Source organism: Stegostoma tigrinum, chromosome 8 (assembly GCF_030684315.1).
Source record: "Stegostoma tigrinum isolate sSteTig4 chromosome 8, sSteTig4.hap1, whole genome shotgun sequence".
NCBI lineage: Eukaryota > Metazoa > Chordata > Chondrichthyes > Orectolobiformes > Stegostomatidae > Stegostoma > Stegostoma tigrinum.
Window position 1 is genome coordinate 92,140,016 of NC_081361.1, and position 144,179 is coordinate 92,284,194.

Sequence of the window (144,179 nt, forward strand, 5' to 3'; positions counted from 1 at the left end):
AGCACTCAGTGAACTGTTCTTTCGAAGAGTGAGGGAAGATGCGATGGGCTGAACAGTCAATTTATGCTCAATAAAAATTTCACGAATTTAACTTGGGGTCGAATGACTAAGGACAAGGTGTTAATAGAGAAGTGAATCTGGCCAGAGAAGCACAATGAAATCACAATGATGAATACAAGTTTATGTTTTTAATCCTCATTGAGGTATCCTTCTCATCTGCAAAACTCAGAAACTGCTGCAGCAATTACAGTGTCAAAGAAACAGTTTCGAATAACAACTGAGCAAACAATTTCCCCACCCACCAATACCTCTTCTCATGAATTCTGCACCCAAGCTGACGCACATACAATGTGCTCATGAAAGATTTGCTTTTATGTGTCAGCATTCACGACTAAAGGTTTTATACAACCTGTTAAGCACTTGTGAAATGCAATCACGGCTATAAGGTTAGATAAAAAAGCTGCACAATATGCACATAGGAAGGAGATTCAACCACATGATAATGAGCAGATAATTTGTCAGAGATAGTAGGAACTGCAGGTGCTGGAGAATCTGAGATGTAGAGCTGGATGAACACAACAGGCCAAGCAGCATCAGAGGAGCAGGAAGGCTGATGTTTTGGGCTTAGACCCTTCTTCAGAAATGGGGGATGAGAAGGGGGTTCTGAAATAAATAGGGAGAGGGGGGTGGCGGATTGAAGATGGATAGAGGAGAAGATAGTTGGAGAGGAGACAGACAGGTCAAAGAGGCGGGGATGGAGCCAGTAGAGGTGAGTGTAGGTGGGGAGTTAGGGAGGAGATAGGTCAGTCCAGGGAGGATGGACAGGTCAAGGGGGTAGGCTTAGGTCAGTAGGTAGGAGATGGGGGTGGGGCTTGTGGTGGGAAGAGGGGATAGGTGGGAGGATGGAAAGGTTAGGGAGGCAGGGACAAACGTGACTGGTGTGGGGATGCGATGGGGAGGGGAGATTTTGAAACTGGTGAAGTCCACATTGATACCATTGGGCTGCAGGGTTCCCAAGCAGAATATGAGTTGCTGTTCCTGCAACCTTCGGGTGGCATCGCTGTGGCACTGCAGGAGGCTCAGGATGGACATGTCGTCTGCGGAATGGGATGGGGAGTTGAAATGGTTCGCAACTGGGAGGTGCAGTTGTTTAGTGAGAACTGAGTGTAGGTGTTCTGCAAAGCGGTCCCCAAGCCTCTGCTTGGTTTCCCCAATATAGAGCAGGTGAACATCTGCTTGATGTGCAAAGTCTCCTTGGGGCCTGGGATGTGGGTGACGGGGGAGGTGTAGGGGCAGGTAAGCACTTCCTGCGGTTGCAAGGAAAAGTGCCAAGTGTGGTGGGGCTGGAGGGGAGTGTCGTGCTAACAAGGGAGTCACAGAGAGAGTGGTCCCTGTCATGTTCTGGGGACCCAGGTTCAAATCCTGCCATGGTAAATGATAGAATTTGAATCCGATAAAAATATCGGGAATTAAAAGTCTAATTGTGACCATGAAACTATTGTCAATTGTTGGTAAAATGTTACAGGAATGAAAGCAGGAGAATGGCATCCCATGAAGTGTTCATTTGAAGAGTGGTTCACTAATATCCTTGAGGGAAGGAAACTGCCTGCCTTATCTAGTCTGGCCAATATGTGACTCCAGGCCCACAGCATTGTGGTTGAATCCTAAATTCCCTGTAGGCCATTAGGGATAGGCAATAATTCTGGATTGGACAGGGACACCTATACCCCATGAATGAATATATATATATATATATATATATATATATAGTATATATAAAAAGCAGACATTAAATAATAAAAGGGATAATGGGAACTGCAGATGCTGGAGAATCCAAGATAACAAAGTGTGAAGCTGGATGAACACAGCAGGCCAAGCAGCATCTCAGGAGTGCAAAAGCTGATGTTTCAGGCCTCTGATGAAGGGTCTAGGCCCGAAACGTCAGCTTTTGTGCTCCTGAGATGCTGCTTGGCCTGCTGTGTTCATGCAGCTCCACACTTTGTTATATTAAATAATAAAAGGTTTAATGGTGCAAAGTTCAAAGGAAACATACATGTGAAGTGAAGATTTGGAAGAGAGAGCAGGCCACTCAATTCCTCGATCCTACGTGACCCTTCAATCAGATTAGGAGGAGATAGTGGTGGCTAGTAAGGGCACTGGATAAATTTTGTACGGTGGGTAAAATGTAGAATAAAAGGGAAAAAGTTGAAACAATTTTTACTGTTTCAATGTGGACAACACTGTCGTCAAAAGGACTAGACAAAATAAACAGGGCTCGTCCTTTGATGTGCAAAACTGAAGTTTCATTCAAACAATTGAATGCGATGCAGAATCAGTTATGTCCCAGAGGGACAAATGTTCTATTTACTAAACAAAGCCAAAGACAGCAAAAGAATGAAGGGTAACGTAAAGCCGCAAGAAGGAAAGCATAAAAATTACAGAGAGAAAAGCACGGATCCTGGGAAATGGGGTAGATCCAAAAGGACAGGAGCAGTGACAAAGCACATATTTAAAAGGAAGTATGGAACCAAAGCTAGCAACTGTTTTCAAAATCAACTGCAAAAAGCCTTGATAATAATATTGAGGGAAACAGAAGTTTGTCAGAATGATATCTTGAAAACTGATAACTGATAATGGAAGGCTTTACTCATGAAGAGAGTCTAGGATACAACTGGGACTTGTTTCCACTGGAGTGTAGGAAGTTGAGAGATGACCTTATCGGGGTTTATAAAGTAACAAGAGGTATAAATAAGATGAATGGCAGGTGTCTTTTCTGTCTGAATAATTTAACTGAGTTTTTTTGGAAAGGTGACTAAGTATCTTGATGAGGTTAATGCTGTTACTGTGGTTTACATGGACTTAAGGAAAGCCTTTGACAAAGTACCACATTGAAAGCTGGTCCAAAAGATAAGAGCCCATGGGATCCAAGGAAAGCTTGCAAACTGGATCCAAAACTGGATTATAAACAGGAGACGAAGGGTAATGGTGGATGGTTGTTTTTGTGGTTGCAAGCCTGTGGCCAGCATCGACCGGGGTCGGGTGGGTGGGTGGGGGGGGGGGGGTCAGTGCTGGGACAGTCTGAGATGACATGAAAATAGGAGAAGTTGTTGATAGTGAAAAAGATAGTCTCAGGCTACAGTTTGATATTGATCAGCTGGCAAATTGGGCAGAGCAATGGCAGATGGAATTTAATCCTGATAAGTGTGAGATGATACATTTTGAGAGCTCTAATTTAAAGTGAAGGATATACACAATAAATCGTAGATTCCTGGTGAGTACTGAGAAACATAATCCTTAGATTCCTGAAGGTGTCAGCATAAGTAGACAGGGTGGCGAAGAAGGCACACGAGATGCTTGCCTTCTTTAGCTAAGGTGGACAATATAGGAGTGGGGAAGTCTCGTTACAATTTTATAAAGCATTGGTTAGACCACAGATGGAATACTGTGTTCAGTTCTGCTCATCATTGTATGGGAAAGGCATGCTTGCCCTGGAGAAGGTGAAGAGGATATTCAAGGGATGTTGCCTGGAATGATAAGTCTGTTATGACGATAGACTGAATGGACTTGGTTTGTTTTCCTTGGACCAGAGGAGACTGAGAAGGGGTCTGACTGAGGTATACAAAATTATTAAAGAGTAGATTGCAAAATTATTAAAGAGTAGATTGGGAGACTCTCTTCCCTACGGCATATGTGTCTAAGACCAGCTGGCTTAAGTTCAAGATGGTTTAGAAGAAATCTCAGAGAGAATTATACACCCCCAGAGGGGCGTAGATTAATGGAATGTGGGCAGGTACTGTTGCAGCATTTAAGGGCATTGTAGGCTATGGTCTATTTCTATGCAGTATAACTCGATGAGTCTAATTGTCAATGAAAATAGGGAAATGTGGAAATGCTGAATATTGCTTTGCATCTGTATTTACAACATAGAAGGAGGCTAGCATCTCAGACATCACTGTGAAACTATTATTGTATTAGGGCCCCATCAAAATTAAACAAGCAAAATACAATAATGGAACAAATAAGGACATGAAGGAGGTACAAAACTTCAGGCCCAGATAACTTTATTCCTAAGTCTTGAAGGATATACTCAGGAACATTGCAAATGTCTTAACTGTGTTCTTCCAAAGTCCTGACAATTTGTGGATTACTTCTTTAGATTGTAACTTGTGTATGTCACTCTGCTATTTAAGAAGTGTAAGATTTGGAAACCAGAGAATTACAGACCAATCAACCGAATACGTGTTGTCAGGAAGTTACTAGAGTTTATACTTAGGTGACTGATTACTCTGAAACTTTTCAACTGATCAGAGAGGACGGATTTGTAAGCAGTCGCTCTCAGCTAATGAATTTGATTGAATTTTTCAAAAATTTAGTCTAAAGAAGCAACCAAGAGATTGCCTTAGCTCGTTTGTGATGGCATTTGCTGTTGTTGGGCTATTGATGAGGTTAGGATATAGACCAAGTGGTAAGAGACAGAGATTCAGGAGAATGGGCAAGTATTGGCAGGGTGTGACAAATGGGGTCACACTAGGATTTGCAGCTTCCAAATTCCCAGGAATATAATCCCGATCTTTTAGACAGAAAATCAATATGACACAAGCCTTTCAGATCTCTTTTGTACTTATTCATGGCATTTTAATGTTCCCTGCACCTGAACTCCCAGGTCTCTTTGAACCTCCATGATTTCTTCCTTTTATAACATACTCTGTCCCATTTTTTTTCAGTCCAAACTACATTCTTCTCCTTTACGTATGGTAAATTCTATTTGCCACCAATTTACTTTTTCACTAAGTCTATCAAGATCTCTTTGTAATTTTACACTTCTGCATCTATATTATTTACATTCTGTTTGTGTCAGCACCACTTGGTCAAAATCTGAACCTGGTTAATCATTTTCCTTCAGCTCCACTTTAGCCTCTTCTGCGCTGCTCCACCAAAGAGCCCAGCAAGTTCCACCTTGGGAAGATTGGACAATGGGTTCAAAGTTTACAATGTGCGAAAGGGCAGATTGAGAGAAGAGGGTTGTTCTGAGGACGGGTCACCGGACCCGAAACGTTAACTCTGTTTTTTCCTTCACCAATGTTGCCAGCTTTTTCAGCAAATTTGCTTTTGTTCCTGATTTACAGCGTCCACAGTTCTTTCGGTTTTTAGTTAGATTGAGTGAAGGTTTGGATAGGGAATAGAGTCGAAAGATTAAACCTGGAACTTTCATGAGTGAAATGATGAAACAATTTTTTGATGTAAAGTGTTGAAATCTGGGACTCCCTTCCTCAGACGGTCATCAATGATAGATCAACTGTTACACTTTGATGCTAAGTCTGACAGAAATTTGTCGGCAGGGCTATGAAGAGACATGGGGCAAAGGTAGATGGAGCTAGATCATTGAATAGGAACAGGTTCCAGCCACAAACTGACCAACTTCTCTTCCCATTAATGGTGCTATACCAATGCATGTTGTACACAACCATTTTGAATAAAGCCTGAATATCTAATTGAGGGAGAATTAAATCGCCTGTGAACAATTAAACACCCCTGGAGGATTTTAACCCTGAACACAATAACAGAAATTGCTGGAGAAACTCGGCGCTTCAGAAGGGTCACTGGACTCCAGGCGTTAATTTCTGCACTGTCTTTGTACAGACGCTCACCAAACCTGCTGGGTTTACCCAGGGTCCTGACCCGAAATGTCAACTTTCCTGCCCCTCTGCTGCTGCCTGGCCTGCTGTGTTCCTCCAGCTCCACACTCAGACTCCAGCATCTGCAGTTCTCACCATCTCCCAGTAATTCCTGCTTTTGCTTCGGCTCCTCAGCAAACAATGTCGCGGTTAAGTTTACGGCAAGATAATTTTTTTTAAAAATGCAGTGGGTTTGTGATGAATGCAGTCACCCACCGTCTTCATTGAAATTCAAATCAGAAGCAGCAATTTCAGATGACGGCGCTCTCACACGGCTCAGGGTATAAAAAGGGTCTGCAGAAAGTGCGGGCACGGGGAAGCAGCAGAGAGTAGGAGGCAGTTCTGCGGGAAGATTGAGACTCCCTTCGCATAGCCCAAAGCCCATAGCCCAGCCCAGGGCCAGGTAAAACAGCACCAAGGAGCAACCTACAATGGCCACAGGCGAGTGGAAGGACTACCTGAACAAGAAGCAGATACCCCAGCTGTTTGAGGTGAGGTACACCGAGCTGTGTGCAAACATAGAACTACGGGTGCTGTAAAATCACTAACAAAAACAGAAGCTGCTGGAATCTGACAGCAGAGACAGTAGGAACTGCAGATGCTTGAGAATCTGAGCACGAATGAACACAGAAAATTGTCTGGACCCTTCTTCAGAAAATTGAATTTTCTTCTGAAGAAGGGTCCAGACCCGAAACGTCAGCTTTCCTGCTCCTCTGATGCTGAATGGTCTGCTGTGTTCATCCAGCTCCACACTGTGTTACCTCGGAATCTGGCAGCATCTTTTTTTTAAGGAAAGGTCCGTTTTGGGTCCAGTGACCCTTCTTCTGAACTGTTGCTCTTTTTTTTTTCTTTTGCCAGACCTGTTGAGCTATTCCAGCAACTTGTTTTTGTTCCAGCGTTGCTGCTAGGAGTGCGGAGGTAGAGTACCTGCTGATGTGATACAATTACCCCAGATCCGTTCTCCCCAAGTATTAACGCTTCGAGGCTCCCTGTCACATCCAGCCTGGCCTGCCGTGTCCATCTAGCTCCACACTTTGTTACAGCAGGGTTATTTGAGTTTTGACAGTCATAGAGTTGAAACAGACCCTTCGGCCCAGCTTGTCCATGTCGACCAGATATCCTAAATTAATCTAGTCCCATATCCCTCTAAGCCCTTCCTGTTCATGTACCCATCCAGATGCCTTTTAAATGTTGTAATTGTACCAGCCTCGACCACTTCCTCTGGCAGCTCATTCTACCAACGCACCACCCTCTGCCTGAAAAAGTTGCCCCTTAGCTCCCTTTTAACTCCTTCCCCCCTCACCTTACACCTATGCTGTCTCGTTTTAGACTCCCCCACCGTGGGGGAAAAGAGCTTACCTATTCACCCTATCCATGCCCCCCAGGATTTTGTGAACCTCAATAAGGTTCCAGGGAAAATAGTCCCAGCCAACTCAACCTCTCCTTTGGCTCAAACCCTCCAATACCAGTAACACCCTTGCAACTATTTTCTGAACCCTTTCAAGTTTAACAGAACCTTTGCTATACTAAGGAGACCAGAATTGAACACAGTATTCCTAAAGTGTCCTAACCTCTGTCCTGTTCAGCTGCAAGTCGACCTCCCGACTCCGATACTCCATGCACTGACCAATGTCCTCTGCAATTCAGTTTTTATGAATGGGTTGCATGATCACTTTGAGGGTTGGTTCCCAAACCTTTTAGTCAAAGAGCCCCTCTTTCCAAATCGAAGTTAGAAGAATGAGGGGTGATCTCATTGAAACATATAGGATTCTTTGTGGGTTTGACAGGGTAAATGCTGAGAGGATGTTTCCCCACATGGGAGAGTCTTGGACCAGTGGGCACAGTCTCAGAATAGAGTGGTGCTAATTTAACACTGGGATGAGAAGAAATATCTCCCCTCAGAGGACTGAGAGTCTTTGGAATTCCTTGTCACAGAGAGCTGTGGGGGCAGAGTCCTAGGTTACATTTAAAGCTGAGATAGATTCTTGATCACTTGGGGAATCAAAGGTTACAGGGAAAATGAACGTGAGGAATGTTGGATCTATTGAATGGTGGAGCAGGCTTCAGGGGCTGAACAGCCTGTTCTTATTTCTTATGGTCTCGTCACATGGCCCCCTTATCTAGAGGCATAAAGTCATACAGCATGGAAACAGACCCTTTGGTCCAACCAGTCCACAATGACCGTGTTCCCAAAATAAACTAGTCCCACTTGCCTGTGTTTGGTCCATATCCCAGCAAACCTTTCCTACTCATGAACTTGTCCAGTGTTATAACTCTGTCTGCATTTACCGCTTCCTCTGGAAGTTCATTGAAACCACTCTGTGTAAAAAGAGTTGCCCATCATATTATTTTTAAATCTTTCCCCTCTCACATTAAAACTACGCCCCCTAGTTTTGAATGCTCCCGCCCTGAGGGAAGGCGCTTGCTATTCATATTATCTGCACCCCTCTTAATTTTATAAACCTCGTATGGTCACCCATCAACCTCCTATGCTGTAGTGGGAAAAAAAAAGTCTGAATCTTTCCAGTCCATTTTATATAACTCAAACCCTTCAATCTTGGCAACATCCTGGTAATTTTTTTTCTGAATCTCTCCAATTTAATAATATCCTGCCTATAACAGGATGACAAGAAGTGTACACAGTATTCCAGAAGAGGCCTCACCAGCATCCTGCACAACCTCAACGTGCCATCCCAACCCCTGCACTCAGAGGTCTGAAAAATGAAGGCAAGCATGCTAAACGCTTTCTGAATCACCCTGTCTACCTGTGACGCAAATTTAAAATATTACCTACGATTCATGTTGAGAAATTGCTGCATTTATAGATTGCTTTTAAGAAGCAAATAATTACTGGCAGTACCAATTTGAACACAATTTCACTGATGTAGTCAGTGATCATACAACCTGGAGTCAAACAATAAGTGTGTGTGTGTGTGTGTGTGTGTGTGTGTGTGTGTGTGTGTGTGTGTGTGTGTGTGTGTGTGTGTGTGTGTGTGTGTGTGTGTGTGTGTCAACTGAACTATTTTTAATTTGGTTAAAAATTACCTGGTGGTCACACACACTGTATATGCAATCAAACTATATCCAATGCAAATAGTTATTAGCCAAATCATCATTAACAATGGCCTCACTGTGTTATTAAGCTGTTTAGTAGGCTTAAAGCAGTTAACAATTTTATTATTTAAAAACATCTTCCCACACCACTTGGGAAATCTGTTACTTATCTGAGTGACATTCTCTGGAGCGTTTTGCAGACTTTTACAAACAGACATGTTTCTCTGTTATTTAATCATTCAAAATTTCACATTGTTGCAACAGAATTGAATAATCAAAGACCCTTCTGACCCCAGCTATACTCTCCTCCACCTTCTTCCATCAGGTAGAAGATATAAAAGTTTGTAGAGATGTACCAACAGATTCAAGAACAGCTTCTTCCCTGCTGTTATTAGACTTATGAATGGACCTCTCAAATTTTAAATCCAGTGTTGATCTTGTTCTTTGTGCACCTTGTTTGCAGCTGTAACATTGTATTCCTTGCTCTGTTCTATTACCCTAATGCACTTTCTACGGTATGATCTGCCTGTGCTGCATGCAAAACAAAACTTTTCACTCTACCTAGGCACATGTGACAATAATAAATCCAGTCAAATCAAATGGATTTGACCAAGTTTTTATTCATTCATGTGACGAAGGTGTCACTGGCCATATATTGCACATCTGCAATTGTCCAGAGAACATTTAAGAGTGAACCCTGGATTCGCATCCTGACCAGGTAAGGATGGCAGTTCTGAGGAAGGATCACCGGACCTGAAACAGTAACTCTGGTGTTTTCTTCACAGATGCTGCCAGGCCTGCTCAGCTTTTCCAGCAACTTCTGTTTTTTTGTTCCTGATTTACGTCATCCACAGTTCTTTGCATTTTTATTAAGGATGCAGGTTTCCTTCTCCAAACGGCATTAGTGAACCAGATGGATGTTTACAACAACAAACAGTGGTTTAATGGTGGCCATTGGGCTAACTTGCTGTTGAATTCAAATTTCACCATCTGCATTGATGGGATTTGAACTCAAGTCATCAGTAGCCTGGGATTCTGGATTACTAGTTCATTGATACTCACGGTAACTGGCACTTTCTCCTATCACTGACCTCGCTGTTGTGTGCCTGTCAAGAGTGAGGTTAATATTGGTTTGTACTTGCTCCAACTTGTCTGCCACCCTCTCGCCTGTCCTCCTGAACTCTCAAGTCTCCTGTTCATTGCCTCTCACCTGTCACCCCTCTTCCAAACCCTTGCTGCTGCCCACTCTCCACCCCCTCTCTCTCTCTGCCTCAGACTTTTTATCCCTCGCTCGCTATCAACTTGCCACCCTCTGATTGCCAACCAGTCACCATCCTGCTTGTCCCCTGCTCACTCACTGGCCCCGCATTTCCAGCCCCTCACCATCATTAACTCAAGCTAATTCTGCCTTCTCACTGCCTCCTGCGCCACCACTCAATTGCCACCACCCCTTCGCCCAACCCCGCCCAACAGCCTCCAGTTGCCATCTCTCACTCATCACCAACTCATCATAGCCTCATTGCTCACCACCCCATTTGCCAACCTCACTACCATTCTCCTGCCATCCCATCATTTTCTTCCATTCGCATCGTGTTTGCCACCGTATCACTGCCACCCATCCCTCACCGTTCCCTCCCTCACCAGCCCGTCATTGACAACAGCTTGATGACTCTGTCTCTAGGCCTCTTGCTGGATCTCCCATTTCCGACAACAGCACAGGGATAGGCACAGGGAAAACCACACTTTATGTTCGGAAAGTTCCAGTCCAGATTAAGCGCTGAGTAAAGCTGCGCACAATCATATTTAAATTGTCAAAGTATTTTCCAAAGTTTCATTTCACATTAGAGCTTTCAGGAGCATTACAGTTGAGGTGTTGGATGATAAATTATTATTTGAAAAGGAAGAATATGCAGGGTCAAGGGGAAAAGTGCTCATTTGGAGAGCCAGTACGGGCATGGTGGGCTGAATGGCCTCCTTGTGCTCCATTACAATTCTGCCATGAATACAAACAGTAAGTGTGGCAGCATGAGAGGAGGGAGCAACCGAGTTAATGAAGACATTCTAAGGCAGGCATGAGAATTTTATACCTGACAGACAGTACATACAACTGTGAAATTCACTTTCACAGGAAGAGGTTGAGGCCAAAATATTCTGTTTTTCAAGGAAATAGGTATAGCTCTTGTGGCAAAAGGGACAAGGGAAATGGGGGTAATTAGGGAATTAAGCTCAAAGATCAGCCATGATCCTACTGAAAGGAAGAGCAGGCTTGAGAGGGTTGCATGACCCATTACTGCTTCTATCTTCTATGTTTCTATGATGAGTCAGGAGATAATGAAGACTGAGTAGATCTTTGTGCACTGTTCACCAGGCTATCTGAATAAATACCCTGAAAGAATTGCAGATGCTGTGAATCAGGAACAAAAACAAAGTTGCTGGAAAAGCTCACCAGGTCTGGCAGCATCTGTGAAGGAAAAAACAGTTAACGTTTCGGGTCTGGTGACCCTTCCTCAGAACCCACTGAGGAAGGGCTCTGACTGAGGTTCACTGGACCCGAAACATTAACTCTGTTTTTTCCTTCACAGATGCTGCCAGACGTGCTGAGCTTTTCCAGCAACTTTGTTTTTGAATAAATAACCCTGAGGACTCAGAGTTATGACTAGAAAATTGGATGTGGACTTGTTGGGAAAGGAGGACTATATTCAGTGGAAACATAAAAGAGATCCAAAAGCAACATAATGTCACAAAAGAGATTGAGAGGGAAAGGAGTGAATGATTGAGTAGGACATCCTTTGCTGGTTCTCATGCCTTGAAAGCTGGTGAAGTCTTTTCCTCAGGGATTTGTCAAGTTCTGGTGGAAATCCAGAACCGTCTCCGCACCCTCTCCCAACCCCACTGGAAATTCCATTTCATTATTCCTACTTTTTTTTGTAGCTATTTGTTTCAACAGATTAAGATGCTGGTTGGAGATAAGAAAGAACATCGGTAAGAAATCACATGGGGAATAGTTTACATGTCTGCTAACTGTAGTAACTCTGTAGGGCAAAGTATGCAGGAATGAATAATGGGTGCTTTTAAGAAGGTTTTTGCAATAATCACAGTGACTTTAATCTTCAGACGCATTGGGAAAATCAGATTGACAAAAGTAACCTGGAAGATAAGATCGTAGAAAGTATTTTGGGCAATTTCCCGTAGCAATGAGGGACCAGGCTATTTTTTTTCAGTGTCTTGCAATTAAATGGGATTAATAGAAGATCTCAGAGTGAAAGATCCTCTCAGTAACAGTGATCATAACATGATAGATTTTTAATGGCAGTCTGAGAGTAAGAAATGTGTATCTATGACTTGTGTCTTAAAATTAAATGAAAACAATGATGTGTATGACGAAAGAGTTGGTTAAATTTAGCTAGGAAAATAAATTAAGTGGTAGGATAGTAGAGGACCAGTGAAACTCTAAATAAATATTCAATTAAGAAAGAAAAGTTCTGAAAAGGAGAGACATCTATGGGAGAAGAAGATAAGGACAGTAGAAAACTGAAAGAAAATGCAAATAATGTTACAAAAATTAATTGTTACTTTGGTTAGACCCCTGGCATGTGGCTATTATACCTATCATGTTGTTCCAGCCATTTGGTTTCTGTCCAGTACCACCTTATTTTTGACTTTTTCGTAATTATCTTTCTTAATTAAGTCAAGCACAGGTTGCCCCTTAAATTGCTATTCAGCTGTTGACACTTTACTCACACCATTTGACACTTCTGATCACCTGCAAATTTAGCCTGTCAACACTCCAATTATACCTTTTGCACTGTCTTTTGGTACTCTTTAAATACCTGGAATTATCTTCTAATAATCTCTCCACCTACATATTCTGTGTCTGTGCACCTCCCTCCACTTCACCTGACAAAGGAGAAGCACTTTGAAAGCTTGTGGTTTCACATAAACCTGTCAGACTATAACCTGGGATAGTAGGAACTGCAGATGCTGGAGAATCTGAGATAACAAGGTATAGAGCTGGATGAACACAGCAGGCCAGGCAGCATCAGGAGAGCAGGAAGGCTGATGTTTCAGGCTGAGACCCTTCTTCAGAATTTCTAGGATCTAGGCCCAAAACGTCAGCCTTCCTGCTCATCTGATGCTGCTTAGCCTGCTGTGTTCCTCCAGCTCTACACCTTGTTATCTTGGACTATAACCAGCTCTTGTATGACTTCTAACAAGTTTTAAGTGACCTGCCCCATATCCTGAGACTGATTCCTGGTTTTAGACTCAGCAACAAGGGGAAATTTTATACATTACTATCGGATTGAACATAACTAGGGGAAATACTTATAGGTTACAAACTGAAGGACCAGTAGGAAATGTTTATAAATCAAATTAAGAACAAAATAATTAAAAATAGAGACGTGGGGCCAGGCGATATGCTGTATGTACATGATGCGGGAGCTGATGGACCCCTTCGTGATTCATAGTGACTTAATCTGTAGCAAGTATTGGTCGTTTGAGGAATTCTGGCTCATAGCTGGAGTCTCAGCTTCAAACACTGCGACCCATCAGAGAGAGGGAGAGTTACCTGGACACTGTTTTTCATGAAGGAGTCACATCCCTTAGATTAGTACCTCGAATTCGGTCAGTGGTCAGAGGACAGGAAGGTGTAACTTCAAGCAAGGCAGATAGAGGGATCCAGGACCTCAGCCCTTGAGCTTCTCCAACAGGTTTGTGATTCTTGCTCCCTGTGTGGGTGAGAGTGGGGGCTGTCAGGAGTATGAGCAAACTGACCACAGCGCCATGACACAGGGTGCCATTCAACAGGAGCAGGAAAGAGAAATGTAGTTGCAGTTGGGGATGGTATAGGTATAGTCAGGGGAATAGACACTGTTCTCTGTGGCCAGGATCGAGAGCCCAGAAGGCCGCGATGGCTGCCTGGTGCCTGGGTTCAGGATATCTCATCTGGGCTGCAGGGGAACTTGGAGTGGGAGGGGAAAGATCCAATTGTCATGGTCCACGTAGGTACCAATGATATAGGTAGAAAGAGGAAAGAGATTCTGCTAAGGGAATATGAGCAGCTACAGATTAAAGGAGAAAGCAGAACCAGAAAGGTAATAACCTCCAGATTACAACCTGAGCCACGAGCAAATGAGCACTGGGCCTGCAAGATTAATTGGGTAAACATGTGGTTAAAAGATTGGTATGGGAGAAATGGGTTTGAATTCATGGGATACTGGCACCAGTACCAGGGAAGGAGAGCGCTGTTTGAATGGAATGGGCTCCACCTGAATCATTGCTGGGGCCACAGTCCTGATGAAACGCAAACTGGTGCTGTGGATACGGCTTTAAATTAAATAGTGGGGATTTGGGAGTGTAGTGGCTCAGTTTTTTGGAAAATTGTGGAAAAATTTAAAGGGGCTTAGCAGAGATTATTAAAGTTTCTAGGACAAGTAATTGGACAGAGACTGGAAAGCTTCAGTAACCTAACCTCAGACACAGCAGATAGGGTGACAACTATGAGAAGGGGGGCAGCCAATGCAGGACTGAGGATGTTGCACTTAAATCTACGCAGTATACACAAGGTAAATGAGGCAGTCGCGCAGATTAAAATCGGCATGTCTGATGTTGTGTGTATCACGGACGTGGCTGCAAGGGGATCAGGGTTGGGAACAAAATATCCAAGGGTACACATTCTATCAAAAGGACAGGCTGAACAGCAAAGGGAGTGTGGTTGCCTTGTTTGCGGAGAAATGAAATTAAATCGAGAGCAAGAAATGATATAGAGTCAGAAGGTGTAGAATCAGGGTTGGTAGAGTTGAGGAACCGCAGAGGAGAAAAGACCCTGATGGGAATTATGTACAGGAGTCCTAGCAGTCGTCAGGATGTGGTGAAGAAAATAAATCAGGCGATAGAAAAGGTATGATTACAATAATCATACAGGCTTCAATATGCAGATGGACTGGGAAAATCAGGTTGGTAGAAAATATCAAGGAAAGGAATTTGCGGAATCAGTTCTGAGGAATGGTCACCAGACCCAAAATGTTAAATCTGATTTCTTTTCGTCACAGATGCTGTCAGACCTGCTGAGCTTCTCAAGCACCCTCTGTTTTTGTTGGAATGGCTATGTGATGGTTTTTTTGGAGCAGTTTGTGGTAGAGCTCACTAAGGAACAGGCAGTTCTGGATATGGTGTTGTGTATAATGGGGCAGAGATAGTAGGAACTGCCGATGCTGGAGAATCTGAGATAACAAGGTGTAGAGCTGTATGAACACAGCAGGCCAAGCAGCATCAGAGGAACAAGAAAGCAGATGTTTCAAGCCTGAACCCTTCTTCAGAAAATTGAAAATTTTTCTGAAGGAAGGTCCAGACCCAAAATGTCATCTTTCCTGTTCCTCTGATGCTACTTGGCTTGCTGTGTTCATCCAGCTCTACACCTTGTTATCTCATGCATAACGAGGCAGACTTGATTAGGGTGCTTAATGAAGGAACCACTGGGGGCAGTGACCATAATATGCTAGAATTCATCCTGCAATTTTAGAGGCAATGCTGTAACAGTATTACAATTGAGTACAAGTAATGACACAAACATGAGAGAGGAGCTGGCCAGAGTTGATTGGAAGAAGAGCCTAGCAGGGAAGACTGTAGCAGGAATGGCAGGTGTTTCTGGGGGTAATCCAGGTTGCAGAGCAGAAATTCATCCCAAGGAAGAAGAAACGTACTAAGGGCAGGAAGAGGCAACCATGACTGACAGGGGAGGTCAGGGACAGCTTAGAAGCAAATGCGACCGCATACAATGTGGTGAAGGTTAGTGGGAAGTCAGAGGATTGGGAAGCCTTTAAAAGTCAGCAGAGGGTAATGAAAAAAGAATTGAGGAAGGGAGAAGATTAAATATGAAAGTAACATATAAAATATAAAAGGTGATTGCACAAGTTCTTTTTAATATATGAGAGGTAAGAGAGATGGAAGAGTGGACACTGAGCCACTGGAAAATGAGGCTAGAGAAGTAGTTAAAAAACAAATCAAAGAACGGCAGATGCTGTAAATCAGGAACGAAAAGGTGCTGGAAAAGCTCAGTGGGTCTGGAAGCATCTGGAATGGAAAAAACAGAGTTAACGTTTCGTGTCCAGTGATGCTTCCTCAGAAGTAGTAAAGGGCAACAAAGAAATGGCAGAGGAACTGAATAGGCACCTTGCATCAGTTTTCACAGTGGAAGACAGCAGCAGTACACCAGAACTTCACGAGAGTCAATGGCCAGAGGTGATTGTAGTGGCTATCACTTAACTTAGGGATCTGGGTGTCCTTGTTTATGAATCACAAAGGATCATTGCAAATATGGCATACAGGAGAACGAGTGGAATGTTGATGTTTAAGGAAAAGCAATTTTTTTTCTTCACTCGTGGGATTTGGGCAGTGCTGGTTGGGTCAGCATTTATTTCCCATCCCTAGTTGCCCCTTGAGAAGGTGACGGTGATCTGCCTTCTTGAACCACTGCAGTCCATGTGCTGTAGTTAGACCCACAATGCCTTTAGGGAGAGTATCCCAGGATTTTGACATTGAAGGAATGGCCATACAGGGCTGTTTTGGCCGTTGTCATTTCATTTCATGTGCCTCAATCAGTGCCTGATGTTCTGTCCATTTTCATTCCTTTTCTCCTTTCTAGCAGTCTAGTAGCTTGCAGGGCCATTCCAGAGAACAGTTTCCATTGCAGCAGGTGTGGAGTCACATGTATACTAGACCAGGTGAGGTTTGGCAGTTTCCTTCCCTAAAGGGCATCACTGAACTGGATGGGTTTTTCCAAAATGAACAACACGCTCATCGTTAGAGATAACAAAGTATGGGGCTGGATGAACACAGCAGGCCAAGTAGCATCTTAGGAGCACAAAAGCTGACATTTCGGGCCTTGACCCTTCATCAGAAAAGGGGGATGGAGACAGGGTTCTGAAATAAATAGGGAGAGAGGGGGAGGTTTCAGAACCCTAAACCCATCCCCCTTATCTGATGAAGGATCTAGGCCTGAAATGTCAGCTTTTGTGCTCCTAAGATACTGCTTGGCCTGCTGTGTTCATCCAGCCCCAGCTATGCCTGCCTCTTTGTAGGTTACGTGGAACAGTCCCTCTTCCGTACCTACACAGGCCGCAAACCCCACCTCTTCCTCCGTTACATTGATGACTGTATCGGCGCCGCATCTTGCTCCCCAGAGGAGCTCAAACAGTTCATCCACTTCACCAACACCTTCCACGCCAACCTTCAGTTCACCTGGGCCATCTCCAGCACATCCCTCACCTTCCTGGACCTCTCAGTCTCCATCTCAGGCAACCAGCTTGTAACTGATATCCATTTCAAGCCCACCGACTCCCACAGCTACCTAGAATACACCTCCTCCCACCCGCCCTCCTGCAAAAATTCCATCCCCTATTCCCCATTCCTCCGCCACCGCCGCATCTGCTCCCACGACGAGGCATTCCACTCCCGCACGTCCCAGATGTCCAAGTTCTTCAAGGACTGCAACTTTCCCCCCACAGTGGTCGAGAATGCCCTTGACCGCGTCTCCCGCATTTCCCGCAACACACCCCGCCCCTGCCACAACCGCCCAAAGAGGATACCCCTTGTTCTCACAACCACCCCACCAACCTCCGGATACAACGTATCATCGTCCGACACTTCCACCATCTACAATCCGACCCCACCACCCAAGACATTTTTCCATCCCCACCGTTGTCTGCTTTCCGGAGAGACCACTCTCTCCGTGACTCCCTTGTTAGCTCCACACTGCCCTCCAACCCCACCACACCCGGCACCTTCCCCTGCAACCGCAGGAAATGCTACACTTGCCCCCACACCTCCTCCCTCACCCCTATCCCAGGCCCCAAGATGACTTTCCATATTAAGCAGAGGTTCACCTGCACATCTGCCAATGTGGTATACTGCATCCATTGTACCCGGTGTGGCTTCCTCTACATTGGGGAAACCAAGCGGAGGTTTGGGGACCGCTTTGCAGAACACTTCCGCTCGGTTCACAATAAACAACTGCACCTCCCAGTCGCAAACCATTTCCACTCCCCCCTCCCATTCTTTAGATGACATGTCCATCATGGGCCTCCTGCAGTGCCACAATGATGCCATCCGAAGGTTGCAGGAACAGCAACTCATATTCCGCTTGGGAACCCTGCAGCCCAATGGTATCAATGTGGACTTCACCAGCTTCAAAATCTCCCCTTCCCCCACTGCACCCCAAAACCAGCCTAGTTCGTCCCCTCCCCCCACTGCACCACACAACCAGCCCAGCTCTTCCCCTCCACCCACTGCATCCCAAAACCAGTCCAACCTGTCTCTGCCTCCCTAACCTGTTCTTCCTCTCACCCATCCCTTCCTCCTACCCCAAGCCGCACCTCCATCTCCTACCTACTAACCTCATCCCACCTCCTTGACCTGTCCGTCTTCCCTGGACTGACCTGTCCCTTCCCTCCCTCCCCACCTATACTCTCCTATCTTCTTTTCTTTCCATCTTCGGTCCGCCTCCCCCTCTCTCCCTATTTATTCCAGAACCCTCACCCTATCCCCCTCTCTGATGAAGGGTCTAAGCCTGAAACGTCAGCTTTTGTGCTCCTGAGATGCTGCTGGGCCAGCTGTGTTCATCCAGCCTCACATTTTATTATCTCAAATTATTGTGTGTATTTTGGTTTGAGAATTTACACCAAGGATATCATAAGCTCATGATTAATATTGAGAGCAAGGAAGTGGGAGGTTAGAAGAAATGATTTTATGCCAAGTGTCATGTTTTAAAGGATATGATGAGATAGATGGAAGCGACTTCCATTGATGATAGAAGTCGAGGATGAAGGAGAACAATAAAATCAAAGTCAGGATGCTTGGAGTGATATCAGCATCCACTTCTTCATACCAAGAGGAGTGGAAACTCTCTCCTTGGTAGCTATTGAGCCCAGATGCCTGGGCAGCATGGTGGCTCAGTGGTTAGCACTGCTGCCTCACAGAACCAGGGACCCGGGTTTGATTCCATCCTCAGGTGACTGTCTGTGTGGAGTTTGCACATTCTTCCCATTGTCTGCGTGGGTTTCCTCCCACAGTCCAAAGATGTGTGGGTTAGGTGATTGGCCATGCCAAATTGCCCGTAGTGTTCATGAATGTGTAGGTTAGGTGCATGGGTCTGAGTGGGATGCTCTAATGGTCGGTGTGGATTTGTTGGGCTGAAGGGCCTGTTTCCACACTGTAGGGATTCTCTGATCTGAGATAAAACCAGGAGTAGCCTTGTCAACCACACACTTAAAAGTGAAAATAAATTCTGGGAGGGAGGACTACAGCAGATTGGGATTAGGGTGAACAAAGTGTGAAAACAGAAGCAGGTCATTCAGCCCAATGGGTGTTCTCTGCCATTCGCGAGAACATGGCTGATCTGCAGACCCTCAACTTCACCTTTCCTGCCTTTTCCCTATAACATTGATTCCCTGGCTCCTTGCGGCACAATGGGTAGCATCCCTACCTCTAGTCCAGACTCTCTGTGTTCTAGTCCCACTCAGCCACCCGATGACCAAAGGATTGGGCATTGATGACATGGCCAAATAAGTTGAATGCCAACCTGTAGCCCTTTCCGATCGCAGGCAGTGAGAACCAAAGACGTTCTCAGCCTGTCACCTGATTGTGCTTGTCACATGACTGCAAGGAAAATGAGACCCTTTGTTACTGAGTTAGAACCCTGGACTACGACGTAGATTTAAAAGACAACTTGCCCTTTGGGCAAGAGCTGGTTCCCTGGACAGTCAGCGTAGTTCAGACCAGAGCCAAAAGCACTTGGTTCGATCCCCATTCTGGCTGATATGGATGTGGGACCTGCTTCTGTACGCTCACTGTGTTGGAGGTCGTGCACTGTGGATCAGACCTATCTTCAGGCCGGGAACAGCTGCAGACCTTTCAAAATGAAGCTCCATGCCTACCAGAATGCCGGCATTTCATTAATAATTCCAACCACCCCGTCTCACTGCCACCTTCGTGGAACATTCATTCAGTACGGTCTGACAAGTGCTGTACAATCTCGATGGCTTTTTCACAGCCACCCTGGGAATTTAGTGAAGGGCTGCGCAGAAATGTCAGGGAGATGTCTCTCCATATGTCAGGGCTGTACACGATACAGCATGAACTTTTACTGGAGTCGTGAAGAGCAGAGTTAATGATTAAAGGAACAGCAACCAATTGCAAAGACTGTCAAAAAACTAATCTGCTCATGTCGTGCCATTTTATAAACAGACAACACAAAACCCAGAATCAGAAAGAACCTATTGCAAATGTTGGCTTTCTGTTTAAAGTATTCAGATGATGGTCGTTGGTCTGCATTAGTTCCAACACACACTTTTATTTCCCTTTAGAGTCATAGGGCTGGACAGCACGAAACACACTTCGATCCAACTTGTCCATTCATTCGTGGAATGAATGTTCCACGAAGATGGCAGTGAGATGGGGTGGCTGGAATTATTAATGAAATGCTGGCATTCTGTTAGGCACTGAGCTTCATTTTGAAAGGTCTGCAGCTGTTCCCTTAATCTAGTCCCATTTGCCAGCATTTGGCACATATCCTTCTAAATCCTTCCTATTCATTTACCCCTCCAAATGCAATTTAAATGTTGTAATTGTAACAGCCTCCACTACTTCCTTATTCTATACACGCACCACCCTCTGCATGAAAAAGTTGCCCCTTTGTCTTTCCCCTCTCACCTTAATCCTATGCCCTCTAGCACTGGACTCCAACGCTCAGAGGAAAAGCTATTCCCCCTATCCATGTGCCTCATGATTTTATAAATATCTACAAGGTCACCCCTCAGCCTCTGATGCTCCAGGGAAAACAGGCCCAGCCTATTCAGCATCTCCCTGTAGCTCAAACCCTCTAAACCCTTGTAAATTTTTTCTGCACACTCTCAAGTTTAACAACATACTCCCTACACTATTTTTTATGTTTCCATGTAACCCAACTCCCATTGCATCATCAGGAGTAAAATGCCTCCTCTTACCCTCCACGCTGCACCATGCGGCATCTGTCGCTGACCCACACCTTGGGTCTGCAGCTTCCCCCTCATTATTTCATTAAAACAACAAATTATCTGTAAGTGCGTCATTGGGCAATTATTCCAGATGTCTGAAATAAAAGCAACCTTTGCACTACTGCATCAACTTAAGTGTTTATTTGAACAAACCATAATAGAATCAAATATCACTGATAAATCTGTCCTGCCAAACAGCGTATTATGGATATTGGCAATTTGCAGCTGAACCTTCATCGCAGGGAAAACAGAGAAAGCTGCGATAATTCACTGCTTTCTGCATTGTCAGTGTGGAACACATAAGGGCAGGCACTGCTGGTTGAGAACAGGGTGACAACATCGAAGTTACTTCCACTCCACCCCTTCTCCTGTGTCAGTTTCTGTGTCAATAGTTTCTGTGGAGTGACTCTAAGTACCTAATAATTGAAGGTAACAAGATAAACACTGCAATGGCTGGAGAAAATAGAGAGCATGTAGGTGTTGGGTATTGTATATTTAATTATACTGTGATGCGTATAAAGTCTTCTTTGAAGAGGTGGATAACAACGATGCAGGAGATGCATTATTTTCTCGACAAATGACATTTTGGTTTAAAATTTGAATTTTGTTTAAAACTTTGATTTGAGCTACAGTGCTCCTGTGGGGCTGTCTTCTTTCTGCTAAGAACATAGAACAGTACAGCACAGTACATGCCCTTCGGCCCACAATGTTGTGCCGACCTATTATCCTACTAAGAGCAATCTATCCTGCATACCCGACATTTTACTATCCTCCATGTGCCTATTCAAGAGTCACTTAAAAGTCTCTAAAGTATCTGACTCCATTACCACTGCTAGCAGCGCATTCCATGCACCCACCACTCTCTGTGTGTAGAACCTACATCTGACATCTCTCAATACCTTCCTCCAATCACCTTGAAATTATTCCCCTTTGTAATAGGCATTTCCGCCCTGGGAAAAAGTCTCTGACTCTCCACTCTATCTATGCCTCTCATCATCTTGTACATCTCTATCAAGTCATCTCTCATCCTTCTTTGCTCCATTGTATAAAGCCGTAGCTCCCTGAACCTTTCCTCATAAGACCTGCCTCCAGTCCAGGCAGCACCCTGGTAAATCTCCTCTGCACCCTCTCTAAAGCTTCCACATCTTTCCTAATGAGGTGACCAGAACTGAGCACAATATTCCAAGTCTGGTCTAACCAGGGTTTTATAGAGCTGCAGCATAATCTCATGGCTCTTAAACTGAATTCCTCTGCCAATGAAAGCCAACACACCGTACCCCTTCTTTTCAACCCTCCAACTTGGGCAGCAATTTTGAAAGATCTATGGACGTGAACCCCAAGATCCCTTGGTTCCTCCACACTGCCAAGAATCCTGCCATTAACCCTGCGGAACCCTGTTGTCTCTTTGTTTCTAATTTTGGTAATTTTGGCTTTTCCCAAGAGAGGACTTGGATGGGTCTGCAAAGAAGAGGCAGTCTGCACTAGGCAGAATGGAAATGCACATTCAATGGCAAGCAATAAACATTGCAGAATTGAAAACAGAAGTTGCTGGAAAAGCTCAGCAGGTCTAGCAGCATCTGTGAAGAGAAATCAAAGTAAACGTTTTGAGTCCAGCGACCCCTCCTCAGATTCTGAGTTACAGCATCCACAGTTCTTTCAGTTTTTAATAAACATGCCAGTCTTGGTGTATACTTCACAAATTGGCTTAGGAAGTCTAACAGTCGACAGACCAATTAGGAGTAGACCTGTGATTCCTGCACTAGGACACACTATCTGAGATTCTCAGTAATATTATACATGATGGGATTCTTCTCAAGGAGGTGGGGTTGGTGCCAGTAAAGGTGGGTGTAGGTGGTGAGTTAAGGAGGGGATAGGTCGGTCCAGGGAGGACGGACAGGTCAAGGGGACAGGATGAGTCTCGTAGGTGGGGGATGTAGGTGGGGCTTGAGGTGGGAGGAGGGAATAGGTGTGACAAAGGACAGGTTAGGGAGGCGGATACGAGCTGGGCTGGTTTTGGGATAAGGTTGGGGGAGAGAAGATTTTAAAGCTTGTGAAGTCCACTTTGATAATATTGGGCTGCAGGGTTCCCAAGCAAAATATGAGTTGCTATTCCTGTCATTCCTTAAACGACATGTCCATCCTGGGCCTCCTGCAGTGCCACAATGATGCCACCCAAAGGTTGCAGGAACAGCAACTCATATTCTGCTTGGGAACCCTGCAGCCCAATGGTATCGATGTGGACTTCACAAGCTTCAAAATCTCCCCTCCCCCGAATGCATCCCAAAACCAGCCCAGATTGTCCCCACCTCCCTAAGCTGTACTTCCTCTCACCTATCCACTCCTCCCACCTCAGGCCCCACCTCCATCTCCTCCCTATTCGCCTCATCCTGCCTCCTTGACCTGTCCGTCCTCCCTGAACCAACCTATCCCCTCCCTAACTCACAGTTACTGGCTCCAACCCCGCGTCCTTGACCTGTCTGTCTCCTCTCCACCTATCTTCTCCTCTATCCATCTTCTATCTGCCCTCCCCCTTTCTCCCTATTTATTTCAGAACCCCCTTCCCCTCCACAATTTCTGAAGAAGGGCCCAGACCCAAAACGTCAGCTTTCCTGCTCCTCTGATGCTGCTTGGCCTGCTGTGTTCATCCAGCTCCACACCTTGTTATCTCAGATTCTCCAGCATCTGCAGTTCCTACTATCTCTGTTTGAAGTTTGGAGTGTTTTTGACAGTAGATAAGGGACCTGTTCACTGAGTTCTCAGAGCAGCTGATGTGTTATACATAGCAAGGCCAACAGTGTGCGTTTAATTCTTGTTCTGGCAGATGTTACCATGAAGGACGTTGCATTCCAATGTCTTCCCTTTCCCTGGGGTGTGGTGACCTTTAGGTTAAACCACTACCAGTTGTTTGTTTTGAATGAGAGAGCAGACCTATGGTCTGGTAAGATTGTGGTGACTTTATCTTTATTGTTAAAGATGCAAGATTGGTCCCATTGGCCAGAGTATGGGTAAACACAGGGCAGTGGCCTAATTTAAAGGCACTGAGAATGGAACCAAAGGGAAGATTGGGCGATTTGTATTTCCAGCCAGCAAACTGTGATCTGAAAGGCACAATCTGAAAACACACTAGAAGCAGATTCAATAGAAATGTGCAAGAGGGAGCCGAATGTATACATGATGAGGAGCAAGGGAAAAAAAAATTGCTGGCTATGGGAGAGCGGAAAAATGGGTTATTTCAGTGCCGAAGAAGTGTCATTTCTGAAGAAGGGTCTAGACCTGAAACATTAGCCTTCCAGCTCCTCTGATGCTGCTTGGCCTGCTGTATTCATCCAGCTCTACGCCTTGTTATCTCTTATTGCCAATGCAAATGCACTGAAATATATGGAATCCATTGGCGCTGATTGAGGTGAAGGTTACAATATCATAAAATCCATACAGTGCAGAAAGAGGCCATTCAGCCCATTGAGTCTGCAGAGCCCCTCCAAAGAGCATCCCACTCAAACTCACCCCCTATCCTACCTCTGCAACCCTGCATTTCCCGTGGCCAATACATCTAACCTGCACATCTTTGGACTCTGGGAGAAAACCCCAAACAGACACGGGGAAAATGTCTGTGTGCAGTTTGCACAATCACCTGAGGCTGGAATTGAACCTGGGTCCTTGGTGCTGCGAGGCAGCAGTGCTCGCCACTGAACCACCATACTGCCCATAGGTTTTGTTGGCTGGCTGATTTTTCTTTTGCAGGGGTGCTGAACTAATTGCAGAGTTTATTCAAAGAGCTGGTACTGGCACAAGTGGCTGAGTGGCCTCCGTCCATGTTGCATAAACTCTTTAAAAAGTGGCAGGTCAGCACGATGATCCCTGGTGACTAACGACATTAACTGGTTTACAAAGCTCTCTGGGAACAAGCAGCTCCACCATGTCTTTTTATTCTGTTTTTATTCTGGAAAGGAACTCTTCCATTCCATCGATCCAAGAAAGGCTCTTACTTCGCAGAAATTGCATTCTTTTGTGCTTTTCCTGCTCCATGTTGCAGATTCGTACACCGTTTGACTTTTCTCTGACTGTTGCAATGGAGCAACATTAGTGCAGGATCTGGCATTGGGAGAGAAGTATGTCTCCTCTCTGTTATTGCATTACACTGTTCCAGATATGCCCCAAAATGAAAACAAGCCCAAACTGAAGATGGCTAAAGGATATGTGAGGATCACATAAAGACTGGAGGAGGGAGAGTTATTATAATTGAAAGAACATTGATCACCTGTAATAAAATACAGGCACTGAGCCCAAAAGTACAGGAAGTTATGGTAAACTTTCATAAAGCTCTGGTTGCAAGTGATTGAGTCATAGAGCTTACAGCACAAAAACAGGCCCTTTGGTCCAATTTGTCCATGCTGACTGGATATCCTAAATTAATCTAGTTCCATTTGCCAGCATTTGTCCCATATCCCCCAAAACCCTTCCTATTCATGTACCCATCTAGATGCCTTTTAAATTTGTTTCCAACTGTGTCTAATTCCAGTCACCGTATTTCTAGCAAGGATGTGAGGGTCGTTGAAAGTGTGGAGGAGATTGACCAGAGTTGAGAAAAATTTCACTACAATGTTAAGTTGGAGAAGCTGGGATTGTTCCCCAACAAGGACAAAAACAGAAGTGGCTGGAAAAGCTCAGCAGGTCCAGCAGCTTCTGAGAGGAAAATATCAGAGTTAATGTTTCAGGTCTGGTGACCCTTCCCCAAAGCTGTTCTCCAATAGGTTGAGGTGTACAAGATTATGACCAGTTTAGACAAGACAGGTACATTTCCCTGAGCTGGTGGTACAAGGAGCAGGGGGATACTGAAAGAGGCTTTATCGAAATGATATGGAGTGCGGTGTGAGGGAGAGCTTTATCATGCAGGGAGTGGTAATCACTCAGAGTCACTGCTAATGGGGTGGTAGAGGAAATGACCAGTGATTTCTTTTGTTTCCAAAACAAAAGTGAAGAGAAACCTGAGCAAAATGAACCTCCAGGGCATGAAAGGGGTGATGGGATTTCTTGCCGCAGTGTGTGCTCTCCAGAGAGCTGGCATGGACTTGATGGGACAATAAGCCTGTTTCATAATGATTTTCTCTCAACAGCTGGGCAATATTTCCTGGCATACAGCCCAGTTTCACTGGTGGAGCCTCAATCGTACTTGCCTTTTCTTTCTATATAGAGCCTGCTCACAGGGCTAATGCACCACAAACCAGAAGACCCTGTTGACTACTTGGAAAGTTGCCTGAAGAAAGTGAAGGAGCTGGGAGGACCCGACAGAGTGCGGTGGGACACCTTTGTGGCCCAGGAGAAGAGGATATTGCCTCCGCTGAATGGTTGCCAGAGCAGGAGATCCTTCTTTAGGAATGGTAAGGGGTCTGCTACCTCCACACCACCCAATTCCAGGGATATGAAAGTGTTGCACGTTCAATTCACTTGGGATTTGGGGTGTTTAGCAGAGAGGAGGAATGGACAGCAAATTTTAAGTATATGTACCTCAAATCCATAGAACTGAACGTTACAGCACAGTACAGGCCCTTCGGCCCTCGATGTTGTGCTGACCTGTCATACCGATCTGAAGCCCATCTAACTTACACTATTCCATGTACATCCATATGCTCATCCAATGACGACTTAAATGGACCTAAAGTTGGCGAATCTACAACCGTTGCAGGCAAAGCGTTCCACTCCCTTACTACTCTCTGAGTAAAGAAACTATCTCTGACATCTGCCCTATATCTTTCACCCCTCAGTTTAAAGCTATGCCTCCTCATGCTCACCATCACCATCCTAGGAAAATAGTCCATCAAAAAAGTATGAAGTAATTCATTTTGGAAGGTCAAATTTGAATGCAGAAGACAGGGTTAGTGGCAGGGTGGAGGAACAGAGGGATCTTGAGGTTCACGTCCTTACATCCCTCAAAGTTGCCACCCAAGTTGATAGGGTTGTAAAGAAGACGTATGGTGTATTGGCTTTCATCAGCAGGGGAATTGAGTTTAAGAGCCATGAGGGTATGCTGCAGCTGTATATAACTCTGGTTAGACCACACTTGGATTGTTGTGTTCAGTTCTGGCCACTTCATTATAGGAAAGATGTGGAAGCTTTAGAGAGGAGATTTACCAGGATGCTGCCTGGACTGGAGGGCATGTCTTATGAAGAGAGAAGGAGGGAGCTAGGGCTCTTTTCATAGGAGCAAAGAAAGATGGCAGGTAACTTGATAGAGATGTACAAGATGATGAGAGGCATAGATAGAGTGGATCGTCAGAGACTTTTTCACAGGGTGAAAATGGCTATTACAAGCGGACATCATTTTAAGGTGATTGGAGGAAGGTAGTGGGGGGGATTTCAAAGGTAAGTTCTTCACACAGAGAGTGGTGGGTGCGTGGAATGCACTGCCGGCAGTGGTAGTGGAGTCAGATACTTTAGGGACTTTTAAGCGACTCTTGGATAGTCACATGGAGGATAGTAAAATGTAGGGTATGCAGGGCAAACTGATCTTAGTAGGATAGTAGGGCAGCACAACATCATGAGCCGAAGGGCCTGTACTGTGCTGTATTGTTCTATGTTCTATGTTCTAAGTCCCTTTACCCGGCCTGTGCCAGCAATGGTGTCATGGGATGCCAACTCAAGTCTCAAGGGTTCAGGCTGCAGCCCAGAGACCTCACCCTCATAATCTCGGGTGGAGACTTCTGTGTGGTGCTGAGGGAGCACTCTCAGACGCTGTCTTTCAGAACAAAAAACTGTCCACTCCTGTGCTTCAGGAAACACTAAAAACCTCACCTGTTTACTCCACTCTCTGAAGGTCAAGGAATTCACCTGTGTTAGTGTGGCTTGTGTTCAAGGTTCTGGAGTGGGAGTTTGAACCCACTGTCCCCATACATCGGGTAAAGGTACATTAACAGAGCAAAGCTGATACAGCAGAATGACTGTATGCAGGGACGTGAACAAAAACCAACACAAGATTCTTTCGAGGTCACGATCAAACGCATCAGAGAGCGTTCTGAATGTTAGCTCCATCCTCTTTGAAAGGTAGGGGAGGGAAGAGGTCAAAGAGATGACAGGATTATTAAATGTCAACAACCTGATCAATTGGACAATAAAGACATACTGACATATTCCTCTATCTATTCCTGCTGTTCTGCTTGCAGTTCTGCCGGACAGTCCCAGTTTTCCTTATCGACGCTATGACTGCCTCCCTCCCATCCATCAGTTCTCCATCGAGAGTGATACCGATCTGTCTGAAACTGCAGAGCTCATCGAGGAATACACAGTGTTCGACCCAGTCAAGCCACACCCTTGGATCGTGCTGCTTATAGGTAATGCTGGGGAGTTATAAGATCACTGGGGTGAAGGGGTTGCTGGTTGTGTAACTGTAATGTCACTAAAGACCCAGGCGCTCTGACTTATGCCCTGGGGTTAGGAGTTCACAAGATGATAGAGTTTAAAGTCCCTTAATAAATCCAGAATTGAAAAGCTGCTTTCAGCAATGTTGGCCATTTTTGGTTGCTGTAGAAATCTCTCTCATTTGTTAGTGTTCTACAGGGTTGGAGGTTTGCTGTTCTTACCCAGACTGGCCTGCATGTGACTCCAGACCCAAGACAATGTGGCTGATGTTTTGCTGCCCTCAACAGTTCCAGCCAAATCCTCAGATATATCAGATCTCCAAAATCTCCAAAAAAAACCCCACAAAGGAATGGATGGGCTCCATCCTCCCCAAGGACTGCAACAGTCCATTAAGGTAGCTCACCACCATTTTCTCATGGGCAATTTTTACTCACAATTTATTCACGGGAGGAAGGCATCACAGGCCAGGCTGGTAATTATTGTCCAAAGGGCAGTTAAGAGTCAACCACACTGCTGTGGGTCTGGAGTCACATGTAGGCCAGATCAGGGAAGAAGGGTACATTTTCTTCCCTAAAGAACATTAGTGAGCCAGATGGGTTCCTCCTGACAATCAATTCATGGTCATCATCAGACATATAATTTGAGATTCTTACTGAAGTCACATTCCACCATTGGCCATGGCAGGATTTAAATGACCAGATGACCAGTCCTGCCATAATACCATTAAGCCAGCATTCCTCCATGAGAGGTGGGTAATAAGTCATTGCTAGCAACATGCATACCCCACAGGTAACAACCACACCAGTATGTCTTCAGCGTGCACCATGAGCTGTGAGTATCAATACTTTATTCAGTTCACCTTCTGTTTTATTTTCCAGTATTCCCATTTATAATTAACCAGCAGCAAAGCCTTTTTTTAGAACAAGTCAAAGACTAATTTATATTAAAACTTTTAAGTTATTGAATTCAAAAGTGATAGAGTTTTATTACTTAAAATACAGATACTGAAATTGAAAGTAGATCCTGGTAAAAGATACTTTTTAACATAGCGATTGGAATGAGGTCAGTCAGGTGCACTTCATAGAATATGAGTTCCCTGATTGGGGCTGTTAACCTGGTCTAATCAGGGAGCCCTGGCTGACAGATGAAAAACAGGAGTGTTGGAGCTCCTGTTCTCTGCAGGAGCCAGCATCCACTTGAGTCAGTATCATGTACTATGCACATGTAAGTAAAGGGTGATTTGGTGACAGGATACCAGCCGTCATGGAGTTATTGCAATCAACATGAAATCTGTTAGTATTGCAGGCCTGTTACTTGCTTGAAGAGTCTATTTCTGAAGGGCAGAAATAAAAAACTTGAAATCAGAATTCAGCAGCTGCATGGTTTCTATACCCTATTGTTGGAGGTTTCTCCATAAATGTGCTGGGCAGAACAGGCTCTGGAATGAAGTAAGGACTAACTTATTTCACTTTAATGGCACAGAAGTTAGTATACTGGCATTAGAGTATTAAAATTTTCAAAACAATGCTTATTCATAGCTTTCTTCTTGGGAAGAGAGATCCAGTTCATTAACACTCAGTCACTACAATAGAAAGTGCTTCCTTACACCCTCGTATATCACTTGCGCAAAATGTCAATTTGTGGCCCCTAGTCTTTGTATCATCAGGTAATGGGCATATTCTGTGTCTGCCTTATCTAAATCTATCATAATCTTGTGCCTCTCCATCAGAACACCTGTAAACGTCTTTGCTCTAAGAGAAACAATATTTCTAATGTCATGTTAGAGTCATGGAATCCCTACAATGTGGAAGCAGGCCATTCAGCCCATTGAGTCCACACTGACCCACTGAAAGGATCTCACCCAGATCCACGCTCCCAATTCCCTATCCCTGTAACCCTACATTTCCCATGGTTAATCCTCCTAGCCAGCACATCCCTGGACACTCTGGGCAACTTCCTATGGCCAATCCATCGAACCTGCACATCTTTGGACTGTGGGAGGAAATCAGAGCACCCAGGAGAAACTGATGTTGACACAGGGAGAATATGCCGACCCCACACAGACAGTGGCCCGAGGGGAAAATTGAACCTGAACCCCTGGTGCTTTAAGGCAGCAGTACTAACCACTGAGCTACTCTACCACCCCTTGTAAACACAGTTAGAACATCCCATCCCTGGCAGCAAAATTTCCGCTGCATCTCCGATCCTTCTTAAAGTCTGGTTTCCAGAACTGGATGCAATGCTAAAGTTACAGTCCAACCAGATATTTAACAGGTTATGTGTAGGGTCTTGGGGTTGCGACAGATTGAAACTACATATAAATGTAATTACTCCTTTGTTAATACACCCGTCTGTTGCTGTTCAGGTGGTCCAGGCAGTGGGAAGGGAACGCAGAGTCTGAAGGTCGCCAAGCATTATGGATTTGAATACATTTCAGTGGGAGAGCTTCTCAGAAGGAAAATGATCCACAACACAACTTGTAACAGGAAGTGGAGTTTAATGGCCAAAATAATCACCAATGGGGAATTGGCACCACAGGTAAAAAGCCTTTGTCTAAACAATTCTTGTACTTGTATAATGTCTCTTAAGAATGATTGTGGAGTTCAGTGAATGTAATTACATAGTCAGCCTGCACCAGTAACATCCAAAAGGGAGAAGAAAGATCACTTCTTATCAAAATGCAAGCCTGAATTTCTATAGCACCTTTCACAACCTCAATCTCAAAGTAATTTACACCCAATAATGTTATTTTAAAGGAGACCCTGACCCATTTACAATGTAGAGAATGTGGCGACTAATTTGCAAACAGCAAAATTTCTTAAACAGTAATGTGGTCATGGGTGTTCTGAGACAGAGTGCACTTACCCACCAGTTAGCACTCTCTGCTCACACAGCATGGAATATCCTTCAACTTCATACCTGCAAAGTGTCCTGATGATGAAAATCTTCAACAAAATGTTTTTTCTCAGCAATATCAAGTTCTGGTGCCATCAGGTGCAATAATACAACGAACAAAGAGCAAAGAAAATTACAGCACAGGAACAGGCCGTTCGGCCCTCCAAGCCTGCGCCAACCTAGATCTTCTATTGTAACCTGTCACCTATTTTCCAAGGATCTGTATCCCCCTACTCCCTGCTCATTCATGTATCTGTCCAGATACATCTTAAATGATGCTATTGTGCCTGCCTCTAACACGTTCACTGGCAACGCTTTCCAAGCACCCACCACCCTCTGTGTAAAGAACTTTCCACGCATATCTCCCTTAAACTTTTCCCCTCTCACCTTGGAATCGTGACCCCTAGTAATTGAGTCCCCCACTCTGGGAAAAAGCTTCTTGCTGGCCATCCTGTCTATACCTCTCATGATCTTGTGGACCTCAATCAGGTTCCCCCTCAACCTCCGTCTTTCTGATGTAAATAATCCTAATAATGAGCCAATTAAAAGCTTGTAAGAAAATAGTGTCAGGAGTAGACCTTTTGGTCTTTCAAACCTGCTCCATCATTCAGTACAATCTCCGCTTACCTGAACTTCATTTCCTGTCTGCCCAGTTCTCCCCAACACAGAGCCCCCGCCCCATATTCCTTGATTCCCTGAAAATCCAAAGTCTATCTCAGCCTTAAATGTACTCAAAACGGAAAAATCCACAAGCTGCTGAGGTACTGATTGGAAACATTCATGACCTTTTGAGTGAAGAAGTTTCTTCTCATCTCAATCCTATCTGAAGCCCCTTACCCTGTGACTACCTGTCCGTGTTCAAGCTGTCCCAGTCGGAGGTAACAACCTCTCAGTCTTTAGTCTGTCAAGCATCTTCGTAATTGCTCATATTTAGATGAGATTGCTTTAGGGTTTAAATAAATGAGGCAGATAGACCCAATTTCCTCAGGTTGGGAAACAATTTAGCAAATGCTCGAGACCAAATATCTAATTCCTCAAAAGGGCTCTTGTGGCACGGTGGTAGTGACCCAACCTCTGACCCAGGAGGCCATGGTTCAAGTCCGAGCTGCTGTAGAGATTTGTCATGACACATCTGAACAACTGTAAGGAAAAACCCTAGTTAGGCCACAGCTTGAGTACTGTGTACAGTTCTGGAATCCACATTATAGGATGAATGTGACTGGAGAGGAGATTTACCAGGATGTTGCCCTGAGTTGGAGAGTTTCAGTTATGAAGAGAGATTGCACAGACGGGGATAACAAAGTGTGGGGCTGGATGAACACAGCAGGCCAAGCAGCATCTCAGGAGCTCCTGAGATGCTGCTTGGCCTGCTGTGTTCATCCAGCCCACACTTTGTTATCTTGGATTCTCCAGCATTTGCAGTCCCCATTATCTCTTGCACAGACTGGGGTTGTTTCTCTTGGAGCAGAGGCGAACAAGAGGGGACATGAAATGTGTAAAATTGTGAGAAGCATAGATGGGAAGAAACTTTTCCCCTTGGTACAGCAGTCATTGACCCGGGGGCATAGATTTTAGAAAAGGGCTGGAAGTTTAGATGGAACATGAGCAAAGATGTTTTCACCCAGAGGGCAGTGGGAATCTGGAACTCATTATGTGGAAGGGTGGTGTGGGCAGCAACATTGAAGAAGCCTTCAGATGTACATTTGCGATGCCAAGGCATACAGGGCTATAGGCCAAGTGCTGGAAAGTAGGATTAGCATGGTTAGACTGACACAGACACAATGGGCTGAAGGGCCTTCTTCTGTGATACAGACCTCTATGGCTTTGTTATATCCATATCCCTACCTTAGGGGGCTTGGTGCCATGGTAATGTTCTACCTTGGAAAAGGAGGCATGGATTCAAGTCTGACGTGGTCTACAAGTGCGTAATAACATCTCTGAACAGATTAATTTGAAAAATAATCTATAATTCCAAATGTATGGAGATCGAGGCTACACACAGTATCCCAGCTTGGTCTCACCAGAAGCATTTGGGCCAGCATTTATTGCCCCTCCTTTTTTGCCGCTTGAGAAGTTGGTGATGAGCTGCCTTCTTGAACCACTGCATTCCATTCAGTTTAAATATTCCCACAATGCTGTGAGGGAAGAAGTTCCCGGATATTGGCCCAGTGACACTGAAGGAATGGCGATATATTTCCAAGTCAGGATAGTGTTTGATTTGCAGGGGTATGTGTCTATACAGCTTCAATTAATTTCTGCAGTGCATCTTATAGATAATACACCCTACTGCTACTGAGCATCAGCGCTGGAGGGAGACAATGTTTGAGAATGTGGTGTCATCAATTGGACTGCTTTGTCCTGGATTGTGTCAAGCCTCTTGAGTGTTGTTGGAGCTGCACCCGTCCAGGCAAGTTGGGAGTATTCCATCACACTCCTCACTTGTGCTTTGTAGATGTTGGACAAGCTTTGGGACGTGCAATGGGTTACTAGCTCCAGTATTCCTAGCCTCCAACTGGAGAGACACAGAAAGACGGAGATACAGAGAGCGAGTCAGAGATAGAGGTACACATAGAGACAGAGAGAGACCAAGATAGAGAGACACATTGAGAGGTGGTGAGTGACAAAATGAGACAGAGAGAGCGAGAAAGTGAGACAGAGAAAGAAAGGGACAGTGTATAGCTGTTAAGCTGGAGCTCTATTGTGTTGTTTTGAAGAAGTACAGGTGGCGTACTCCTGCCTGATGTTTAACCTTTAAACAAATGATGTGGCTATGATCACACTGTGGTAGCTTGCTGTATTTACAACAGCGGATATGCTTCAACAGTACTTGAATGTGTTGGTATTGATGACATATACATATACAACTTAATTATCTTAAAATAGGATGCAGATAAATGCAATAAAATTGCTAGCTTGACATTAACTGATGTAATTTATACAAAACTACAAGTTGACTATTCACATCATAGCAAACAGCTCAGGTTAAGGTTTAATCACCTGCTTTCTTTATTCTTTCATAGGATGTGGGCAGTACTGCCAAGTTGAATATTTGTTGTCCATCCCTAATTGCCACTGCTACTGCTCACAGCACACAATATGATCTCCTCTACATTGGGGAAATGAAACCTAGACTGGGTGACCGCTTCGCAGAACACCTACATGCTGCCTGCAAAAATGATCCTGAACTTCCAGTTGTCACTTCAACACACCGCCCTGCTCCCTGGCCAACATCTCTGTCTCAGGCTTGCCACAGTTCTCCAGCAAAACTCAGCGTAAGCTGGAAGAACAACATCTCATTTTCTGTCTGGGGACCTTTGCAGCCCTCCGGACTTAATATCTAGTTCAATAACTTTAGGGCTTGAACTCTCCTATGTCCTAGCCCCCACCTCCACACACCAGGCTTTGTCATCACATTGTCCGCTATTATTAGCAACCCATTGTTAATCTCAAACAGCCTCTTTTAACAGCTATGCACCCTCCTAAACAGATCGCTATCCCTTCCTTTGTCTGTCCAACTGCTCTTCTCTCTTTTTGGGGTCTATCCCCTGTCACTTAACGTTCATCCCTTATCCCTCCCACACTCTATACTCTGCATAAAAAGCACCCGACAGTTTCCAAACAACTACCAGTTCTGAGAAGGGGTCACTGGACACATGTGACCCCCCCCCCCTCCCCACGGCTACGGCAAGTACATGGCCTGCTGCTTCTTTTACCGTGGTGATGTCATGCCAAAAGATGTCAATACAGCTATTGCTACTATTAAAAGCAAGTGTAGCATCCCATTTCTGAATTGGTGTCTCACAGGTTTCAGGTACCAGCCTCCTACTGTGGCTCCTGTTGGTGACTTGGCCAGGGATGAGTGGGCTGTGTGTACACACCTGGACCACAAGTTTGATCTGATGTATACCAACAAAACCGACATTTTTCCAGCTACCATCAGTCCTGAGGAAGGGTCACCGCACCCAAAAGGTTAACTCTGATTTCTCTTCACAGATGCTGCCAGAGCTTTTCCAGCAACTTTATTTTTGTCCCTAATCTGACCAGTGCGGCTTGTTCAGTCATTTCACACAGCAGCTAAGGGTCAACCACATTGTTGTGGGTCTGGAGTCACGTGGACCAGTCCAGCTCATTTGTTTCCCCCTCAGCGTTATTCCAGAAACCAGACACTTCTTTTAATGACAATGGATAACAGTTCTCACAGTCACCATTACTGAGACTAGCTTTAAATCACAGACATTTTTGATTGCGATTTAGTTCTGCTAATATGCTGCAGTGGGATTTGAACCCATGTCCCCAGATTATTAAACAAACTGTGCAGCAGACACAATGGGCTCAATGGCCTCCGTCTGTGCCTCAGCATTTCTGTAGTTGTGTGATTAGCCTGGATCTTTGGATATTAGAACATAAGAACTAGGAGCAGGAGTAGGTCATCCAGCCCTTCGAGCCTGCTCTGCCATTCAATAAGATCATGGCTGATCTTTTCGTGGACTCAGATCCACTTACCCGTGTTCTCACTGTATCCCTTAATTCCTTCATTGTTCAAAAAAATCTACCTTCGCTTTAAAAACGTTTGCTGAAGTAGTGTCAACCACTTCACTGGGCAAGAATTTCCACAGATTAACAGCCCTCTGGGTGAAGAAGTTCTTTCTCAATTCAGTCCTAAATCTGCTCCCTCTAATCTTGAGGCTATGCCCTCTTGCCCTAGCTTCACCTGCCAGTGGGATCATCCTCTCTACTTCTACCTTATCTATTCCCTTCATAATTTTATATGTTTCTGTCAGATCCCCCCTCAACCTTCTAAATCCAATGAATATAATCCCAATCTACTCATTCTCTCCTCATAAGCCAACACCCTCAACTCCAGAATCAACCTAGTGAGCCTCTTCTGCACCCCCTCCAGTGCCAGTACATCCTTCCTCAAGTAAAGAGACCAAAACTGCACACAGTACTCCAGTACTCCAGCACCTTGGATATCTGCAACATAACCTCTCTACTTTTAAAATGAAGCAATGAAGGACAAAATTCCATTTGCCTTCCTAATTACTTGTTGTACCTGCAGACCAACCTTCTGTGATTCATGGACAAGGACGCCCAGGTCCCTCTGCATAGCAGCATGCTGCAGCGTTTTACCATTCAAGTAATAATTCCTTTTACCATTACTCCTACCAAAATGTATGACTTCACATTTATCTAGTATATTCTATCTGCCAGACCTTTGCCCACTCACTCAATGTATCTATGTTCCTCTACAAAGTTTCACAGTCCTCTGCACACTTTGCTCTGCCACTCATCTTAGTGTCATCTGCAAACTTTGACACCCTACACGTGGTCCCCAACTCCAAATCATCTGTATATATTATAAATAATTGCAGTTCCAACACCGATCCCTGAGGCACAACACTAGTCACTGATTGCCAACCAGAATAGTACTCATTTATCCCCACTCTTTGCTTCCTGTTAGTCAACCAGTCCTCTATCCATGCTAATACTTTACCCCTAATGTCATGCATCCTTATCTTATGCAGCAGCCTCTTGTGCAGCACCTTGTCGAAGGCCTTTTAGAAATCTAGGTACACCACATCCACTGGGTCCTCATTGTCCACCTTGCTGGTAATGTCTTCATAGAATTCCAAAAGATTTGTCAAGCATGACCTGCCCTTCTTGAACCTATGCTGTGTCTGCCCAATGGGACAATTTCTATCATGATGCCTTGCTATTTCTTCCTTGATAATAGGCTCAAGCATCTTCCTCACTACAGAGGTTAAGCTAACCAGTCTATAATTCATCATCTTTTGTCTACCTCCCTTTTTAAACAGTGGTGTCACATTTGCTGTTTTCCAATCTGCTGGGACAGCCCCAAAGTCCAGCAGTGACATTGCCAGCAAGAGACACCATCTTTCCATACATAAACAAATTGGCCTTCTTGCGACCTTCACTTTTAACATTCTTCGGGATAACATGAGCACGTTTTGATTGAATTGTCCTCTTATATTGTCTCTCTCCTTTTGAAGGAAACAACCATCACTGAGATCAAACGTCGTTTGATGCAGCTGCCAGACGCACGAGGATTTGTCATTGATGGATTCCCCAGGGATGTTGCCCAAGTGTTGTCCTTTGAAGACCAGGTATGTTACTGTTTGCTGTGCTTCACCTTGGCAGGGTCATCAGCAGGGTTTGTAAGGAGGAGAAGTGGAAATGAATGTATTTCTAGACATTCTGGAGCATACAGGAAAATAGCATTGAAGTAGGAGATCAGCCATGATCTAGTTAAATGGTTGGCAAAGTACGCCATTTTTTACATTTATTCATGGGATGTGGTGTCGCTGGCCAGGCCAACATTTATTGCCCATCCCTAATTACCCAGAGGGCAGTTGTGAGTCAACCACATTGTTGTGTGTTTGGAGTCTCATGTAGGCCAGACGCTCCTAAAAGATATTAGATGGGTTTTTCAGACAATCGGTTCATGGCCATCATCAGATTCTTAATTCCAGGTTTCTACTGAATTCACGTTCCACCATCCGCTGTGGCAGAATTCAGACCTGGTTCCCCAGAACATTATGTGGGTCTCTGGATTAACAGTCCCAGCGATAATGTCTTTAGGCCATTGTCTCCCCCAGAGCCTTGGCTTGATGGGCCGAAGGTTTACTCTTGCTCCTATGTTCCTACTATTCAGGAGTAGGAGCCCATCATTCCATTCTGGGCCTTTAACAACCTTTGCCATCGTTCGAACACTACATCCCCCAGTCATAAACGTGCAACTTCCAGATAAGCAACTATAACAAAGTGCTACAAAATCTGGAAACCTGAGACTAAAACAGGGAATACTGGAGAAACTCAGCAAATTTGGCAGCATCTGGAGAGAGAAACAGAAATGGCATTTCGAGTTGACAATTACTCTTCCTCAAATGCCGCCTTCCCTGAAGAAGAGTCCTATTTGACTCAAGACGTTAACTCCGTTCCTTTCTCCAAAGATGGTGCCCATGGTCCCAACATCCATTGACGTTGAATCCTGGCTTTCATTCCCAGAGACCAGACTCTTTCACTTGTGACAATCTTCCACCCAAAGATAAAACACTACTTCCTGTAGCAGAATCAAAATCATCTAAAAATTAAAGCTGGGCCACATTTGGATGGAAAACATGCACAAATTGCTGGAAAAACCAGCAGGTCTGGCAGCACCTGTGAGAGAGAAACACTTAACATTACGAGTCTTCTGAGTCATACCAAATGCAAAACATTAATTTTGAACTACTAAGTATCTCCAACAGCGTTTGCTGTGTTTGTTTCAGAGTTCCAGTATCCACAGCAGTTTGCTTTTGGCTAAAGGCAAACTTCTTCCTTTCCCCCACAAAATGGAAATGTGTATAATTCTCTCCTTTCTAGGCAAATAATAGAATCCCTACAGTGTGGAACTATAGGCCCAACAAGTCCACACCGCCCCTCTGAGGAGCATCCCACCCAGACTCATTCCCCTAGTCTAACCCAAACATCTCTGGGCACTATGGGCAATGTAGCATGGCCAATCTACCTAACCTACACATCTTTGGACTGTGGGAGGAAACCACACAAATACAGGGAGGATATGCAAACTCCACTCAGACAGTCGTTCAATGGTGGAATTGAACCCAGGTCCCTGGCACTGCGAGGCAGCAGTGCTAACCACTGAGCCATTGTGCTGCCTTAATTGGTGATGGGATAATTGGAGCCTCTGAGACTTAGTTAAGCTCCTTGTTGGCTAAGGGGATATGGGTAATGAGCCAGATCAGTGAAGATTGAAGTAGAGGCTCATGGGATTTGAGTGGGCCTCCTCCTGGTTCTGCCGATTCTCTGAATGGGCCCTTTATTGAGCTTGAATGGGTTCCTTTTCTCTCTCCCTCCCTTTATGTTGAATCTTACTCAACAGATCTGCACCCCAGATTTGGTTGTGTTCCTTGCCTGCGCAAATCACCAGTTGAAAGAGCGGCTGGAAAAGCGGGCAGCACAGCAAGGTCGCCCTGACGACAATCCTAAAGCCATCCAGAGACGATTGACAACCTTCAAACAAAACACCATCCCATTGGTCAAGTATTTACAGGAAAGGGGGCTGATTGTTACGGTGAGTGGTGTTGCGTTAAATCCTCTGAATGGTAAGACACCTAAAATTATCATCCCTCATCTTGGCGACCGATTCGGTGCTGTGGGCTGCTCATGTGTGCCCTCTTTCTAAAGGGCTCGCAGATTTTCTCAAGAAAATCCATCACTTGTGATGAATGGTATCCCCCCAAAAACATGCTCTCTGTTCCTTCCTGCTGCAAGCTTTCCTGTTGTTCGTGGGATCTTTCTATGCACAAACAGTATGCCATATTTCCTACACCACAGCACAGGTATCTACATGTTTCAAGGAGAATCTGTCATTCTGGTTGCAATCATTGCAACTCAACAGAATAAGAGAATATTGAGACAAAATTCTAGGGACGTTTGACTGGGTAGATGTGGAAAGGTTGTTTCCCCTTGTGGGAGAGTCTAGGACCAGGGAGCATCATTGTCAGTTGTCACCTTGCATCTCCGTTCTTCTAAGCTCCAGCCTCCTGCTCCCTCTACACTCTGTGCTGAGGTTAGGCCTCGGGTTTGTTCCTAACCTCCCACAATGTAAACCTGTATTTCCACATACTCTGCTACCACTATAGTTCTAAAATGATCTCTGGATTGCAACCGTGGCGATCCTCCTGAAATAGTGCAAGGAGGCCATTCAGCTCATCATGGTTCTACTAGCTCTGGGAAAACAAAGTGTGATTTTCACCTCCCCACCCCTCCGTCTCTGATCTTGCCCCATGGCATAATGTCTAGTTTTCTTTCTCAAGTATACATCCGGTTCTCTTTTCACATCCCACTTTCAGGAAGCTTGCAGACGCTAGTGTTCCCATGTACCCGCTGCACTTATCCAACTGGATGGCAGGGAATGCTGGTTTGGGAGGTGCTTACGAAGGAGCCTTGGCAAAACACAGTTGTTAAGGGCAGTTTTGGTCTGGGATAGGGGTGGAAAATGAAAGAAGGAGTTTGTTAATTCTGGATAGCACATAGCAGAATTAAAGGTTAAAATCGCTAGAAGCATTTGAGTGGGAAGAAGCATTGTCATATTATCATGCCAGCTCGTGATGAAGGTCACAGGTACCATCCTGTATAAGTGGTGGAAAGGCCTGGTGAGGTCACAGAAATCTACTTGGTCTACAAAACCCTGGAGAGAACACACTTGGAATATTATGTCCAGTTCTGGTCACCCTATTATAGGAAAGATGTGGAGGCTTTGGAGAGGGTGCAAAGGAGGTTTTCCAGGATGCTGCCTGGACTGGAGGGTGTGTCTTACGAGGAGAGGTTGACTGAGCTCGGACTTTTCTCTCTGGAGAGAAGGAGGAAGAGAGGTGACCTGATCGAGGTGTACAAGGTAATGAGAGGCATGGATAGAGTTGATAGCCAGAGACTTTTCCCCAGGGCAGGATTGACTGGCACGAGGGGTCATAGTTTTAAGGTGTTAGGAGGAAGGTATAGAGGAGACGTCAGAAGGAAGTTCTTCACCCAGAGAGTTGTGAGCGCATGGAATAGTTTACCAGTGGAAGTCGTGGAAGCGGAGTCATTAGTGACATTTAAGCGACTGCTGGACATGCACATGGACAGCAGTGAATTGAGGGGAATGTAGGTTAGGTTATTTTATTTTTGGATTAGGATTATTCCACGGCACAACATCATGGGCTGAAGGGCCTGTACTGTGCTGCACTTTTCTATGTTCTATGTTCTAACTACAAGAGGCTCTTACAATAAACTACTCCTTGTTGATTATATGAGGCGATAACTTACAGGCTACATCGATGTGATAGACATTGTTACAGAAACTTTGAGGAGCATCAGACAGTAGGCCCCACTACTTGGGGTCCATTGGCCTGGTGGCATTTTTGCTGGACTATTAATCCAGTGACCCAGGTTTAAATCCTGCCAAGGCAGATAGTGGAATTTGAATTCGATGAACATATCTGGAATTAAGAATCTAATGATGATCGTGAATACATTGTCAATTGTTGGAAAAACCTATCTGGTTCACTCATGTCCTTTAAGGAAGGAAACTGCCATCCTTACCTGGTCTAGCCTACATGTGACTCCCCCTGGGCATTAGGATTGGACAATACATGCTGCCTGGCCAGCGGCACTCTCATCCCATGAATGAATAAAGAAATCATCATAGTGAGTGGTGCTTATGGCACTTCACGGTATTAACCCTTTCAGACCCATGTGCAGCAGTGATGTCACTTTAAGTGTTGAGTGTGCTAAAGTGCCAGAGACATTGTGACCAGTATCCATGATACATCCGGGCTGCAAGAGTGTGGGGCTAAGGGTGTGCAGTAATATTTCTCCACAAAAATACAAATAACAAGCTTCTGTAACCATTCTAGCCCAATAGGCAATGTATCTCACATTTTTGACCAAGTGGAGCCTCCATCAGACGTAAGTGGTAGCTTGGTGTTAGGAGAACATTGTAAGAATGCCACAGAAACCAGCAATAAAGGTGACCTGTCATGTAATCAACAAAAGAGGTTTGAAAGTCTCACTGAAAACTGTTGAATCATGATGAAAGGACTATAACCAAAGTGCAAAGGAACATGGATCTCAGAATGAGAAAGCTGTGGGAGATGCAAGATGGTCAGCTGACAGTTACAATTTCAGGAAACAAGCAATTATCTAAGGGCCTAGGCCTGAAACGTCAGCTTTTGTGCTGCTGAGATGCTGCTTGGCCGGCTGTGTTCAACCAGCTTCACACTTTGTTATCGTGAATAGATTCACTGTTTGCCAGAAACACTGGGCCTGATTTGATTGAAAGCAACAAAGACATGGTCCTATCAGCCTGTTCTGGTGGATGCTAACAATTTCTTGACCTCATTACTGTTTAAAGCTGAACAGGGATTGAGACCCAGTCAATGTTCTTCCCTCAACGAACAGCAGATCATGTGTCACACTCACTGTGTAAGTAGAAAATGGGAATAGGATAAACCGAGATGCAAGAGACCAGTCAGTCTTACATGGGAAGCGATGGAACCTGTAAGAGAGTATTTTAACACTTGGACACACTTGCAGGGGCTGGTCAGGAGCTGGTTTCTCCATGATTCCTGGACTGCGTCACAGTTTTAACAACCCCATTCAGTGTCTCCACTGCGACAGGTATTATCGCTGAGTAACAATCTCACCTTTGGGTCAGAAGGCTACTCCTGGTCATTTGGTACACAAATTAAAGCTGAACATCAAGTGCAGTACTGCTGCTGCTCTTTGACCGAGAAGCCATCCATCCTCTTGTGTCGACATCAAGGATGCTAGGGCATTAATTTTGAAGAAGATCAGAATTTAACCTCAGGGTTCTAACTATTTCTTCCCCAACCAACATCAAAAGAACGGATTTTCATTGCCTAGCTCTTTGTGGGAGCTTGCTGTCCAGAATTAGGCTGCATTGTGCTGACTTTGCATGCCGAGTATCTGCTTCAGAGAATCCATACAGTGTGGAAGCAGGCCATTCAGCCCATCAAGTCCACACTGCCCGTCTGACAGGCATCCCACCCTGTACCTGCATTTCCCATGTATGACCCACCTAATTCAGCACGGCCAATTCACCTAACCTGTGCATCTTTAGTCTGTGGGAGGAAACCCATGCAGACACAGGGAGAATGTGCAAACCCCACGCAGACAGTCGCACGAGGCTGGAATCAAACCCGGGTCATTGATGTTGTGAGGCAGCAGTGCCAACCACTGAGCCACTGTGCCAAGATGTACTTCAGGAGATGTAGCTGTTGATTTACTTTTTTGGAACAGGGCAGAAGTTTAAGATATGGTTGAGGCTTTAAAGATGATGAAGGAAATAAACTCTGTCTGGCCGGATTGTCTCTTTGCGATATATAAGGCACACAAGCAATGAGTCAAATCATCTAAGAATGGGTTATTTCTCACCCACAGGGACATGAGAGGGTCAGATTTATTTTTTTCCTTGAACGCCTATTGATAGTTTCATGGTCACCATTACCAACATTAGCTTTCTGTTTCACATTCTAATTCATTTTCCAGCAACTGCCACATCAGGAATTGAACACACGCCCCCCACTCCCCCCCCTCCCCCCCAACACATAGGAATGTGGCACAGTGGCTCAGTGTTTAGCACTGCTGCCTCACAGCGCCAGGGACCCGTGTTCGATTGCGCCCTTGGACAACTATCTGTGTGGAGTTTCCACATTCTCCCTGTGTCTGCGTGGGTCTCCTCCCACAGACCAAAGACGCGCAGGCTAGGTGGATTGGCCATCTAAATTGTTGGGGGTGCTCAGAGATGTGTAGATTTAGGTGAATGGTTCGGGGTGGGATGTTCTGAGGATCAGTGTGGACTTGTTGGGCTGAAGGGCCTGTTTCCACACCGTAGGGATTCTATGATATAGCATTACGACTGTGCCACCACTAATCCCATTGCAAGGTGCAGTGTCGTTTGTATTGAAGAACATACAAGAGGACAGTGCAGGAGCGGGCCCTTCAGTCCACACAGATAGTCGCCCGAGGGCGCAATCGAACCTGGGTCCCTCGTGCTGTGAGGCGGCAGTGCTAAACACTGAGCCACATCCGATGTGTTGGGTGGTGGGGGGGTGGGGGGGGGGGGCGGGGTGGGGGGGTGCGCATGTGTTCAATTCCTGATGTGGCAGTTGCTGGAAAAAGAATTAGAATGTGAAACAGAAAGCTAATGTTGGTAATGGTGACCATGAAACTATCAACAGGCGTTTAAGGAAATAAATAAATCTGACCCTCTCATGTCCCTGTGGGTGAGAAATAACCCATTCTTAGATGATTTTACTCATTGCTCGTGTGCCTTATATATCGCAAAGAGACAATCCAGCCAGACAGAGTTTATTCCCTTCATCTTTTTAAAGCCTCAACCATATCTTAAGCTTCTGCCCTGTTCCAAACAAATAAATCAACAGCTACATCTCCTGAAGATTGCGCTGACACACAGTGCCTTTCTAAACCAATATCCTTTTGCCTCTAAGCAGTCTATAACCCTCTATTCCATGTCTATTCATGTATCTGCCAATATACCTCTTAAGCATTGCTATTGCATCACCTCCTTCATTCCTCCTCTCATTCCAGGCACTCACCACCCTCTATGTAAAAAACTTGAACCTATATTCCCCAGGAATTGACATTTCTGGCCTGGGACGAAGACTCTGACTATCCATTCTATCCAACCCTCTCATAATTTCATAAACTTCTATCAGGTCACCCCTGCATCCTTCAGTGTTCAAATGAAAACAAACCAAGTTTGTCTGTTTGTTCCTCATAGCTAATATCCTCTAAACCAGGTAACATCCTGGTAAATCGTTTCTATACCCTCTCCAGAGCCTCCTCATCCTTCTGGTGGTGTGGCAACCAGAACTGTAACAATATTCCAAATGTGGCTTAATTAAAGTTCTATGCAGCAGCAACATGACTTGTCAATTTCTATACTCTATGCCCTGACCAATGAAGGCAAGCATGCTTTATGCTTCTTGACCATCTTATCTACTTGTGTTGCCATTTTTAGGGAACTGTGGGCCTGTATATTGGTGCTCCTAAGAGTTTTGCCATATACTGTATACTTCCTTCGTGCATTAAATCTTCTAAATTGCATCACCTCACATTTGTCCAGATTAAATTCTATCTACCATTTCTTCATCCAAGTCTGTAGTTTATATATATTCTGCTGTATCCTCTGGCAACCCTCCTAACTATCCATAGCTCCCCCAATCTTTGTATCGTCTGTAAACTAACTAATCAGGCTACCTACTTTCTCCTCCAAATCATTTATGTTACAAACAACAGGGGTCCCAGCATGCTCTCTGATGAAGGGTCTAGGCCTGAAACGTCAGCTTTTGTGCTCCTGAGATGCTGCTTGGCCTGCTGTGTTCATCCAGCCTCACATTTTATTATCCCAGCATTATTCCCTACGGAACTCCACAGGTTGCAAATCTCCAGTCAGAAAAACTCCTTTCCACTGCTACACTCTGTCTTCTATGACTAAGTCAGTTCAGATTTGTCTGACCAGCTCACCATGGATCCATGAATCTTCTCCTTTTTTATCAGTCTGCCATGAGGGACCTTGTCAAAGGCCTTGCTAAAGTCCATATAGGCAACATCTACCATCAATAATCTTTGTCACTACCTCAAAAGAATCAGTCAAGCTTGTGAGACATGACCTTCCCTGCCCAGAGCCATGCTATGTGTTGTTAGTAAGTCCAGATTTTTACAATAGTGAGTAAATCCTATCCCAAAGAATCTTCTCCCACAATTTCACTACCACAGACATAAAACTCACAGGCCTATAATTTCCCACAGTATCCCTGTTGCCCTCTTAAACAAAGAAACAATGCTGCTATGTATAATGTGGAGCTGGATGAACACAGCAGGCCAAGCAGCAATTTAGGAGCAGAAAAGCTGATGTTTTGAGCCTAGACCTTTCTAATGAAGGGCCAAGGCCCGAAACGTCAGCTTTTCTGCTCCTGAGATGCTGCTCGGCCTGCTGTGTTCATCCAGCTCCACACCTTGTTATCTCAGATTCTCCAGCATCTGCAGTTCCCATTATCTCTGCTATGTATAGTGTTCTGGAGTCTCTCCTGTAACTAAAAAAGGTACAAAAATTATGTCACGACCCCAACAATTTCCTTACCCACCTCCCTCACATTCTGGGATAGATCCCATCAGGTTCTGGGTACTTGTCTACCTTAATGCTTTTCAAAAACACCCATCACCTCCTCCTTTTTCATACTGACATGCCCCAGAATATCAACATACCCCTCCCAAGACTCACCATCCACTATGTCCTTCTCCTTTGCCAATACTGATGCAAGGAATTCATTAAGGACCTCACCTACTTCCTGCAATGCACCCATAAATTCCCTTCTTTCTCCCTGAGTCAGCTAACCCTTTCCCTAGCCACCCTCTCGCTCCTTATATATGTATAAAATTCAGTCTTGGTAAGTTTTCAACATTCACTAATGGAAAAAGCAGCACGTCATTGAGTCTACTTCAAAACATGGGAAGATAGTTAAATGATATAACTCAGCAAGAGACCATTCTGCCCATCAAACCTTTGAAAGAGGTATCCCACTCTCCTGTTCTTTCCTCACAGCTCTGCAGCATTTCTCCTTTTCATGTGTATAGCCCTTTCTAGAACATAGAACATAGAAAAGTACAGCACAGTACAGGCCCTTCCACCCATGATGTTGTGCCGTGGAATAATCCTAATCCAAAAATAAAATAACCTAACCTACATTCCCCTCAATTCACTGCTGTCCATGTGCATGTCCAGCAGTCGCTTAAATGTCACTAATGACTCTGCTTCCACGACTACCACTGGTAAACTATTCCACGCGCTCACAACTCTCTGGGTGAAGAACCTCCCTCTGACGTCTCCTCTATACCTTCCTCCTAACACCTTAAAACTATGACCCCTCGTGGCAGTCAGTCCTGCCCTGAGTAAAAGTCTCTGGTTATATAACATAGAAATAATGTTAGTAGTTTTACGTGGTTGTGGTTATGCAAAGCTTTAGCTATCCTATCAAGCTAATAGAAATAGGATTATGAAAAGGTATCAAATGCTCAGTTGAACATCAGTTGAACTCCATGCTCACTGTACTCCTATCGGCCCTTAATTCCCCAAATCACAAATTCCTAAACTTGCTCTTGGTCAGCCTCTTACACGTGCCATCTCCAGTGGTTTTGCTAGTCCCATTGCGTTAAGTACAGATAAAGCCATTTAAAGTTTTTGAGAAGATATGTAGCTCAAGTTGTGGCTGAGGTTGTACATTTGCACACCAAACTGAAGTGCTCGATTGCCAAGGCTCCGTCATCCTCCCGGGATACACCGTCAGCGAGCCCCCGGTGAATCGCCGGCGCTCCGTCCCACCTGCTATCCACATATCTAGTTTGCCGGTGTGGTCTTGAGCTTTCAGTTGAATCTGCTGATCATTCAGATAGTGCACTTCAGATTGTTGCACTAAAGTAAACGCCTCATCAGCACTCTGCTTTATTTCTTTGAATTATGTTAAATCTGTGTCCTCTGGTACTGACTGCCCTGCAGCTGAATCAGTTTCCCCGTTGTGCTCAATAAAAATCTATCCTCAAGAAGTGAATCCTTTTCAATATGATGACAGTAGTGACTGTAACAAGGACAGACCCTTATAGAACGTGAGTTCCCTGGCTGGCACTGTTAACCTGGTCCAATCAGGAAGCCCTGGCTGACAGTTATAAACAGGAGTGTCAGACGTTCTGTTCACTTGAGAGTGAGGGAACTAGATCAATGTCAAGAATTTCAAGAGCTGCTGGATTTAGTGAAGGAATATTACAACCCCAAGCTGCCTCTAATTCTGAGATGCTATCGGTTATACTCGGCAAACCGAGAACGAAGGGAATCTGTAACAAGCAACAAAGTTGCTAGAAAAGCTCAGCAGGTGTGGCAGCATCTGTGAAGGAGAAAACAGAGTTAATGTTTCAGGTCCAGTGATCCTTCCTCAGCATGGAATCTGTATTGGGATTTTTGAATAGGTTCAAATGACTGGCAGAGACATGTGACTTTAGTTTAACCCTTAATGTTGGGGGGTGGTACAGTGGCTCAGTGGTTAGCACTGCTGCCTCATGGCACCAGGGAACCAGGTTCAATTCCAGCCTCAGGTGACTGTCTGTGTGGAGTTTGCCCGTTCTCCTCGAGTCTGCGTGGATTTCCTCCGTGTGCTCCGGTTTCCTCCCACAGTCCAAAGATGTGCAGGCTCAGTGGATTGTCCATGCTAAATTGCCCGTAGTGTTCAGGGAGGTGTAGTTCAGGTGGGATATAGTGTTTCCACACTGTAGGGATTCTATGATTCTTAATGAGGTGTGGAGAGACTGGTATGTGGGGATTAATGATGTAACCATGCAAAAGCTCCTACTAGCTGAAGCCCAACTGGACTTTAAGCAAGTACTACAATTGGCCTTGAGAGTGAGGGAACTAGATCAATGTCAAAGACTCTCCATGTGTAAATAAAGAGTGATTTGGTGACAGGATACTGGCCATCATGGAGTTACTTCAGTGGTAGCAAGAGTAGAGCATGCTGCTGAAGAAATTCACTTGTAGTAGTTGTCTTTGGGTTAGGGTAAGCGTTTCTGGTAACATACTATTACTTTAGAAACCTGGCTGGTTTGATCCTGCAATCAAAGACTGGACCCAATATGTGGAAAGATTGCATTATTTTTTTCTGGGCAAATGAGCATATAGCAAGTGGAACATGAGTTGCAGGGTATTCCAATGGAAGTGGCCACCCTCACCACTCTGACTGAGCTTGGGGGACACCACTTGAGTGAAGGCAATTGCATAGCCTCACTCAGGGTATATCCTGAACAGAGGGACTGTACGTCAGCCTACACCAAAACCCCAAAACACAGCCAAACAGTTAAAATTTCCTTCAGGATCCAGGCCAGCAAGCCCGTTTTAAGTTGCTGCTGGTAAGCAGACTCGAGGCAGCAAAACAGTCCCACTCGACCTAAATGGAATAAGAGAACTCCTTGGCCGGTATCCGCATCTGGTTTGGAACAGTTAAATTGCTTAGCAACATTCAAATCCGAACCAATCAAAATAAACATCTGGCCAAACGGTCACCAGTTTGTGAGAGAGATAATGGGAACTGCAGTTTGTGTCATTTTTTGGTTTGTTTTACCAATTACTTTAAATTGCCTGTGGCCTCTTGTTCTCAGTTCGACCTTATCCACACCGTCCATATCCCTGGTGATTTTGAATGCCTCGACGAAATCTTCTGTCAGACTTCTTTTCTCCAAAGGCACCCCAACCTCTCCAAGCTAACTCCGTCAACTGGAACCATACATCCGAACTTTTCTGCATCGTCTCCAATACATTCACTTCCTTCCCAAAGTGTGACAGCCCACACTGCAAGCCATGTTCCATATGAGGATGAACCAGGATTATATACAAATTAAATTTTAATTGCAAGTTTAATCAAAATGTTTAAAATTATATTTGTGGAGTAAGTTGGAATGAATTGCTCCCATTGGCGGGTTGGCAGCTAATCAGAGGACACAGATTAAAAAGGAAGCAGAGGGCAAGGGAGTTACACTTCAATCTTGAAAGACAAAGCTCTTTTGTTTCAGAGATAGTAGGAACTGCAGATGCTGGAGAATCTGAGATAACAAGGTTTAGATGTGGATGACCACAGCAGGCCAAGCAGCGTGAGAGGAGCAGGAATGTATTTAATTTCACTCTGGCCATGCTGCCTCCATAGCAAATTGTTTCAGGAAATGTTGTGTTACACAATACTTGACTCTCGAGTGCAGTTATGTGTGTGACCGCACTGGAAAACCCACACATACAATTGATTCCTGGCTAATTAGTTCCGGGCTTTTTACAGACATTACCACAATATATAACAGTGAATGACAATGATTCCGAGAACTCCACAAGTAAGTAATTGAGCACAGTTTAGATCAGGAATACCTCCTCATTAAGGGCATTTGCCTCCCCTAGTCTGAGATCCTGGATGGTCAAAACAAAAGCAGAAATTGCTGGAGAAACTCAGCAGGTCTGGCAGTGTCTGTGGAGAGAAAGCAGAGTTAACATTTCGGGTCCAGTGAACCATCTTCAGTTCAGAAATGTTAACTCTGCCTTTTCTCTGCAGATGTTACCAGGCCCACTGAGTTTTTCCAGCAATTTCTGGTTTGGTTTCTGATTTCTAGCATCCACAGTCCTTTGGTTTCCTGCATGGTAGATTTGGGTGGAGACATGAGCAGGTAATGATTGACTGATTCATTTAAGGCTCTGTACTTGATAGGAGACCACTGCAACATTGAACCAGATCCCAGTACAGGTTACTGATAATTAATAGATATGGGCCGTAGCTGATGACATGGCTTTCTTCCATTGTTCTATCCAGCTGGATGCAGATCGAGATGAGGAAGAGGTGTTTTATGACATATCTGTGGCTGTCGACAACAAATTGTTTCCTACCAAAGAACCTGTGGCTGGTAAGTTCCAAATCTAATGGACAACTATTTATATTTGTGTTGAAAATGACAGATGTAAAGGAATGATTAAATTGTCATAGAATCATAGAGCTGTACAGCACAGAAACACATCCATTGTCCAACTCGCCCATGCCCACCAGATGTCCTAAATTAATCTACCCCAACTTGCCACCACTTGGCCCATATCTCTCTCAAACCTTCCTATCCATGTACCCATCCAAATCCCTTTTAAATGTTGTAAATCTACCAGCCCCCACCAGTTCCTCTGGCAGCTGAAAACGTTAGGTCCCTTTAACGTCTTTCCCCTCTTGCCTTAAACCCTTGCCCTCTAGTTTTGGACTCCCTTACCCTGGGAAAAGTCTTTGGCTATTCATCCTATGCAAGCCCCTCATGATTTTATAAATCTCTGTAAGGTCACTCAGCCTCTGATGTTCCAGGGAAAATAGCTTCAGACTATTCAGCCTCTCCCTATAGCTCAAACCCTCCAAGCCCAGCAAGGGGACAATACGAAGGATAATACATCAACACTGGCTCAAATATGCTATTGTCAGAGTCACTCCTAAATATAAGTGTAAGGTTTAAGAACCTGGAAGTGGTTTGGTGATTTTTCCCTGATACATTCAAGAAGAAGTCGTGGGTTTCAATCCCAAAAGGAGGGGCTGACTGAAAGAGAATCTCCCAGAAGGTGGTTTGATTGTAGGGAAAAGACAGGCTGAATAATTTCCTCTGAGCTGTGGAGTATGATGAGGAGACAAAGTAAATTGCAAAACGTCTTTGCATAGAGAGTGGTGAGTCAGTGGAATGTTCTGCTTCAGAAAGGCCAAAAACCTTGAATGTTTTCAAGAAGGAGTTAGATATAGTCAGAAATCACACGACACCACGTTATGGTCCATATTGCTCTGATGAAGGGTCTAGGCCCGAAACATCAGCTTTTGTGCTCCTGAGATGCTGCTTGGCCTGCTGTGTTCATCCAGCTTCACACTTTATTATCTCGGATTCTCCAGCATCTGCAGTTCCCGTTATCTCTGACCAGGTTATGGTCCAACAGCTTTATTTGAAATCACTTTCCTGCCTTTTTTCCCCCTATCCCTATCTCATTCTTGAGTACACTTAATCAGCCAGCCTCAGCAGCTCTCTGTGGTAAAGAATTCCACAGATGAACTCCTCTCTGATAGAATAAACTCCTTCTTATCTCATTCTTAAATGTGCGAGCCCTTACTCTGAGTTTACAGCCTCTGCTCTTAGAGCCACAAGGAAAATAGCCTCCCCTGCAGCATCAGCCAGCTTCAGTTCTGGGGCCTGACCAATCTCTGGTCTCTGACCTGACCCCCAGGATCATATTGAATGACATAAAAGGCTGAAAGGACTAAATGGCCTACTACTGCTCCTTTTTGTAACATTTTCTACAATTTTCTGTTTCTGCAGCCATAAAGCCCCAACTGGTTGTACAATAATGTTCCCATTCTCCTTGCTTCCTGATTTCAGTTGTAAAAGTACGTTTTTCCTGATTTGGACCTTATCCTAAAGCCATAGTATAACTTAATGGAGTGAGTTAGATTTGCTTTTTTCTGGCTCTGCGTGCTGTCTTGTGCATCTTCAAAATCAATCGGTCACCCTGGAATACCTCAATGTTTTCCGTCGCTCTTTCGTAATTCGATCTTCAAGTGCAAAGGTGGAACCTTGTGGATGACCCCAGTGTCGTCCCCCCCCCCCCCCCCCCCCCCCCGCCCCCAGACCTGGCCAAATTTAGTTTTCACATCTCAGTCAGTGTGGATTCGAAGTAGTGAACCAATTCACCAGATCAAATGGACCAATTGAAGGGGATCAGGCTGAAACTCAACTTCATTACCTTGTGTACACAAGTAGATTTTGGTGGTTTAGCAAGAGTCAACTTCAACAAAGTGCGTCATTTTTTCTTTGAGCAATACTCAAGCTGTGTACTACCACCCGACTATTTGTACACCCAACTTTCATTGTTTTATTCCCAGAAAGCTTTGCAAATGCTAGAACCTTATACCACAGAATGAGACCATTCAGCCCATCTTAGACCATAAGACTTTAAAAATTGGAACAGCAGTAGGCCATTCGGCCCGTCGAGCATTCTCCAGTATTCAATAGGATCATGGCTGATCCAACATTGCTCAAGATCACTTTCCTGCCTTTTCCCCATACCCCTTGATTCCAAGACTGATCAAGAACCTGAGCTTTAAATGTACACAAAAACTCTTGCCCTACAGCTCTCTGTGATCAGGAGTTCCGAAGACTCTCAACTCTCTAAGATAAGAAATTCCTACTGATCTCAGTCTTAAATTGATCCCCCTTTATTCTGAGACTGTGCCGTCTGGTCCAAGACTCTCCCGTGAGAGGAAACATCATCTCAGCATCTACCCTGTCAATCCCTTTAAGAATGCTATGTGTTTCAATAAAATCATCTCTCATTCTTCTAAACTCCAATGAGTAAAGTCTCAACCTGTTTAATCTTTACACATAAGACAATTCCTCCAGACCAAGGGTCATCTCAATGAACTGTCTATGAACTGCCTGCAATTAAATGATATCTTTTCTACAATAAGGGGAAAACTGCCCACAGTACTCCAGATGTGGTCTTACCAGTACCCAGTCATATACTCCAAACCCCTTTGGAAACAGCCAACATCCATGAGCCTTCCTGTTTACCTGCTGCACCTGTGTGCTAGCTCTCTGTGTTTCGTGGACAAGTCTCCCCAAGTCCCTTTGTGTTGCAACTTTCTGCAGCTCTTCTCCATTCATTAATATTCAGTTCTTTCGTTCTTCCTTCCAAAATGAACAACTTCACATTTTTCCCCATTATACTGCATTTGCCAGTTTTTTCCCCACTTACCTAACCTATCAGTGGTTCTATGTGAACTGTTTGGATTTAGATTTAGGATTTATTGTCACATTTGCTCAAGTATGGGGTACAGGAGTACAGTGAAATGTACACAGTGTAACCACATATGGGCCACCTAGGTACAAAGTACATAGGTACAAAATTGTAGTGACAGAGATGGAGAAATAAAGAAAAAAAAGTTAAAAAAAAACGTTTAGCACTGTGTCTTCTTAGCATAAAAGTAGGAAAAAGAAGAAATAATCTTAAAATGTCAAACATTACAGTCCTTTCTTGAGCCATGAGCCTGCAGATGCTCCAAACTGGGCTTCCCCAAAAGGGCTTACTATCTGTATCCTTTCTTGTTTGTGCATGCTCTTTGAAAGAGCTGAATAATGAATAGTGATACTCCCAGCTCCTTCCCCAGAGCTCTGCAATTTTTTGCTCCTCTCGAGTATTTGTCCGGGTGGTGTCCTCACAATCGAGTATTGTTAAGGGATCGTTCCTTAGTCATCTGTGGTCGGTGGAGGAAATTGCCCAAGCTTACTGACATCCCTTTCCCCTGGTGCTGTTCTGATGAAACTCTTCTGCATCATCTCCAAACCTTTGACTATTTTGCTGTAATGCAGTGCTCAGTATTCCAGTAAAGGGAGATGTTGGCATAATGTTGTAGGAAGGATATTATTAAACCGGAGAGGGTTCAGAAAAGGTTTACCAGAATGTTGCTGGGAATGGAAAGCTTGAATTATAAAAATAGGCTGCGGCTTCTTTCATTGGTGCTTGAGAGGTTGAGGGGTGACATTATAGAGATTTACAAAATCGTGAGGGGCATAGATAAGGTGAAAAACAAAACCTTTTCCCTAAAGCAGGAGAGTTCAAAACTCTGAGCGTATTTTTAAGGTGAGAGGAGAAAGGCTTTAAAAGGACGTGAGGGGCAACGTTTCTTACACAGAGGGTAGTTCGTGTGCGTGGAATGAACTGGCAGAGGAAGTGGTAGACGTGGGTACAGCCACAACATTAAAAAGACATTTGGATAAGTACATGAATGGGAAAGGTGTGGAGGGATATGGGCCAAATGCAGGCAGGTGGGATTAGTTTAGTTTGGGAACATGGCGGGACTAGTTGGACCAAAGGGTCTGTATGACTCCATGGTAATGTCTCTTAGTGATCCAGGCTAACGCTGTTCAACTCTCACCGGGGCAGCTCGTAGATTATTAATATTGGGAGTTCAACGCTTCCCCCCTTGATCATAAAATTATCATTATTTCATAGCGAAAAATCATCTAATGCTCTTTAGGGAAGGAAAGCTAGTCTGGCCTACATGTGACTCCAGACCCACAGCAATGTAGGTGAGTCTTAACTAACCTCTGTCCTGACCTCCATTGCCAGGAATGGACAACAAACCACTGACATTCCTGTCTCATCTCAGAAAAGGCTGCCTTTGTGACCCAGTGCCACTGGTAGACAGTGCATTTGTGTAAGATTGAAATGCTACTTTTAAACTTGCATCTGTCAGCAAAACACTGTATATTAACTGAATCCCCCGAGCCTAGCTACAATACTTTCAGTATTAAAGGGTGTCTTAAGTCAATTTAACTGACCGTTTGTTACTGATAAGACGAGTAAAGAAAATGTCTGTTCTGTATCAGCTGTAGAAGTTATTGACTAATGACAAGGGCTTCCATCAAATAGCAAATAGCATACACTGGGATTCAACCTCATCAAATTTAAGAGCAAAAGGTCATGTATAATTGACCACACAATCATCTCCTTCCATGGTGCAGGGTACGATTGAATGATTGCTTTGCAAATGTCAAAATTCCTCTTCCCGTTCGCATCACTTGTTGTTGTAACTGCATTGTGGGAGCACTTACACACACACAGATCCTGTGTTGATAGCACCCGCTCCAAAATGAGAACCACCCCCTGATATGGACGTTGGTAGGTACCAGGAGAACCCACCAGCTCCCCTACAAATCATGTCACTGGATCTTTTGTGTCCACCTGAGGGGGCAGTCGGCTTAGCATCTCATTGGAAAGTTTCAGCTTTGTCCTGTGGTCTCTGTCCCAGTCTCCATTCCCTAGCTCAACTTTCAGATTCCGAGCAGAAGAGTTACCAACTGGTTGATCCTGAATGTCAACATTTACCATTGAAAACCGTGACAGATTTCAATAGGAGGCACCTTGTGAAGCACTTTCACCTTGTTCTTAAATTCTCTCCCTAATTTCCTAACATCCTCTTTCATCAAATATACCAGGCCCCAGTGAACTTGACCTCAGTTTGCTTGTGGATGTCACAGATGCTGTTGGTGTTCAGTCAGACTCTGATGATCAGGTAATCTACACATGTTCGTAATTTTTGTTACTTTTTCCAAATTTGTGAAATAATCTCCACAAAGAATTTGTGTGAATGTTCTTGAGTAGAATCATTATTGAGAAACTAGTAAATTTATTCTGGCCATGTTGTACTAAGAACAGTATTCCTTTTCATTTAAAAAAAACAAAATTCTGGATACAGGCAGCATTAGAAACTGAGTTAGCATTTTAATTGGTAATTGTCCTTCAGGTAATTTAATCAGATGCTCAGATATAAGCAAAGAACCGTGGATGCTGGAGGAGTGAAATAAAAAGCAGAAAGTGCTGGAGAAACTCAGCAGGTCTGGCCACACCCATGAAGAGAGAAACAGTTAACGTTTTGAGTTCAATGGGAGCCTTCTGTGAAACTCTAAGGGTTTCTCTCTCCACATTTGCTGCCAGACCTGCTGAGTTCCTCCCTCCATCAATTCCCACTGGTCTGATCTCCTGAGGGCTTTTTTAGTATTTTCTATTTTTATTTTATGTCATTCTTTTGAGTACTTTTTATTGTGGCATTTCTAGTAGCTGTGCAACATTCCAAATTGGCTGTTTTGCCAAAAAGATTTATGTTCTTCCTAAAATTTGATCAACTCTTAAGTTATGAGAGATGGCTTGTTCTTTCATTGGCTCCTCACTAGAATACAATATCCTGACAGAGCTTGGTCGTGTTACATGTGTCTGTACCAGTGGATGGGTTTTTGTTAATTCTTCAGTTCTACCCTCTGCCTCCATGTATAGATGCCCCTTTTGGTCCCTTATATGGCCCAGTCCTCTTTTTTAACCATCCCTTACTATTTATATAGCTATTGAGGATTTTGGGATTCTCCTTTAAGTTGCGTACCATTGTCTTTTCATACTCCCTCTCTGCCCGTATTATTTTCTTTGTCATCAACTGAAATTTCTATATTCAGCCCTGGTCTAAACTGTATTTTTGACCTGACACCTATCATACGCAGAGATAATGGGAGCTGAGATGCTGGAGAATCCAAGATAACAAAGTGTGAAGCTGGATGAACACAGCAGGCCCAGCAGCATCTCAAGAGCACAAAAGCTGACGTTTCGGGCCTAGACCCTTCATCAGACGATGATGAAGGGTCTAGGCCCGAAACGTCAGCTTTTGTGCTCCTGAGATGCTGCTTGGCCTCCTGCGTTCATCCAGCTTCACACTTTGTTATCTGTCATAAGCATGCTTTTTATAAACTCCTTTTAATCACAATTTGTATCTCCTTTTGTCAGCCAGGCAGTTCTGGATTTGTTTTTCCTTTCAAAGGACCAGGCCTTGACTGCACCCCAACCATTTCTGTTTTGAAATTAACCCATCGTACAGCTGCCATTTTCCTGCCAACTTTCGACTTCAGTTTTTTTACTCAGATTCATCCTTACGTCATTGAAATTAGCTTTCCTGCAATTAATCATTTATTCTTTGATCTATTCCATAGTCACCTGAAACATAATGCTACAGCAATCACTAAACGTTCTCCCAGACACTGATTTCAACAACTAAGTTAGGCTGTGCCTCCTTCCCATTAGACTAAACACATTATTTTGGTGAACGTTCTCCTGAATACAACCTGGGATCTCTGCCGTTTCTCTGCCCTTTACACTACTCCTATCCCAGTCTGCATTGAGATAGTCATGGAATCATAGAGTCATACAGCACAGAAACAGATCTTTCGGCCCAACCAGTCCATGCCGAACATAATCCCAAACCAAACTAGTCTCAGCTGCCTGCTCCTGGCCCATATCCCTCCAAACCTCCCCTATTCATGTGTCCATCCAAATGTCTTTTTAACATGATAACTGTACCTGCATTCACCACTTCATCAGGAAGTTCTTCCCACCCTCTGTCTAAAACATTTGCCCCTCATGTCTTTTTTTAAAATCTCTGTCCTCTCACCTTAAAAATGTGCCCCCATTCTTGAAATTCCCAATCTTAGAGAAAAGACAACTCCCATCAACTTTATCTATGCTTCTCATTATTTTATAACCTTCTATCAGGTCGCCTCTCAACCTCCTGTGGTTTCCAGTGAAAAAACTCCCAGCCTATCCAGTTTTCCTACTAACTCAAACCTTCCACACCCGACAGCATCCCGGTAAAACTCTTCTGAATCCTCTCCAACTTGATAATATCCTTCCCATAACTGGCCAACCAGAACTGGTTACAGTATTCCAGAAGATGCCTCACCAATGTCCTGTATAACCTCAACATACTATAACTTAAGGTAATTAAGGTTTCCTTTTATAACTACTCAATAATCTTCACACCTCAGTTAGTGCCTCTGTATCCTTCCCACTAGTTGGTGGTCTCTTGATTACACCAACCAATGTTCCTTGGCTTGAGTCTGTCCTTGACCCCTCTGGGACATCCTTTGTCCCCAGTACTCTAACCCTCTCCTTACATGCAGAATGTACTCAACTACTGATTGAACTGGTTGGTCATACAGGACAAAACTGCTAGACTGGGAGGTCTGCATCAGGTGGAGTGGGAACCAGCAAGAGACAAGAACATACTGGACATCATCCTTACTAATCTGCCAGCTGCAGGTGCATCTGTCAATGACAGTGTCAATAAAAATAACCATCGCACAGTCCTTGTGGAGCCAAAATACTGCCTTCACATTGAAAATACCCCCCATCATGTTGTGTGACACTATCACTGTGCTAAATGGGTTAGATAGCAAACCAGTCTAGCGACTCAAGACCGGGCATCCATGAGGCACTGTGGACCATTGACAGCTGCAGGATTATACCCCAGCACAATCTGCAACCTCATGGTCTGGCATATCCCCCACTCATTCATTACCATCAAGCCAGGGGATCAATCCTGGTTCAATGGTGATTGCAGGAGGGCATGCCAGGAGCAGCACCGGGCATACCTGAAAATGATAACAAAGCGTGAAGGTGGATGAACACAGCAGGCCAAGCAGCACCCCAGGAGCACTGAAAATGAAGTGTCCACCTGCTGAAGCTACCAAACAGGACTGCTCGCATGCCGAACAACGTAAGCAGCAAGAGATAGACAGAGCTGTGATTCCAAAACCAATGGTTTTTATCTAAGCTCTTCAGTCTTGCTATATCCAGTCATGAATTGTGGTGGACAATTAAACATTCACTGCAGGAGGAGGCTTCAGCAATATCCCCATTCTCAATGATGATGGAAGAGCCCAACACATCAGTGCAAAAGGTAAGGCTGAAGCATTCGCAGTAATCTTCAGCTAGAAGTGCCAAGTGGATGATCTATCTCAGCCTCCTCCAGTCATTCCCAGCATCACAGATACTAGTCTTCAGCCAATTCGATTCATTTCACTCTTCATATCAAGAAACAATTGGAGACACTGGATACTGCAAAGGCTGCAGGCTCTGACAACATCCCGGCAATAGGACTGAAGACGTGTGCTCCAGAACTTGCCACTTCCCTCGCCAAGCTATTCTAGTACAGTTACAACACTGGCATCTACCCAACAATGTGGAAAATTGCCCAGGTATGTCTTGTACACAAAAAGTAGAACAAACCCAAACTATCCAATTTCTGCCCCATTGGCCTATTTGTGATTATCAGTGAAGTGATGGAAGGTGTCATCAATATCGCTATGACACCCAGTTTGGGTCCCATCAGGGCCACTCAGCTCCTGATCTCATTGCAGCCTTGGTTCAAACATAGATAAAAGAGCTGAATTCCAGGGGTGAGGTGATAGTGACAGCCCTTGACATCAAGGCTGCATTCGACCAAATGTGGCATCAAGGAGCCCAAGCAAGCTCAAGTCAATGGGAATCAGTGGGGATGATGTGTGCAGAATTGTCTGTTAGTTTAAATCATACCCAGCACATAGGAAGATGGTTGTGGTTGTTGGAGATCAGTCATCTCAGCTCCAAGATATCTCTGCAGGGGTTCCTCAGGATAGTGTCCTCGGGCCAACCATCTAGAACTGCTCGATCAATGACCTTCCCTCCATCACAAGGTTGGAAGTAGGAATGTTCACCAATGATTGCACAATGACAGCACCAGTTCAAGGGGCCAGTTCACTTACCAGGGGAAAGCAGTGGGGCACAGGTCTCTGGCACAGAGTCTGTCCCTGCTGCTCAGAAGGGAAGGGGGAAGAGGAGCAGAGCAGTAGTCATTGGGGACTCCATAGTTAGGGGGACAGAAAGGAGGTTCTGTGGGGACAAGAGAGACTCACAATTGGTGTGTTGCCTCCCAAGTGCCAGGGCGCGTGATGTCTCTGATCATGTTTTTGGGATCCTTAAGGGGGAGGGGGAGGAGCCCCAAGTCGTGGTCCACATTGGCACCGACATAGGTAGGAAGAGAGACGGGGATTTAAGGCAGAAATTCAGGGAGATAGAATGGAAGCTGAGAGTTGTTGTCTCTGGTTTGTTGCCTGTGCCACGTGCTCGTGAGGTGTGGAATAGGGAGAGAGGGGAGTTGAACACGTGGCTCCAGGGATGGTGCAGGAGGGAGAGTTTTGGATTCTTGGATAATTGGGGGTCTTTCTGGGGTAGGTGGGACCTCTACAAGCAAGATGGTCTTCACCTGAACCAGAGGGGTACCGGTAACCTGGGGGGGATATTTGCTAAGGCTGTTCGGGTGGGTTTAAACTAATTCAGCAGGGGGATGGGAACCAAAATTGTAGTTCGAGTATAGAAAAGGTTGAGAGTAGTCAGGTCTGAAATAAAGTTTCAGGGGCGCAAGATGGCACCAGCAAGCAAGAAGTTGGTTTGAAGTGTGTCTACTTCAACGCCAGGAGCGTCCGGAATAAGGTGGGTGAACTAGCAGCATGGATTAGTACCTGGGACTTCGATGTTGTAGCCATTTCGGAGACATGGATAGAGCAGGGACAGGAATGGTTGTTGCAGGTTCCGGGATTTAGATGTTTCACTAAGAACAGAGAAGATGGTACAAGGCCAGGAGGTGTGGCATTGTTGATCAAGGACAGTATTACAGTTGCAGAAAGGATGTTTGGGGACTCGTCAACTGAGGTAGTATGGGCTAAGGTTAGAAACAGGAAAGGAGAGGTCACCCTGGTGGGAGTTTTCTATAGGCCTCCGAATAGTTCCAGCGATGTAGAGGAAAGGATAGCAAAGATGATTCTCGATAGGAGTGAGGGAGACAGGGTAGTTGTCATGGGGGACTTCAACTTTCCAAATATTGACTGGGAACACTATAGTTCGAGTACTATAGATGGGTGAGTTTTTGTCCAGTGTGTGCAGGAGGGCTTCCTGACACAGTATGTAGATAGGCCGACAAGGGGCGAAGCCACATTAGATTTGGTACTGGGTAATGAGCCTAGCCAGGTGTTAGATTTGGAAGTAGGTGATCACAATTATGTTATGTTTACTTTAATGATGGACAGGGAAAGGTGTATACCACTGGGCAAGAGTTATAGCTGAGGGAAAGGCAATTACGATGGGATTAGGCAAGATTTAGGGAGCATAGGATAGGGAAGGAAACTGCAGGGGATGGGCACATTAGAAATGTGGAGCTTATTCAAGGAAAAGCTCCTGTGTGTCCTAGATAAGTATGTACCTGTCAGGCAGGGAGGAAGCTGTAGAGCGCGGGAGCCATGGTTTACGAAGGAGGTGGAATCTCTGGTCAAGAGGAAGAAGAAGGCTTATGTTATGTTAGGATGAGATGTGAAGGCTCAGCTAGGGCACTTGAGGGCTACTAGGTAGCCAGGAAAGACCTAAAGAGAGAGCTCAGAAGAGCCAGGAGGAGACATGAGAAGTTGTTGGCGGATAGTATCAGGGTAAACCCTAAGGCTTTCTATAGGTATTTAAGGAATAAAAGAATGACGAAAGTAAGATTAGGGCCAATCAAGGATAGTAGTGGAAAGTTGTGTGTGCAGTCAGAGGAGATAGGGGAAGCACTAAATGAATATTTTTCAACCGTATTCATTCTAGGAAATGACAATGTTGTTGAGGAGAATACTGAGATACAGGCTACTAGACTAGGTAGGATTGAGGTTCACAAGGAAGAGGTATTAGAAATCCTACAGAGAGTGAAGATAGATAAGTCCCCTGGGCGGGATGGGATTTATCCTAGGATCCTCTGGGAAGCCAGGGAGGAGATTGCCAAGCCTTTGGCATTGATCTTTAACTCATCATTGTCTACGGGAATAGTGCCAGATGACTGGAGGATAGCAAATGTGGTTCCCCTGTTCAAGAAGGGGAGTAGAGACAACCCTGGTAATTATAGACCAGTGAGCCTTACCTCAGTTGTTGGTAAAGTGTTGGAAAAGGTTATAAGGGATAGGATTTATAATCATCTAGAAAAGAATAAATTGATCAGGGATAGTCAGCATGGTTTTGTGAAGGGAAGGTTGTGCTTCACAAACCTTATTGAGTTCTTTGAGAAGGTGACCAAACAGGTAGATGAGAGTAAACCAGTTGATGTGGTGTATATGGATTTCAGCAAGGCGTTCGATAAGGTTCCCCACAATAGGCTATTGTACAAAATGCGGAGGAATGGGATTGTGGGAGGTATAGCAGTTAGGATCGGAAATTGGCTTGCTGAAAGAAGGGTGGTGGTTGATGGGAAATGTTCATCCTGGAGACCCTAGTGGTGTACCGCAAGGGTCGGTGTTGGGTCCACTGCTGTTCGTCATTTTTATAAATGACCTGGATGAGGGCGTAGAAGGATGGGTTAGTAAATTTGCAGACAACACTAAGGTCACTGGAGTTGTGGATAGTGACGAAGGATGCTGTAGGTTGCAGAGAGACATAGATAAGCTGCGGAGCTGGGCTGAGAGGTGGCAAATGGAGTTTAATGCAGACAAGTGTGAGGTGATGCACTTTGGTAGGAGTAACTGGAAGGCAAAGTACTGGGCTAATGGTAAGATTCTTAGTAGTGTAGATGAGCAGAGAGATCTTGGTGTCCATGTGCACAGATCCTTGAAAGTTGCCAGCCAGGTTGACAGGGCTGTTAAGAAGGCATATAGTGTTTTAGCTTTTATTAACAGAGGGATCGAGTTCCGGAACCAAAAGGTTATGCTGCAGCTGTACAAAACTCTGGTGCGGCCGCACTTGGAGTATTGTGTCCAGTTCTGGTCACCACATTATAAGGAGGATGTGGAAGCTTTGGAAAGGGTGGAGAGGATGATTTACTAGGATGTTGCCTGGTATGGAGGGAAGGTCCTACGAGGAAAGTCTGAGGGACTTGAGGCTGTTTTCATTCGAGAGAAGAAGATTGAGAGGTGACTTAATTGAAACATATAAAATAATCAGAGGGTTAGATAGTGTGGATCGGGAGAGCCTTTTTCCTAGGATGGTGACGGTGAGCACGAGGGGGCATAGCTTTAAATTGAGGGGTGAAAGATATAGGACAGATGTCAGAGGTGGTTTCTTTACTCAGAGTAGTAAGGGAATGGAACGCTTTGTCTGCAGTGGTAGTAGATTCGCCAACTTTAGGTACATTTAAGTCGTCATTGGATAAGCATATGGACGTACATGGAATAGTGTAGGTTAGATGGGCTTTAGACCGGTATGACAGGTCGGCACAACATCGAGGGCCGAAGGGCCTGTACTGTGCTGTAATGTTCTATGTTCTATGTTCACCTCCAGCTTCTGAAGAACAGGTAATGAACATTCCATTTCTCCGTTGCAAATTGTGCAAACATTTTCAGATTCCCTCAAACATCCACCCAATGTAGTGGCAGCTCTAATCCTATTGTTTCTTTACTGATTATCTTTCTGAAAGGAAATTGTGAAAACCAAGGGGTAATGTGATTGACTAAAAATCAAATTCCTTTCCTCATTGAACAAACATAGTTTGAAATGGCACTGTAAGACTGGGATTCCCGCAGCAATGAAACTTAGCCAGTGAACAATGTTTTACTTAAAAAGAATATCGCTTGGTATTAATTAACATGGAATGAGAAATGTGGTAACTGATGGGAGATAGACTACAGTGTATTAAAATGATTTATGAGGATGAGGGAAGGCACCTCTTATTATCTGTGCTGTCCATTTCTCTCCGTTTATTTCATGAGGCCTGTCAAAGGCTTGTATTTCAATGAGCTCAAATACAGTTTCTCATGTCAGAACTGATTTACTTTTCCATTAGAAGCTGCTTTCGTTGTGGAGATCTGACTCAGTGGTCTATCAGCAACAGTCAACGCATTTCAAACTTTGTTCTGTTGGGGACCCCCTGTGCAGGAGGTGGCCATGTAGCTCATCCCTTCCATGCCAGCTCTCTGAAAGAACTACTTTCACAAAGGCGTGCTCATTTCGTTGGTTAACCGCTCATCTGGATGGGTCCTTAGGAAGGGTCACAGGACCCGAAATGTTATCTCTGATTTCTCTTCACAAGTACAATCCTGTAGTTTCTGTTTTTTTCGCCCATGTAGCACATTATGTTTGTGACAGCTTGCTATGTGTTAATGGCACACCCTGTTTCCTACTTTACAACAGTGACAGCCCGTCAAAATAGTGTAACCTCAGCTGTAATGTGCTTTGGGGTGTCACAAGGTACCAAGAGGTTGGTAGCTTTTACCTTCAGCATCGTCTTGGAGTTACATTTCTGCCCACATTGTGTACCTTTGACTATTGTTCATGAACCTTCTCTGTGAATTCAAAGAATCCAGTGAAGCTGTTTGGAAGCCAATCTTCGAACTCAACCCAGTGCATTACAGCTAGTCTCTGGGCATCATTCATAGAATCCCTGCAGTGTGGAACCAGGCCATTCAGCCCAACAAGTCCACACTGACTCTCTGGAGGGCATCGCACCCAGACCATATCCCTGTAACCCTGCATCTCCCATGACCAATCCACCTAACCTGCTTGTCTTTGGACTCTGGGAGGAAACCCACACAGACACGGGGAGAATGTGTGAAGTCCGCTAAGACAGCCACCTGAGGGTGGAATCGAACCCAGGTCCCTTGCGCTGTGAGGCAGCAGCGCTGACTGCCACGCTACTGTGCCACCTTATAACAAGTACTTTTTTTTTTAATTGTTTGGGCATTGCTGACATGGTCTACATTTATTGTCTATCCTGCCTTTTTGACCAATCATTTAGTCGCCTGCCCTAAGACCGCCTCGTGTGATTCTCAGTCTAATTTTCCCTCATAATGCCTGATGAAACACTTTGGTAGGTTTTATTGCACAGGAAGGTTCGACAGTCCCTAAATGGCCTCAGGTGTAGGTGCACCAACTGTTGTGTCAGGCTTCTTTATTCACTTACAGAATGTGGGTGCCTCTGGCTGGGCCCAGCCACTGTTGCCGAATCCCTAATTGCCCCTTGAGAAGGTGGTGCTGAGCTGCTTTCTTGAACTGCTGCAGTCCACCTGCTGTAGGTTGACCCACAATGCCTTTAGGGAGGAAGTTCCAGGATTTTGACCCAGTGACAATGAAGGAACAGGGAGGCAAAGGCCTAGTGGTATTATCACTGGGGGCTGTTACTCCAGAGACTTGGATAACACTCTGGGGACCTGAGTTCAAATCCTGCCACGGCAGATGGTGGAATTTGAGTTCAATTTTCTTTAAAAATCTGGAATTAAGAATTTAATGATGACCATGATTGATGACCATTGCTGATTGTGAGGAAAAACCCATCTGGTTCACTAATGTCCTTTAGGGAAGGAAAGTGCCATCCTTACCTGGTCTGGCCTACATGTGACTCCAGACCCACAGCACTATGCTTGACTCTAGAATGCCCTCTGGGCAATTAGGGATGGATAATAAATGTTGCCCAACCAGCAACGTCCTCCTCCCCTTAGTGAATAAAGAAACAAAAAATGTCCAAGTCAGGATGGTGAGTGGCTTGGAGGGGAACTTGCAGGGGGTGGCGTTTCCAGGCATCTGCTGCCCCTCTCCTTCTGGATGGAAATGGTGTGGGCTTGGAAGGTTATATCTGAGGTTCTTTGGTGGATATCTGCAGTGCCTCATGTGGATAGTACTGCTGCTACTGAGCATCAGTGGTGGAAGGAGTTGATAGTCATAGAGACATAAAGTTATACAGTATGGAAGCAGGCCCTTCGGTCCAACTCATCCGGCTGACCAGAAATCCAATCTGACCTAGTCCCATTTGCCAGCATTTGGCACACTTGCCTTTCTTGGTCAGCGCATTGTCAGAGCTGGGATCTCATGTTGTGGCTGTACTACCCGAATAATGAAAGATGTTGTTAAACTTGAAAGGGTTCAGAAACGATTTATAAGGATGTTTCCAGGTTGGAAGGTATTGAACTATAGAGAGAGGCTGAATAGGCTGGAGCTATTTTCCCTGGAGCATCGGAGGCTGAGGAGTGACTTTATACAGGTTTATAACGTCATGAGGGCATGGGTAGGATGAATACCCTTTTTCTCAGGTTCGAGGAGTCTAAAACTAGAGGGCATTGGTTTAGAGTGAGAGGGGAAAGATTTAAAAGGGTCCTGAGGTACAACTTTTTCACATAAAGGGCAGTGCGTGTATGGAACGAGCTGCCAGAGGAAGTGGTGGAGGCTGGTACAATTACAACATTTAAAAGGCATCTGGATGGTTAAATGAATAGGAAGCATTTAGAGGAATACAGTCCAAATGCTAGCAAACAGGACTAGATGAATTTAGGATAACTGATTGGCATGGACAAGTTGGACCGGAGGGTTTGTTTCCATGCTGTACAGCTCTCTGACTCTAAGACTCTACTGAAGTACTCAAGTCTCCATTAATACTTGCTTCACTTCAAACCAGGAGACAGTAGCTCTGTGGTAGGGACAACACATTGTGGAGACGGAGGAACACAGCAGGCCGGGCAGCATCAGAGGAACAGGAAAGTTGATGTTTTGGGTCAGAAAGGGTCCCAACCCATAATGCCAACTTTCCTGCTTCTCTGATGCTGCCTGGCCTGCTGCGTTCCTCCAGCTCCACACTGTGTATTCTCTGATTCCAGCATCTGCAGTCCTTATTATCTCTGAGCTGTGTGGCAGTCACTACATGGGACATGGACTCAGAACCCACCCTAGTAACTTGTGGAATTTGAATATAACTAATTCATCTGGAATTGAAAACTAACCTCAGCGATGGTAACCGTGAAACTGTCATTGACTCACCGCCATCTGATCCAAGAATGTCAAGCAAATTTGCCCTCTCGCTTCACTTTCTCTGGCCAACATGTGACTCCTAAACTCACAGTCACGTGGGCGGCTCTTAAATGCTTTCTGAAATCACAGAAATATTACGGCGCAAAAGGAGGCCATTCAGCCCATTGTACCTGCACTGGCTCATTCATTCATTCATGGGATGTGGGCATCACTGGCTGAGCCAGAATTTATTGCCCATCCCTAATTGCCCAGAGGACAGTTATGAGTCAACCACCTTGCTGTGGCTTTGGAGTCATACATAGGCCAGACCAAATAAGGATGGCAGTTTCCTGCCCTAAAGGACATGAGAGAACCAGATGGGTTTTTCCCCACAATCGGAAATGTTTTCATTAAACTGTTACTTCCAGATTATTTTGAATTCATATTCCCTCATCTTCCATAGTGGGATTTGAACCCAGGTCCCCAGAATGTTCCTTGGGTTAATAGTCTAGCAATAATACCACAAGGCCACTGTCTACCTATTGATGCTTAAATGAGCCTCATTACCCAGTGCCAGTTGTGATCAGGGATAATGGGAACTGCAGATGCTGGAGAATCCGAGATAACAAAGTGTGGGGCTGGATGCACGCAGCAGGCCAAGCAGCATCTTAGGAGCACAAAAGCTGACGTTTCAGGCCTAGATCCTTCATCCTTAGTGAAGGGTGAAGACTGTAGCATTGATGTGGGTAAACCCAATATGACCTAACAAGTAACTCAGCTCAAGGGCATTTTGGAATGAGTTCCAAATGTTTCCTTTTCCAGCTGCACCTCCATCCATGAAAAAATAAAAACAAAGCAAGATATAACTCAAAAGCTCTGTAGCATCCACTTCAATAAGATTTTTGATTTTATCTTTGTATTTGGCAGATGGATAAGTGGTCCACAATGTCTGCAGATTGCAAAGTGGAAGGTTAGTATTGATCTTAGTTTGGAAATCCAGGTGATGAGCCAAAGCTTGCTGACTGTCTGGGTCACCCTCAACAGTAATGAAAGTTGACATAAGGAAGAAGAAAGTGTTAGGTATCCTAAAAGACATTAAGGTGGAGAAGTCCCCTGGTCCGGATCGGATCTATCCCAGGTTACTGAGGGAAGTGAGAGACGAAATAGTCAGGGCCTTAACAGATATCTTTGCAGCATCCTTAGACACGGGTGAGGTCCCAGAGGACTGCAGACTTGCTAATATTGTCCCCTTGTTTAAAAAGGGCAGCAACGATAATCCAGGTAATTATCGACGGGTGAGCCTAACGTCAGTGGTAGGGAAGCTACTGGAGAAAATACCAAGGGCTAGAATCTATTCCCATTTGGAAGAAAAAGGGCTTATCAGTGATAGGCAACATGGTTTTGTGCAGGCAAGGTCATATCTTACCAACTTAATAGAATTCTTTGAGGACGTGACAAAGTTGATTGATGAGGGAAAGGCTGTAGACGTCATATACATGGATTTCAGTAAGGCATTTGATGAGGTTCCCCATGGCAGGCTGATGGAGAAAGTGAAGTCACATGGAGTCCAGGGTGTGCTAGCTAGATGGATAAAAAACTGGCTAGGCAACAGGAGACAGAGGGTAGTAGTAGAAGGGAGTTTCTCAAATTGAAGACCTGTGACTAGTGGTGTTCCGCAGGGATCTGTGCTGGGACCACTGTTGTTTGTGATGTATGTAAATGATCTGGAGGAAGGTGTAGGTGGTCTGATCAGCAAATTTGCTGATGACACTAAGATTGGTGGAGCAGCTGATAGTGAAGGGGACTGTCAGAGATTACAGCAGAATATAGATAGACTGGAGAGTTGGGCAGATAAATGGCAGATGGAGTTCAATCCAGGCAAATGCGAGGTGATGCATTTTGGAAGATCAAATTCAAGGGCGAACTATGCAGTAAATGGAAAAGTCCTGGGGAAAATTGATGAACAGAGAGATATGGGTGTTCAGGTCCATTGTTCCCTGAAGGTGGCAACGCAGGTCAATAGGGTGGTCAAGAAAGCATATGGCATGCTTTCCTTCATTGGACGGGGTATTGAGTACAAGAGTTGGAGGGTCATGTTGCAGTTGTATAAGACTTTGGTTCGGCCACATTTGGAGTACTGTGTACAGTTCTGGTCACCACATTACCAAAAGGATGTGGATGCTTTGGAGAGGGTGCAGAGGAGGTTCACCAGGATGTTGCCTGGTATGGAGGGTGCTAGCTATGAAGAGAGGTTGAGTAGATTAGGATTATTTTCATTAGAAAGATGGAGATTGAAGGGGGACCTGATTGAGGTCTACAAAATCATGAGGGGTATAGACAGGGTGGATAGCAAAAAGCTTTTTCCCAGAGTGGGGGACTCAATTACTAGGGGTCATGAGTTCAAAGTGAGAGAAGGAAAGTTTAAGGGAGATATGTGTGGAAAGTTCTTTACACAGAGGGTGGTGGGTGCCTGGAACGCGTTGCCAGCAGAGGTAGTAGAAGCAGACATGATAGTGTCTTTTAAGATACATTTGGACAGGTACATGACGGGCAGGGAGCAAATGGACACAGACCCTTAGAAAATAGACGACAGGTTAGACAGAGGATCTTGATCGGCGCAGGCTTGGAGGGCCGAAGGGCCTGTTCCTGTGCTGTAGGTTTCTTTGTTCTTTGTAATTCAGAGTCTCAGGCTAATCCTCTGGGGGAGGTCACGGGTCCCAGTGCAGAGAAACAGAACTCTTCAAAGTGTCCCCATAAAAGGTCATTCTAGCTCTGATTTGACCCGCAGCCTCAAACACTTTTTGCAGGCAGAGACAGAGTTCCAGATTTCCACTACCCTTTGCATGAGAAATTCTTTCCAACATCACAGCTGCACGTTGGCCATTACTCCCTTGACATTGAATTTTCCCACCATTTACCTGCCAAGTTCCGTAAACATCTAAGAGAAGATATACTGGCACTGGAGGCATTCCAGGACAAGGTTCATTTGGATGGACTGTGTCATGATGAGAGGTTGGACCCATACTGAATGGAGTCTGGAAGTATGAGGAGGTGGCATTATTGAAACATACTCAACAGGGCAGATGCAGAAAGGTTGTATCCTCCTTTGTGGGACAGTCAGGAGCAGAGGGCATCATCTCAAAATAAAGGAATTCAGGTTTAAGGCTGAGATGAGGTGGAATCAATCGTTACCATCGAGGGCTGTGGGTCATTAAATATATTCAAGGCTGAGAGGGAGATTTTTAATTCAGTAAGGGAACCAAGGCTTATGGAGAAAAGGCAGGAAAGTGGAGTCGAGGATTATCAAATCAACCATGATGCCATTGATTGGTGGTGCAGACTCGATGGGCTGAATGGCCCACTTCTGTCCCACACATTACGGTCTTAACTTATCGTACCCTCTTCGGTTCTGAAGGCTGTAAAACCCTGGGTAAAGATGGCTTGGCATTGCACTTCTCAAAAATCTGACTTTAGGGTGTAACCATGAAGAACATTTGATTGCTATAAAATTACTCGACAAAAAAAATTACTCAACAACTCATCTCCTGCTCTGTTAGCCCTGTTTTTTGCCCTAAATGTGAGGAAAGCTCAGAGGAACAACTCCTACGATCTGTTTGCTAATTAATTTTTCAATTAATAATTTTTTTTTGCAGAAAACTTGAAGCAAACCAAGATTATATTTGTTATCGGTAAGTAGAATTTAGAGCAGCTTTATCAAATGAGCCTCTCTTGCCTCTTCAGTGACTGGGACTGGTTAATTATACCAACCAACGCATTTTTGCTTTGTGAGATGTTGATGACTCCAGGCATACAGTTAACCATTAGAAAACAGAGGCTGGAAGACTCACATTTAAATGCTGTGTTTCACAACCTCCATATAGTGATGTACAGTTTGAATTGCTGGTCGAATCCCTGAAGTAGGCTGTGATTTAACTTCGACCTCTCCAGTAATGTGTTAGTCTATGTACTATTCCCAGAGGTACTGCCCATGGTTGGCTCATCATGTATCTACTGTAGCTAAAGGCAACACAGTGGCTCAGTGGTTAGCAGTGCAGCCTCACAGCACCAGGGGGCAGGTTCAATTCCAACCTTGGGCAATTGTCTGCGTAGAGTTTGAACATTCTCCCTGTGTTTGTGTGGGTCTCCTCCCACAGTCCAAAGATGTGTAAGTTAGGTGGATTGGCCATGCTAAATTTCCACATAGTTTTCAGGGATATATAGTTTAGGTTGATTAGCCATGGGAAGTGCAGCATTACAGGGACAGGATAGAGGGTGGGTGGCTCTTCAGAGAATTGGTATGGGCTGAATAGCATGCTTCCACACTGCAGGGAATCTGTGAAGACTGTTTCAGAAGTACTTGGGAAACTAGCCTAAGCATGTAGGAAGAATGAATGAATCCACACTAGAACACAGAACAGGATCCCAGAGCTCGATGATCAAAAATGTACTTTTTTTTTAGAAAGATAGTCGCTGTTGTTGGGAAACGTGACAGACGGTTTTCACATAGCAAGATCCATCAAATATTGACATTCCAATAGTCATTTGGTGGGAGAGGGTTAGACAGTGGCTCATCAAAAAGACACACTTTGTTGAAGATTTACACTTTACAGTCATCAGGACAATTACATTGAAAATTAATTTAAAATTCCCACAGTTGGGTTGCAGTGTGGCACATGTGTGCCCTGGAGATCACATATGTTCATATAGTAGGCTTACAAAAACATGCATACCGTGCCTGTGTTAACTTAACAAAAATAGGTGACAGCCATTCTCTGCTCTATTCCTCAAGACAATTCCTAGATCAACTGCCTGGATTAACTTTAAACAAAGCTTGGCAGTTAACTGTCAGGCATCATCTAATTGGTGCATGCTGTACGGTGCGTCTCAGCCGCCACAGTCCACTTACTATCGATCAACACTCCTCATTCAGTGTAAAGTAATGGTTTCCCTTTCTTACTTTTGTGAAGGGATGAGCACAAGATAAAAGTAGAATTTAGAGCAGCTTTATCAAACGAGCCTCTCTTGCCTCTTCAGTAACTGGGACTGGTTAATTATACCAACCAACGCATTTCTGCTTTGTGAGATGTTGATGACTCCAGGCATACTGTTAACCATTAGAACAAAATTTGCCTTTTCTCTCTGATACCCAAACACCAGTGTGGAGACATATGAGCTAATCTGGTGAAATCAGAGTCAATATTTCACAGCCTAATCTCTACACTGAAGCTGTGTAGCCTGTTGTGTATCCTCAACACGTTTCTGCTTTAGAAATCTGCAGCATCGCAGTATTGAAAGTGATATTTATTGAAGGCTAGATAATGACCCGCCTATCAGGAAGAATCTGCCTATTCTGCTTTGAAATAGAGGCCATAGAATCTTTTATGTTCCATGTGAGAGGGTGGATGGGGTCTTTGGTTTACTCAACTGGAGGACCTTATTCCTTCTGTTCTGACCTTTCTCTGCAATCTGAGCTCTTATTTTTAACACTGATGGATCATCTGCACAGCTTGTAGAAAGACTCTTGAATAATAGGAGCCTGGCAAATGCTTCTCCCTGAAGCACAACCTACATTAGGCTGCTGACCTCTACACAGGCACTTGTCATAGTGGAGTTTTGGTTCAACACATTCGTTTATGAATGAGTGAGCGCGTGAAGTGCACTTTTGACAGTGACCAATCTTTTTTAAGCTCTCAGGGATGAGAATAGTAATGAATTTTGTTTGTCTGTACAATCTTCCACAAATCCAGAAATGGGCTAATACCTTCAGTGAAACAACAGGAGGAGTTTCAAATGAATGCAGTGACACATTCATTACTAACAATGCTGTGGGCCACTGGTGGCTCTAACATTTCTATCAGTAGCACAGCAGGCTCTGCTCTTGACTACATTCGTGGGAACATAGCAGGTAGTGAGTAGCCATCATTTTATCAATCTGTGTCCCAAGATAACATTGTTCAACCTGGCCATTTGTGTGATCCTTGTAGCTACCTGGCCAACAGACTTGATGAGGCAGATTATTGCACACGCGTGAATGATTGCCCAGATTCATCTTGTTGATTTATATCCGCTTGCTGAATTTTGAAAATAAATTGAGATTCATTCTGGCTGCCCTTCAGGAAACCGCTTCAGTTAGACCAGAGTAGGGACAAATTCCGAGAGTGGTCCTTAATGTGAAACTATTGTTACCTTTCCTGACAATGTTATACCTGCCCAGGGACGTAGGAGTTAGATGTGATTCAGCATTTGTACAAACTTTGCTGTATAATCCTAAATGTGCAAGGAATTACACAGATGATGAATTGTCAGTCAAGCTCGCAGTCTGGTTCCTGTCGGAGCGCTGGAAGGTACAAATATTAATATACATTATGCTCATTGCAGATAGAACACGTACACACAGTGTGCCTGTGTCAACTCAACAACATAGATGACAGCCATTCATTGGTTAATTTCTCAGTAATGCCCTGCCTAATCAGTTATCTGTCTGACTTAAAATTTGAACAAAACCTGGCTGTTAATTAACAGGTATATTAATGGCAATGCTTCACCCACACATAGTTCACTTTCCAACCAATCAGCTGTCCCCCCTTGTGCTGTCTAACTGTTAGTTTTCCCCATACATTTCTTTTCTCCCCCTTTATTCATTCACAAGATGAGGGCATTGCTGGCCAGGCAGAATTTATCGCCCATTGCTAATTATCCAGAGGTGATATTATTTCTGAACTTTTAACCCAGAGACCCACATAATGTCCTGGGGACCCGGGTTTGAATCCTGCCAGAGCAGACAGTGGGAATTCCCAGAGGGAATGTGCAAACTGGGTGGAATTTGCACTTTTTCCCTGTGTCTGTGCGGGTTTCCTCTCATAGTCCAAAGATGTGCAGGTTAGGTGGATCTAAAGTGGGTTTGGATGGGATGCTATTTGGAGGGTTAGTGTGGACTTGAAGGGTCGAATGGGCTGCCTCAACACTGTAGGGATTCTATGAAATTCTATGAGTCACTCACATTGCTGTGGGTCTGGAGTCACATGTATGCCAGACCAGGTAAGCATAGGAGATTTCCTTCCCTAAAAGACATGAGTGAATCAGATTGGTTTCTCCTGATAATCAACAATGGATTCATGGTCATCATTAGTCTCTTCGGTTCGGATATTTATTGGATTCAAATTCGACTGCGTGTTGTGGTGGGATTCAAACCTGGGTCCCCAGAACATTATCTGGGTCTCTGCGTTAACCGTCCAACAAAGACACCATTAGGTCATCGCCTCCCCTATTTGCACTCTTGCAGATTATCCCATAGAGTACAAGACAAAAAGCTTTACAATCTCCTCACCCCTGGCCTCAACCCATGTCCAAGTGTCCCTCTCACCCCCACCTCCTTGACCTGACACAACCTGTCCATCTTCTCTCCCACCCATCCTACTGCCTACCTGCACTCACCTATCACCATCCCACCTACCTTACCCAGCCCCATCCCCTCTCCATTTATTACTGAGCTCCCCTCCCCCTCTCCCAATTCTGAAGAAGGGTCCCGACACAGAACACCGACTCTCCTGCTCCTCTGAAGCTGCCTGGCTGCTGTGTTCCTCCAGCTCCACACTGTGTCTCTGACTCCAGCATCAGCAGATCTTGCTATCTCCACAAAATGTATAGATTTTTTGGCAAGACATAGAAATTATGAAAGTAGAAAAGACCAAGATCCACTTCATGAAATAATAATAGGGAAGCTCTTCACTAACACTGACGATCATTCTCGATCAAATTAGCCGACACAAAGTGAGGGGAAACTGCCCAGTGGTGGTGTGCATTGGCAGCCTAAAGGTCCAAAATCATACTTCTTTCTTTAAACTAACCGTGGCTCAGTTCGTAGTTCTCAGAACTTAGCTTGTCTCTGCTTGCCTCTCTTGGGATCTGCATCAGATGGGGCAGACCTCCTTTAAACCTGCCTTAAAGTGACTGCTTAATGGAAGGCACAAGACTCTGAAAGAGAACTCGAGAGCACAACACACTGATCCAACAGTGAGGAACAGTGACTCCTCCTCTAGGTCCTATTGAATTCTGCCTCAGTGACCTTCGCTCGCCAGCTGACTGCCTCTTTGCGTTTCCTTTCCCACGCTCCTCCAGACAATGCTGATGGCATATCTTGGGCTCCTTGCCTCACTTGCCCCTCCAGGTACTGCTGACTGCCCGTCTCGGTGTCTCCTCTAGCCCATTCCTCACCCTTGCTGTGCTCTCAAGTTCTCTTTCAGACTCTCTTGCCTTCCATTAGGCAGTCACTTTCAGGCAGGATTGAGGAAGAGCTGCACCATCTGATGCAGTCTTTTGGATTCAACCAAGGTCTTGTATGCCCTCTTCAGTAGAGGTGAAAGATCACATAGCACCATGTCTAATGCAGGCTCACAAAACATTAGCCAGGCATGGTGCACTCTGTTGTGACTGACTTAGCTGTAAGGTGCAAGGTTGCGGTTGAATGCCTCATGGTAAAGTTCATGTGATCATGCCAAGCTGTTCTAGTCTGGTATCTACCCAACAATGTGGAAAACTGCCCAGATATGTCCTGAGCACAAAAAAGCAGGACAAATCCAACCCAGCGAATTATCGCCCCACCAGTCTACAAGGTGTAGAGCTGGATGAACACAGCAGGCCAAGCGGCATCAGAGGAGCAGGAAAACTGACATTTCGGGCCTAGACCCTTCTTCAGAAATCCTTTCTGTTCATCCAGCTCTACACCTTGTTATCTACCATCCACAACGCATTTCTCAGATTGGAAAGAGTTGAAAGTGGTGTTCCCTAGAGATCAGTGTGAGACCGTTCATTTTTCTGATATATAAAAACAACTTAGAGACGGGTATTGAGGGCAAAATCTCTAAATTTGCAGATGATAGTAAGTTAGGAAGAATATTGAATTGTGAGGATGATGCTGAGGGACATTGCCAAGTTGGCCATAAGGGCAGACACTTCACAGATGAATTTCAGTGCAGAGACATGTGAGGTAATGCATTTTGGTGGAAGGAACACGGAGAGATGATACAGGCTCAATGGTACAACTTTGAGGGGAATATATGAGCAGCGGGACATCAGGGTTCACGTGCGTAATTTTCTGAACAAAAATAAAGTTGCTGGAAAAGCTCAGCAGGTCTGGCAGCATCTGTGAAGTTAAAAACAGAGTTAACATTTTGGGTCTGGTGACCGTCTGAGCTTTTCCAGCAACTTTGTTTTTGTTCCTGATTTACAGCATCAGCAGTTCTTCCGGTTTTTTCCTTAATTTTCTGAAGGTGACCAGGCAAGCTGAATCAGTTATTAAAAAGGCTTACAGGATCCGTGGGTTCATAAATAGAGTCATAGAGTATAAAACCAAGGAAGTGATGCTGCACCTGTACAAACCATTGGCCAGATCACATTTGGAGTATTGTGTTCTGTCCTGGGCCAATTGTTTAAGTTAGGATATTAAAGCTCTGGAGACAGCTCAAAGGAGATTTAGAGTCACAGAGCTGAATAGCTTGGAAACAGGCCCTTTGGTCCAACTCGTCCATGCCCACCAGATATCCCAAACTAATCTAGTCCCATTTGCCAGCATTTGGCCCATATCCCTCTAAACCTTTCCTATTAATATGCCCATCCAGATGCCTTTTAAATGTTGCAATCATAACAGCCTATACCAGTTCCTCTGGCAGCTCATTCCATACACGTACCATCCTCTGCATGAAAAAGCTGCCTCTTAGGTCCCTTATAAATCTTTCCCCTCTCACCTTAAACCTGTGGTCTCCAGGTTTGTACTCCCCTACACTGGGGAAAAGACCAGGACTATTCACCCTACTCACTGAGCCACTGTTCCATGTTGAAACAAGAAAGCTCACCACTATATTATCAAAGGAAATTAGGGATAGACAATAAATGGCAGTCTGGTCAGCAAAACCCGTATCCCGAGAAAGAATTTAAAGAGAAAATGTTAGTCTTACTCTGTGCAATGCACAACAATGATTACATTGCAAAAATACTTACATGGTTATAAAACTCCTTAAGACAAACAGAGGTTAGGAAAATGCTGAGAAAGTTCAAGTTCTTTCTTGCACTCATCACATGTCATGTCTCAAACCCATGTACTGAATCTCAAAATATCCTTTGAAGGTGGTCCAGGCTCTGGCAAGAGAACTCAATGCAAGAGGATAGCAGCACAGTATGGTTTCACCCATCTACCTTCAGAAGACATTTCATGTAACATGGTGGCAGTGGGGCTAGAAAAGAGAAGAGACATGGAGCCTGGGGAGCTGGCACTAAAGGTGAGTAAAATCAGTCTTTCTGGAAACTGCACACATTCCAAACCCAGAACTGAAAGGTGGGATTTTCCAGGCCTGTTTGGCTTTTAGGGGGCCTGGTGGGTTGGGATTCTTTTGGCTTGCAAGGGAAAACAGTTTCCTGATAGGAGGTTTAATTTTTGCAATTAAGTACTCGAAATGTTTCACGCAGGTGAGTTTTCCTGATCTTTGTGGTCAGGAATCTATTTTGCATTTATTAGCATGTCATTAATACTCATCGATGTTGCAGCCTTGCGGATTACATTGAGACATATGTTTGTTTTCCAAAAACAAGCTATTAAATGGCTCAATAAAGTAGATGAGAACCTGCAATAGGATTAACCCTAACCTTAGCATACGGTAGTGTTCTTCCCCCAAGTCTCAGGAAATGACGATTTCTTCAGTTCCTTGGCTCCTTTGTAGCCCGGCTGTCTCTTTATAATGTTCAGAGATGAAGCATCTCCATGTTGATCATCTTGTAAGAAGTCTCAGTCAGATACAGTCTGGCCTGTTGTTAAATGCTCACAGAGCCAGACGATAACCACAGCAATGTGGCTGACTCTTAACTGCCCTCCAGGATGAACAATAAATACTGGATGTCCTCATGAATTAATAAAAATAGCAAAGAGGTATAGAAGATTATGAAGCGGAGATAGGTTGGATAAGAAGGCACCTTTTCTGTTCGTAGAGGTGTCAATAACCAGGGAGCACAGATTTAAAGGTAAAAGGTAGAATGCTAAGAGAAGAATTAAGAAGAAAGCTTTTCACTCAGCGGGGGATGGTGGTGGAAGTCTGGAACTCACTACCTGAAACGGTGGTTGAGTTAGAAGCTCATAACCTTTAAGCACTAATTAGATCGTCACTTGCGTTGCCCTCCAGGGCGATGGGCCAACAGAGAAAACCTGGGATTATTAGAGTCAGATCTTTGTTGACCAACATGGACATGATGGGCGAAATGGTCTACATCTGTGCCAGTAAAAGTCTATGGGTCTATGCTCATGTACTTCTGTTGTTACAATGATCAGGCTTGGATATGGTGCACACCATCACCTAACGTTGCACAGCCATGTGTGTGGTGAGTTTGCTGTTCTGATGGAACTGGAAGAGAAAACCAAAGGCAATGTGGGCCTGGGGGAGGAATCCACAAACAGAGAAATACTTTGATCAACTGCTGCTGGAAACATATCACTGACCTTTTACCTCTGCACTGTGTTCAGGAGTTGGTGAAAGACATTGTGATTAACAACACAGATATGAAAGGGATTCTAATAGATGGCTATCCTCAGGAAGTGAAACAGGCAGAAGAATTTGAGAAGAAGGTGAGTTGATATAACTGTGTGTACCCACCAATTGGGGCAAGGTGGGGAGGGAGGCAGCACGGATACTGTGGTCTGGTAAAACTAGAGCGATTTTAATTTTGGGGCTCGGTAGGCTGGACGGGTGGTTTGTGAGGCAGAATGATACCGACAGCATGGATTCAATTCCCTTAGTGGCTGAGGTTACAATAAAGGGCTCTTCTTCTCAACTTCACCTTTACCTAAGGCCTGGTATCCCTCATGCTAAATCACCACCAATGGTGTCAGTAGCCTAGTAGTATTATTGCTTCATCCAGAGACCCAGATAACATTCTCAAGACCTTGGTTCGAATCCTGGCACGGCAGATGGTGGAATTTGAATGCAATAAAAATACCTGGAATTAAGAATCTAATGATGACCACATATCCGTTTTTGGGGAAAAACCCATCTGGTTCACTAATGTCCTTGAGCGAAGAAAAATGCCATCCTTACCTGGTCTGGCCTACGTGTGACTCCAGACCCACAGCAATGTGGCTGACTCTGAACTGCCCTATGGGCAATTAGGGATGGGCAATAAATGCTGCCTGGTCAGCAACATCCTCATCCTGTTAATGAATAAAGCAAGAAAAAAACACCAGTCGCCTCTCTTTCATTGGAGCAAGTGCCTCTGGGACTATAGTGACTTGGCCTCTTTTGACATAGAAACTAACATCAGGAGTAGACCATTAACCCCTCTTCTCCCTGTGATCATAGTTGATCCCCTAGCTCAACAACATGATAACACTGTCAATGACAACTGCTAGCACTTTACTCATGATTGAGAATGAGCTGATGGGACAATAATTGACCAAATTTTAATCTGTCCTTTTTTTTTGCGAACTGGGCTGGACATACCTGGGCAATTTTCCACTTTGTCAGATGGATGCCAGTGTTATAGCTGCACCACAGCAACTGGGCTAGTTCTCCCCAATCTGCTTTGTGTTGCAGCACATATCTCGATCACCCTTCAGGGGGGTTTACTCTTGTAATGGGTTTAAGAGCAAAACTGTGAACCACTTCACCATTTGCGGCAACACCTTCAGTTGCCTGAGCCCAAACTCAGCAACATTCTCTCCAAACTAAGATAACAAAGTGTGGAGCTGGATGAACACAGCAGGCCAAACAGCATCTTAGGAGCACAAAAGCTGACATTTCGGGCCTAGACTCTTCATCAGAAAAAGGGGGATGGAGAGAGGGTTCTGGAATAAATAGGGAGAGAAGGGGAGGTGGACCAAAGATGGATAGAGGAGAAGATAGTTGGAGAGGAGACAGACAAATTAAAGAGGCAGGGATGGAGCCAGTAGATGTGAGCCTAGGTGGGGAGGTAGGGAGGGGATAGGTCAGTCCGGGGAGGATGGACAGGTCAAGGGGGCGGGATGAATTTAGTTGGTAGGAAAGGGGAGTGCGGTTTGAGGTGGGAGGAGGGGATAGGTGAGGGGAAGAACAGTTTAGGGAGGCAGGGACGAGCTGGGCTGGTTTTGGGATGCAATGGGGGAGGGGAGATTTTGAAGCTTGCTACCCCAATCTTAAGTTCACCTCAACCATCTCCAACACATCCCTCACCTTCCTGGACCCCTCTGTCTCCATTTCAGGCAAACACCTAGAAACCGATATCCATTTCAAGCCCACCGATTTCACAAGCTTCAAAATCTCTCCTCCCCTCACTGCATCCCAAAACCAGCCCAGCTCGTCCCCACCTCCCTAGTTAGGTTAGCACTGCAGCCTCACAGCGCCAGGGACCTGGGTTCGATGCCCACCTCGGGCGAATATCTGTGTGGAGTTTGCACATTCTCCCCGTGTCTGCATGGGTTTCCTCCGGGTGCTCCGGTTTCCTCCCACAGCCTAAAGATGTGCAGGTTAGGTGGATTGGCCATGCTAAATTGCCCGTAGTGTTCAGGGTCGCGTGGGTTATAGGGGGATGGGTCTGGGTGGGATACTTCAAGGGGCGGTGTGGACTTGTTTCCACACTGTAGGGAATCTAATCTAATCTAACCTGTTCTTCCTCTCACCTATCCCCTCCTCCCACCTCAAGCCCCACCCCCATTTCCTCCCTACTAACCTCATCCTGCCCCCTTGACCTGTCCGCCCTCCCCAGACTGACCTATCCCCTCCCTACCTCCCCACCTACACTCACTTTTACTGGCTCCATCCTCGTCTCTTCAACTTATCTGTCTTCTCTCCACCTATCTTCTCCTATATCCATCTTTGATCTGCCTCCCCCTCTCTCCCTATTTATTTCAGAACCTTCTTCCCCTTCCTTTTTTCTGATGAAGGGTCTAGGCCCGAAACGTCAGCTTTTGTGCTCCTGAGATGCTGCTTGGCCTGCTGTGTTCATCCAGCTCCACACTTTGTTATCTTGGATTCTCCAGCATCTGCAGTTCCCATTATCTCTGATACAACTTCTCTCCAAAGTTCTCATTTTAAGATGCTCTTTAAATGCAAAAGATTCCATCACCTACTCCAAAGGGGAGATGATGGTGAGACAGTAATGTCACTGGACTGATAACCCAGTTACCCTCACTGATGCTGTGGGAATGAGTTCAAATCCCACCAATTCAAATCCCATCATCGCAGTTGGTGGAATTTTAAATGAATAAATCAGGAATATAAATTGGTGGCAGTAAGGATGAAATTATCATCTGTTGCTGTAAAATCTCATCTAGTTCACCAGTGCTTTTTTAACAGAAGGGATTCTGCCATTTGTATCCAGTTTAGCCAAAGTGGGTCACCAGATCCAGCTGTACAGTTAACTTTTAACTGAGACATTAGGACAGAAATCGATAGATAGGTTCTCAAATAGTAAGGGGCTCAAGGGTTACAGGGAGAAGGGAGGAAAATGGGTTTGAGAAACATATCAGCCATGATCGAATGGTCGAATAGACTTGTTGGGATGAATGGCCTAAATCTGCTCCAATATCTGTGACCTTCTGAAAGACCTGACAAGCCTCTCAGTTCAAGGACAATTATGGATGAGGAAGAAAAGCTCAGCTTGCCAGTGAGACCCATATCTCTTGAAAATTAGAAGAAAGAAAACAGTGGAATGATCCCAGTCAATATTTATCCCTCAATATCAGTAAAACCTCGATTTCTCACTGCTCTTTGGGGGGAGTACTTGGAAGCTGTGTTTCCTATATTACATTGCAGTTGGACTGAAGGGTCTGTTTCTGTTTGCGGTACGACTCCATGACACTATTACAGTGAAGGGCTTTGCAGACTAGGTAGAAATTTGGGAACTCCAAGGCCATGTATAATTGCAGATTTTCTTCTTGTTCTTCTCGGGTTGAAAGTTGTGCACATTCCTCTCTTTCAGATTGCTCAGCCCAGTCTGGTTCTTTTCCTGAGCTGTTCCACAGACACACTGAAACAACGGCTTCAGAAATCAGCTCAAATGAGTGAGCATGGTGATGTCGATGAGAATGTCATCAGGCAGATTGAGGCTTATGTCTCAGCAGCTCAGCCAATCATTGAAAAGTACCAGAGGGAAAACCTCCTCCATAAGGTACAGCCAGAATGTTTTACATTTGCTTCCACCACATATCCGCCTCTGTGACTCCAAGACATCAGAAAGACCATTCAGTACAGCAAAACCCTCTGATGAAGGGTCTAGGCCTGAAACGTCAGTTTTTGTGCTCCTGAGATGCTGCTGGGCCTGCTGTGTTCATCCAGCCCCACACTTTATTATCTTGGATTCTCCAGCATCTGCAGTTCCCATTATCTCAGTACAGCAAGCCTTTGTTTTAACCAGCACTTTATGAACTAGCACTGTCGATAATGCAGCAAAACTTATATTCTTCAAATTTGAAGAAAGTTTTTTTTCCCCTCCTTTTTTCATTAACAGGATGAGAGTGTCACTGACTGGGCACTTCCTATTCCTAACTGCCCAGAGGGCAGTTAAGAGCCAACCACATTGCTGTGGGTCTGGAGTCACATGTAGACCATACCAAGTAAGGATGGCAGTTTCCTTCCCTAAAGGGCATTAGTGAGCCAGATGGGTTTCTCTCCCACCACCCCCCCCAACAATCAACAATAGATTCACACTCATGATTAGACCCTAAATTCCAGATACTTACTGAATTTCAATTCCACCAGCTGCCATGGTGGGATTTGAACCCTGGTCCCCAGGACATTATCTGGGTCCCTGGATTAAGAGTCCAGCAGTAATACCACTAGGCCATCACCTCTCAGCCCCAGTTGTTATAGTTTTTAAATTTATTTACCTTAATATAATCACACACTTTGTTCAATCAAATGGCCTCACAGAATATCAGCAGTTGATTTAATTTTGAGTCAATTTCTCCTCAAATATCACAATCGCCCAGTAAACAGTTGAGGGTGCGCGGAAGAAGGCTCCCTGGTGGTAAGTTTAAGGCAAAGTTGTATTGTTATTTAAGTGATTTATGCCATAAATAAAGTATAACAGTGATGTGTATACCCCCTGCATCACATTTCTATTACTTGGTGTGTGTTTTTACATTGATTATGTGAACCTCTTGATTACCTGGAATATTTGATCAATCAGTGCACACCTGCTCCCATAGGTGCTTGAAAATAAAAGGTTTGCTGTGCTTTTTCCAAAGTGAAGCCACTTTTATGTTGGCAATGGAGAAGGAAATCTCCACACAGTCGGTGGCCATATTGACAATAACCAGCTAAGCCAGAAGCAAAATACCAGGGATGCCAGAAAACTGGGGAATAAACAAAAGCTGGGGCCTTCAGGACACCAGGTGGCAGCTGTGGAGACAGAAACAGATTAATGTTTCAGGTCATGATCTGTGGTCAGAATTGAAGAGATATGGAGCCAGTGAAAGACAAAGGAAGGACAAAGACACAAGCATCAGAGTGGAAACAGAAAGCAAAGATGAACAAGTTAGAAAGAGCAAACTCAAATCTCACCAAAGCGCAGAACTACTTCAAGCTACAATATCAAATCTGTTTTAAGCTATCTGAGGCGGGTTTGGTAATGGGTCGTGGTGTTTTGCAATCTTAAATTACAGCCTAGACTCACAGCAGCATAGCCAGACTAGCCAACACCAATTTCATTTTCTCAACGTTATTGTATTTCCTACTTCACACGATCTTGATGGCATTCAAGATACAACGAAGGAAAAACTGCTTCCCACATAACAGAAATAAAGTTACATTTATATAGTGACTTTCACAGCTTCTGGACATCAAAAGATTTTAGAACCAATTAAATATCTTTGAAGGCTGATCTATATTGTAATGTAGGAATTATGGCAGCCAATTTTGCACAGAAACTGCAAAGGGATCGTGAGCAGAATGGAGCGGCTCAGTGGTTAGCACTGCTGCCTCACAGTGCTACGGATCTGGGTTCAACTCCAGCCTCAAGCCACTGTCTGAGCAGAGTTTGCACATTCTCCCCATGCCTGCGTGGGTTTCTCCCACAGTCCAAAGATGTGTAGGCTGGGTGGATTGGCCATGCTAAATTGCCCGTAGTTTTCAGGGATGTGTAGATTAGGTTGTTTTTGGGGATGGGGTCTGGGCAGGATGCTCCGAGAATTGGTGTGGGCTTGTTGGGCTGAAGGGGCCTGTCTCCACACTGTAGGGATTCGACAATGATAAAACAAGAACAGAAGTTGCTGGAAAATCTCAGCAGATCTGGCAGCATCTGTGAAGAGAAATCAGAGTTAATGCTTTTGGTGGAGTGACCCATCCCTAGAACAGTTAATTTTTTAAATAGTCAGATAATGTTTTCGTGACTGTTTTTGATGGATGGATATTGGAGAGAAGTCTAAAATAAAACAAAGAACTGTGGATGCTGGAGATCTGAAACAAAAAAAGAAATAACTGGAGAAACCCAAAAGGTCTGGCAGCATCTGTGGGAAGAAAGCAGAGTTAATGGTTTTGAATCTGGTGAGTCTTCATCAGAAATGCCTACAGAGGTTTGAAGGAGAAGAAACTGCTTCAAACTGTCAAATAAATACATTCAGGGCTTCCTGAGCACAAATACAATGAAGACCAAGCTTCAAAAGCATTCGGTTGTTTTTTGGACTGGAGGCCTGTGACCTGGAGTTTGCTGCAGGATCAGTACTGGGACCACTGCCTTTCGTCATTTATATAAATGATCCGGGTGTGGATATAGCAGATACGGTTAGACATTTTGCAAATGACACCAAAATTGATGGTGTTATGGACAGTGAAAAGGTTATCTCAGAGTACAACAGGATCTTGATCAGATAGACTGATGGGTTGAGGAGTGGCAGATGAAGTTTAACATAGACACGTGAGAGACTGCATTTTGGAGTCAGGGCAGGAATTATACAATTAATGGTAGGGTCCTGGAGAGTGTTACTGAACAAAGAGACCTTGGGGTTTAGGATCATAGTTCCTTGAAAGTGAATTCATAGGCAGACAGGATAGTGAAGAAGGCATTTTGTATGTTTGCCTTTATTGGTCAGTGCATTGAGTATGGCAGTTGGGAGGTCACGTTGCAGCCGGACAAGACATTGGTTAGGACATATTTGAAATCTGCGTGCAATTCTGGTCTCCCTACTACAGGAAAGATGTTGTAAAACTTGAGTGCTCAGAAAGACTGACAAGGATGTTACCAGGGTTGGGGGGTTTGAGCTATAGGGGGAGGCTGTACAGGCTGGGGCTATTTTCCCTAGATCATTGGAGACTGAGGGGTGACCTTACAGTGGATTATAAAATCATAAGGAGCATAGATAGGGTGAATAGCCAAGGTCTTTACCCCAGGAGAGGGGAGTCCATAACTAGAGGACAAAGATTATAAGGTGAGAGGAGAAAGATTTAAAAGGGATTGTTGGGCAACAGTTTTACGCAGAGAGTGGTGTGTGGATGGAACGAACTGCCAGGGAAAGTGGAGGAGGCTGGTACAATTACAACATTTAAAAGGATATTTGGATGAGTACATAAATAGGAAGAGTTCAAAGGGATAGGGGCCAAATGCTGGCAGATGGGACTAGGTCAGAATGGATGTGTTGGATCCAAGGGTCTGTTGCTCTGCTATATGACTCTATTTCATTGATTGTAAAATCCTTGACATTCCAACGCTGTAAAAGTCACGACATAAGAGGGATATGGGCCACATACGGGCAAGTGGGACAAGTTGATTTTGAGAACCGTGGTCAGCATTGATGAGTTGTACTGAAGGCCTGGTTCTGTGTTGTATGACTCTATGATAAATGTAATTTATTTCTTTGTGTGTATCCTAATTGTTTATTTTGCTTCACGATTATGAAGCCACAGTGTTGAGAAAGTGGAATCAGTGTTTGTAGCTGCCTGATTAGTGGCCATGCTGATGAGCTGTATAGGTTTAGAGATGAACAATGCTATATGCCTGAGCTCAATAATACAGGACCACACTTGAAACTCCAGCCTGGATTGCGTGTTTAGACGGTGTTAGATTCAAAGCTGCAGCTTTACGACTCAGAGCAGAGGCAGCAGCCCAAAGAGGACAAGGTTCTGTGTACAGAAGATGGAGCAAGGGAGGTGGTGATTGATGGGGAATGTACAATGAGGCACTATCGAATTAGCTATCTATTTCAGTTCAGGTCCAGTTTTGTTTTTGAACAGAGAAAATGGCAAACAATTCAATACTACCTCTTTTATGTCGCCTTTCAAAAAGGACAGTATTGCCCGAGGCTGTAACATTCCCCACAAAGAGACGTGCAGACAGATTGAGACACACGTACACGCACAAAGTCACAGAGAGAGACAGACACGCATACACGCACACAAAGACACACACACGAACATGTAAACACATACAGGGAGAGACACACACACACAGGGACACACAAACACACAGAGACAGAGACACACAGACATGTACATACAGACACATGCGCACACACAGACACACTTTACAGGTAACTTCGCAGAATGTAGGCATTATCCAGAACATGCTCTTCAGCCATTGTGCCTGCACTCCATCACTCTCCACCCACTTTTCAAACAAAAATTTAAAAATCTCATAAACAAAGGCCCAGACCTCACTTGCTTCCTGCTGATTAGAATTCCAACAACTGTGACCCTGTGACAAAAAAGATTCTCATCTGTCTCAAGAGGGATACCCTCCTCTTAAACCTTGTCCCTAGCCTCAATGTCCCATAGAGGAGGATACATTCTCCTAGTATCTACTCTATCAAGCCCTCTCAGAACCTTGCACGTTTCCAGAAGATTAATTCATCTTCCAAACTCCTGTGGACACAGGGCAAACCTGCTCAACTACTACCTTGTCATGAAAAACTGTCAGTTCTGAGGTAGAGGTAAGGTCACTGGACTCGTGGTATTTACGTCATGCCATACCACCACCCCTACCCTGAGGTACTGGAGTAAGTGAGACCGGAACCCAGATCTTCTGGTCCAGAGATGGGGACACTAGCACTACACAAGAGCTCCTCCTGAGGTATTGGGAGATACTTTCTAATCAATATCTGCAGAAATATCATTACACACCTCTGGAAAAGGTAGTGCTTGGTCCAAGGGAGTAGTATTATTTTAAATCTATACTTTCGCACAGTCAATAGTTTCCAACTCTCCCTTCTGGAGTCTTTTCTAGTTTAGAAGCCAACTTCACTGTAGAAGAATTCTGCCCTTTTTAGACATTTTCTAATCGACCAGTTCAGAGATGTTACAACATACGTCCGGAACAGGCTGGCATTTGAACTGTGGTCTGTTGGCTACCACTGTATGAATTGGTCGACCCCTGCTCATCATCGCTGGGAACGGAGATGATCGAACAATCATTTCCCCTTGTGATTGCTGCCCATTGACTTGTGCAGGAAAATGAACGTGCGCACATAATCGGTTTTTGATTTTTTTTCTGTCTTTAAAAATTGCGCAAACCGCAGTTGCTTTCTGTTTTACAGGTAAATGCAGAAGAAACACCTGACAAAGTATTCCAGCAGATCTGTGAAACTCTCCATTCTATTCAAGATAGCAGCACAAGTGACGTGACTTTGGATGGACTCCTGTATAAGGAACCGAGTAGCACAGGGTATTGAGTCTTAGGGTGGAATTTTCTCCTCCATGAAGGTGGCTAGAAGAAAAAAAATTGGGCAAGTTGATCCTTGAGATGTTTTCCCCCTTTTTGCTGCCTCACCAGTAGGTCCTGGATGCGAAGATCCATTAACAACTTTGAGCCAACACTACTTAAGCCCCTTAAGTGATTGATTATTGGCCAGTTAAAAGGGCCCCAACTCTCAGCCTCCCAATTAAGTGACCTCACCAGACAAAATAATTGGCTTGCTTCTTAACTTGGTAACCATGGCAACCTGTCAGTGTGGAGATGTTGGAGCCTCTCATGGCCCCAACCTGTGGATAATCAGAGCCACACCTGGGGGGGCAAAAGGGGTGGCCTTTGAAAACCTCCAATCTGCTCACTCCCTGCAACATGCACCCGATGAGAAAGTAAAGGCCCACCATTGCTCTGTTGGATTGATTGAGGAACAGGCCTCAGTCAATTGTCTTTTAGGAGCTAGAAGTTGCCAACCTCCAATTTGGGGAAATCCAGGACACTGCTGTCAGGGCTTGTGACAGGCCAAGATACTCACCAAAGCTCATCGGCCAGCTGATTGGCAGGTCACTGGTTGAGTTTTCTTGGCAGTGGGAGTGCCCAGTTTGTCGCCATTTAAGACTTGGGCACTACTCATCTCTACACTTGCTCACAGAAAGGAAAAATAACACACTAGAATCAAGGAACATTACACTGTAATACAAGGTGATTCAGCTCATTGGGTCTATGGTGGCTCTCTGGAAAAAATGCCATCTAGTTACGGGAACAACTCTCAATTATCTTTAATGTACAGAAATGTCATCTCTGAGACGTAGAGACAGATGAAAGGGAATGCTAAGACTAAATTGGGAAGGATAATTTAAATTCTGATTGAGAAGCACTCAACATTAGTTACATAAAATTAAAACTTGGAAAAATGGATTTTGTGACTGTGAATTTATTAAACAGTATTTAAAAAATATTGTTTCAATCTGTTTTGTTAGCCATTTGAAGGTGCGGGAGATAAATTGTAATGAAAAGCGTATATGTTATCTAATTCCATTTTAACACTTCTGCTTAAACAATCACTTGGTCATATATAACTTAAATGTTGCTGAGAGAGATATAGTGAAGATATTTGTTTTGCACTAAACCAGGACAACTACAAGTCTGACAAATTTCAAATCATCAGAACAATTTATAACGACAGGGGCTTTTCCCTGTGGTTTCGTTCTGGCTATGCCTGAACCAACTCATCACACAAACAGCATCTTCCTCCCCGATCTACTTTCTTTATTAAATGCAATCATTCTGATATTTAGTATTCTCGCATTTGCGAGAAGCAAGAGACTGTAGCTTGCACAAGAGCAAGACTGAAAATCTTCAACGTAAACCTCACTTTTAAGTAATACTTCTACTAAAGTCTGTCTGCATTAATGATTTAAGGCTGCTACAAAAGATCTCTGCATTGCAAAGAATGCAGAGAAACTTTACTGATAAGGGCAGAAGCCTCTCATCTATCCGGTCTGTCTCATGCCTTATTTAAAATAACACACACACCAAACTCCTACCAAGCATCCCTGTAACCTTCTGGAGACCAAAATAAATTGAAAGCCAAGGTCATTGTGAAGGTCCAGGAGACATTGATTAGTATTAAAACTGCCACTGTTTTCTACATGCAGTAGGACAGTACAGCAGTTTAAACTGCAAGTAAAACAAGGCTTTGCAATTATAACTGAGATAGTAGGAACTGCAGATGCTGGAGAATCTGAGATAACAACGTGTAGAGTGGATGAACACAGCAGGCCAAGTAGCATCAGACGAGCAGGAAGGCTGATGTTTCGGGCCTAGACCAGAAATGTCAGCTTTCCTGCTCCTCTGATGCTGCTTGGCCTGCTGTGTTCATCCAGCTCTACACCTTGTTATCTTTGCAATTATATAGTGCCTTTTATGACTCCAGGATACTGCAAAACTAACTTCATACTTTCTGAAGTACAATTACTATTGGCACGTAGAACGCAAGGCAGCCAGTTTGCAAACAGAAGGGGGTCACTGGACCTGAAACACTAACTCTGGTTTCTCTCCACAGATGCTGCCAGACCTGCTGAGTTTCTCCAGCAACTTCTGCTCGTCAGGTATCAAGCTTCTACAGTTATTTAGATTTTTGTACACAGCAATTTTTTTTTTGCTTGAGTCTTAAATATTGGCCAGCTTTTCCATTTTTCTCTAAAATATTGCCTTTTTTAAAAAAAACTGATTGACTCGAACTGTTCAGTGTCAATCTGAAAGGAAGCATTTTGTGAGATTAGTGTAGTTTATATGCTTCCTCAACTTCTTAATCATAGGCACTGAGCTAAAGCTGACAACTATGGTGCTGAGAAAACAAATCTTTGAAACAACTTTAAGAGCGCAGACCAGGACAAAAATAACTTGAGACCAGATGATTACTTACAAAAAGTTAATCTTGCATGATTCATAATTATTTTAAAAAGGAAAGTGACTTGAATTATATCAAGCTGATCATAACTCAGGATTTCTCAGTGCAGTACTTCTGAATATATACAGGCTGCTATAAATTAGGAAAATTAAGCGATTTATGTACCATAAGGCTCCAAAAGACAATAAGATGATAATTCCCTTTCTCTTTTGGAGTCATAGTCATAGACATTTACAGCACAGAAGCAGATCCTTTGGTGCAACTCAGCCATGACCAGATATCCTAAATAAATGTAGTCCCATTTTCCAGCATTTGGCCCATATCCTTCTAAACCCTTCCAATTCATTTATCCATCCTGATGCCTTTTAAATGTGGTCATTGTACAAGCCTCTGCCACTTCCTCTGGCAGCTTGTTCCACACACGCATCACTGTGGGAAAATGTTGCCCCTCAGGTCCCTTTCAAATCTTTCATCCCTCTCAACTTCAACCTATGCCCTCGAGTTTTGGACTTGCTAATGCTGGGGAAATGACCTTAACTATTCACCCTATCCATGGCCCTCATGATTTTATAAACCTCAATAAGGCCACCCCTCAGCCCCGATACTCCAGGCAAAATAGCCCCAGTCTATTCACCCTCTCCCTACAGCTCAAACCTTTCAACCCTCCAACATCATTGTAAATCTTTTCTGAACCCTTTCAACTTCCACAACACTTTTTGAACACAGTATTTCAAAAGTGCCCTAACCAATGCCTTGTAGAGCTGCAACAACATTTCTCAACTTCTGCTCAGTGCACTGACCAATAAAGGCAAGTGTACCAAATGCTTTCTTCACCATCTCCCTTTAAATCCATTTTCAAGGAACTATGCACCTGCATCCTATGGTGTCTTTGCTCAGCAACACTCCCCAGGACCTTAAGTGTATAAGTCCTGCTCTGGCTTGCCCTACCAAAATTGAGGACCTCATTTATCTAAATTAACCTCCATCTGCCACTCCTTGGTGCATTTGATCAAGGTCCTGTTATACTCTTAGGTAACCTTCTTTGCTGTCCACTACACCTCCAATTTTGAAGTCATCTGCAAACTTACTAACCATTGCTCATATATTCACACCTTCTCGGCAAAAGTGTTGTGATCACTGGCATTCACCAAATGGACTGACAGAACCTTGGTTTAACATCTTGCTTGAATAACAGCACTTTTAGCAGTACTGCACTAGAATGTCAGCCTGGATATGTGGGCATATGGTGTGGGATTCTCACAATACCAAGTCACAAAGAGTCAGGTTGAACATCTGAAAAGTGAGCATCAATGAGACACTGTAGGCCATTCACAGAATTGTATTTATCCATTACCTGTAACTACAGGACAGGCATATCCTTCACTTTATCATTCCCATCAAGCTAGGAGACAGATTCCTGCCTGGAATGAGTTAGAGGAGGATTTTACAAGTAACACCAGGCACACGTGAAGATTAAGTGGCAACTTGGGAGAACTACCTCACGGCCATATGCGAAACAGCAGAAAAGGAATGCCACAAACAATGCTGAGTGATCCCACAATCAATGGTTCAGATTAAACAAACAGGTAGTGCTGGAGGGACTCAACAGGTCTGGCAGCATCTGTACATAGAAAAACTGGGATAACATTTCAAGTCCAACAGCTTCTCGTCAGAACGGAAAATAGGTGGGAAAGGTTGGTATTTATATTGATGATGCAGTGAATAGTATACAAGGAGATGAGGCCCAGAGAGAGCGAGAGAGAGAAAGAAAATAGACAGGCAAGCAATGAATTCTGATGATAAGCTGAGAGTGAGAAAAATGCGAGGTAAGAGATGTAAATGGTTGAAATGGGTTGGGCTACGCTAGGAGGTACCCAGATAAGACAGGATTTAGATTAAAGCTCTGCAGAGTTGCTGTATCCAATCATGAATGAGAAGGATAGTTAAACAACAATTGGTAGAAAGATCTCTATAAAGTCTTATCTTCAATAATGGCAAAGCCCAACTTTCAAATGCAAAAGACAAGGCAGAAGCATTTGTAACCATCTTTGGAAATGTCATGGCGATGGTAATATCCTGGTCTTCGACATCACAGATGTCAATCTTCAGCCAAATCAATCCATTCCAAATGATATTATGAAAAGGCTATCGTCTATGGTCCTGAAACTTCCAGACTACAGTGCTGAAGACTTGTGTGTCAGAACTAACTAACTTACTTAGGTGCCAGTGTTGTAGCTGCACCAATCTAACAGAAGTGGCAAATTGTCCAGGTATGTCCAATCTGTTTTTAAAAAAGGGACAGATCTAAATTGACCAAATATTGTCCCATCATTTCAGTCAGACAGGTGGTAGCCACTGTCATTGGCAGTGCTATCAAGCAGAACTTACCTAGCAATAATCCAATCACAGATGCTTTCCATTTGGATTCCGCTCTACAGCACAAGAGCCTTCATGCAAACATCAAATGATTCAAATTCCAATTTCAAGGTAAAAGTGACTGTCCTTGGGCAACACTTAGCAGAACCTACATCTATCTGATAGGGTAGAAAATTCCCAACTGTCCACAAATTCAACCGCGTGCTCACATTCAACTTCAAGACAATTGTTGAAGCATGAGAACTATCAACATTCTGGAGATTACAGCTGATCATAAACTTAAATTGACCAGCCTTGCGAACACCATGGCTACAAAAGCAGGTCACAAGCTGAATGTTCTTCCCTGAATCTCAGCTCTCAAGTCCCCAGTCTCTCCAACACCCACAAGGCACTAAGCTTTCTGCCCACATGAATATTCAGGAGATTCAACAACATAAAGACAAGCATCATCACAACTGCTGGTCAGTCATGACCAGCATCACATTCCATCTTAAACAGTCACTGACTCACAGCTGCAATGTATATCACAGACAAAATACTCTGCAACAGTTAGCCAAGGTTCCTTCAACAAAACTGCATCTATAATCCAGAAAGACAAGGACACGTGCATGGGTATGTTATCCTTTGCAAATTTTCTACAAGTCACATACCTCTCTGACTTGAAACATATATTTGACTCCCTATTCCCTTGAATCAACATTGGGATGAAATCTTCAGATTTTCCTACCTAAATGGAACTTTCTTGCCCCCCCGCTTTGTTCATTCAAGGATGAGGGTGTCACTGGCCAGCGAGCATTTACTGCCCATCTCTAATTAACCAGAGGACAGTTGAGAGTCAACCACTTTGCTGTGGATATGGAGTCACATGTAGGCCAGACCAGGTAAGGATGGCAGTTTCCTTCCCTAAAGAACACGACTGAGCCAGATGAGTTTTTCCAACAAATCGACAATGGGTTCACAGTCATCATTAGATTCTTAATTCCAGATATTTTATTGAATTCAAATTCCACCATCTGCCGTGGCAGGATTCAACCTGGGTCAGAACACATTCCGGGTTTCTGGGTTAATAGCCCAGTGATAATACCACTAAGGCCATTGCCTCCCCAATTTTTCAGGTCAACTGCAACAAACTGCAGGTCAATTCAATTTCACAGACTGTTCATGGTCAGCTTATGAGCAATTAAGGATGGGTAATGCATCTTTGTCAGCACAGCGCAAATCCCATGAACAAATGAAACACTCTGGAGCTGGGCTCGAATTCTCAACCTTCTGACTGCTGCTTGCTGGTGGAAGGCTGATGGCCTAAAGTGGCTGCTCCATTTACCTTCAGACGCTCAGTGCTCAAGTTTCAGAGTATTGCATCATATGGGAGTGCAGAGATAGGACAGACCACTTATATAAAAGCATATTCTCCTCACAGTCAAAGCAAATAAAAGATAATTTTTCCATTCGGTTTGGAGCATGAAAAATCACGAGTGATTTTTATTGCAATGGACACCTAGCCAATATAAATCTGCTGATTTACAACAGGTAATCTAATTAGGTGCTAAGTCCGTTAGCTGAAGAGAGGGACTGTAATACAAGGAGACTAGTTCCATGTGTTTTTTTTATTTATCACAGCTCTCCTGACAGTTGTACAGATCTGTATAAGAACATATTGCATACACACAGATATGAGGCCAGAAACTGAAACCGTACAAAAATGTTCTAATCAATGCACAACTACTAGTATAAAAGTTTGCAGCTGAACCCAGTGCTCACTGCTGACTAGTATCAATCAATCATTTAAATACATAGTAAAAATACAATCTTTCAGCAATTGGAGCTTTTGTGCAGACTACAAAAGAGGGAATTCATTATAATACTTGATTATCTTTAACAGGCAGTTTTGTTAATGTGTTGTGGGGACAACTCCCATTTTAAGGGGTAGTGACAGGAGGGCTCTATTTGATTCTGAAGTTGGTGGAGGTGTGTTTATATAAAGTGATGTACACTGTTGCTACCACTGTACTTTTTTCACCATATTTTAGTACACATTACATAGTCGTTTTATATCACATTACATCTAAAAAAACACTTTCACTGACAACTCACTTGTTTCAAACTTCTTCCGTGCAGTTTTGTTTTGTTGGGCAGGGGAGAAGGCGGAGGCTGGTTGCAAGAGACATGACATTGGGTGTGAAGGGAAAACACATCCACATTTCTTCACTATTGCCCTGGCATTCTTTGCCTCACGTAGTGCTTCGCAGTTGCTCAGGGGAAGGGCTGAGAAGGCATGAGGCCTTTCGGGAGTAAGCAGCTGATTATTTTAGGCAAGTTCAATGCTCAGGATCTTAACCAGGTCCAGCATCTCTACGGTCAACTTTACTAGTTTGTTAAATTCAACTTTCTCTTGTGTAAAACCTAGGACTTTCTTTCCAACAACAAAAGGTAGCTCCCTTTCCTGGCACTAGGACTACACACTACACAACATAATAGGAAATTTTTAATGTATCGTGGTTCCATAAATACTTGTCTACACAGACATTTATCTACATCATATTATGGTTAAGAGTATAGTCTTTGTCACAGAAACTGATCTTGCCTTTGGAATTAAGTAACTGGGCCTGTGCAGTTTGCAACTGCTTTGCCTTCCCTTCCTCCTCCATTTCCATCAACAGATGTGAACAGAAGTCTGAGCGAGAGACAGCATGAGACAGACAAACACAGAGGAGAGTGCGTGGAAGGCAACTCAAGGAAACCCATTGTATGTTAGGAATGTTCACCTGCTGTTGAATGACTTGTAAAGGGCCGCAGGCAGCTCAGGGTCATAGTCGATGAGGGGACCCACTGAAGCAATCACCTGCGGACACCAATTTTTTTTTGGAACAGCAGCAGGATGCTTTCGATCTGTGCAAGGAATCAATGAATGGAGCCTGATTTTGCAATGCACTGAAGAGCAGAGAGTCAACTCCCTCTGGGAGTCTGATTTTTTTTCTTCCTCCCCAACTACGCCCTTTGTGTCATCTGTTTGCTGGGAAGTAGTTTGGATCAAGGTAGTTGTAACTGGTGTCCTGAGACATGCAGTAATCTCTGTCCAGAAATGTCTCAACTTTGTAGACAGGGTCCAGCTGGTGGTCAGCTTTGTGAGTCTCCGTTTCGTACAGGCTAAATAAATAGAAGAACAAACAAAATAAAGAAAACGAAACAACTTAGTGAGATTTGAATTGAACTTCAGACATGTCAACTCCAATTGCTTCTAAAGTACATACAATAACTGCCACGGTCAGTACATACTTGAGGAGACATGCCCACAACCAAACACAGCAGGAGTACCAGCATGTCACCTAACTCAAGCTTTTTACAACTCCTTGGGGATAAATATTTCTTACGTCTGCTCACAATTTTCATTCATTTCTGTACACAGCTTTGGAAATCTCACTGTTATTCCACAGTTCCTTACTCCATAACCCTTGAAATTCTTGCCTCTCAAAAGGTCTCCCTCAATTTTGGCAGGACCAACTGACCAAAGGCACCCGGGTCCTTTTGAGCGATGAGGATTTGAAATATCCATTTCCGTTTTCTGAAAAAGTACCAAGTGATTTTCCCTCTGCGTCAATTCTTTGGAATCTTTAGCATTTTAAACAGCTCGATCACATTGCCTTCAATCTTCTACATTCAAGTGAATACAAGTCAAATTTCTGGAACCAGTCCTCCAACTAAGCTCTTAAAAACGCCTAAATGGAATTCGGCATTGAAGACAACAAGCAGCTGCCGGTGACTGACCAGTGCCTTTCTTTCAACATAACTTGGCCTCAGAGACTAGCAGTTGTTTTCCTGATTACTCAGTGCCCTCTGTGCAAAGCTAGCATGACACTAGGTGCACCCATCTTCAGAAGTTACAGCAAAACATTTCTCCCATCTTTAGAAAACTCTTTGTAAGATTATTGATCGATGCTCACATTACGCTGTGCGTGTGAATCCCAGAAACATTTTGTCCAAATCACGCAACTTTACCATTAAAGTTGCAAATTTTGAAGGCATACCTTGGAATACAATTTTACACTGCACTATGGAATGCAAATGACTGAGAGCCATCTAAAACAGCTAACTAAATAAATATAGGTAACAGAAAATAACTTTTGAAAGTTGGGGACAGGAAAAAGTAGGTGATGAAAGCAGGAGGCAGTTCTGCCTGTACTTGATGGAGAAGAGACTGATTGATATTTCACAGACATTTTGTCAAAATCTCTTACAAAGTGTCATTTACCCAAACCCATCATTAAGGTCACAGACTATCATGGTAAAGGGCAAAGCAAGGGACATTCAAAATTCTAGGAACACTCACACCATGTAGTAAAGAAACAAATTTATTTAAATTTGTAACTCAGTTTTCATCCTCTTTGTCAGATCATTGACCTCTATGTATTTTGAGCACATTACTCTCACACATTATAATACATGACAGTCTGCTCACCATTCAATAGCATTGCTGTCACGGAGACTGCCTGAGGTTACCATGGACTAGAAACTGAACTGAACCTGCCATTTAACTATCATGATTAAAAGAGATGCTCGGAAGCTGGAATTTGAGGCAAATCCCCAAAAGCCCACAGTCAAAGAGGTCTACAACATAGCAAAAGGTCCTTTGGTCCATCAAGTCAGTGCCTAGCAGTTCTGATCCAATTTTCCAACACTTGGCCCATCGCCTTCGACAACGCTGCAGCGCAGAGTATTTTCCATAAACGTGGATGAGTGCAGCTTCAACAAAACTTGGCAAGTTTGATACCATCCTAGGCAAAGCAGCCCACTTGAATGGCACCCTACCCACCAGCTTGAACATTCACGCCCTTCACCATCGACAGATGGCTGCAGCGGTGTACACTAACTGTGCAGTGCAACCAAAGCTCCTTCGGCAGCATCCACCACCATGAACACCTAGAAAGATAAGGGCTATAAATGTAATGGTGCTCTCCTAGCTATAAGAGATCCTGGCTTGGGAATCACACTGCTGTTCCTTCACTGTCACTTGGTCAAATTCCTGGGGTACCCTCCCGAACAGCACTATGGGTGAACATACACCTCATGGAGTGAGGTGGTTCATCACCACCCTCCCAAAGGCAATTCAGAATCAGCATAGATGTTGTCCCAGCCCATTAATGAATCTTTTTAAAATAAATTATGTAACTTGAAGGTGCATGCACGTGAACAACTAAGATTTTACAAACTGTGGTAACTTACCAGTCTGAACAACTGTCACAGAAATCAACTGAACTGTCTGGTGGACAATCTTGGCAATGCCACCGTAATCCAAGAATTGGTTCTGTGCCGCAGTTATCACACTATTAATTAAAAAGACAGGAGCAAAGGTCAACAGAATTGCCTTCTTTCTCAATTATTTTAACAAATAACTTAAATGTTTGCTTCTGACCCGTGTATGAAATTTACCAGTGCTTTCCACTCTGCAAAGAAGTATTTTAACCAACTAAATTAGATCTGATGGGAATACCACTGCACAGTACTGAATTTACTTAGAAAAAGCCATTCTGACAAGACTACCTCATGGCCACAAAGCATCATATAATCAGTCTGTTGCTGCTAGAGTGTAAGGCCTTAAGGCATGAGACAGAAAATGGACCACTCGGTTTATCGAGTCTGCCCTGTCATTCAATGAGATCTTGGTTGATCTGATAAACCTGAACCCCACTTTCCTGCCTTTTCTCCATACCCCTCGACTCCCTTACTGATTAAAATGTCTTGAATATCCTTATTTGTTCATTTCCTTAATCCAAGTCATATTGTGTATTGTAAACAATTGTGGCCCCCAACACTGATTCCTGTAGCACTCTATTAGTTACAGGTTTCCATCTGAAAATGTCACCTTTATCCAACACTCATCTAATAATCAGCCAATCTTTTATCCAGGCTAATAAACTCATAACACCATGGATTTTTATATTTTTAAGCAGCCCAAAGTGTGGTACCTTATCAAACGTCTCCTGGAAATCCAAATACACTTCATCTACTGGTTCCCTTTCAACTAACCTGCTTGCTACCTCCTCAAAGAATTTGAATAAATTTGTCAGGAATAATTTCCCCTTTACGAAGCCGTGCTGAGTCTGCTTGATTAAGTATTTCAAAATGCACTGACATTACATCCTTTATTAAGTCTCCAACATGTTCCCAATTTCAGATGTTAAGCTAACTGGCCTACAATTACCTGTCATTTTGGCCTTCTTCATGCTTTGAATAGGGAAGTTACTTCCAATGTTTTCCTAATCGTATAGGACGTTTTCCAGAGAACTCTTGGCAAATTATTATCAATGCTTCCACTACCTCTATAACTATTTGCTTTAATATCCTAGGGTGCAAACCATCATGTCCTTTAGCTCCACTAATTCCCTTTTTTTTTCTGGTGATAGTTACAACATTTAGAAAATAGCAGTAGGAGGAGGAGGAGGAGGCCATTTGACTTATCAAGCCTGTTCTGCCAATCAATATGATTGTGGCTGATCACCCAACACAGTACCCCATTCCTGCTTTCTTCCCATACCCTTTGATCCCTTCAGCCCTATACTTCTTTCCCACTTTTTGCTTATTTGCTTTGTATTTTTGAATGCTATTCAGGTCCTCGATCGTGAAGAGTGATGTAGTTACTCAATTCCTCTACAATTTCCTGGTTCCCCAGCATCATTTTCTAAGGAGCCTATGATCACTTTGGTCTCTTTATTCCTTTTCAATTACTTAAAGAAACAATTACGCAGCCTAGTTTACCCTCAAATTATTTGCTAATTTATTGTAGTCATCTTCTGCTGGCTTTTAAAACTTAACCGTTTCTCTGTTTTTCACTAATCTTTGCTACACTTTTCCTTTCTTTTCAATTTGATATTAGTACAGTCCTGATGTTCACCAAATAACACAATACAGCAAACAGCTCTGCCATTTTTCCACATTCACATAGGCTGGGAGGGGTTCAAATGCAGGCTTTATTCCAATGTCCCCAGAAATCGTTACCCACCTTAAACCCGATGTGCTGTACAAAACTACTCTCTGCCTGCATCATCTCCAGCTTCTGCTTCTTCAGTTTCTTCAAGCTCATCATTTCTTTGTATTCCGCTGTGTGGCGATATGAAGGTGGAATGCTTTCGTCATCCTGGAGGAGAGAAAACAGTTTGCTCTTGATGTCAGAAAAGATTTACCAGGATATCTAATAACTATTTTCTTACACAGGGTCAGTGTAGGAAGGAGGGGCTGTGCCCAGTTCTTGAGTTCGGCTACAGGCATCACTAAATTACTTAAACATACAACATGTGACCTGGGAACAACTGATGCCGATACACACTACACAACTCAGAACACACTCCACTGCTTGTGCTAATACTAACCTGTGCTTAGCACTGAATATACGCACAAGGACAGATTTAAGCAAGTCTCTCCATCGAGAAAGCTCAAAGAAGTTATGCAATGGAATGGTCATCTAAATGGGTGCAACGTCAGTAACACTTAACACTGGGAGCGTCTCAGCATTTTCCAGGGTGAACCCCACCCTCCCCTCACGAATGTGTCAGTGTTTGCTGCGTGACCCCAGGAGTCCATCAGAATTTCCAAGATGACCACAGAAGTGCATTAATATAAGTCGAGGTGGGAAATGACAAGTTATGCAAGCAAAAAAAATGGGGCTCATCTCTCCTGAACGCGGTCCTTTGTTCCCAAACTGAAAAGCGATAGCGAGAGAAACTCAGGTAAGGGTCTGCTGTGATGCTTCTGCAGTTCAACAGCCTACCAATAATCACGGTTCGAGTCAGGCTGAAAGAATGACTGTTTGCTGGAGATAACTGACAGCTGCAGATACAAATGGAATTATATTTCATCTCACAGGGAAGACACAATAGGAATAAATCAGAGGAAAAGGTCAGCGGTGGCTGGGGTTTGACAATTTGAAACTCCACAGGATCTAAAGTGATGGGGTGTTGGGTGTTACAATATATGGAACTGATCATTCACTTCCATACATCCAAAGCTTTCAGTCTTTAAGAATATAAGTCGCTGCATCTGGGTATTACAGTACTTGAATACAACTGCTTTGCAGTTATATTTGAAAACATTTTACAAAAGACTGAAGGAAAACTGAAGGTCATCGCAGCTTATTTTCAATCCTGATGTACAACAGGCAACGCGAACTTAAATGCTAGGCAGGCTGGACCAAAGCGAATGATATCAAAGAATTACCTACTTTGTTCTGACAACTGACTCTCAGGAAATTCAATGAAACAGGAGCAGCTCTGAAATCAAAGCGATCACAGCACTTAAATGCCGAGGATGATTATCTGGAACATTCTTCACAGAAACAGAAACAAAATATTCACAAACTGAGTGCAGCTGCAGTTAGATAAGTGAAGCCTCCTACTCTCACATTATTAGTTTTAGACAGAAAGAACTTGGCAGAAAAACAGCCAATATTCTATAAATAGAGCACAGAGTAAGAACAATGGAGTAATGGCAAACTGATTAAAGGCAGCAGTTAGATCACATTCGGAGAGAGACAGCGAGAGCGTGAGTGCGAGAGAGCGAGAGAAAATCTATATCTGAAAGGTAAAAGGGCTCAACTAAACTTTTGTCATTCATTCCCAGCTCTGAACACAAATCTCAACGGGTGATAATCTTTCAGCTTAAGACTATAAAAGGATACAGGCCGAAAAGTTGCTGATCAAGAAACTAGAGTGGTAAGGGTGTGGAACACATTGCCGGAGAGGGTAGTGGAGTCAGCCTCATTAGGGGCATTTAAGTGGCTATTAGATGGGCATATGGATGACCGTATAAGGTAGCAGTGGAGGTTAGATAGACGTTAGGTTTCGGGTAGAAGTTCGGCACAACATCGTGAGCCAAAGGGCCTGAACTGTGCTGTGCTGTTCTATGTTCTAGTAGGTGGAGTACATTATGATGAAAATGAAGCAGATTTATTTTCAAAATAATGTTGAGAAATCAGAAGATGCTGACATTCAGAAGGAAGGATCTGAGGGCCCAATGCGTACATCACAGTTAATTTGTAGGTATAGCAATTAAATAGCAAGGAAATTAACCTTGAGAGCAAGGACACTACAGCTGAAGAATAAGGAAGATTTGCTGCAATTACTGTTTTGGGAGTGGATACAAAAATCTTTGCTTGTATTCAGGAATGAGGGGGCTGCCTAATGAGGGGTGGCCAAACTGAATGGGTATATAATCTCTGGTGTTTAGGGAATAAGGGCCAATTTCATTGCAATGTCTGAAATTCATGAAGGTCTTGACAGAGGGCTTGCTGAGAAACTGTTTGCCCTTTTCCCACTGAGTCGCGATCTCGTGGTCTCGGCTCAAGATAACGGTCACTCATCATGGACTGAGAAAAGGAGAAAAGTTTTCATTCAGAGGGTTGTCAATCGTTGAACTACTCTGTCCAATGACCTGTGGTACCTCACTCAATATTTAAGGCAGAAATTAATAGGGCACCAAAGGAATCAAAAGGGCAAGAAAATGGCGTTGATGTAAGAGTTCAGTGAAGATCTTAGCAAAGGGTACAATTGGGAGCATAAAGTCAACCCTTGCTTTTATTTCTGTCCTTATAGACATTGTAGGTTCACTTCCCTCTCCCCTCATCTTCATGGTATTGAAATTGAGATCCATTCTACCTTACTGCTACCAGCTGTAATAATAGGCCAGTTAGCTTCATGTAACTGGCAAAATGTTGAAGTACATAACTTAATCAAGCAGAGTCAGCATGGGTTCACAAGGGGAAATCATGACTGATAAATTTATTAGAATTCTTTGAGGAGGTAACATGCAGGAGAAGCAGTGGTTGTAATATGTTTGCATGTTCAGTAAGTGCTTGATAAAGGTATCACGTGTTAGGTACTTAACAAGACAAGAGCCCATGTTATTGGATGGTAGTACAGTAGTATAGATAGAGGGTTGCCTAACTAAGAGAAGTCAGACGGCTGGGGGAAAAAAGGTGCACTTTCAGGATGGCAAACTGTAAGTAGTGAAGTGTTACAGGGATCAATTATTTACAATATACATTAATGACTTGATGAGCAAAGTGAACATACTGTAGCCAAGTTTGCACAAAATACAAAAATAGGTGGGAAAGCAAGTGGTGGATTTGCTACTAGGAGCCTGGAGAGGGATATAGAGTGCGCAGTGACTTGGCAGATGGAATATGATGCCGGAAAATGTGAGGTTATGCACTTTGGCAGGAAGAATCAAGGAGCTAAACATTATTTAAATGCAGAAAGACTGCAGAAAGATACAGAACAGACAGATTTCGGAGTCTTCATGTGTAAATCAAAAATAGCCAGCATCAAGGTTTAGCAGGTAATAGGGAAGGAATATTGATCTATGTCACAAAAGGGAAAGCATTATATAAAGATAGAAAGGTTTTGCTAATAATATACAAGGTATGAGTAAGACCATACCTAGAGTACAGTGAACAATTTTCACTGTTTTAGCTTAGTTAAAGGCCTCTTATATACAGGGACTGTCTAATGAGGAGAGGTTTAGGACATTGGGTCTGTACTCATTGGAGGATAACAGGTTCCTTATTGAAATGTACAAGATTTTTAGGAGACTGACAGGGTAAATGTGAAGAAGTTGTTTCTCCTTGTGACAGACTTTTAAGATTGGGGGACATATCTCAGAATAAGGGGTCACACTCATTTATGACAGAGATGAGGAGGAGTTTGCTCTTGCAGAGGGTAGGGAAAATGAGGAATTCTTTACCAGAAGGCTGTTCAAGGCTGAGACTGATGGTTAAGAGTAAGTGACCCAACGGTTATGGGGGAAAAGGCAGAAAAGTGTTGTGGATTATCAGATCAGCCATGATCTCATTGAACGGCAGTGCAGACTTGATGGGCTGAATGGCCTATTGCTCCTACGTCTTACGATCTTACTATTTCACAACTGTGTGCTAATGAGTAAATAATACCTCCAATTAATTTATGGCCTAAGGAAGTGTTAGCCTTTGACAGTAGCTTCAAAACCCAGAACTACTTCTACCTAAGGGTAGCACATCCGTGGCAATATTACAAGGCTCTCCTCCAAGCCACATCCTGTGGGACAATATCATTGGGTTAAAATCGTCAAACTGCCGAACAACTCCACAGTGTATCCACTCAGATAAATTACAACAATTCAAGATGGCTTACAACAACCGTCTCTAAGGTAACCAGACTAATGTTTGCCTAGCCAGTAATATCCACATCCTGTGAATGAATTAATTTTAATTAAAAAAAAAGCTTTATATTTATGACAAAACAGCTGTTGAATAAATCATCATAGAATCCCTCCAGTGTGGAGACAGGCCCTTCGGCCCAACAAGTCCACACCAGCCCTCAGACATCCCACCCAGTCCCATCCCCTTATAACCCACCTGGTGCTGTGAGGCAGAAATGCTCACCACTGAACCACAGATATTTACAGCGAATTCATAATGTACAATCAGAAATATCCTAAAAGGTCAAATCGATCAGGAAATTGACTTAATGTTAATTTTACCCCACTGAAATTTAAATATAGATAATTATGTAGGTTTGAAAAGCAACACGACCAAAGGACACAATAACTGATGCAGCCTGAGTGAATCATCGACAAACAAATCCTACAGAATACAAACTTCCATTGGTAAAAGCAACATGTTTTGAAGCCATTACTTAAATGCAACATGTACTGGGCATAAACCAAGGGAACATAACTCATGCAGCACTCTCTCTCTCCCGAGACCCTTTTACCAGCACACTGAGAAGCGGTACATCTACATGTGAACGTGTACACCATCCAGTAATTAGTAGTCTGGAAGAGATGCTCCTTGAATCATGAATCACATGCTGCTTGACATCATCATTAAGCCACTGACAAACATTGTACAGCTGTTGTCTAGGTGAGAGACCTCTGTCTTGCAGAGGTCAAATGCCAACTCTATGACACTTCCTCTTACCTCCCTCCAGACTATGATCCCACCACCAAACATTAAGCCATTGTGCTCAGGATGTTCCTTAGCATCATCCCTATGTTCACCTTCACTCCACTGCCGCCAACCTCATGGTCCCTCAAGCCCAAAAGTCTCTTTCTGTCTCCTTCCCAAGAGCCAGAAACAAGACAGCACCAGACCAATCCATTACGTCAGCCTTGCCCTACCCCACAAAATTCTTTTCTTCCTATTTCAAATCTGCTTTTACACCCCTCAGTCAAAAAAAAACACAAGAGGTTCTAAAGCCCGTCTAGCCTGCACTGATCTATTTGCATTAATCCCACTTCCTGGCATTTGGCCCATAGCCTTGAATGGTATGACATTTCCAGGGCTCATCCAAGTACCTTCTCAAAGATTGTGAGGTTTCCCAGCTCTGACATCCTCCCAGCCAGTGCATCCCAAATGCAGACTGGAAGAGCCCTTTGCTGAAAATCTCCATTCTGCTTGCAAGGATGACCTCAAGCTTCCAGGTGCTTGTTATTTTAATGCTCCAACTTGTTCCCATGTTGACCTTTCTGTCCGAGACCAGTGACAGTACTCCCGCAAAGCTCAACACAGACTCAAAGAACATCTTCCAACTCTACAACCTTCTGGTCTTAACATTTAAATTCAACAATGTCAGATCATACCTCCAACATGATCTGTATTTTTAGTCTTTCCCCCTTTAGTCAGTTTAGTTGGGTTGGTCTGAAGCTTGTTGCTTTACCGTACAGTGCTGCATTCAGATGGTTTTTATGCAACAATTCACACCATATTTAGACAAAATCTTTGTTTTATGCTCTTTAGTCGAGTTCTTGTCAGTGTTGCGCCATGATTTTTTTAATGTAATATCCCCTGGCCTAATGCTCTCACACACCTTTCTCCTTTGCACTCCCATACATTTTCCACTGGGTTAAACATCAACTCTGTTTTCTCTACACAGATGCTGCCTGATCTGCTAAGTTTTTCTCTTATTTGGTTGCTCTTATTTCAGATATCCATCATCCACAGAAATTTGCTTTGTGTAATTTACCCACCTTCTGTCGCTCCTGTTTCTTTCTCTATGTGTAAATCTCACTGGTTAAGGAGATACACCGTTGGCCCATCTCTCATCCAGGTCTCAGGTACTCGCATTATCACCACTTAGCAGCACAACAGTTTTCTGAGATAAAGGGGAAATGTCTGAAGAACAAGGCCCAGTGCAAGATGGCCCACACCAACAAATACCGGGCCATCTGGCCTCAAAAGGAACTCACCGAGACCTCCTCATCGGCAGCTGCATCAAGCTGACTGCTGTAGAAACTGCTCCTGTCGTCTTCGTCGTCCATGTAGACGGGCGGCTCGTGTGATGTCATGAACGTGGATGGCCGGAAAAGATGCTTGTTGAGCGGGTGCTGGCGCCTACTTGAAGACTGAAGGGGAGAAAAACTCCATAAATTTAGTCACAGTTACGCAGCCTCAATAACACAAAAGGCAATGCTCATCAGATCAGTCAGTTCCTGTGGAAAGGCCAACCTGTTTTTCAGGTCTTCACCCTTATAGCTCTAACCCACTCAAAACATCAACTTGCCTCCACAGATGCCAACTGACCCGAGTATTTCCAATTCTGACCTCTTTCACAGCATATTTCACAGTGGTAGGGGCATGGAATGCATTGCCAGAGAGGGTAGTGGAGTCGGCCTCATTAGGGGCATTGAAGTGGCTATTAGAAAGGCATAAGGATGAAAATATAAGGTGGGGATGTAGTTTAGATAGACCTTAGGTTTAGGGTAAAAGTTCGGCACAACATCTTGAGCCAAAGGGCCTGTACTGTTCTATGTTCTATGTTACATCATATTAGAAGATTTGTCTGAATGGAAAACTTGAATTTATATTGGTGCTTTACAACATACTCAGAATATCCAGAAGCATGTCACTGTCAATTAACTACTTTTAAAGAGCAGTCGCTTTTGTTATGTTATGCAATTGTGACAGCAAATGAATGAACAAATGCCTTGATAATCTATTATTGGTAGCACTGTTTAAGAGTTCATGGGAATAATTCCATCCTTAAATTGTGGGAAACATTTTACACCCGACTCAAAAGCAAAATGTACTATCTGAAAAAAGCCTCCAATATTCCAGAGATAATGGGAACTGCAGATGCTGAGAATCCAAGATAACAAAGTGTGCTCCTAAGGCGCTGCTTGGCCTGCTGTGTTCATCCAGCTCCACACTTTGTTATCTCTGCTATTCCAGGACTTCTCTAAGACTGCCCTTGAGTACTAGGATTGACACAGTGTAACTAAACCAAGGTCTTCCTGGGAATAACAAAAGGCTTAAAAACTACTGGTAACAAGATTGAAAATGAAGTATTGCACGTAACTGTTGTAACAACACATTGCATTTCAATCAGTACAAACCAAACATAACATAATCATGAAGTGCACAAAGCCCATTGGTCTAAATAATTAGAGAACATGTCCTATGTCAGTGATGTTTACCAGAGCAATATACATCTCCTTTATATCCATATCAGTACCCGGTTACTGTGTGCAAAATAATAGACTCCTACATTTTTATCAGCTTTATATATTCCTTTTACAAAACTAATATTAACAAGCAATGGAATAACAACACGGAAACAATATTGTTCTCATGACCACAGACAGTGCACTTACAAATGTATGACACAAAAATAACTATGTGAAAAGCAGAGAAGAGAACTGAACAAAAGCAAATGAACTAAAAGCATAAATAGAACTAAAGTGCAAAGGAAAAAAGTTAAAAATAGGCAATGAAGAGACTAAAATATAACTTTGATAGTGAAGATTTAATATAAATATAATTGCAGAGAAACTGCAGTGCTCCAAAACAGAGGGGTGTGGGTGCCCTGATAGATGAATCAGAAAAGTTAATTCACAGTACAGGAAGTGATGAAGAAGGCAAATTAGATACAAAAACAGGATTTGCTGGAAAAGCTCAGCAGGTCTGACAGCATCTGTGAAGAAAAAAAATCACAATTAATGTTTCAGGTCCGGTGACTCTTCCTAGAACGCATGAGGACCCTTCCCTCACAGCGTGTTTTGAGGAAGGGTCACCAGACTCGAAATGTTAATTCTGGTATTTTCTTCACAGATGCTGCCAGATCTGTTGAGCTTTTCCAGCAACGTCCGTTTTTGTTCCTGATTTACAGCATCCGCAGTTCTTTTGCGTTTTATAAGCCAAATTGGATGTTGGCATCTATTGCAAATGGATGTTGCTCCTGATCTGGGGTCATGTGTATAGTTTTTAGTCTCCTTAAGTATATAATTGCATTAGAAGGGCTCTTGTGATGCAGTGGTAACAGCCTGGGTTCAAGTCCCACCTGTTCGAGAGGCGTGTCAAAATATGTCTGAATAGGTTGATTAAAAATACCTATAAATGCGTTATAAACAATTCAGAGAAGGTTCATTCAACTGATTCCTGAGTTGAAGATGGTTGCTTATGAGGAAAAATAGAATACTGCTAGCCTTTATCCCTTGGACTTCAAAAGAACAAAGGTGATTTTACTGAAACATGCATATTCCTGAGGGAACTTTACAGGGTGGATGCTGAGAGGATATTCCTCTGAATCGAGAACTAGGGAGAAAGAGGTGAGGAGAAACATTTTCTCTGAGTGCCAACAGTCTGTAGAATTTTCTTCCACATTGTAGTGATCATTGAAAATATTCAAGGCAGAACTACAGATGTTTGATCAATGGGGAGTCCAGATCCTTTGGAGGCAGTTAAGTACTTGGAGTGAAGGCTACAATCAGATCATCAGATCACCCATAATCTCACTGAACAGCAGAAAAGGTAGAATAGCCTTCTCTTGCTCCTGACTCACATGGTATTACATTCCATCAATGAAATATTAGCTAGGTCACTCAACATTTCACCAATGACTGGGCAAGATATCCTACCAGGTAGTGCATGGGGTACGGAACCTCAGCTGACCCCAATGGTCAATTTACAGCAATATCTCATTCAGCAAGGCATCTATTGTGATCTGCCATAGCAACCACTTGGGTTCAAATCTGCTCTGATCTATAAAACTGACATTCTATAAACTCGAACTCAGAACTGAGGACGGGCCACCGGACTCGAAATGTTAACTTTTTTTTTCCTTCACAGATGCTGCCAGACCTGCTGAGCTTTTCCAGCAACTTTGTTTTTGTTCCTGATTTACAGCATCTGCAGTTTTTATTCAAGATAATCAAGTTTGCATCATGTGTGATATTTTTCTCTGAAATACTTGCTACATTTCTCAGAAATATTATTATAATTCAGAATAGGCAGTGTCACTCTGTTAGTGCAGAAAATTAGTTTCCATGTGAATTCATTTCTATGCATTAAGCATTGAAGTAAATCAACACTGCCTTAGAATTTCCTAAAGTTTTGGTATAAAGGCTACCTCCTCTGGAAGTTTATACAGAACTGCCTTACACCAATTTTACCAATGCACAATAATACCATCAATCATTGTTTCATTCCTACTCGGAAAACACATTTAACTCAACAACACAGCCCCACTCTCGTACAGAACACCAGACGATTACTACTACTTCTGTTTCTTTCTGCAGTCTGTTATCTGTAACTACAGCCACTCCACCTTACCTTAAACACCACCTTTTCCAAATATACATTCAACCTTGCAACGCTTAATTCCCAGTCATGGTTGTTCTGTGGCTATATCACAGTTATCCCTATTACGCCTGGGTCATCCAAACACAATGACCTTCAGGTCCCGTTTTATAGCAAACAAGACTTTTAAACGATTCTTGGGTAGGCACATGGAGGACAGTAAAATGTAGGGTGTGCAGGGTAGGTTGATCTTAGTTGGACAATAGGTTGGCACAACATCGTGGGCCAAAGGATGTGTACCGTGCTGAACTGTTCTATGCTGTATGCATTGTGCACAGACAGCATTAACTAATTTTTAATAAGGGTTTATGTCACTATTGTCCTCAATACCCTCCCTTACTTAATTATTTCCAATGCTCTCCTGCCCAGTTTTAGTTAACAATAGGGCTGCTCACATTCTTGTAGGCTCCTCCTGAACTTCTAAATCTTACTAGTTCAAAGACTTTTCCACATTTCCATTTATCATTTCTACCAGGATATGGATTCCAACCCAGTTGAGTGCAGCCTTTTCAATCAGTAAAACTCCTGTCTTTTGTCTCTTTCTCAAGAAGGATGTAATTGCATTGTACACAATTCAGAGGAGAGTTGCCAGATCGATACTTGATGAGTGGGTTGTCTTGAGCAAAGTGTGATGTGGAGGAGGATCTCCACCTGACAAAGGTGCAGTGCTCTGCAAGTTTGAGATTTCGAATAAACCTGTTGGTCTATAACCCGGTATCATGTGATTTCTGACCTTGAGGAAAGTGGTATAGATTGAACCGGACTACACTAGTGTTTATACAGTAAGGGTTGTATTAATTAAAGTGCATAAAATCTCAAATAATCTTGACAAGGTGGTCATGGGAAGGATATGTGCTCTTGTGGTTGGGTCCCAGAGCTATTGGGCACTGTCCTAAAATGGGGGATCACCCTTTTAGGGCAGGGGTGAAGAGAAATTTTTTTCTCTATTGCGCACTTTCAGAAGGCGGTGAGGCAGCGTTTGATGTTAGGCAGAGAACCAAAGATCATCACCCAGTGATAACTCCACTCCAGGTACTGCTTTGTAATTCAGGGCCTAAATCCTAACATTTACTGCATACCCAAAGAGCCACCTCCCAATGCAAATTAAAATAAAAAGAACTGCAGATGCTGGAAATGAGAAACAAAAACAAAACCTAAATAGGTCTGACAGCATCTGTGGACAGAAATCAGAATTTACGTTTCAGGCCCAGTGCACCAGTTCAGTAAAGATTACTGCCAACCATCAGTAAGGAACTTGGGGCAAGTGCTCTCACACCACTGCCTACATACGTGCAAATGCATGTCAGGAATAGCAGGGTGGTACCTTTAGTTACATAACGTAATTGTTAAAATCGTTTTAGTCTTGAAAGGTAATTGCCCTTGCAAACTTTTCAGAATCACAGGGCTCAAAACATTTGATCGAGAGACAGAGAGCAGTACAACTGCACCTCCTAGTGGATTAATGAGGGAATTGCTGCAATGGCATCGATCGAGTTCACATCACCTTAATAAACACAGAAGGACAGAAATTGACAGAAACTAGGGAAGGATAGTTTGCATAAAGAGAAAATGAGATAACAAATGTTAACGAGAGTACAGGAAATGGCTACACATTATCTGCTATGTTATGTGCACAATACCTTTTTTGAATGCAAGTACAGGTTTGGTGTTCTGCCCGGAATAGGGATTCCAGCTTTAGCTAATTTAATGAAATACTTCTGCACCCTGCTGGCAACCTGGATTGAAAGAGATGCACAAAATAACTGGGATGAAAAGAAATATTAGTACTGATGGGAGGAAAAAAAAGGCTGAAGTTTCAGGCATGGCAGCTTGTCAAACTCAGTTTACATTTTTCTAATTTGCCATTTTGTTATACAATGGAAATTCATATTCAACACACCACGTGCTAAAATATGGTCATGCAATGCTATGGAAGGAAAAGGCTCCTACTGAATGTTATGGAGTGATAGAGCTCTACAGCATGGAGACAGACTCTTTGGTCCAACTTGTCCAAGCCGACCAGCTATCATCAATTAATCCTAAATTGGCCCAAATCCCTCTAAACCCTTCCTATTCGCTTACCCATCCAAATGTCTTTTAAATGCTGTAAATCTATCATGACCTAACTTCACTCTGCAGTAAGATTTTTACCAAACCACTGTGCACCCTATACAAACACAGACACGTACACACACACACACAAACACACAGAGATCACCCTTGCTTCTTTTATATATCACTTTAAATCTACGCTCTCTCATTCTTGTTTCCATTACAAGCAGGAAAGGCTTGTCCCTATCTATGTTATCCAACCTGCTCATAAACTTGAAAACCTCTACAGAATCTCCTCTTCATCTCCCTCGCTCCACGGAGGAAATCCCAACTTCTTTTGTCTGAAGTCAAACCAGAAACATAACATATTTACTGAATTCAACTTCATGGTGGGGCCACAGAATTCCCAATTATTAACCTGGCACAATTAACAATTACACTTCTGCGCTCATATTGAACTTAAATGTGACATCATAGCAGCAACTTCCCACGTGAATTAAATGAAAACATGGTTACACCTCCAGACACAGATCCTAGGGGCCTATGCATGAAAAGGTTTGCACACGCTATGATGAACTGGACTTTTTTTAATCAATGGATAGTTACAAAAATACATTGAAAATCAGTAGATACGATGATATTGGCGCAAAATAACTGGAACTTGTGCTCAACACCTGCAACAGCCCTGCTGATTATTGGTTACCTGCTTTGCGGTCCGGTTGCCTAGTTTGTCCGCTATCTTCTGCCAACGTCGCGTTTCCACTTCTTCCGGGGGGTACTTAAGGAGCAGCTCCTCTAATCGTTTCTTTGAAAACAAAAAAGGTACAGGGCACGTCAAGTCTTCAGACAATATTCAATGACTACACTGGCTCAGAACTGCTTGGTATTTAAGTTAAGAATTTTCTCAACTGCTCGCACTGTCCATGCTTTCCCAGAAGCAGCAACAGGAGGGGTGTGGAAGGGGCCACAGACTTAACCCTCAGAGAGAGGGGGTGGGGGTCAAAATGGGGAGATTCCAGGCTGTTCACACTGTACTACTAACAGAACCCACAAACTGAAAACTGAAGAGCCCAGAGAACAGAACAGTGGTAGGGCGGCTCAGTGGTTAGCATTGCAGCCTCACAGCGCCAGGGGCCAAGGCTCAATTCCAACCTCGGGGATATGTGAAGTTTACAAGCTCTCCATGTGTCTGTGTGGGGTTCCTCCAGGTGCTCTGTGAATCCCCCCATGGTCCAAACATGTGCAGGTTAGATGGATCGGCCATGGGAAATTGACCATAGTATCCATGGATGTGCATGCCAAGTGGAATAACCATGGGAAATGCAGGGTGACAGTAAAGGGCAGGGGTGTTGGCTCTGGGTGGGATGCCCTTTGGCGGGGTTGGTGCAAACTCAATGGGCCGAATGACCTGCTTCCACACTGTAGGGATTCTAAGAGCCTTGAACTAACCGTAACCATAAACTTCAAGAAAGAAAGTGACTTAGTTATCCTCAGCTCCCACCTAGATTTCATTTTGTCCCTCATACTTGTTTTTATCTCCGTTGTCTTTTGAGGCACAGCGTGTAATTACTTGGCAAGGGAAAGGTACAGTGAACACATGCAGCCAGGGAAGATTGAGAGGCTAGATCAAGGCAGAAAGAAGCTGACACAGTGGCAGCAGAATAGAAGAATCACAATCACTCCAAGTAGGGGAGTGAGTGTTTTTACAGAAGCTTCCACTGCTGATCCTCATCATGATTAGGAGTCAGACCTAGAGTTCAATTTTGGCAGCGGATCAGAGATATCCAAATACTGTGGTACAAATATTTGGTAAAAATAGCCATCTTCAATGTGTTGTGTTAACAGTAAAGTATTTTGCCACCCTTAGGGAAGCCCCCGAATGTTCTTATGGTAACAATACACACGTACCTCAAAGTATTTCTCGAAAAACATCAGGAAATATAATTGAGAATGATCAAGAAATCTCATTATTTTGCTTCAAGGAGGAGGAAATTTTAATGCAGTCTTATGAAATATTCAGCAATTCAACAAGCACTTAAAATGAAGAGAGCCCCCTAACAGGTACTGCCTCTGTAACTGATAATGAAATTTTCAGAGTATTAACAAACACTGAGAAAACAGGTGAAGATGCAGGTTTTATCCAGGGGATTTTGAGAATGACACCAAGGGTTCAGAGAAAGAAAATAAATTCATTGTGAAAAGAAACACCGAGTATATATTATTTTACTTTGCATATCGGGTGTTTCATATTATGTAGGATAAAAGCTTGTTATTAAAAATAACTGTGTGGAAGAGTGCAGTCAGATGAATTGTCGATTAAAATCTATTGGATTCTCACTCTACCTGCCTGTAGGGTGAATATGCTAGTTATTACATAAAAAAGAATACATTTTAAATCTTATTTTTAAAAACTTTCATCCAAGACACAGGAAGGGGATCCCGGTCTGTCTTCACACAAAACTGCACTCCGTCTTCAAAAGGGGCACCTTATGCTGTATATCTCAGCTCTTACTGACAACTATAAAATATGTCCTTCAAAAACAAATTGTTTATATTCCTGATTAAATGCAGAGTGACATGCTGCAAGTTTCAAGCAGATATATAGTCAACTCAGATCCTAAAACAAGACTTGGACAATGGATGGAACCAGCACCGTGGAGGGTCTTTTCCCACACTTGTAGTTTCATGTCCTTTCTTCTACATAAATTCTATACACCTTGCGAAATAGTTACCTGTTCTTCTACACTCCAAAGCTGGTTAAATGTCTCTGACTTGGAGTCATCACAGATCCTCCCTCTTATTACCTGAAACAGTGCAAAAAAATGTAATTGTTTTCTCTTCCAGAATAAAATGTTGTAAAATGTAAATGAGTTACATTTTGAAACTGAATGAATGAATTCACAATATTCCTTGAGATGCGGTAAGTTATTCCCTAAAATTCCCTGTTATCTTATTTCAGCCAACATCCAGCTTTCAGTTCCAGAATATAAATTGTTCAGAAGTAACACAAACATCATTTGCCATGATTGTAGGAAAAATCTGAGAAACGTCCTAATCAATAATAAATTTATATTTATATTGCTCTGTTAACATTGTTAAACATCCTGAGTGCCTTACACAAGTGCAAATAAACTCAGAAACTTCAGTGAGCCACCTAAAAGCTTAAACAAAGAGGTGAGTTTTAAGGGTCCTTTTAAAAGGAGTGATTTAAGATGGGAATTAGAGCATTGATTCAAGCTGATAAACGGTCAACTCGGATCCTAAAACAAAACTTGGGGAATAAGTGGAACCAGCACCAGTGGAGGTGATGGCTAGACTGTTAATCCAGAGGGCCAGACAATGTTCTGGGGACCTGGGATCAAGTCCCACCATGGCAGATGGTGGAATGTGAATTCAATACAAATATCTGGCTGGAGTTAACAATCTAATGATGACCATGAATCCATTGTCGATTGTCAAAAAAATCCCATCTGGCTCACTAATGTCTTTTAGAGAACTGTCATCCTTACCTGGCCTATATATGACTCCAGACTCATGGAATGTGTTGACTCTAAACTGCCCTCTGAGCAACTAGGGATGGGCAATAAATGCTGCACAGCCTGTGATGGCCTCATCCCATTAATGGATTAAAAGAAGTCTTTTTTCACACTTGAGGCTTCATGTTCTTTGTAATGGTAGAGTAACAAATACTGGGGATGCACTAGAGGCTAGATGTAGAAGAATTAAGACAAATGAACATAATGAAACTGAATGAGGGTTTTATTTTTTACTGCCATGCCCAAAACGTGCTAGCTGGTTCCCAGAAACCACCATTTCATGAACAAGGTCGGTGAATAGCATCTTTTGAGTAATTCTCAATTTCAGACACACTTGAGTAATGATTATAGATTTTGTCAGCTCCAGCCTGAGAGAGAACCTTGTCCAGGTCTTGGGGCTTATAAACCCCGACTCCTTCGGTATCCAAGGAGTTGCGGGTGGTGAAGAACATGGTAAGGTCATTGGTGGATATCTTCACTTCTTACCTTTCATAGGATGGAAGGTCATTGAAGCAGCTGGAGGTATTTGGGCCTGGGATGCTGTCTTGAGAGCGTCCTGCAGATTTGTACTGAGGTTGACATGATTCACCTCCAACAATTACAGCCACCTTCCTGTGCGCAGCTCCAACCAACGGGAAGATTTTGTCCGGTTCCCTTCAATTCCATATTTGCTGGGGGTTCTTGATGGCACAGTCTGTACAGGGTTACCTTCGTGTCAGGGACAGTCACTGTCACTGCCTCTGGAGTTCAGCTCATTTTTTTTCACATTTGGAACTGGACTGTAGTGAGATTGGGAACCAGGTGACCCTGGAGGAAACCAGAGCCTCAGAGAGCTCCGTGTTCTCACTTTGCTGCTGATTTAGAGTGGGGTGGTGGTGGTTGGCTGAGTTGGATTTGTCCGGCTGTCTGCAGGCAGACCACTCCGGGCAGCTTTCCACATAGTCGGGTGGACATCAGTGTCGAAGCTGTGCTGGAACAGCTTGGGCAAGGCTGGATCCGGAGCACAAGTCTTCAGTACTGTGGCCAGAATGTTGTCAGGGCCCCTAGCCTTTACAGCATCCACACCCATCTGCTGTTTCTTGGTACAATGTGGAGTGAACTGAAGTGGCTCAATACTGGCGTTAGTGATGCTGTGGACCTGGTGAGGAGGCTGAGATGCATCGGTCACTCAGCATTTCTAGCTGAGGTTAATGCAGATGCTACAGCCTTGCCATTGCACTGATGTCCTTGAATCTCCTATCATCAATGAGGGGATATTTATGGAGCCTCCACCTCCGACTAATTCTTTGGTTATCCACTACTACTCACGATTCGGTGTGATGGGGTGCAGAGGTTTGATCTGATCCACTGTGCAGAGTCCCTTAGCCCCTAGTCCGCAGCTTGGCATGTGCGCAGTCCCGTGTTGTTGCTTCGCTGGGTTGGCACCTCATTTTTGGATATGCCTGGAGGTGCTTCTGGCTTCTGCGATCCTTCAATCTTCATTAAACCTGCTGAGCTCTTCCAGCAACTTTGTTTTTATTCTTCATTAAACCAAGGTCTGAAGAATCCACATAGGTTGGTGAGGTCGCCTTTAGAATACCGTGTACAATTCTGGTCACACTTTCATCGGAAGGATGTTCTTAGGCTTGAGTGGTTGCAGAAAAAAATCTACAAGGATGCTGCCAACACTGGAGGATTTGACTACAGGGAGAGGATGAATCGGTGGGGGCTCTTCTCCCTGGAGCATCAGAGGCTGAAGGGTGACCTTAGTGGTTTATAAACTCACAAGTGGCGTGGAAAGGATGAATACTTTTCTGTAGGGGAGTCCAAAACCAGACGGCATAAGAGAGGGCAAAGATTTGTAAAGGATCCAAGGGGTAACTTATTCAAGCAGAGGGTGATGTGTGTAGGAACAAGCTGCCAAAGGAAGTGAAGGAGGCAGGTACAATTACAATATTTAGACTGCATGTGAATGGGTATATGAATAGGAAGGGTTTAAGAGGGATATGGGCCAAATGGGACTAGGTCAGATTGGGATGCCTGGCCGGCGAGGACACGTTGGACTGAAGGATCTGTTTCGGTGCTGTATCTAAAAGCCAACAGGAATTTCAGCCTCTGAATTACAGTCACACATGAAGCCAAAACTAGAGATCTGACCTATGTTGTACTGCAAATTTCCTGGCACTTAATCCCCCTGCAGAAAGCTATCCCCATGAGCTGAGCGTGGAATTCAATTTGAAGTGCATGCTTGCTAACCATAGGGATGATCTCTTTGTACCCCCTGATATTATACAGCAGAAGATGGAGAAAGTTAGCTCTTATGTCAGCACAAGACAGGGATTAGTCCAGATCGGAGATGAGTTTTATAGTAAATGTTGCGCTGGATAAGCTGCCAATATTGGAGATGATATGGAAGTGAAGAGGATGTAGATTACAATCAGTAAGTGGAACACTGCACTGACGCAAGTCAGTAACATTTTAACTTTTCTAACTAACCTAGCGTATAATTGCAGTTTATTAAGATAGATCTTGTGAGAATTCAAATTGCTTGGTGAATAATAATTTACTGCAGTGATTGTATGAGCTGTAAGCAAACAGCAAATTGCAGCTTGGGATGGTGAATATTACATACAAATACAAACATTCTTTCAATGCCAAGCACATTACATTTTGCAGGGATTTCCAATTCTGAAGTGGACAATCATGGTCACTGTCCCATATCCACAACTCCAAGCAAATAATTTACTGAGGCTGGCACACATTACCCAACATGGCTGCCAATTCAAGCCTAATCTTGTTTAGTCCCTGAAGCATTTGCTCATGTGGAGCAGAAACACTGTCAGGTGGCCTGCTCCTGTGTTGCAAATTCTACATGACAGAAATTTATTAGAAAAACACAAATGTAGAAAATAAGCATCTAAAATCAAGCAATCACGACATGCGCTATTTAATATGCATCATTACTTCACAGCATTTAGCTTTTCCTGCTTGATGTCAACCTTGGTAATTCAGGTAACAACTCTCATTCACAAGACAACACAACTGGTTAGACAGCAATGCCTTTTCTAGGCGCGAAGCGTCAGCTGTTGTGCTCCTGAGATGCTGCTGGGTCTGCTGTGTTCATCCAGCTCCACACTTTGTTCTCAATGCCTCTTCCATGTTGTTCCGAAAATTGGTTAAGAATAGGTAATAAGCAAAATTGTAAATCCTTTCTTTATGGCCTACATACAATTGTGCCGCATTGAGCGTGCAGAGAAAATCTTAGTGCAATCTATTTTCCCTCCTCTGGACTAAGTTAGCCCAAATCCGTTACCTACATATAGATTTGCTCTTAACTTGCTTAACTCAAATTTTAGTATTGCCTGGCAATGCTCTGAGTAGGATATCATTCCTTTTCCACACTGTCACTGCTTCAGTCAGACTTTGAAATCAAAAACAGATGCTGAGCTGATAAGTACACAATAGTACATGACCCCACACAGCAGCTTTCCAAAACACCGAGTGAAGGAAGCTCACAACTCATAGATTGGAGACATTTCTCCTAAAGAAGTATTTTAAAAATATCAAACATGGGATGTGTGTATCACTGGCTTGGCCAGCATTTGCTGTCAGTGCCCAACCGTTCTCAAGAAGGTGGTAATGAGCTACTTTCTCGAACGGCTGCAGTCCCTCAGGTGTAGGTACATTCACAATGCTATAAGGGAGGGAGCTCGGGATTGTAACCCTATGACAGTAAATGAGCAGGGATGTAGACTGGAGAGAGGAATGGTGAAAGGCTTGGAGGGAAAACTTGCAGGTGGTGGTGTTCCCATGCATCTTGACGGCAGAGCTTCCAGTTTCAGAAGGTATTCAAGCAGAGACTGGGTGGGTTGCTGCAGTGCATCTTGTAGATGGTATGCAGACTGATACCACTGTTCCCTGTCTTCAGCTCTGATGCACATTTGTGGTGGATTGGGAGCCAAACAGGCTGCTTTGTTGTGGATGGTGTCAAGTCTCTTCAGCTTCAGTGGAGCCAGAACCATCTAGGCAAGTGGTGAGTACTGCATCACACTGCTACTTGTACCTTGTAGTTAGTGGACAGACAATGAGGAATCAGGCAGTGAGGTACTCTTTGCAGAACTCCTAGCCTCTGATCTGATTGTGCTTATACGGCTATTCCAGTTCAGCTTTTGATCATTGGAGTCCCCAGATTGTTGCTATTAGGAGATTCAACAGTAACAATATTGCTGAAATTCATGAGGGACAGCTACTGTCTTTTGTTGCAACTGATCATTACCTGCCTTTTGAATGGTGGAAACATTACTTGCCTCTTATCAACCCAAGGTTAGATGTTGTCCAGGTCTTACTACATGTGGAAGCAGCCTCCTTCAGTTTCTGAGTAATGGTGAATGGTGCCTCACACATGCAATCATCAGCGAACAACCCTACATCTGATCTTACAAAAGAGGCAAGTTCATTGATGAAGCAGTTGATGATGGTTAGGCCTAGTATGCTACCCTGAGGAACTCCTGCAGTGACGTCCTGGGACTGAGATAACTAAACTCTAATGGCTACAATCATCTTCCTTAGTGTTAAATATGACATAAATTCATGAATTTCCCCCTCCGTTTCCCACTGACTCAGTTTTGCGAGAGTTCCTTGATGACATGCTTGGACAAACGCTCCCTTGGTGTCACAGTGATGTTGCTTATATTGCAAGGAGGAGGGTTATACACAACACTGTAAAAATGTAGCACCATCGCAAAGCAATTCTGCTTCTTAATGGTCAATAGAGAAAACATGCACGAGTTCAGAAATAAAGTTCAACACAACACCAAATCAATATTCCTAGTCAGTTTGAGCGTTAATATCCCACTTGAATCTAGAGTTGGTGCAATCCTGAAACCATTTTACAGCAACTTTAAACTTGCATTTCTTCAAATCCAAATATCTCAGTGGTGAAAAATTAAAATATTGCATCAGATTAATTCATTCTCATAATTTTCATCAACACATTTCCTCACCTGCGCACGGCTGTTATTCATTACTTCAGGGGCATCACTTGAGGGTAATGTTGAAGAGTAAAAAGAGGATGATGACGACTCTGCATCTTTCTTGGAATCCATGGGGCTTTTTGGTCTCACAGGCAAACCTAACCCCATTGAGAAAATCCAAATTAAAAGTTTTGTAAAAGAACTAGACTTATACTTGCAAAGGAAAGAAAGTATGACTTCAACATTATAAAACGTCTCAAGGTGCTTCAATACAACACAATAAACAAGATATTGCCACCGAAAATATTAGCGCAAAGGACGAACAGCTTGGCAAAAGAGGCAGGATTAACGAGTGTCATAAATTGCCAAAAAAAAGGTAGAGAAGCAGAAAGGTTTAGAGTGGGAATTGCAAAGCTTAAGAGTCCAGCGAGCTGAAGGCATGGCCACTAACAGCAGAGCAATTAAAATGAGGAAATCAGCAATTCCTTTGGAGGGTGGAGGCAGATATCTCTCAGGTTATTGGGCTGGAGGAGATTACAGAGGTAGGGAGGGGCTGTATAGGACACTGGTACTGCCTCTTCAGGAATACATTGCCCAATTCTGGTGACCCAGTTATTGGAACGATATTATCAAGCTGGAACAGATTTACCAAGGTGTGGCCAGATATGGAAGGTTTGAATTATAAGGTAAGGCTGGATAGGCTGGGACTTTTTCCACTGGAGTGTGGGAGGTTGAAAAGTGACCTGATGGAAGTTTATAAAATAATAAGGGATACAGATAGTGTTGACGGCAGTCGCCTTTTCCCTAAGATGGGAAATTTCAAGACCGGGGGTCACAGTTTTAAGGTGAGAGGAGAAAGAGATTTTAAAAAAGCGTAAGAGGTAAATTTTTAAACAGAGGATGGTTTGCATATGGAATGGTGCATAAAATGGTGAATGCATGTACAATTACAACACTTCAAAGACATTTGGATCGATACATGAATAAGAAAGGTTTGGAGGGATATTGCCCAGGAGCAGGCAGGTGGGACTAGTTTAGTTTTGGATTATGTTCGGAATGGACTGGTTGGACCGAAGGATGTGTTTCTATGCTGCACGGCTTTATGGCTCTATGCCATGGAAGGATCTGAAATCAAGGTTAAGAGATTTAAAATCTCGGTGCTAACTAACTGGAAACTACTGTACATGAGCAAACATTAGAGTGAACAGGGCAAATAAGATGATGAGCAGCAGGGTTTTGGATAAGCTCAAGTTCATGGAGGGTATGAAGATCTCAGCAGGACACTTGAGGCAGACATGAAGTCAGGCAACGTTATGGAGGGCAAAAAACACAGCATTACTGATAGTGTGGAAGGGATCTAATAGAATGCCAAGATTGTAAACAGTCAGATTCAGCCCAGAACAGGTGCCAGTGGAGGATGGATTTGGTAAATAGGGAGTAGAATTTGCAGCAGGAGCCAAAAACAATGCATATTATTATTTGGAAATAAATTTCTCAACATCTTTTATATATTCACATTAAGATCTGAGGTCATCTCATGGCAAACTGAATTAGGAACAAAATCGTACGGACACGTACCTTTGTCAAAGACGAGTTTTAACCTCCGGGTGTTGTGTTTCTTATTTCTGTATTCTTTCTCAAAATTTCCGAGCCCAGACGTGTAATGGTCCCATGGGATCTGAGGCAGCTGGACCACTCTTTGAGGACATGGGAAACCCATGTCAACCTATATTATAGGCAAGGTTAAAACATCAAAATCCATCCACATTTTATTTCTACTAGCTTCTAGTGAAACAAGCACTCAGATGAAGTGAAGAAAACTTTGAAGAGTTTTGTTAAAGTGGATAGAGAGAGAAACTGTCATCAATGGAAGAGGGGGCAGATTTAAGATAATTAACAACAGCAGAGGGAGTATAAGATCTATTTTAGCTTCACAGCAAGTTGTTGTCATCTAGAATGCACTGTCAGAAAGGACAATGCAAGCAGATTAGACAGTAGCTTACAAAAAGGAATTGGATGCATACTTGAAATGGAATACTGCTAGACAATAAGGAATGTGCGAGAAAACGTGATTACTTGAATAAGACTATCAGCAAAGGAATGATGTCGCAAATGCCAGCATTGGTGCCATGAAATTTTAAGCTTCTACTAAAATTATTCATTAAAATTTTTCCTTTTCTATTGCTGTTACAGGATTTACAGAGGTTCTTAAAAGGCTGAATCCACAAACTTTCTAATTATTTCTTCCTACGTAGAATTCTCCAGCTCTAGGTATTTATTTGATTTCCAGTGCAGCTCTGCTTCATTCAGCTGGGACAAAGTGGGTCACAGGAGGTCAGCAGTAATGGATAGTAACGAGCTATATGGAGGGCATGAGCTCAATTCTTCACAGTACACTGTGAAACTGAATTCAAAAAATCAGCATTTGAAAATAACCATTAATGTGTCAATCTGTCTTTAAAAACTACTCAGTAAACAAAAAAACCCAAAGAACTGTAGATGCTTGAAGTCAGAAATTGCTGGAAAAACTCAGCAGGTCCGTCAACATGTGTGGTGATAAAGCAGAGCTAATATTTCAGGTCTAGTGACCCTGCTTCAATTTTTGTTTTGTTATAAACTCAGTAGCTTAGTGAAGGCCTTTAGCATACAGTACCTGCCACCACTACCTGCTCTGTCCCCAGTTTCACATCATGTGATTGACTCTTACTGTTTTCATACTCCTTACGGGTTAGTACTAAACATTTCCTATGTTCCAAGAGCTCAGGTGAAAACATCTCTTCTGCCCATTTGATCTTATCCATGAGCAAGCTTTTCCAACTTGATCTCAATTTGAGAGTCATTCCCCATCATTGATTTGGTAACTTATTTGCATTTCTGACAATGCAGCAACTGCTCAACGTCACAGTAGAGTGGCAGTCTAGTTTCCGAACTCAGTATATTGTGGTGGGGTCAAGGCCCAGAATTCTCTGACCACACTCTGCAAGAAGTCACAAAATTTTCACATGCAATAATGTACCCATATGGTTGACTTTATTTCCTTCTACATTGTTAAACAGCTTGACAGACATTGGGATAAACCAACAAAAGAGATGGTCTTCACTCACTGTACATATAGTTATCCAGATAAATGATCTGTATCACAATTAGGAATTTTGGTGAAAATACAGGTAGAAAAAAAGGGAGGAAAAAACAGGTCCTTACTACTACTCTGAAAGATACACATTTAAGGATCTGTTTATGACCTACCTTCTGTTGGAGATTTTCTACAAACGTAATAGGTTCCTTCAACCCTTCCTTCTGATGTCTGCTTAAGCATTCCAAGTCTTGAATAGCTTGGGCTCGCTGAGCTTCGAGTACAGCAATGGTCTGTAGCAGCCTCTGGTAACTGAACAAAAAACAAAATAAAGTTATTCTGAATAAACCAAGAGCAACATTCGCAGAAGTTTAAAATACGTAACATGACCAGGAGCTAGAATGAGGGTCCCCTCCTTGCTTTCTTGAAGTACACCACCGACAGCTTTAAGAAGTTACAAAAGTTGCTAATATATACAAGGATAGTATATGGAATGTATACCATGTACAGGCATCGAATTTAAGTAACTCTGAATTCAATACAAGCTGATGGCAGAGAAATAATTCTACTTATTTATTCAACTCATTAGGCTGTTTTTCGATAGCTTCAAGTGAAGCAAGTGCAGAGTCAACCTAAATGCCGATATTGAGATCTGCAATCAGATGGCCAGCTAAACCATCTTCACACAAAGAAAACAAGAAAGGTCACATACAGAATGGGAGCACACAGAACTTCACAAGGTATCAAGGAAGTGCTGTTATGACTCGAGGTTGCTCATGTAGCTGACTCAAGTCCATCCATACACCGAAGAATAGTTGAATTCTAGTGCCTGAAATGGGGAAATGTTTTCCATCTTGGGTTTAACGAGCACTCGGCGTTAAGCAGAATTTGGGAAGTCCAAGGAATTCAAGTAGAATGCAATTTTCTGAAGTCATGGCCTTTTCATAATTATACAATGATACAACATAGAAAGAGGCCATTCTCCACGCAATACTTGTGTTGACTCTTGTCGAGTTATCCAATTAGTTCCTGCTCTTATGCCTTTGCTGTGCTATATTATGCAAATATTTTTTCTTCAAGTATTTACACATCCTTTCCAACCATTTCAGACAGCATCATTTCAAACAACATCTTTTCAGACAATATAGTCCACACAATGAGTTATAGTGATGAAAAGAGGGGTTTCCTCACCACACCTGCAGTTTGTTTGACAATCACCTTCAAAGGGCATCCTCTGAGTTTTATAACTCTTCAGACAAAGTAAATAATTGGGAACCATTTCCCATATCAAAATCATTCACCCATTTGAACACATCTATTAGCCTTAAATAGAAAATAGAAAATAGAACATTACAGCTTTTCTTGGAAGCCCTACAGTGTGGAAACAGGCCATTCAGCCCAACAAGTCCACACCGCCCCTCTGAACAGCATCCCACCCAGACTCATTTCCCATGTCTAACACACATAACCTAAACATCCCTGGACACCATGGGCAATTTCCCATGGCCAATCCACCTAACCTGCACATCTTTGGACTGTGGGGGCAAACCAGAGCACCCAGAGGAAAGCCAAGCAGACGTGGGGAGAATGTGCAAACTCCACACAGACTGTTGATTGAGAGTGGAACTGAACCCAGGTCCCGGGCACCTTGAAGCAGCAGTGCTAACGACTGTGTCACCCCGTTCTACTCACAATCACTTTGCAGTTTCTGCGTATAAATTAGCTGTCATAATTCCTACATTACAGTGACAGTCTGCCTTCAAAGATACTTAGTTGGTTCTAAAACCCTTGATGTTCTGAAACTGTGGAAGTAACTATATAAATGTAAGTTTATTTGCTTTATGTGGGAGGCAGTTCCTTGTTCATTGTATCCCGAGTGCCATCAAGACCGTGTGAAGTAGGAAATATAGTAACGTTGCCGCCCTACTTTGTTAAACATCTTCTGTAAGTTAATTTACGCATCAACCTTGTCTGTTAATTCCTCAAAAAATATTGCCTACCTAATAGCTTTAATGTTACATAATAGATGCTCCCAAAACTGTACATAAGACATAATTGGCCAAATTAAATTTTTGTAACACTCACACCTTGTTTTTTCACCTTGCCCTTCATATAAGCCCAAATTTGAAATTATTCACAACAGAAATTACTGGAAAATCTCAGATGGTCTGGCAGCAGCTATGGATAAAAAAATCAGAGTTAATGTTTCGGGTCCAGTCACCCTTCTTCAGGGCTGAATCACGTTGCTCAACATTCAATGACATTATCAGCGGTTCCCAAACAAAGACTGGTCTAGCTACACAAATAAAATAAACTACAAGAGGTCAGAAACTAGGCAGTCTGCAAAAACTAACTTAGTTCCTCATTCCTCTAAGTCCTCCCATCATCTATAATAGTGCAGAGTGAGTCATACAATGGGAAACTCTCTACTTAAACAGGGGTGAGGTCCCGGAGGACTGGAGAATTGCTAATGTCGTCCCCTTGTTTAAGAAGGATAGCAGGGATAATCCAGGTAATTATCGACGGGTGAGCCTGACGTCAGTGGCAGGGAAGCTGCTAGAGAAGATACTGAGGGATAGGATCAAGCACATTTTCTTCCAAATGGGAATAATCAGTGATAGGCAACATGGTTTTATGCAGGGAAGGTCATGACTTACCAACTTAGTAGAATTCTTTGAGGACGTGACAAAGTTGATTGATGTGGGAAAGGCTGTAGATGTCATATACATGGATTTCAGTAAGGCATTTGATGAGGTTCCCCATGGCAGGCTGATGGAGAAAGTGAAGTTACATGGGGTCCAGGGTGTGCTAGCTAGATGGATAAAAAACTGGCTGGGCAACGGGAGACAGAGGGTAGTAGTAGAAGGGAGTTTCTCAAATTGGAGACCTGTGTTCAGTGGTGTTCCACAGGGATCTGTGCTGGGACCACTGTCATTTGTGATATACGCAAATGATTTGGAGGAAGGTATAGGTGGTCTGATTAACAAGTCTGCAACTGACACGAAGATTGGTGGAGTAGCAGATAGTGAAGGGGACTATCGGAGATTACAGCAGAATATAGATAGGTGGATTGGTGAGTTGGGCAGATAAATGGCAGATGGAGTTCAATCCGAGCAAATGTGAAGTGATGCATTTTGGAAGAACTAATTCAAAAGCAAGCTATACGCTAAATGGAAAAGTCCCAGGGAAAATTGATGTACAGAGAGATCTGGGTGTTCAGATCCATTGTTCCCTGAAGGTGGCAACGCAGGACGACAGAGTGGTCAAGAAGGCATATGGCATGCTTTCCTTCATCGGGCGGGGTACTGAGTACAAGAGTTGGCAGGTCATGTTACAGTTGTATAGGACTTTGGTTTGGCCACATCTAGAGTACTGCGTACAGTTCTGGTCGCCACATTACCAAAAGGATGTGGATGTTTTGGAGGGGGTGCACAGGAGGTTCACCAGGATGTTGCCTGGTATGGAGGGTGCTAGCTATGAAGAGAGGTTGAGTAGACTAGCATTTTTTTCATTAGAAAGATGGAGACTGAGGAGGGACCTGATTGAGGTCTGCAAAATCATGAGGGGTATAGACAGGGTGGATAGCAAGAAGCTTTCCCCCCCCCCCCCCCCCCCCCCCCCCCCGCAGAGTGGGCGACTCAATTACTAGGGGGTCATGAGTTCAAAGTGAGAGGAGGAAAGTTTAAGGGAGATATGCGTGGAAAGTTCTTTACACAGAGGGTGGTGGGCGCCTGGAGCGCATTGCTAGCGGAGGTGGTAGACACAGACACGATAGCGTCTTTTAAGATATATCTGGACAGGTACATGGATGGGCAGGGAGCAAATGGACACAGACCCTTAGAAAATAGATGACAGGTTTAGATAGAGGATCTCAATCGGCGCAGGCTTGGAGGGCCGAAGGGCCTGTTCCTGTGCTGTAATTCTTTGTTCTTCGTCTGGATGGGTGTAGCTCCAACAATACTTAATAAACACACCATTGACGATAAAGCAGCTAGCCAGCATGCCAATCCTCAAATATTCACTCCTTCCATTTGTGGAACACGGTGGGTGTAACCAGTACCACATACAAGATCTATCGCAGATCTATTTGTTTGGGCTACTTCAACAATACCTCCAATATGTAGAAGGTCAACAGGCACACAGGAGAACCAAAATTTGCAAGTTCCCTCCAAGTTTAAAGCCACTCTGGCTTTGAAATATTGCTGTTCCTTCAACGGGCAACCGCTTCTCTCCTTAACAGCACTGTGGAAGCAGTTTTACCACATGCATTGCAACTGCTCAAGAAAGCAGCTCACCACCATCCCAGGGGCACTTAGAAATGGACAGCAAATACTGACCTCAGCTGTGCCATCCACATCCTATGAACGAACTAAAAATCTTGCAAGATTCCAAATATTTTTGTTAATCTCTATTCCCAAGTAATTATGGACTGCCTTAGACAAGTCATATGAAAAAATGCAAATAATAGATAGGTCTTTGATATCTAGCACCAAAAACTACTTACGGTCAGAACCTTGAGAGCCCACAAGCAATTCAATAATTGTAGAGCCTGAACACTTCCTTCCACGTCTTTTACCCACCTCCCCACTTCAGGTTCTGTCATGCCATGGGCGACTTCTCTTCTTCCACGGCCTGCTGACAACAAGCTCCCTTGTCTGCCTAACATTCCATCCCTTGTCTCTCTCTCTCTCTCTCTCTAGGATCGGTCTCCATTTACCCATGCACTCCTTTTCCCAACCCAACTCCAAGTCATCAACCACATTTTCTTTGAAACTACAAGTTCTGAACAAAGGTCACTGGGCTTAAATGTTAACTGCTTTCTCTCCACAGACACTGTCAGACCTGCTGAGGTCTCCAGCACTTTAATTGTTTCAGATTTCCAGCATCTGCAGGTCTTTGTTTTATTTTGTTATATAACAAAGTAGTTCAACTACAACAATGCAAAAGAACTTCACAGAGTTCAAGTATTCAGATAAAGAATAGATGGTATTGACTCTCCACCAAAATCATGGAAATTAATGAGGGCATCGGCATAGCTTCTGCAAGATGCTCTGTAGGCTGAGAGAACCAGATCTTCCTTCATGGAGTCTTTTAGACCAACACCATGACCACTCACAAAACACTAGCCTGGAACATGTCTAAACACTTGCCGAACTGCAAATATCAGACATTAAAGTGCAGCTATACAACAGATTTTCCACAGAAGCAGAAAGCTTTTAACTTCACACTGAAGTAAGGCTTAAAGGGAGTAAAGTGGGTACCACCAGATTCAGGCTGTACTTGTGTTACTAATGTACACTAGTGGAAACCACTTCACACTGAAGGCGTAAACTGCAGTGTGAAAGCACATTCAAACACATGTTTTGGTTCAACATAATCATATTAGTGCATCCTCACTAACTGCTCAATACATTTTTTAAAGAAAAAAAAAATCAGCCAATCCAGCAAGTTACAGTCTTTTAAGTCTATCCAAGATAGGCCTGTGCTTGATGGCATACTGACATTGAGACTACAATTTCTGGTAGTCAAGCATAAACTCAGTTAAAATAAGGGTGTTTGAGTTAAGAACCAAAGTGAAGTAGAATTTTTTTCCAAGTCATAGAATGTTACAGGGAGGGAAGGTCAATGATGTGTGCAATGAATGAGCCAGGGAGGTAGTTAGTTACACATGCCACAGGAGGGGATGGGATGGGATTAAGTAGACAAGATAGAATCAGAAGACATTTAGGCATCTTGAGCTTTTCTGTTGTTGTTAAACAAGACCATGGTAAAACCGTGACCTATATAACTGCTTTTATCCTTCATCCTTAATACCTTTGTTTGACAAACATCTGGTATTAAGACCATAAGACATAAGAGTGGAGGTAAGGCCATTTGGCCCATCGAGTCCACTCCACCATTTAATCATGGCTGATGGGCATTTCAACTCCACTTCCCTGCACTCTCCCCGTAGCCCTCGATTCCTTGTAAGATCAAGAATTTATCAATCTCGGCCTTGAAGACATTTAACATCCCGGCCTCCACTGTACTCCGTGGCAACGAATTCCACAGGCCCACCACTCTCTGCCTGAAGAAATGTTCCCTCATTTCCGTTCTAAATTTACCCCCTCTAATTCTAAGGCTGTGCCCATGGGTCCTAGTCTCCCCGCCTAATGGAAATAACCTCCCAGCGTCCACACTTTCTAAGCCATGCATTATCTTGTAAGTTTCTATTAGATCTCCCCTCAGCCTTCTAAACTCAAATGAATACAATCCCAGGATCCTTAGCCGTTCATCGTACATTAAACCTACCATTCCAGGGATTATCTGTGTGAATCTCCGCTGTACACGCTCCAGTGCCAATATGTCCTTCCTGAGGTGTGGGGACCAAAATTGGACACAGTATTCTAAATGGGGCCTAACTAGTGCTTTATAAAGTCTCAGAAGCACATCACTGCTTTTATATTCCAACCCTCTTGAGATAAACGACAACATTACATTCGCTTTCTTAATCACAAACTCTACCTGCAAGTTAACCTTTAGAGAATCCTGGACCAACACTCCCAGATCCCTTTGTACTTCTGCTTTACGAATTTTCTCACCGTTTAGAAAATAGTCCATGCCTGTATTCTTTCTTCCAAAGTGCAAAACCTCACATTTGCTCATGTTGAATTTCATCAGCCATTTCCTGGACCACTCTCCTAAATTGTCTAAATCTTTCTGCAGCTTCCCCACCGCCTCAGTACTATCTGCCTGTCCACCTATCTTCGTATCATCGGCAAACTTAGCCAGAATGCCCCCAGTCCCTTCATCCAGATCATTAATACATAAAAGTGAACAGCTGCAGCCCCAACACTGAACCCTGCAGGACACCACTTGTCACTGGTTGCCATTCCGACGAAGAGCCTTTTATCCCAACCCTCTGCCTTCTGTCAGACAGCCAATCCTCAATTCATGCCAGTAGCTCACCTCGAACACCATGGGCCCTCACCGTACTCAGCAGCCTCCCGTGAGGCACCTTATCAAAGGCCTTTTGGAAGTCTAGATAGATAACATCCACTGGGTTTCCCTGGTCTAACCTACTGGTCCCAGACTTCAAATTAACATGACCTACCACTTGCAGAACAGTGTTTCAAACTTCTGCCATCCTTTACTGTGAATGAGTTTCTTAACTTTGTTGGCTAAGGCCTGACCATAATTTTTAGCCTAAGCCTAGACTTTAAATCAGCAAAATAAGGTAGAGAGAGAAAATCTCTCTGCTCACCTGGATATCTTGAAAGTTTCGATCAAGTCACTCCCTAACCTTCTGAACCCCACAGAATGCAACCAACTTTGAGTAATCTCACCTCACTTTAATCCTTGGAGTTGAGGGCTCATTCAGGTAAATTTACACCACACTCCCATCGGAATCAAAATATCCTTCCTACTATGGCAACAGGGTGCATAAGTGGGGTTGTGGTGATGAGTAGAAAGAAACTTGTTTATTCTTCTGTTATAAATTCTCTTGTTCCACCTAAAATGTAGTGGCAAATCACAATTAGAAACTGGTTTTCCTCACAAGAAATTATTTTGCACATGCTGCTCATGACACACAGCCAGAGCAGGAAGCAATGGCTTGTCTCGCATTAAAGAGTGTAAGGTGTTTCTCCAGAGGACTACTGAACAACAAACGACAGACAGTGTGTGCAGCAATGTCAGGATTTGAGACACAAAGGACCCCACACACACTTCCACGGCTCACTGTCTTGGCACCATCTCAACCTTACTACTTTATCGCAGCTGCTAAACATCTCCACCTTAGTCACAACACAACATGCTGTTTCGTCAGCGATCGCATAACAGCCGAGCTTAAACATTAGGTCTGAAGAATAAATTCTCACTGAACAGCAGAGCAGGCTTGATGGGCTGAATGGACTACTTTAGCTTTCACATCTTAGGATGTAACTCAAGTATTCCAACTACTTGAATTAATACAGACCAAACCTACAGTCTGGAGGTATGTAATCACATTTCTCAACTAAACAATGCTCTACAAGTTCTGACAGCCAATCCAATGACCAGTTACACTGGTTTCAAGCTTCACTGGAATCATCTAGCTTAGCGTGAACAGACACTTCAGAATCAAAATGTTTGCAGTAGTTACAGCGCCTTTTGAAAATAATGGAGGATCCACCAGGAACAGACAGATTTAGCAGTATCAGGAATAGCACTACGGTTTCAAATGCAAAGGAAATGTTTCCAGGGTTTTGGAATTAATTGGACAATTCTGGAAGCACAATGGGCTAAACTGACTCCTCCAACACAGACAGATTAATAAATCCGAGATAGTACAGATCAGATAGTTAGGATCAGCTAATGCAGACTACAAACCTTAAGGTTATAAAGGGTAGATTTAGATCGAGGGGGGAAAGGAATTTCTTAGCTTCAGGAGATTAGAAATTTAATGAAATGGGAGTAGGAGTTCTGATGTCAACATCATGAAGATGACAGCACAGAGGCAGGCAATAGAGGAGGACAGTATCTTTGCAATTCGGAAGTAATTGGAAAGGCCAGAGCACCAGTGACAGGGACGGGAGGGCAGGAGATGAGATTTGTGCTCCTTGACATACCAAACAGAGCTCCTGAAAAGTTAATTAAGATGAGATAATGAGCCATCTGCCTTCATTGCCATGCAACTGAGCACAACCATTAACCAGAAACAAAACCACCACTTCAAAAAACACAAAAAAAGATGCAGGATACAGCTGAAAGCTCCTACGCATCACTGCTTAGCTGGAAGAAAGAGAAATAAGTTTAAAATGTAGAGATGTAAACTGCAACTGGCTGCTTGTCTCACCGCAGTCATACTTTCAGTTGTCAAATGCCCAAGCACTTTCAGCATTGTGGTGCTCTGTTGTTTTGACTTCACTCTGACCGCAGCTAAGTCGAAGTTTCCATTCTAAAGGTGAAGAAGCTCCCATATCGTCAGCAGGATGACAACTGCAATGCTCACCAAAGGGCCAGAAGCACAGCACATCTTTTGGCAGAACAAGCTTCCCATGTCAGTTAGCAGACCCATACACGCACTCTTCGATGTGAAGGGCAAAATGAATCAGAGGGGAGAAGACGCTATTTTTAAAAAGAAAGCTATGTTTTCTGGAATTCGTCATTTAAAAAGGCAGTGGAAGCAATAGTTTCCAAAAGGGAGCAGTCTATATATCTGAAATAGAAAACTGCAGGTCTACAGATGAGCAAGAAAATGGGATGGGTGCATACTTTGTTCAGCATCTCTCACTCATGGTCCCCATCTGTTAGGGCCCTGGACCTGAGCAGTGACAGAGTGCAATTTGTGCAAAGTCCTAATCAATGTCTACGACCTACACTTTGTGTGTCAGGAACGCTGCTTACAATTTCTTCACGTGGATTATGGCCAATGACAGTATTCAGAGTGTTGGCCCATATTCCAAATGGCACCTACCCACAAAATTCACAAAAAGGAAACATTCAGACATCCAACACAACTGGTATCAATTCAGCAAGTGCATTTGGAGTGACCTGAAGAACTCAGTGTGGGAAACTGAAACCTCCATCTTGGCAAGAGACAAGAACGTCTTTTAATGAGAGGCTGGACTGACAAACTCAGGGCAGCTTTTGCATTCTGCTACTGGATGCAAAGCAGGAAAACATTTCAGTTTCGTGCAGAATTTTCACTCATCTCTACAGTGTACAAGCACATTTGTAAAATATCTGGGGAAGAGAAAACAATATCAAGTTAACTACTTTGCCAAATATAAATGACCGTTCCTACACTGCTCCTGTACCTTTCAGAATTTTCAAGAAGTGACCGAAAAATCCAAACATTCAATCATCAGATCATGAACACGATTCATTAACAACAAGGTTGAGGCTGATCTACTGAAACTTAACTCCACTGTGCCCATTAAGTCATCATAATGAAACAGAGTGCTAGGTTCTTGATAGATGGAATTCAGAAGTAATATTTTCTTTGCAGAATAATGCAGTTAAAGAACTGTTGGTAATAGGCAATTTACGTGGCTGTTGCTGTTTCAAAAAAGGAAATAGGGGAATTCTCATCAGAGCCCTGGCAGCACATATCTCTCGACCAACAGCGGCAACATTTTCTACAGCATTAACTACTCTTTCATAGCAATTTTCTGGTTGTAGGACCCTTTTTGACAGCATGTGGTTCTCAAAGCATATTCTTTTCTCCAAAATTTGGTCCTAGTGGCTGTGGAAGGCTAGGGCTGTCATTATCTTTCAGTCAGTTTCTCTTGTTAACGTCAGTCACTAACCCTTTCTCTCGAGCACTGTTCAGTTACAACAACAACTTGTATTTACACAGAGATAGTAAGAACTGATGCTGGATTCTGAGGCAACACAGTGTGGAGCTGGAGGAACACAGCAGCCAGGCAGCATCAGAGGAGCAGGAAAGCTGACATTTCGGGTCGGGACCCTTCTCCAGCTCCACACCTTGTTATGTCTTTTATTTACACAACATCTTCAATATCACAAGATCTGTCAAAGAGGCACTGGAAGAGTCATGTCAAAAGATATTAGAGCAGAAAACCAAAATCTTTGTTGAAAAGGTAGGTTTTAATGAGTCTCTTAAATGAATAAAGCAAGGGGTTTAAGGGGAAAAATTGGAGAGCGGTTGAACTGTAAAGTGATTAAAACTGGGGCTTTCCACAGGCTAGACCTGAAGGAACTCAAATTAAGTCAGAGCAACTTGTCAGAGGAAGACACAAAAATAGGGAGGAAGACTGACCATAGAAAGATCTGAAAACAAATGCTTCAGTTTCCCATCCTACAAGCTGGACCACTCAGCTCTTAAATTGAAGAGCTAGAGATTTTTATAGATAAGCACATTACTGAGATAGAGTTTCAAAACTCAGAACACACAAAAATTGACATGTAAGCACAACAAATGATTTAGAAGGCTAATGGAATGTTCATTTTTGCAACGGGAAAGAAATGAAATAACAACTTTGGGAAAGCTCTGATGCATTTGCTCAGAGTTGCTGGTGTTACCAACAGTGCTGTGTAGAGTTTTGGATATAGTTGTATTAGAAGCAGTTCAGAGAAGATTTGTTCGATTGATTCCTGGTATGGTAAGATCAGCTTATAAGAACAAGTTGGACAGGTTCTGCCTCTATCCATTGGGGCTTACAAGAACAGCAGATTATTTTAATATAAAAGATCATCGGAGGTTGACTGATCAGATGCTGTGAGGACTGCTCTCCTTTTGGAAAAATTAGAACTGGGGCAAAGTTTAAAAATAAAAGGATGTCCCATTTAAGACAGAGACCAGGAGAAATTTTGTTCTCTCAGAGGGCTGTCAGATTCTCTTGGGTAAGCAATGAAGGACAAGGTCATTTCATATTTTAAAACCAGACCTACATTCTTGTAGGCAGGACAGTAAAGCTGAGCCCAGTCAGATCAACCATGACCTTATCAAATCAGGCCAGAGCTGAATGGCCCCTCTTGCTCCAATACAGGAGAAAGCTGGCTCAAAATATTTCTCAGATGTTTTGAAGTTCCCTTGTTCATTTGCCTTATGATATAAGGCAGTATGCTTTATCTCACAACGGGATCAAACCTATACTATGCAACACTTTACATGCCAACAGCACTTGAAGTGTAACAGACTATCAAGTCATTTCACAGGAGCATCAAATAAATCTTGATTCTGAGCCACGGAAAAAAAATGTTGGAGATTTTAGAAAGGAACTCCAGAACAATATGTTCCTGTTAGTATGAAGGACAAGGCTGGTAGGTGTAAGGAATGCTTGATAAGTAGAGAACCTGAGGCTCTGCACAAGAGAAAGGAGGCATATATCAGGTATAGACAGCTGGGATTGAATGAATCCCCAGAAGGGTATAAGGACGGTAGGAGTATACTTAAAAGAAAAAAATCAGTAAGGCAAAAAGGGGACATGAAATATCTTTGGCAAACAGAATTAAGGAGAATCCAAAAAGATTCTATAAATACATTAAAGACAAATACTAAGTAGGAGAAGAATAGGCCCCCTTAAAAATAAGCAAGGCTGCCTATGTACGGAATCACAGAAGACGGGTGAGACACTAAACAAATATTTTGCATCAGTATTTTGTGGAGGAAGACATGGAAACTAAAGAACTTGGGGAAATGCACTGTGATACCTTGAAAACAGTCCACATTACAGAAGAGGTGGTGTTGGATACCTCAAAATGCATTAATGTGGATAAATCCCCAGAACGTGATCAGGTGTATCCCAGAAATTTGTGGGAAGCTAAGAGAAAGATTGTTAGGCCCCTTGTTGAGATATGTGTATTAACGATAGCCACAGGTGAGGTGCTGGAAAGACTGGAGGTTGGCTAATGTGGTGCCACTACTTAAGAAAGATGGTAAGGAAAAGTCAGGGAATTATAGACTGGTGAGCCTGACACTGGTGGTGGGCAGGCTAAAGGAGGAGATCCTGAGGAACAGGATTTACATGCGTTTGGAAAATCAAGGACTGATTAGGGAGAGTCAACATGGCTGTGTGTATGGGGGACATAGTGTCTTACTAACTTGATTGAGTTTTTTTCAAGAGGTATCAAAGGGTGGAAGCAGAGCAGTAAACATTGTCTATATGGACTTGAGCATAGCATTTGCCAAAGCTCTGCATGACAGGCTGGTTAGCGAGGTTAGATCACATGCAATACATGGGAAGCTAGCCAATTAGATATAAAATGAGATTGGTGGTAGTGGAGGGTTGTATTTTGGGCTGGAGGCCTGTGACCAGTGCCGTGTCGATAGCACAGGTGATGGGTCCCTGCTATTCATTATTTACATAAATGATATGTATGTAAATATAGGAGGTATGGCTCTTAGGTTTGCAGATGACACCAACATTGGACAGTAAAGAAAGTTACTTCAGAGTACAATGAGACCTTGACTAGATGGGCCAAAGGGCCAAGAAGTGACAAATGGAGTTTAATTTAGATAACGTGAGATCTCACATTTTATTAAGGTAAAACAGGGCAGGACTTATAATTGTAGGGCCCTGCGGAGTGTTGCAAACAAAGGGACCTGGGGTATGGGTGTATTGTTCCTCGAAAGTGGAGTCGCAGGTAGACAGAATGGTGAAGGCGGCGTTTTGTACACTCGCTTTCATTCGTCAGTGCATTGAGTATAGGAGTTGGAATATCAAGTTGTGGCTGTACAGGACACTGGCGAAGCCACTTTTAGAGTACTGTGTACAATTCTGGTCACCCTGCTACAGGAAAGATGTTGCTAAATTTAAAAGGGTTCAGAAAATGTTTACAAGGATGTGGCCAGGGTCGGAGGGTTTGAGCTATAGGGAGAGGCTGAATAGGACTGGCGCTTTTTTCTCTGGAATTTTGGTGGGTAAGGGGGGACCTTGTGGAGATTTAAGATCACGAGAGGTGCGGCTAGGGTGAATAGCCAAGGTCTTTTCCCCAGGGTTGGGGAGCCCAAAACATAGGTTTAGGTGGGAGGGGAAAAATTTAAAAGCGACCCGAGGAGTAACGTCTTCACTCAAATTGCACTGAGTGTATGGAATAAGATGCCAGAGGAAGTTATGGAGACGGGTACAATTACAATATTTAGAAGGTATCTGGATGGGTACATGATTAAGAAGTGTTTAGAAGGAAATGGCTCAAATGCCAGCAAATTGGGCTAGATTAGTTTAGGCTTGGCATGGACAAGTTCGGCCAATGGACCTATTTTCATACTGCATCTCTCAATGACTCTAACTACAGCCAATGGTTATTAAAATTCAAATGTTCAAGAGGCCAGAACTGATTGGAGGCTTGGCAGGAGGGGGGGGAGGGAGCCTGTCAAACCAGATGTTAAAAACGAGTGGTTAGGTAGAGGGAATGGAAAACATGAATGAGTGTTTCAAAGTCTGCTTAACAACTAGAGTCTCCAGTGACTCTTCATCAGAACTGATGAACCGAACTAGGTCAGTAGGTACAAGGGAGATGGGTAGGATCAACAATTCATGACGCAGGGCACAAGCAGTGGTGTTCTGAAGGATCTCAAACACACACACACACACACACACACACACACACACACAGAGAGAGAGAGAGAGAACAGATGCATTCGTCAGGAAAGAAGGAAGAGACGTGTACTTATGTAGCACCTTCTACCAAACCAGAAGAGCTGTGGAACTAATTGTTCTTTGAAATGCAGTTACTTCTGCAACGAGGAAGCAACAGCAAGCTCCCACAGACAGCAATGTAATAAATGAGAACAACTGGTGATTTATTTAAGTTGTCAAAAATGTTGGTCAGGAAACGTCTGCTTTGTTCAAAGAGTATTGTGGTTGCGTTATATCTAATGGAGAAGGGGAGCTAGAGATTTGCTTGATTTTATCTGAAAGATGACACTTCCAACAGTGCAGCACTCCCTCAATACTCCACCAGACTGAAGCCTGGGTTAGGCATGGAATTTGAACTTCCAATCTGCTATTTATTGAGCCATAGTTAACACATTATCAAATGGATTCAATCAGGTAGAATGAAACACACTTTGCAAAAGCATCAGCTTTAAAACCTGAAGTCTATAACCTTTTTTTAAAATTTGGACTCCATCAAGCCTTGAATGAAATACGTTCTTTTCCCTTTAATTTTATGTTCTGGCCACCAGGCTTTTAAGGCACCCACTAAGCACTTTGAAAGTAACATAATTACAAGGGAGGGATACAGCCACCAGTCAAGGAATCCTGGACTTAATCAGGAATTGCTTGCTTTTTAAAAAAATATATAATTGACCTATTTCTTTAATCATCCTGGTCAAAGATGTTATTACACCCCTCTGGGACAGGTGGGACATGAACCCAGGCCGCCCGCACCAGGGGTAGGTACTCTACCGCTGCACCACAAAGCGGCCGACCAATTGCTTGTTACTTGGCACAGGGCAATTAAAGTCAATTTCGGAGGATCACAACTCTCAAAATGTGTCAGTAGTTTGAAGGGAGATACTGCAGTCAGTCTTTGGGCATCTCTCTTCAGCTCTAGATTCAAAACCCATTCAGCTGCTCGCAGAGTCGCAGTTGGTAACACATTAAAGTTGGTGCATTCAGGTCCCACTCCAAAAACATGAGAACATAATTCAGTACAGATATACCTTTCAGAAATGACCCGAATCCTGAAATCACTAAAAGATCATTCTGTGCATTTTTGTATTGCCATTTGTGGAAGTTTCCTACAAACAAACTACTCACTGATTTGCCTCCAGTATAACAGTGAATACATCTCAAAAGCACTTCATTTGTTGAAAAGCTTTTGGATATTCTGAAAAGTGTCCTTTCTTTCTTTCCAGGCAGATGTAAGCTCTATGAGGTTCTGGCTCTATGCAGCTACTTCAGTTAGTTTGCAGTAGGACCTCCATCTCAATGCCAAAAAGCCCCAAAAAGCCAAAAACCTTAAACAGATTCAACGATAGGGCATTCACAATCCTCACAGATAGAGAAATCCACACAGTCTCATAACTACAACATGAGGGTCCGCACGCCTCACAGTAAGGGGAGAGGTTGAGAAGGAGGGTCCTTCATAGTAACCTCAGCCAGTGATGGGCATTGAACGCAGACTACTGGCTTTACTCTGCATTGCCGCAGTTCATCCACCCAACCTAGCTAACCCCTTCAGATGTAATAACATGGATAAGGGGTCTGGTAGTTGGCTGCAGAGCTGGTTTGTGATGCACAGGGATGCCAACAGCATGGGTTCAATTCCTGCACTGCCTGAGGTTGCCATGCAGGGGTCTTCCTCTCAGGGTCTTCCTCTCAACCTCTCCCCTTGCCAGAGGCGTGGTGACCCTCAGGTTAAACCAGTACCAGTTGTCTCTCTCATGAGACAGCAGCCCTCGGGTCCTCTGGGATCATGGTGGCTTCAGAAGCAACGTGGATAAGGGGTTCGGCAGAAAAGCACCGATACAGAAATAACCAGATAGTTCTGATGGTTGATAGCGGGTTTGTAGCTCAGGGTAGAGGCCACCAGGTATCTGCATGGCCTAACTCAAACCAAATAGCAAGGTGAGCGATAATGAGTAACAACGTGCAGAGGACGTGTCACTATTTTAGAAAAGCTGCAATTTTAATTTTATTAGGAAAGCCATCAATGATTTTGTGTTAAATAGTGAATAGCATGGAGATGGTCATGGGGTCAGAGAAACGGTGGATGGCTAATACTGGTGTTCACAGCCTATGTAGAAAAACTGATAATGCGGTGCCTGTGGTGCTCAGGGTGAATGAGACAATGGAGGGGTTTTGTATCTGTAAGACAATAATTCAAAGGAAAACAAACATTCAAAGCTTTTCACAGAATATGTATTGCAGAATAACACAACTTGCCCTCAAACAGCATCGTTAATATTGTCAGACATCTTAGGACACTTCACAAGAGTACAGGCAAACAAAAAGCACACTAGGAAGTTCCAGCTTGTATTTCAGTAGCTATGTGTACGTACTGCACTCAACATGTGGCCTTACTGCCACCTTGTGGTAACAGGACAGCATTATCAAACAGAAAGAGAAATTGCTGCAAAATTCACCCAGTCTGAGAGCACACGGGGACAAAGCAGACTTACTGTTTCAAGTCTGGTGACTCTTCACGACAAGAGTTTGTGCTTTTTGTTTAAGATCTCTAGCATCACAACTCTGTGCTTGATGACAGTATATCAAGTTCAATATGACACGAGTTCTGAAGAAATGTCACTGGACCCTAAATGCTCTTTGTTCTCTCTCCAGTCACTGCCAGATCTACTGAGTTTATCCAGCAATTTTTGCTTCTGTTCTAGATTTCCAGCATCCACAGTACTTTGCTTTCTTATATCATTATCAATTTTTTTTCACAAGATTTCCTGACATTCTACAATGGAAACACCATCACGTTTTGTGTAAGTTGAATATTCGCCTTCTAATTTTCTTTTGACAGATGTACTGTTTTGTGCAGTTGCACAGGTGCTGACTTCTCTCACCTCACCCACCTAGCAATTGTTCGTCTGCCTCTTCGGTCTCCTTTGGAAGTAAATGGAGACTGCATGGAAAGGCAGTGGTGTAGAGCCAGTAAGCAAAACAGAAATTGCTGTAAAGGCTCAGCAAGTCCGGCAGCATCTGGGGAGAGAAAGCAGAGTCTCCAGCAACTCTTCATCGGAACTGATGAACCAATGTTGTAGTGCTAGAGTCACTAGATGAGCATTCCAGTAAATCAGGCTAGAGCCCAAGGGACTCGAGTTCAAAACCCATCCTGGAAGCTGGTGGAATTTCTAACTAGTCAATAAACAGAATAATTTAAATAAATAATCTAGAATTGAAAGCTAGTGTCAGTAATGAAACTATCTTTGATTGTCCTAAATGTCCATCTTGTTTATTTGTGTTCTTAAAGGAAGGGAATCTGCCAATCTTAACTGGCCTGGCCTATACAGGGCTCCAGAGCCACAGAAAATGTTGTTGACTCTTATCTAGCCTCAAATGGCAAACTGTTCAGTTTAAGCATAAGACAAATCCTTGTGAAAAAAAAGTTAGTGATCACAATGAAGTCTAATCTCATATTTAATGGAATACAGTCTATCAGCAGTTTGAGACATGGCATACATTAAGTGATGTGTGGGCAAGAATTGGTGAATTTGGACTGCTTGCAGATAGAAACACACAAGTTGAAAAATGCCATTCAGCCTACGTTCCTCCTCAATTCAGTGCTAATTGGCTCAGGTCTCATTAAACGGCTGTAGTACTGGACTCTCTCTCTCTCCTCCCCTCAACCAACCAAAAGCCAGGGAGAATATCCCTTTATCACCCACCCTGGTGAGCCTTGGTCTGCTGCTGCTAACCTGTGATGCGTGCCCTTCTAATTTTGTTTTTTGTTTTTCTTCTGACCGATGGTCATACTGCGTAGAGCTGTAATGTAACTTTATTTATTTCTCCCATTCTGTAACTAAGGATTACACCTAAGTACATTAGTACCCAAGGTGGCACTGTGAGAGATGGCTTATAAACTTTTCACCATACTCATGTGTATGTGACAATAAAGGTAATTCAATTTTAAATCAAGCACATTTAGCCTTCTTCAACATTCAAGGAAATGCCTAATCAATTACCTCACCATTTTCCCACACTAGCCTTATATCCACAGACCTTATTATCTAGAAATTTATTCATCTATCTTCAACACACTCAAATGATCAAGTTTTCACTATGCTCTGGGATGAGAATTCCAAAGGTTTGCTGAATGAAGGCATTTCTCCCCATATAAAGCTAATTTTTTTCTTTATACATTAAGGGGATGAGGGTGTCACTGGCCAGGCAGCATTTATTGCCCATCCCTAATTGCTCAGAGGGCAGTTCAGAGTCAACCACATTGCTGTGGGTCTGGAGTCACATGTAGGCCAGGCCAGGTAAGGTTGGCAGTTTCCTTCCCTGAAGGGCATTAGTGAACTAGATGGAATTTTTCAAACAATCGACAATGGATTCCTGGTCAACATCAGACCCTTAACTCAAGATTTTTTACTGAATTCAAATTCCACCATCTGCCGTGGCAGGATTTTAATCTGGGTCTGCAGAACATTATCTGGGTTTCTGGATTAACAGCCGAGCGATAAGACCACTAGGCCATTGCCTCCCCTAAATGACTCACCTCTTATTACAAGGTTATATCCCATGGTACTAGGCTCTCTCTCTCTCTCTCTTCCTCTACATCCTCCCCTCCACCAATCAAAGGCCAAGGAGAAACTCCTTCTTGCACCTACCCTGCTAAGCCTTTTAAGGATTTCTAAGTTTTTGTGAATCACATTTCAATCTCCGTAACTTCAGAGGATACGGGCCAAATCTCCTCAATCTCTCTTCCTCGGGTAATGCTGCCAAGAATTAGTCTGGCAAACCTTTGGAGCACTCATTCTATACAGCATATATTCTTTTTTAGGTAAGGGGACCACGTCTGTGCACAAATACTCCAAGTGCGGTCTCACTAAGGTTCCACAGAACTGAAGCAAGAATTCTTGACTCCTCTACACAAATCTGCTTGTGATAAAAGCTCACATACAAATTCACTTTTCTAACTGCTTGCTGTACTTGCACATTAGCTTTTCATTGACTTATGAACAAGAACACCCATGTCACTTTGGACTTTCCAATCCCTCACTACCAAAGTACATTGCACTCTGTTCTTCCTACCAATATGGATATGCAAATTATATTCTGTCTGTAATCCACTCACTTGAAGCCTCTGTGTATTTGATATAGCACACATTCCTATTCACTTCAAGACAACCAACAAGTTTGGAAATTTCTTTTTAATTAATTCTTGGGACATGAGGATCGCTGGATAGGCCAACGATTATTGCCTTGTTGCCCTTGATGATGAGCTGCCTTCTTGGACTGCTGTTGTCCACATGTTGTAGGTTGGCCCACGATGCCCTTTGAGAGGGAACTCTATGATTCTGACTCAATGACAATGACAGTGAAGGAACGGCAATATATTTCCAAGTCAGGATGGGGAGTGGCCTGAAGGGGAACCTGCAGGTGGTGATATTCCCATGTCTCTGCTGCCTTTGTTCTTCTAGATAGAATTGGTCACGAGATTAGAAGGTGCTATCCAGAGGATCTTTGGTGAATTGCTGCAGAGCATCTCGTAGATAGTACGCACTGCTGCGACTGAGTGTCGGTGGTGGAGAGAGTGGATGCTTGTGGATGTAGTGCCAATCATGCAGGCTGCTTTGCCCTGGATGGTGTCAAGTTTCTTGTGTGTTGGAGCTGCACACATCCAGGCAAGTGGAGAGTATTCCATCCCACTGCTGATCATTAAATATTAAGTATTATAATGAGTGCCCATTATCTAAATTATTGATAATGAACAGTTGCGGGCTTTCTGGTGCCCCCACTAGACACAGCCAGACAACCTCTGAAAATGGCCAGTTTATTCCTACGCTATGTTCTTTCCATTAACCAGTACTAAATCCATGCTAGTACATTACCCCCTACCCCATGCACTATGTTCACTAATTCCCCGTTTGGTACTATATTGAAGGCACTCAGAAAATCCAAAAGCACCACCTTTGTTGGTTGATCTATATTTAATCTGCCATCAACATCCACAAAACATCTGATGTATCACAAATGATTTCCAATTCATAAATCGACATTCACACTGCCCAGTCAATCAGACCATCTATTTCAATTTAATCATTTTTCAAGGGTACAGTTGTTATTCTTTTTCCCGGATTCATGCATTTTTCCTACTAGAGGGGTCAGGCTACAAGATCTGCAGCTCCCAATATTTTTTCTTTCCTTTCTTAAACAGTCGGTTACATTTTCAACTGTCTAACATGTTGGCATCATTGCAAAATATTTCAAAAATAATTCTGAAAGATGATTACTAATGTATTCACTCTCTCTATCATCACTATTTTTTTTAAGAATCTTCCGGGAATCCTTAAATTCTAGTAAACTTCAAGAGGGCTCAAAAACTGCCAACGTAACATCTTTATTGAGAAAGGGAAGGAGGTAAGAAAACAGACCAGTTAACATTTTCCACAGTTACAGAAGCTAAGAGTTATTATAAAGGATGTAACAGCAGGGCATTTAGAAATAGATAATATGATTAAGCAGTGTCAACTGGAATACTGGATTATAGTTCTGGGCCCCTTATGCAAGGAACAATATACTGAGGCAATTTAAAGCAGGCTAGCAAAGCTGATACTGGGGATGGGAGGGCCGTTGTGTGCGCACTTGCTGGTTGGGCCAGAGTTCATTAAAATTTAGAAGAATAAGAGGTGACCTTATTGAGACAAAAGATGATTCTTAAGGGGCTTAACAGGGTAGCTGCGTTGAGTGTTAACCCTTGTGGAAGAGTCTAGGACCAGACGACATAATTTTAGAGTATAAGGGGTTACCTATTTAAAATGTACAAGGAAAAACTTCTTCTCCCAGAAAGTGGTGAAACCATGGAATTCTCTACTAGTGGGTCATCATCGGGAAGGGTAGTTAAATATATTCAAAGTAGAGGTAGATTTTTACTCAATAAAGCAATCAAGAGCTATGAGGAAAAGGCAGTTAAATGGAGTTGAGGGTTATTAGATTAGCCACAATCTCATCGAATGGTGAAGCCGATACAATGGGCCGAATGGCCTACTTTTGCTCCCGTGTCTTAACCCACAAGATTGACCATGTAACTCATCAGGTACAGGGAATTTTTCAACTGTCAGTTTTCATTCATTTCTTCTTCATTTCTTTTTAAACTGACTTCAATTTATTTCAGCTTCTTATTCTCATTAGTTCATTGGATTTCTATTATTTTGGAGAGTTTCTTCTAATCTTCCTCCATGAAGACTGACACAATGTAATTATTTGGCATTCCTGCCATTTCTCATTATAAGTTCCTGTCTCTGGCTGTAATGGATCCATACATACCCCTTTGCTAATCTTTTCCTTCTTACATATCGAAAGATGCTTTCAGTGTTTTTTGATCTCTTCCTAGATTACACTCATATTCTATTCTCCTATCCTTGAGCCTCCTTTGCTGCACTCTTAAAATGTTCCAGTTTGCTACTTTTTGGCAACTTTACGAACCTCTTCCTTTGATATTATACACTGTAACTTCCTGGTTGACTCACTTTCCTCTGGGTTTTTGTAACTTGAAGAAATGAGAGTTTGTGGTAAGCCATGTATTAGTTCATTACACACCACATTTTAAATGTATTTTCTCAGTCTGCCAGACTGAATTTTTCCATCACACCTCAGTTGCTCCCCTTGTTTGGATTTAAGACCTTGGATGAACTACACAGCTTTCAAACGTAATGGAAAATTCTACCACATCACGGTCACTCTTCTGTAAAGGTTGTTTTACACCAAGATCATTAATTGGCCTTTTCTCAGCATGCAATACAAGCTGTAAAATAGAAACAAAGACAGAAATTGCTGGAAAAGCTCAGCAGGTCTGGTAGCATCTGTGGAGAGAAATGAAGGTTAACATTTCAGGTTAAGTGACCCTTCCTCAGTGCTGTAAAATAGTCTGCTCTTGGTTCCTCAACACAGCTCTAAAAATCCACAGCATTGAGATGCTCTTTAAACACAACCAATCTACATGTCGACTGAAGTCACCCATGTTTACTGCATTGCCCTCGTTACACACATCCTGAATTTCCTGATTTTTATCTGGCCCTAGAAAAATAGAAACGTACAGTACGGAAAGAGGCCCGTTGATCCAACTAGTCATTGCCAACCAGATATTCTAAAAACTTATCTAGTCTTATTTTCCAGCATTTGTCACATATTCCTCTAAACCCTTCCTATTCATATACCCATCCAGATGCCTTTCAAACGTTGTGACTCTACCCAACCCCACCACTTCCTCTGACAGCTCCT

General features: G+C 43.4%; 2 protein-coding genes across 8 annotated transcripts in view; one reads left to right on the forward strand and one right to left on the reverse strand.

The window, feature by feature from the left end:
• The first annotated feature begins 5,811 nt into the window (after nt 1-5,811).
• ak5 (adenylate kinase 5) lies at nt 5,812-87,762 on the forward strand. Of its 5 annotated transcripts, XM_048539625.1 has the most exons (14): nt 5,812-6,166; nt 25,950-26,136; nt 27,916-28,083; nt 30,477-30,649; nt 37,018-37,131; nt 38,910-39,101; nt 49,948-50,038; nt 55,142-55,218; nt 67,152-67,194; nt 69,878-69,913; nt 76,347-76,498; nt 77,731-77,832; nt 81,159-81,347; nt 86,704-87,762. In XM_048539625.1, the coding sequence occupies exons 1-14, from the start codon at nt 6,107-6,109 to the stop codon at nt 86,836-86,838; spliced, it is 1,719 nt and encodes a 572-aa protein (XP_048395582.1). In that variant the 5' UTR covers nt 5,812-6,106; the 3' UTR covers nt 86,839-87,762. The 5 variants fall into 5 exon arrangements, with proteins under 5 accessions (XP_048395582.1, XP_048395586.1, XP_048395587.1 ...); XM_048539629.1 differs by lacking the exon at nt 81,159-81,347; XM_048539630.1 differs by lacking the exons at nt 77,731-77,832; nt 81,159-81,347.
• A 5,468-nt stretch (nt 87,763-93,230) lies between these two features.
• The window catches only part of zzz3 (zinc finger, ZZ-type containing 3), an 88,684-nt gene continuing 37,735 nt past the window's right edge, over nt 93,231-144,179 (reverse strand). For 2 of the 3 annotated variants that reach the window (XM_048539530.2, XM_048539531.2), the window contains exons 3-12: nt 122,028-122,166; nt 120,360-120,507; nt 118,812-118,939; nt 113,026-113,097; nt 110,997-111,098; nt 109,882-109,977; nt 104,854-105,009; nt 98,639-98,773; nt 96,862-96,962; nt 93,231-94,788 (exon numbers count right to left, since the gene is read on the reverse strand). In XM_048539530.2, coding sequence (XP_048395487.1) covers nt 94,644-94,788; nt 96,862-96,962; nt 98,639-98,773; nt 104,854-105,009; nt 109,882-109,977; nt 110,997-111,098; nt 113,026-113,097; nt 118,812-118,939; nt 120,360-120,507; nt 122,028-122,166 — 1,222 coding nt within the window. In that variant the 3' untranslated portion in view covers nt 93,231-94,643. Of the gene's footprint in view, nt 94,789-96,861; nt 96,963-98,638; nt 98,774-104,634; nt 104,760-104,853; nt 105,010-109,881; nt 109,978-110,996; nt 111,099-113,025; nt 113,098-118,811; nt 118,940-120,359; nt 120,508-122,027; nt 122,167-144,179 lie in introns of those variants that run through there. The other variant, XR_007248446.2, reaches the window with a different exon arrangement.

What these genes read in the sequence shown, in the direction of transcription:
- ak5 (XM_048539625.1), top strand. Translation starts at nt 6,107, where the DNA reads ATGGCCACAGGCGAGTGGAAGGACTACCTGAACAAGAAGCAGATACCC. An exon ending in AGTCAGACTCTGATGATCAG is followed by an intron (nt 55,219 to 67,151) that starts GTAATCTACACA and finishes TGTATTTGGCAG; the next exon opens with ATGGATAAGTGGTCCACAAT. An exon ending in TGCAGATTGCAAAGTGGAAG is followed by an intron (nt 67,195 to 69,877) that starts GTTAGTATTGAT and finishes TTTTTTTTGCAG; the next exon opens with AAAACTTGAAGCAAACCAAG.